Raw genomic sequence first — 122,293 nt, forward strand, 5'->3', positions numbered from 1 at the left:
AGTACCATCATTGAACGCTGCTCCATCAACATTTAGTTTTAACGCATTTTGAGCTGGTCTATCCCACTTTGTAATTGGACGCGGGTGGGGGGTGGTGGAGGAGGAAGTAGCTTTGCCGTTAGTCTTATTTGATCAAGCTGGAGAAGGAAGTAGCTTTGACGATGGCGACTGCATGAAAAATATATTATATTCCCTACATATGTGTAAATTTATAGTTTACTTAATTATAACTATGTTATATATATTCCCTGTATAAATGCATTAATTAATAATTCATATGAAAAATATATAAGGAACTTTTGCGACTGCATGCATGTAAATTGGAATCAGTATATGTGGCGGCATTGAGCTAGATCTTCATTTGATCACACTTACAGTTGGGTATATATGTAATTTATAGTTTAGATAGATGGACGTCATGTCTAGAACTATAATTTTTCTTTTATTTTTTTTAACAATTTGGTTTTAATTTGTTTGTTCGAGTTTGATTTGGATTTTCTAATTCTAGTCCGTTTAGGGTAGGAGATTGATTAAAAGCTCAATTGTAAATATTATATTTTTTTGAAGTTAATTGTAAATTTTTAGATAGTTCAGGGTCAAACTAAAACAATTGCATAACAATAATTTTTCAGCCCATAAACAGGAAATTATCACATAGACACACAGACAGACAGTAGCTCGATTCATCTTTTGTAGCCAAAATGGTTTTTTTCTCGAGAGAGGAAGATTTAGTGACGTCAGCCCTACAACATTAACGAAAATGAAGGAGCTTTTTATGCCTGTTAGGACATTTGAGCGCATCGGCATTTTTATCGGCGTATTCGCCTTCGCAGACTATTCCAGGGCAGCCATCTGCAACGTATTTGATGGCCGCACTACCGGTAAATTAAGTCCATCTAATCTAAAATGGATCTGTTTATTATTACCATATAAATTAGTAATGCAAACATAAAAACGCTGAAACTGGTATTATCAAAGAATGAATAAAGAGGGTATTTCTCCTGTTAGAAACGCTTGTGTGCATCATAAAATTTGGTTTATAAACAGTACAGAGCTCAGGCTTTGCTTTCATTCATTGTTATATGCAAATTATATAAACTTATCTTTTATGCTGTCATAGTCGTTGTTATGGTTCTGACTAGTTTTTATGTTTGAAAAGAATGAAATGGATATATGATTTATGTGAATGAGAATTGTCAGCAGAAATGGCTATTTGCTGTTAGTTGTGTGCAAAATAAATACAGTGTTTTTGACTAAGCTCATTGTCATAGTCTTCATAATTAATTTGAGCAACGTTGGCTCCAAATTTGTGGTTTTTGTTTAACTCTGGTCTCAGAAAATGAAATTAATTGGACTGTACGGAGTCATTTCATTGATCTAACTGGTCTTACTTTAAATTTGTGTATAGTGAGTTGGAACTCGTGTGACTTGCTGAATTTTTTTTCTTTTTGCAGGGATGGAGCTTTGCTGTTGAGTATACGGCAATGCAACTTCCTTTGAGCAAACAACAATAAATGATTTGACTTATATATATGTTAGTTATGTAATTAGTTTTTTATTAGATCAATCATGTAATGCAACTTTATATGCTTTTGCCCTTATAAATTGGTGTTGGTAAAAATTGATTGGTCCTTCCTGATTTGGTAATAATCACTTGTTGTTCTTTCATGATGCAAAGGAAAAGAAAGAAACGTAACCAGTTTCAAGTGGTAATAGAGATTCAAAAGAGACCTAGGATTAGGAAAAAATGGTTGCTAGTGTAGCTTTAAAATTAATGCTACACACGCATGCTTAAAGCTATAACGAAACCTTATACGTTGCTGGAGCTCCTACATTTGTCAATGTACTCGTGTGTATGATCGATAGCTTTCTATATATGCATATGATGCATGCTGCGAAAATGTCATTGTCGTCTTACGTACAGTTTATTATATAATTTCTTTGATGCTTCGAGGCTTGACAAGCTTGTAAATTAACGATCCAATCGAGGGAAATGCATGCCATGCTGACCATATTTTATATATAATAGTGAGATTTTTTTAATTTTAAATCTATTTTAATTGTAAATTCAATTAGAAATTCAATTACAAATTTTATTGTCAAATCAACATCCGACACATGGCGTTTTATTAATGAATAGTAATTTGACATATATATTTTAGATTTTTGGATTTAATTAGATTTCAAGCTATAATTTTAAATCGGTGGTATTATTTTTTTTCCAACGTCCTTCCAGTGTTAATTTGTCGATTAAAACTCAATTGTAAATATTTAGATAGTTCAGGGTGCAAACTAAAACAATTGCATAACATTTATTTATTTTTCAGCCCACAAACATCAGGAAATTATCACATAACTTTCGTCTTTTGGTGTAGCCAAAGGGAATCGAAGCTCGAGAGAGGAAGATTTAGTGACGTTAGCCCTACAACAATGCATATCTTAACGAAGATGCTCCTTATGCAGATATCAGCTTGCTGCTACGTGTACGGGACGGTCACGCTCTTGAGGAAGTACTACTTTACACCCACCGACGATATATAATTTCTCTTGAAGAAGTATGGTGTCCGCCCTGCCGGTAAAGTCCATCTAATCTACGATCTGTTTTTTTTCTTCATATTATTAATGTAATTTAATTTTAGGGATGTGATTAGGGTTTTCTTGAGATCGAGTTTGACACGATTGGTTTTGATTTTGTTCGGTAACAACGCTCAATGATGAATGTCGCATTATACAGGAACTTGTTCAATCTAAGGGGGGAACTAATCCCGCCGAGTAGTAAGTCCTTATTTCCTTTTGCTTTCAAGAATATGTGTCTCTAGCTTAGGAACATACTCAATTGGAGGGAGTAAATTTGGTTTGTTGTTGTAGTTGTGAACTTGAATAATATTATCATTGCGAATCTGGTATCGTGATAGATAAGAACGATTGTGTGCATGATAAAATTTAGTTTTGCTTTCACTCATTGATGTCTGCAAATTACATAAACTTATCTTTTATGCTGTCATAGCTGTTTTGGTTCTTTCTGACTAGTTTTTATGTTCGAGAAAAATGAAATGAATATATGATATGATTGATGTGAATGAGAATTATCAACCAAACTGTTATTTTCAATGCGCCAATGCCTATCTGCGGTCAATTGTGTGCAAAATAAATACAGCTTTACAGCTTTAGGATTGATCGTTAGGATTATTATCATTGCGACTCTCGTATTGTGATGCATCATAAAATTTGATTTATAAACAGTGAAGAGCTCAGGCTTTGCTTTCATTCATTGATGTCTGCAAATTATATAAATAGCTGTTGTGGTTCTTTCTGACTAGTTTTTATGTTTGAGAAAAATGAAATATATATATGATATGATTGATGTGAATGAGAATTGTCAGCCAAACTGTTATTTTCAATGCTGAAATTGGTTTGGCGTCAATGACAATCTTCTCTTAGTTGTGTGCAAAATTAATGTTTTAAATTAGTGTTTAGTGAGTTGAACTAGTGTGACTCGCTAATTAATTGAAAAATGTTTTTGCTGCAGGGATGGAGCTTCGCTGTTGAGACTAAAAAAAAGCTTTGCTGTTGAGTATTACTGCAATACAACTTCCTTTGAACTACTACAATAAATGATTTGACTTATATATGTTAATTATGTATTTTTATTAGACCAATCATATAATGCAATTTTATATGCTTAATTAGCCCCTTTTTAAGAGTAAACAGATTCGATATACTTGCATGACATGTTGAATTTATGATATCAAGTATAGTTCTAGCAACTATGGATTATTTTGGAATGGTAAACATTAATCTCAGCAGGAGATGCGAGCAATGCAATGCATGGCATTGTTGAATTTATGATATCAGTTGTTAGTGCTTAATTGGTTTCCTGTCACTCTCTTCCCTAATGACAAACTTGAATATCATAACAGCAGAATTCAACATAATATTACTAATAAATCATTATTATTATTCAATAGGAAAGGAAGGAAGTAGTATAAGACGAGAACAATAAATAAACTAATCTGATATAGTTAATAATATAGCCTATGTTAATTACATAGGTGTAGAAATTTGTGGCTTAAATGTAAAATACAGTGCTCTTTTATTGTCTAGACCGGTTAGAAGACACCATACCCATAATCAACCATCACCTGAAAATAAACTTTGCCCTGATTGAACCGTAATTTTTCTGGAAGTAACAATTATTATATGTATAATATAATATAATATAATATAATATAATATAATATAATATAATATAATAGTGTGGATACTCGCGCGAAAATGTCCTAAAATAAATATCGGAAGCAATTATAGATGGTGTTCTGATTTTATATCATAGTATATGTTTTTTTGACAAATGAAATCAAGAAAAAGTGTTATATTTAGTATTTCAAAGCCAATATCTATACAAGTACTAAGAATTGAGTCTGCAAAAGATTATTTAATATTGATTTGCTTTTATAGTTCATGATCATCAATCATTATGTATGACGAAACTAAATATGTATTTCAAAATAATTTTGATCTCAAATTTAAATTTATAATTATTGAAAGAGTATTTTGAAGTTGACGATTATTTTTTAGATTTTTTGTAAAAAAAATCAGTCAATAAATTTTTTTTTTCAGAAATAGTAAATTTAAATTTTGATTTCGCTTGATAGACATTTGATTTGAATAAAACTCAACGCTATTTTAAGGATCGTCATATTATGTCAAAATACTTTTATATTTATTTCATTCCATGAACTATAATCTTGATCTTATTTCTAGCTTGGCAATATTACAACATAATGTAGTTACAAAATAGAAGGTAGATTTCAAAATATATATATATATATATATATATATAAGGTAGAGATATACAGCATATAATAGAGTTAGGAACGGAAGATATGATCGAGTTACGGTTTAGATGACGAAGGAGCATACACGTTAAATGAGATGGCAAGAAAGTCTAATTCGAACCCTAGAAAAACACTAATCATAACATAGCTAGATAAGACACAGCAAATTGAGGGCACGAATGTATAAGATACCTCAGCGCGATCAAAAGCCCTAAAAACTTCTTGTCTTATTTTTTCTGAATTTCAGTCCGTCGACTTCTTGAATAAGTGTAATCAATAGTAAACCCTTAATCCTTTCAGATTGGGGAGTTGTACTGTGATTTCGGTTCCCGTCAAGTGGTTGTAGGTTCGATCAATTACAATGTGATTTCCTTCAATTGCTTGAATTGAACCGTTGGTTCGAGTAAACACTAGGTGGTTTCCGTCAATTGCTTGATTTAATCCGATGGGTCGATTGATCACTAAGTCATTTCCGTCAATTACTTGGTTTCAACCATAGGTTCGATTAACCATAAAATGGTTTCCGTCAATTACCTTTGGTTTATCAAGTGAACCAACGTTTCCGTTAGAGAACTCGATTTTTCCGTCAATTACTTTGAGTGAACCATTGGTTCCCTCTAATTTTCCGTCAATTGCTTCGAACGAACCATCGGTTCGTTCAACTCCGTAGAGTTTTCCGTCAATTACATGCTTTTGTTTTATCAATGATGTCCTGAAGTTTTTCTGAAGTTTTTCCCGTCTTTGGACAAGGTCCTTCCAGTCTACACAATGTTTATTTGGCTCCTCCTCAGTCCTCAGTTCAAATCGTCTTTTACCAAGGTCCTGATTCTTTTCTGTTACGTTTTTCTAATCCTTCTGCAGCTTTAATTTCCAGAACGTTTCCTAGCTTCACTAGGACTTGTTTTGCAACAGCATTCACTCTCACGCCACACTTTCTCTTCTTTGCTCTACTTTTTATTTTGACAGAAGCCATCAGGTTTTCTATAATTTCCATGGTGGCAGGGTTCACGAAGCAATTAATGTCAACAGATGAATCATAAATTGGCGTTTCGACTTGTTGGGTACGAATTGATTGGTCCTTCCTGATTTTGGTATTAATTACTTATTAATCTTTGAAGCAAAGAAAAGGAAAAGAAAGAAATGTAACAGTTTCAAGTTGTAGTAGAGATTCCAAAGAGCTCCTGATTTTTGCATAAGTCCTAATATTTTGTCGGAAAAATGAAATGTTTTGTGGAGACGCAAGTGTGTGACCGGAATTTGAAAGTGCTTTTTGGATGATCGAATTGAAAGAACAGATAAGGAGGAACTCAATTATTAAGTACTCAACTACAGTATATTTATCTATACAAGGGAGTGACGTTATTAGTTTTCCCATTTATACATTATTGTCGAAAAGCAAATATACAAAAAGAATCTAAACTTTTTTATTAAAACAAAAATAATTGTAATTTCCACATGTCTTTTTCTAAAAAAGACAAACATGTAAACCTCTATTTTGCCCCTTTCTTCAGAGAATGAATTTTCTGTTCTTAAAAATAGATGAATACTACTTGTAATATTTAATTTTTTAGTTTAAAAATTTCATTAGGTAAGAAATGTCAGCATGCATCTAATTAGTTAGTTATCAGAAACTATATTCAATTCAATACTAAGAAAAGAAAGAGAAAGCAAGAAACGTGCGTCATTATGCCGCCTTCCTGTGTTGACTGTTGACTACAACATTGGCAGGCATACTACCCACTTGCAACTTCATTCAATAAAAAAAAAAACAAAATGACCAGCCAGTAAGTATATCTTCTTAATTTAACCAACAGATCAAAAAAAATTAGACAAGAAAACATGACCAAGCTGCTTGTGTTCATCTTCTTCCTCTCCATCAATGCAGCAACTTCCTCGTCGTCGTAGTGTCCAATCGATTTCAGCTACGTCGAAACGATAAACTGGAATTCCACCATGTACAGGGGAAATAACGGAACACAATGCTGCCAAACACTTCTCAGCTTATTTGGGATAGGAATAGCCCAACACCTTACACAAACCTATTCCAGCTCCCAAACACTAGCTCATCCTCAGATTGTTTGCAAGATTTTTAATCCAAGTTCACAGCTCAATCTCTACACGACTCTTTAGGCTCTACCTGTTTTTCTAATCCGAATCGGTTTGTCAGCAACATTTCTAGCTGTGCAGGAATCATCAAAACTCAAGATTGGATCGACAAGCTCAGTCCAACGACTTCCTCGGATTCTTCTTGTAAAGGGGATTTGATGTTGACTCCTTGCAGCTCATGTCTCGAAGCGGGTTTGCAGGTAACGTCTCAATTAGTAGCTATTGCATATTGTCATTGCCATTATTGACAAGCGATAGCTCGAAAAACGGATCATTTGACTTGATTAAATTTTTATCTAGTTTCTTCGGCGTAATTATCGGTATCCTTCTGGTTTCGGGGTTAATTGTCTTGTATAGGAAAAGGAAGCGAAAAGCTTCGGATAGAGAATTTGTTAGCAGATTTAAGGAGAATATATTGCCTAATTCTGTCGCAAAATGATTCCGGATCTCGAATCTTGATCGAGCCACAAATGGGTTCTCGCGGAAGAATTTTATCGGACAAGGAACATATGTCAGATGGTTCTATTGTTGCTGTCAAGCAAATGAACGACTTAGATTCACAAGGAGACGAAGACTTCTCGAATGAAGTTGAGATCATTAGCAAAATAAGGCATAGGAATTTGCTTTCACTTCGCGGATGCTGCGTTACGAGTGATCGATCGAATGGTAAAGGAAGATATTTGGTTTACGATTCATGTCTAATGGAAGTCTAGGAGACTACTTGCGCAGCAAGAAATTAATTACTTGGCCGCAAAGGAAGAACATAATCCTAGACGTGGCTAAAGGACTAGCATACCTTCATTATGGACTAAAACCTGCAATCTATCACCCCGACATTGAGACGACAAACATACTTTTAGATTCGGAAATGAAAGCGAGATTAGCCGATTTCGGCTTAGCCAAACAGAGTTTAGAAGGTCAGTCACATCTCACAACCAGAGTAGCAGGAACACATGGCTACTTAGCACCAGAATATGCTGTACGGACAATTAATGGAGAAAAGTGACGTTTACAGTTTCGGCATTGTGATATTAGAGATTATGAGTGGGAGAAGAGTGCTCGAAATGTCTTCGAGTGATCATACCATGGTGTTGATCACAGATTGGGCTTGGAAGTTTGCGATATCGGGGAATTTCGAGCAGATATTCGACCCGGAGATAAGGGAGAATGGTCCTAAAGGGGTTATGGAGAGGTATATATACTTGTGGGGATACTTTGTGCTCATGTGATGGTTGCATTTAGGCCTACTATTGAAGATGTTTTAAGAATGTTGGAGGGTGATATTGACATTCCGAGTTTACCTGATCGGCCGTTGCCGTTAAGCCATTAATCGTTTAGAGCTTCGGTGTGGCATGGTTTGTCGACGTCGAGGAATAGCTGTAGCGATATAAGTACAAGTCATTAGTTAAAATAGGAGTATCATTTTTGTTAATACGTTTATCAATTTGTTAACATAAAGTCTCGACACATTCCCCCTATGTAAAGTTTGCATGATGCTGTTAATTGTTAATTCAGTATTGCAATTGACTTTTAAGATTAATGATCAAATGAGACATGTCCTTTATTATCATGAAATTTATTTTCTAGTATTTCTGTCATTAACGGTCACTTTTCCGACGCAATGAATATAGTATAATACAATTCATATGCATCGAAGTTTACATTTTCCTTGATCTTTACATTTCGAATTTTGATTACTGAAACCAATAATTGTCTACACTTTTCTTGGTGATTCTGCATACCCACTCTTTTGTTGATTCATTTTCTCTGTCTGTGACCTGCAATATAATAAAAGACTTTTATCAACATAATATTAACGGAATTGAAGAAAACAACATCAAATATCGCCAAGCCGTTTTCTCCAAACATTAATATTAACGGAATAATATAGAACGGCATCTTTTAAATCGATGAAGACGGATGGACGGCGAAGCAGTCAAAGGAAGAAACCAATCATCACTTTAGCTTATATAGGAGATACCATCCAAATTATTCTCCCACAGCACGACGACATGTGAGCTCAACTTTTTTACGACAGCTCAGCTTATTCCGATATTATCCCTCGCGGAGTCGAGATTTTAAAGGTATCTTTCTCATTTAGGCAAAGCAATTGGATAACACAATAGCGAGTTTGATTGGGCTTTTTGATCAGCGTATAACGCGATTCTCGCGTGGCGTGAAGAGATTCTCCTTTCTTCGTCCATTGAATCTCCTTCCTCAGTCGCATCTCTTTGACTCTGTTCTGAAGGAATCCTTCCTTTCTTTCCTTCTTCATACCGTAATCAACCGATTCTCGATCTCTGTATCCTCTCTTCTTCTACAAAGGATTCAAAGTCGCCCCTCTCTTCTTCGATGATTTCTGTTTCGATTTCAAAATCTCTTTTTCTTTCCTTCTTTGTATAGTACCAGATCTATTTCGATCCATGGCCACTTTTCTTCAAGCGTGAGTGAAACAGGAACCACAGAATGACCACGACCGAGCTACTTCCAAAAATGGCGATAATATGCTATTTAGAGGAAAAATCCAAACCATGCACTCATAATATTGGATTGCCAGAGGAAGAGAAGATGGAGATTGGAGAGGAGAAGAAGGAAGAGAAGTATATTAACGGTAATTTCATCGTTTTAATCATCAATAGTTTTATTTTGTTTTCTGGGATTTGTTATTTTGTTTATATTGTGAATCGCGTCCCATTTAATCAAGAAGAAATTTGAATTATCATTGAATTGATAAGAAGTCAAGTCTTATAGTTAATCATTTTGACATTTTACTTGAATGTGGATGGTTTTGAGCAGAACCAAACAGTGGAAATGGCTTTGATTTAGAAAACTATTCATGGACGCAGTCATTGCAAGTACTCACTGTCACTGTTCCAATCCCTCCTGGAAATCAAGATTTGTTTTGTGTGATAAAAAAGAAAACACGTCTTAATGTTTTGGACTCATCACCAAATCATCATTTATCAAGGTAATAATCTGTTTTCTTTTTAAAATCCTTCTTTACAAAAGTTTATGCAAGTTCCTTAAGAATTTACGCAAAGGCACAAGTAGTAAGTTTATGTAAGATCATTCTATTTCCAGACAGGACTTAAAACCACATTGGAAAGTGTCTCTATATCATACGTTGTTGTTTTTAAGTTACCCTGAATAATATTTCCCTTTGTGGATAGCTCAGCCTTGTCTTTGAGTGCACCAGACAGCTAACTTCACCAAGAAGCATTTAAGCTTGGTAGGTCACTAATCACCACCTGATTCTATTTGTTAAACTCATTGACATGTTATTGCATACTGATAATCTATCCAAACAATCTGTATATTTGAAATTGTATAGGAATTAACTTCCAGTAAGATTACTCCATTACTTGTTATATCATACAAAGCATTCTTTGTTATTTCAACATTTTTTATGAAGATTTTTGTCATATCTGACCTCATATTTTCGTTCATTTTATGTTTATATATGTCCCCGTTTAGGTACTACCATTGGAAGATGTTGAGCTGTAGCAAGTATTTTTCTTAAATAATTAATCTTGGTATGCTGAATGAATTTTTTTTTTACAGGTTGTAGCAACAAAGCAATCTTTTGCATCTTTTGATGACTTGCTGGAGAAATCAGACAAAGCTGTTTTAGTGGACTTCTATGCAACTTGGTAAGCAGTAGTTCGGATATTACCATGTGCTTTTCCAGAAACAGCTGCTTCGTTAGAAATTGTTCCATGGTTGTCGGAGCAGCCAGTACGGTTCTTATGAAGAGAAACAAATCTTCTTAGGTATCTGATCAGGTATCTTACTGGCACATAAATATATAAATAGAAAAGTTACATTTTAATTGAAAAAGAAAAATGCATCCTCAATTGTTGGAGAGTTCCATTATTGCAGTGTAATTGTAAATCCATGTACCTTTACTCATAAAATTGGATTAACTTAGAATGCCGATATTAGCCACATGCATGGAGTATTTAACTATTCCGATGTTCTGTTTTCGGTTGATTGACAGCCAACTGTGCCTTTGTTGGAGGAAAAGTTCTGCATTTCAGTCAGTATTCCTTGGAGTAAGCTTTTAGAAACCAACTGTCCGTGTAACCTATCGCCACCTCATCCCGACATTTACATAGATGAGATAGACTGGGATGCAATCCTCAACTTTACTTGTACTCGTATAAGGATCCTGAAGTTTCCGATGATGATACAAAAGAGCACGAGCCAGTTATTATTTTTGGGGATGTTGCTTTGGGACCGTGGAAATATTCCATTGGATGGGTGGAAATATTCCATTGGATGGGGAGATGCAGAGAAGAATTCTCAGACAGAGCAAGGAAAAAAATTGGAAAACAATAATATTGAGTGGGATTGGGAGCATGACACTTGGGAAAAGCCTGTACCAATACGGAAGCTATCGGATTGTGATAATGATGATGCTCAAAATGATGGGGGTAGAGAAGATGAGGTTTGGAATGAGCCTCAATCAAGGAACCGATGGGAATGTAATGATTATATTAATGATGATGATGATTGGGACAAAGGAAATAATGAGGGTTGGGGAGCAGGATCTCGAGGTAACTGGAACGATGAAGGCGATTACGATACCTGGCAGATGTCGAGGTATAAGACGACCAGATTCAATCCTGTAAATCATAGATTCCGAAGTGGAAGAAGTGGAAGAAGGATGGATTATGCTCCTCGAAGTCACCCAGCGCTCCCTCCAAATCGCTGGACCACATACAACAATTCTTGCCAACCTGTTGGCCATTATTAATACTTAATAAGTACTTAAGCAGCTGAGGAAATCTCTTATTTTCTTTATCACGCAGATCAGTAGATACAGTTGTCTTAGTATTTTAGTTTATTTGTCTCTAAGGAATTCATTTCAGTGATACAATGAGTCTATCTTCTTGTGGTCTGCTTCTGTAGCGAGTTTTTGTCCAAAGGTAGGAGATTTTGGGAATGGTATGTTGTTGTACAAAGAATATGTCATGTGGCATTTCATTTGTATCTTGAACGCTTGATGCAGTATTATTTTCTATATATATATGGGTAGTATCGGGTGGGACCGATAAATAAATGATGTAAAAAAAAATTAAATAAAATAATAATTTTATGTGAGAAAAAAATTATGGATAAATTTTATTTTGAATAGTTGAGCACTTAATAATTGATTCGATCTTGATATATGTCGATAAAAAATTTATACATAAAATTATAATACTCAAATAATAATATATGCTCTATGATAAATATACATATTATCAAATTATTTTTAGATATTTCTTTTTTTTTTGTTTTAAAGAATTTTGTATTCGTATTAAAAGTTACGATTTTTTTTTCCTCCAAGATATCGATATCTTAAATTTTTTGAAAAAGTATTTTCGTAGTCTGGTACATTAATAATACTTTTTTTTAAAATATTATTATACTAGTAATTTGAGATTAAACTTACTGTAATAATAATAATAATAATAATAATAATAATAATAATAATAATATTATGTATTTAATTTATTTACGCAACTGATAAAAAAAACTTGTAGAAAAGTTAAACATAAAAAAATAGTTGACATTGTAGGGATTCGAATCCACAAAATATAATTGAATATATAACAAACTTCTTCCATTAAATCAAAACAAACTTCAATAACTTTGCTGAACACATTATATATATATATGTAATTTCCTTTTGAAAAAATTAGATTGGATCTTGATCCTCAAAATGCATATAGGTCTGCCCTAAATTTTTATATATATACAAATATAACCATTCTATTATATTAACAATAACAATTTGTATTTGATCTATTCATTTCATAGTCTGATTTTATTATTTAATTTTAAATTAGATTTTTATACTGATGAAATTGTATAAATAAAACGAATTATAAAAATAAAGTCGAAATCGTAAACAACTAGTATAGTAGTGGACGCAAACTCAAACTCAAAAGACTTCTCAGTGTTTGAATACGCTAAAAATCCCTAACAAGTGGGATCCACCTAAATAACAGAAAAAATTCTCTTTAGGACAGCTCCTAGCTTGGTTTTTATCCGTCTGACAAGATCAGGTGTGTTCGTAAGATTCCTTTCATTATGGCTTCTCAGATTTCAATTCTTGTTGCGTTAGGTTTGACGGAAGATGAATTTCAGGAAATTGATGTGGTTAATGATCAGGTGGCAGATGTAGAGGCGAAAGGGGTCAATACGGTGGTTGTGAAGATTTTTTCCAGGACAATCTACACAATGAAGAAGCTGAGAGGCTTGATGAATGCAATGTGGAGGCCGCAACAGGGCTTCTATGTTACGAGTATGGGAAACAATCACTTCAAAGTGGCTTTTGAGAATATCCGAGATAAGCAGAGAGCGCTTGAGGGGGATACATGGTCCTTTGAACGGAGATTGATGCTTGTCAGGAGCTATGACGGATCAAATAGAGAGATTGGTGGACTATGTGTTTGATTCGGCGCTTTTTGGATTGAAATCAACGATTTGCCGTTAAGCCTGTTGAACAAAGCAATTGCGGATGCCTTTGCAAAAGCTCTTGGCTCTCCGATTGAATTACATGGAATCAAGAAAAAAGAAGCGTTGTGGGGGCAATCTCTTCGCTTTCGGGCTACGGTTCTGCTAGACAAGCCATTAAGGAGAGGAGCTCTTTTGAATTTTCCGGATTTCGCTTTAGGATTGCGGAAATTGTGGGTGTTTTTTCAATATCATAATCTCCCAAACTTTTGCTATAATTGCGGTTTCCTTACGCATGTCGATAGCGAGTATGGGGTAGTTCGGAGGGAATCCAAGGTGTATGGCGCTTGGTTGAAGGCAGGTTCATCGCAAAGTTTTCAGCCGGCCAAGCCACTGTTGATCGCCGATGGTGGTGAGGGTTGTGTGGCTAGCAAGGAGTCAGGTGGGGGTGTTCCTGGGTTTAAGTAAGCGGTTGCGGCAAATCAAAATTCAAATCAGAATTTGTATTCTAATCAGGCAAGGACTCCAAGAGCTACTGTGAGTGGCTTGGTTGGGCCAGAGTTGCTGGGTCAGGCGGTAGGCCCAAGTGAAAAGGGAAGCCAATTGAGCCAGAATCCAGGCGGTGTTGTGTATGTAGCGGATGGGCCAGCTAGGTTGGGTCAGGCGGAAGGCCCAATTGGAAAAGAAGCTCCGCTAGTCCAAAGCGGTCAGTTTGGTGGTGCGTGTGAGTCAACTGATGGAGAGGTGATGGGCCAGGCTGTAGGTTCGGTAGGCTGTATAACTGGCCTAAGTGAAAAAAAGAGAAAGGCGGCCCAGAGCACGGAGCAGCCCAAGGCCTCGACTCAGACGCTGGTTGGGTCCAATCATCTCGCTCTCGAGCCGTAACTTTCGACCTTCAAGCGGCGTCGACTCGCGAATAGGTGGGTTCGGCAGCCAGAGCAAGCGGCGACCAGTACGTCGGTGTTAAGTGGCGATGTGGTGGGTTCGGCGAGTGGATCAGGTGGGTCGATTGGAGGTTCTGGTATGGCAAGGGAGGAGACTCGTCGTTCTATTACAGAGCCTGCTAGGACGAAAGCGACGATTCAATTTGGGACGCCGGGGCAGTGCAGGGTCGGATGGGGATGGGGATGGGGTTGTTGCTGTGATGGGGACGAGGTTGGGAGAGTCTGGGATTCGACAACCAGTGCAGGCGGGGGTGGTATGGTGGCCGCTGGGGAGATCGGCTCGGTGGCCGGCTCTGGCGGTGAGGAGGGCTGGGCGACGGGGAGTATTAATACAGGGAAAAGGGAGATGCCTGCCGGGGGGTCCAGCGATGGTGAAGGCTGGAACAGTTGACCCAAGGGTGGCGGTAGGTACTCTTACAAGCCTTTTACACATGGTAGAGGCTAATTCGGTTTCCAGTCAAGGATTCAACAATATTTTTGACTCTCAATCGGCCGACGAGCGAGAGGATTCCCTGGTCCGCCGGACACAATGAATTCCGTATTTTGAAACTGCAGGGGTCTCGACCATTCTTCTGCGGTTCATAAGGCGGCGCAATTGTTGCTTCGTTTACGACCAATTTATGTGTTTTCGTGTGAGACAAAATTAACTGTTGCTGAGATGGAGAGAGTTAAAGTGAAGTTGGATTTTCTTAATTGTGTTGGTGTAGATTGTGAGGGACGCAGCGGTGGTTTAGCTTTGCTTTGGAATGAGGATGTGGTTCCAGTTAGGGTTCTTTCTTTGTCGAAGCGACACATTGATGCGGTTATAGATGATAAATGGAGGTGTACGGGTTTCTATGGTCATCCGATTACGGCGAGGCATTTCGAGTCTTGGAATATGCTTCGACGTTTGAAGTCAGAATCATCCTTGCCATGGATTGTCGGAGGAGATTTCAATGAACTCCTTCAACTTGATGAAAAAGAGGGTGAGAGCCTTCGTAGTAGTCGACAAATCGAAGATTTTCGCGACGCGGCTGAATATTGTGAGCTTAGGGATTTGGGTTTCTATGGTCCTCGCTTTACTTGGTGTAATGGACAGTATCAAGGTACACTCATCAGTGAGCGGCTTGATAGAGTTTTGGCGACCGAGGGGTGGATGGCTTTATATCCGAATGCTCGGGTTATAAATTTGGTGTCCCCTTTGTCGGATCACTGTTCGATACTGTTGGAATTAGAAGTGAGGGGACAAGAGGATTTGGTGTAGAGAACTTTTAAATTTGAGAACTTTTGTCTCAAGAATGAAGAATGTGCTGGAATTGTTGCAGCGGCTTGGAGACAACACTATAGCCTTGATGGCAATCTCAGTCGAGTCAAAGCTGCGCACTTCAGGTGGAGTTAGAAGGAGTTTGGTGATATTCCAGCATGTATCGCTAAGCTTCAGTCATGATTGACGATTCTTTTGACGCGGAGTAATCTTGTGGAAGACGGGAGGAAATCCGTTCAACGCGGTTAAAGCTTAATCGTCTTCTGGATCAGGAAGCCATCATGTGGAATCAGCGGGCAAAAGTAAGTTGGTTTACAGAGGGAGATAGGAATACTAAATATTTTCACTCCTTCGCTGCTCAGAGACGGAAGAATAATTTTATCGCTGGTCTCTTTGATGGTAATGAGATTTGGCGTAGTAAAAGGGAGGAGGTTGCGCTAATCATGTACGAACACTTTGCTGAAGCCTATGATTCAGCGAGGCCGGATGAGGGCGATATTAGGAGAGTGATTGATCTGATTCAGCCAACGGTGACCGAAGAGGTTAATAGAGATTTGTGTCGGTCTTTTTCTGCACAGGATGTTACGGAAGTGCTCAAGCAAATGGGTCCGTTTAAGTCGCCTGGGCCGGATGGGTTGAATGCGACATTTTTTCAGAAATTATGGCCTACTGTAGGTGCCTCTGTAACGCAGTCGGTCCTTCAGATTCTTCACGGCGGCCAGGTTCCGGATCTTTATAATCATACCAATGTGGTTTTGCTACCAAAGGTTAAAGAGCCTAAGGTACCCTCTGATTTCCATCCTATAAGTCTTTGCAATGTGATTATGAAGCTGGTGTCCAAATGCATTGTTAATAGATTGAGGTCGTGGTTGCCTTCTATTATTTCCTCTAACCAGTCAGGTTTTATTGCTGGCCGCTCTATCTTTGATAATGCTGCGGTGGCTTTTGAACTGGTATATTCCCTACTTCACATGGGTCCGAGTAGAAAGGTTTTGTGGCATTAAAGCTGGATGTGAAGAAGGCTTATGACAGGTTAGAGTGGTCTTTTGTGGAAGCTTGTCTATTGAAACTTGGATTTCGGCAGTCTTGGGTTTCCCTCATCTTGAATTGTGTACGCTCTGTTACATACACTTTTTTGATTAATGGCAAACCCTCTGAAGTGTTGTTTTCGAAACGTGGGCTAAGGCAGGGGGATCCTCTTTCCCTAATTTTGTTTGTTTTGTGTGCTGAAACTTTCACGGCTATTATCAATGACCGAACTCGGGGGGGGGGGGGGAGGGGGGGGGTTGCTTCAAGGGGCTAATGTACGTAGGGGTGGACCTGAGATTTCTCATCTCCTCTTTGCAGATGACAGCTTAGTTTTCTTTCGATCGACTTTGGCTGACTGTGAGCAGTTTCTTGAAGTCCTCGACTGGTATAAAGCGGCGGCTGGTCAAGAGATTAATTTCGCCAAATCTAGAATTCTCTTCAGCAAGAATGTAGAAGATGAGCGTAGGGGAGATATTAAGCAATATTTGGGGGTCTCTCAGCCTTTGGAGAATAATAAATATCTGAGTCTGCCTGTTATGCTTGGTAGGAACAAGAATGTGTCCTTTGAGTTTCTAAGAGACAGAGTGCGACGAAATTTGGCTAATTGGAAAGGAAGTTTCTGTCTAAGGCGGGGCGGGTAGTTTTGATAAAATCAGTTCTTCAGGCATTGTCGACCTACGTCATGAGTCTTTTCCAGCTGTCGGATGGGCTGTGTCATGCTTTGGAGCAGTTTTGTGCTCGTTTTCTTTGGGGCTCGAAGGACGGAGAGAGGAAGCTTCATTGGATGGCGTGGAAGAGTCTTTGTGAGAAAAGGGATTCAGGTGGCCTGGGGTTTCGGGAGCTTAAAGCATACAATTTAGCTCTGATTGCAAAGTAAGGATGGGGATTGCTATCGGAACCAAATAGTATGATGACAACTGTGTTAAAATAGAAGTACTTCCCGCGAACGTCTTTTATTCATGCTAAATTGGCTAATAATCCCTCTGCTCTCTGGCGAGGTCTGATTGAGGCTAGGAATATATTGATAAGAGGTGGGCTTTGGCGTATTGGTGATGGACTGGAAGCTAATATGTTTTTTGACAAGTGGCTCTCGCTGATCCCAGGTAATCATATCCCTTACTCAGCTCATTTATTGTAGTCTCATGCTAAAGTGTCATGTTTGATTGATCATGTGAATGGTTGTTGGAAAGATGATTTGTTACATGATCATTTTTCTGAATCTCAAGTAGCGGCTATTCAGGCTATTCCTCTCGTCTCTGGGTCACATCGGGATCAATGGATTTGGGACCATAATGTTAGTGGGGTGTATATTGTTAAAAGTGATTATTATGTGGCCAAACAATTTTTGAACCATTCTTCTTCTACTCTCATTAATGCTCCATCTTTTGATCATTGGAATACGATATGGCAACTAGAATTGATGCCTAAACTGAAACTTTTCGCGTGGAAATTAGGTCAAGGTATTGTTTCGACGAGGGACAATTTGATTCACCGTGGGTTGCAACATATTCCGGCGCATTGTGAGGTTTGTCTTGAACCTACTGAATCTATCCTTCATTTGTTTCGTGATTGTCGGTGGACGCGGCAGTTTTGGTTACAGTTGGGCATGAGTCCGACCTTACTGTCGCAGCATTTCGATGCTAGATTGTGGCTTCAGGAGGTCTTTTCATCTTTTGCAAAGCATGAGCTTAAATTATTTGTTGCGGCTGCTTGGTGGATTTGGAACAATACGATTGTATTTTCCTGCGCAAATGTGCTATTCCGAAGGCGGCAGTGGGGGGGTTCCATCGTTGGTTGCTCAATTGTTCGACATTGGAGGCTGCTCTCGAACCGTGGCCTAATCCTGGACTGGTTACATCGCAGGACAGGTGGATTCCCCCTGAACCTGGTATGTTCAAAATTAATTTTGATGCTGCTTTTGTCCTGAGAAGTACTACTAATCGTTTTGGCATGGCAGTACGTGATCATTGTGGGCGTTGTATTGGGACTTGGTCGGGCTGGTTGGGGAGACAAGGCTCTGCGCTGCAAGCAGAGGCAGTGGCTGCACTAAAATGTATTGACTTGGCTAGAGACATGAATTTGGGGAATATCAGTCTTGAAGGAGATTGTGAGGTATTGATCAAGGAATTGTGTACGTCTTCCACGAGTTTCTCTCTTATAGGCCATCTTACCAAAACTATTAGGGATAAGGCATCTTCTTCTTTTGCTTCTTGTCGTTTTAGTTTCGTCAAACGGGGCGGTAATAGACCGGCTCACGCTCTCGCTCATTATGTTTCTTTGGTTAATCTAATTTCGTTTAGATGTAATAATCTGCCTCATACTGTGGCTGAATTTGTCCGTTCGGACCGTGATTTTATTTAATGAGAGTTTGCATTCTTACTTCAAAAAAATCGTAAACATCGTCTACCAATGATACCATAATACGTATATTGACCCTAAAAATTACAACATAACCAATTTGCTCGCGCTTTGCGCACCTGCCGCTAGTAAATAAATAAATAACGAACAACTTGTGCGGCAAAAGGACAGTGGTCGATTTTGATGGAGTTACCAGAGTGTCCGGTGTGTTTACAGACGTACGACGGCGACTTCACAATCCCGCGCGTACTCTCTTGTGGACACACCACATGCCAGAACTGCCTCAACCACCTCCCTCGAAAATTCCCACTCGCCGTTCGCTGCCCGGCGTGTACTCAAGTCGTCAAATTACCTCCCGGCGGCGGTCCCTCTGCTCTCCCCAAAAACATCGACCTCTTACGACTCATAACAACAAACACACAAGACCCTAAACCCCACAAACTATCTGTAAATGACGATTCTATCCTTGATCGCAATCACCTCTTCTTCCCTGATCGTCAAATTTGGTCTGATCAGTTATACTCCGAGTGGAAGACCTGGGTGCTCCCGCCCGATGCCGTTTCAACGACGACGATGACGGCTTTGAAGGATGGTGGTGATAGACGACAAAGAATAGAGCTCTTTGAGGTTGGTTCTTTAACGAATGATGATGATTCTTGTCAGGATTCTGTTTTAAAGTTTGGGTATTGGGCTAAAGTCTTGAAATGTTTGGCTGATATGAGAGAAGAGCAGATACAAGAGCTCCTTGTTGTTTTTAGAGCTTGTTCGAATGCGAAACGTCTCTGTAAAGTGTTTGGTTTGTGGGGTGATTTGGAATCCGCATCTTTGTTTATAGTGTTTGAGAAGCTTAGCGAAATGCCAATACTTGATTTTGATGGGTTGCCCAAAGGTGGGTTGTTTAGTTTTGGATTGATAGCTATGGAGATATGTGAAGCAGTCATTAGTTTGAATAAGGAGGGATTGATTGCAGGTTGTTTAGGCCTTTCTTGCTTTAAATTTGATGAGTTTGGGCATGCGTATGTTGATTTGAGTGAGATTTTATTGATGGGCAGAGGAATCCGTAACCATCTTGCAGAAGGTGGAAGAAGAACTGAGGATGAAGAAATTAGAGTCTTGGTGAGTCATTTAAGAAAATCTGGGATGTTTGCAAGTCCAGAGGCTTTGTTTGAGGTTTTGAAGAAAAATGGTGCTGAGGTGGTACAACTTGGTGGTTACTCTAAATATTCACTTGGCAATGGGTCTGATGATGTTTGGTCACTGGCTTGTATCTTGCTTAGCTTACTTTTCCCTAAGCAATTCGACGAAGAGACCATCAAAGTTGTTTCAACTAGCAGAGAGATTAGTTTGGAGAAACTAGCTTCTTTGCTTCGAGATAAACTTGGTGAGGAATTTTTACCACTACAGAAGATTATTTGTCGGTGTTTGAATTCCGATCCTGAGAGTCGCCCACTTGTGACTGATGTGTGGAAGTGCATCCGAGAGATGGTTATTGTTCCTCAATTTGATATTGCAATCAAAGTGAATGACGTGGAAGTTAGTGAAGAGAGTAAAGGTCGTTGTTTAATTCAACTGGAACTATTAGAGACAAAAGTAATAGATAATGTTGAAGAGGCAAGTTCTGAAAAGGATTTGGTTGATGGACTGTCAGAGGGGAATTTTAAATGGAAAGATTTGGAGGGCCACCTTGATTGCATCACAGGTTTAGCTGTTGGAGGGGGATTTCTGTTTGGAAGCTCGTATGCTAAAACAATCCATGTATGGTCTTTGGTGGATTTTTCTCATGTTCAGACATTTCGAGGTCATGAGCATAAGGTCATGGATGTAATTTTTGTGGAGGAAGAAGAGCCACTGTGTGTAAGTGCTGATGGTGGAGGTGGTATATTTGTGTGGAGTACTCGTAACCCTCTTTCACAAGAACCATTAAAGAAATGGAATGAGCAAAAAGATTGGCGCTTTAGTGGGATTCATTCTTTGACTGCTGGAGGGAATGGATGTATTTATACGGGTAGCGGCGACAAGACGATTAAAGCATGGTCATTGAAGGTAATGTATGACTTGAGCTGAGTTCGTGCTATTATTACAGTTTAATTGATTAATGTAAACTACATTCTATATCCAGGATGGAACCTTATTATGCACAATGATGGGTCATAGATCGACAGTTTCCACTTTAGCTGTCTGTAATGGCGTATTGTACAGTGGAAGTTGGGATGGAACCATCCGATTGTGGACTTTAAGTGATCATAGTCTATTGACTGTGTTAGGGGAAGGCACACCAGGAAATCTTTCAGCTGTCTTGTCTATTGCTGCAGATCAGCAAGTTCTTGTTGCATCTCATGAAAATGGCACCGTGGAGGTCTTTTATCTTTCTCTGATCTCAAACTTGTTTTAATTGTAGAAGTTTCATATTGGCAAGCAATTTCAGATTTCTAACTGATGTCCTTTCATTACAAGCCATCAATTTTTCTAAACTTCATTTTCTTGGAAATGATGTTCAGTAAACTGCTTGTAAATTGTAACCCTTTTTGTCTAGCCAGTAAGTTCGTAAAACCTTGATTAGGTGTGCTTTTAATATTACCTTACAGGTTTGGAAGGATGATTCGTTAATAAAATCCACACGGGACCATAGTGGAGCTGTTTTCACGGTCAGCATTGAGGGCAAATGGCTGTTTACAGGAGGTTGGGATAAGACCATCAATGTACAGGTAAGAAGTGTAATTCTTTTGAAGTTAAACACATTTGCATCTGTAAAGTTTCAGCCCTAATACAAATCTTTAGTTGTTGTTGTAAAACTAATTTTTTCCCCCCACAAAGTCTAAGATTTATATCCTATTGTCTCTTGCATAGGAATTCCTGAACGGAGACAACAACCTTCAATTAGATTCGATTCCTGTTGGATCGATCCCCTGTAATGCTGTTGTAACAACTATGTTATGCTGGCAAGGAAAGCTTTTCGTTGGGTTTGGTGATCGGACCTTTAAGGTAAGCATCAAAAGCAATTTAGTGATTTGGAGCTGTCCCCTGTTAGTTTACCGGACTTTGAATGCCGATTCAGTGTATTCTCGTAGTTTGTTTCTGCTAGAATAATTGTTTAGCATGCTGGCGGCGAAAATTCATGTTGAAGTGGGATCACAACATCTTTAGTAGCTTCACTCTAAACTGTAGAGAACTAACTACAGTATATACTACCATTTTAGTTCTAAATCAAATTTCTTCATTTTGTTATGTCAGGTATGTTATTATGATGGAAAGTGAACAAAAGCTTCGGCAGGTATATGCTTCTGTTGAAGAGATCACAATTTGTAAAGACTAATCTTCAATACAAGAGTCTATTATTGTTACGTCTCGTCTGTGTATAGAATACATAAAATTGTAGGTAAAATGTTGTAAGAAAACTAAAAAGTTATTCAAGAGAAAAGAAATGTGCTTATAGAGTGAAAGTGTATGAAGTAATGTAAACAAGGTATAGATGGAATTTGTTCAAGAGTCTGCTACACATGGAATTTGTTCTGTGCCATTTTTAATCTTCTGAAAAAGAACTACATGATGTAGAGTCTAATATTTTCGGCAACGGTGTCAAAGCAAAGAAACGCATGCCAAGAAGAAATTGGAGATGAAGAAGATGAACATGAGGTTGCATATACAAGAGCTTAAATTTCTATGTTCTCTATGATATTATTTCTATATATACTTGCACCATCGTTAATTTTATTATCAATATTCCTAACAGGTCCCTTGAACCATCTTCTTGCATCCAAAATCCACCATAGGAGAATCAAGGTCAAACTAATTCCAATTGCAACTGGTGCATAATTGAAAGTCTTCCATTTAATTGGGTATTGAGTTGGCAAAAGAAACACCGAACATGTATAACATATCCACAAGAATGCCACCAGGCAGATTGGTCTGCTTGCCTTGCCCAGACAAAAGGGACCTGCTTTCAAATCCTTTCTAGGCATCACAAGCCTAAGAAATATCGGCATGGCATAGCTTCCTACCAATCCAATTGTAGTGATAGATACAATGGCTGTGAAAACCACATCAAGTTTCAGTATTGGTAGAGCAATAACACTCGCAATGAATGTACATAGCCACATGGCATTAATCGGAACCTTTTTCTTGGGGTGTATTCTTCTCCATAGAGGCGAAAAGGGGATTCCATTATCTCTCGATAGAGCATACACCTGCAAAACTAGGAATACATTGTATTATCTCTATCACAAAATACATGTCACTTTCTACACAAGTATTTACTTGTATTTTGGGACGACGGGAATAATTAATGCATTTTAAGTCGATGATATTTAGAATTTGTTCTCCTTACGACTCATTTGCACTTGTGACTACTGACAGGCCACAAAAAAAGAAAGAGCCCCAGATGATGCTGAGGAAAACTATAGCTCCTGCGGAATTCTGATATCGTCCATGGAATGCATCGTAAAAAATTTGTGCAGGTACGAGTACTCCTGCCGTCTCATTATTCTCATCATATAGATATTTTACATCCTGCATTACAAATGCTATAGTCGTAAGAATGCGGAATTTATAACCCACAACGACCATTTACAGTAAAATAACATATGTACCTTGATGCTGAAAGTGAGAGCCAAATAATAACCCAAACCAAAAACTGTGATGATGCCGATGCTGGAGAGAATAGCGGAAGGGCCAGTTTTATCCGCACCTTTAGTTTCTTCAGTGAGATGAGCCGCAGCGTCGTAACCAAAAAGGCTGAAGTGTGCAAGAAGAAATGATAGTATCACTGCATATGGTATGCTACTCACTCCTGTTGATTCTGGAGATGTTTCAAAGTGTGTGAATACATAGGAAGCTGATTGTGTTGGCCGAGCCACCATTGGTAGCATTATAGTAACCACTAATCCACCAATGTTGCATATCCATAGAATTTCTTAAAACATAAGGACATCACACGTTTAAAAATATGTGGTAAGCAAGAGTATGAAGAGTTTAATTAGATGAAAACCTGCCACCACAATGAAATGATGTTGAGGAAAGCAATAACTTCCAAAGCAAATGTGTTGAATACTGCCCATATAAGGATAATGGCTATGTACATACACAAGAATACGCTTGGCGGAGCAAAGTAGCCTCCACCCTTGTTGGTTCCCGTCCCCAAAAGAATTATCATTTGCAATGCTTGTGATCCTGAATATGCCTAAACAAAAAAATTTACAGAGTTATTTTTCATCTTCATCGTTTATAATAAATTTGGTCTTGTATAATTTAGTTTTAATATGCTAATTTAGGTACCTGAACAGCAATCCCAGAGATAACACCAATAGTCTCAAGCCAAGCACAGCACCAGGACGCCAACGGACCCCACCGCGATCCAGCCAAATGAGCAGCCCAAAAGTATAGAGAACCTGTTGTCTGTTTCAGTGCAAGTACTCATATAAATTTTATGGAATGAAATTGAACTACATTGGTACCTTTTGCCGTATAAAAATGTACATGTCTAATTAACAAGGATAGAAATGTGAGCTTCCAACATATTCTACTTGATTCAATTATATATCAATGACTCTATCGTTTAAAAGTTATGTTCTTTTCGACCTAATGACTCCATCGTTTAAAAGTTATGTTCTTTTCGACCTAATTACTTTGTCGATTCAATTATATATCATTGACTCCATCGTTTAAAGTTATGTTCTTTTCAATATATTACCTCTGTCCCTATTTACTTGTCACATTGTTTAGGAAAGAATAATTTCAAAGTATCCTACTTAGGATAATTCCCTAGCTCAGACGATCGCTAATCTTAAAGGCATTTAAAAAGGAGGATCAGTGATTTGCAATACTAAAATACATTCTACTACCTTGTAGAAATGCAAGAATTAAGGCTCCCATAAAAAAAAAAAAAATTAAATGCAAGAAGGTGATTTGAAAGCATACAGGAAAACAAGAGCAGATCTCCGCCATGGCCAAACCGACAAACCAGGTAAAGAAAGTGACAACAATCCATCCCCATAACATGCTTGCTGGACCAGCATATTGCAAACTTGAACCATACAATGGCGTTCCAGTGAAAACTGACACGCTCGAAAATGTTACTGCCATTGTCTTCACAAATGTCTGATATCGAAATGATTAGTTAAAGATTAATGCAGACTTAATTAATAAGTACTCCCTCCATCTCAAAATACATGATGGTTTGAAGTTTTAGGTTCATTCATATGTATATGTATTTAGTTAAGATTCTTCACTAGATACATATTCATATGAATGAACATAAAAATCTAAAACATTATGTATTTTGAGGCAAAAGTAATATACAATTAGCAATATGTCTGATATAGGAATTAATTAGTAAATAAATGAGAACGACCATTTTTCTTCTGAGTTCTTGCTTGTAGCCAAGCTCGTTTAGACGCTTTTCTCCAGAATCCATTTCCAATATTTCCTGACCACCATTGTTCACATGCACTATTCCTGAACCCATCTTTTCTAATTTCTCTGCTCTTACTACTTACTCTTAAGTTTCTGTCATGCATATACTACTGTAATTAAGAAGTAACTTTAATGTAATGAGAAAAATAAAATATCAAACATCATTTTGTTGTTTGGTAGTATTAAATATTGCAGAATCTCTGGAGGAGCCTATTTTGAAATTAAAACAGAGACAGGTCGCCACTCTTGACTATACTTGCAAGTGAAACATGTGTCCAAGCAATTCAATTCAAAATCTTGACAAAACTCTATGTTCATCCGTCATCATCGTCGACAAATTAAGGATATCACAAAGTTCTCGGCTAGCTCAATTACATTAATATTTAGGCCTTTCAAAAAAGCCACGCAGTTCAGTTTCTAGGCTAAGGACCAAACAAGTGGATCTTCCATTAGGAACACTAGGAAGCAGAATACTTCTTGGGTAGCATTTTTGTTGTAATAATAATAATCGAATTTGAAGAGAGAAAATATTTATATATATAATATCATGTTTATTTGTATGTTATTTTCTGTGTCAATATCTTTTCATATATGTAATTTTTGAGATTGATATTTATATACACTGTATTTATAGACTCAGTAAAGGACATCATAGACCTACATAGAAGTGTAAGGATTAAATGATAAAAGTCTAACTACTTGAGGATTGAATGAATAATCCTAACAAACCCTGAAAATATAATCAAAACAAACAATCTCTTAACCCTAATGGCTTATTTTAGTAGGTGGGGTAAATAATTTTTGTTAGACTAGCACGGCAGCTGTAGGAGACAAAATCAGAGTCCTGATCATTCTTTAAGAATTCGTAGTGTTTTTTTTCCCTCCCCTCGGTAGAAAGCCATTAGTTTTAACAAGTTTAGTTTTGGAGATCATATCTTACAATTTTGTTTTCTTAATTTAAAGTTGCCACAGATTTTAGAGCTTGAATTATGCCCTAAAGAAGCTATCATAGCTATCAGCCAATCATCATATAATGTTATTACTTGAAGAATATCTAACAAATAAAATTTATACAACAATGCTTAATGCAAGAATTAGGGAACAAAAAATAACTACAACCGCTGATTAATGCCTGGCTCTATTTCCACTAATGAAATGGCTAATGCATGCCATGAAAAAGTTAAATTTTATCATTATAATGATGTTTCTAGCCCTCACTCCTTAATAGGTTTTTATTTTATTTTTTTATTTTGCCGTTACTTTTTGGTCTCTCCAACTATTTTTAGATTATTTCCGGCACGCTTCAAAAAGAATTCAAACATGACAAGAAGAAGAATCCGGAATCGAAAATCTTTGCAGCTTGTGATTCACAAACCTACCCCTTCTCAATGATTCAAAGTTTTTGGATGATAAGAAACCTATTTTTATCAATCTTGTTATTTTTAACAAAATCAGCTCAATTATTTGTGATGCACAAATCAACTTTGTTATTTTTATCAAAATTCTTTTAGGTTTTGTTTTTTTTACCATGATGATGAGTAATCAAAATCCAAATAGAAACTAAAAATTGAATAAATCGTGGAAGTAGAGACCGTCGGTGCTGGTTCTTGATCATCAACAGACAATTGGCTGATGACGGGAGACCTTACAAGCTTGAACAATGCCAAAGAGCTCTTGAATTGCTTTGAAATGACGCTGATATCATCGACGACGATGACAACATAACGACGCCCTTGCAAAATTGGTAACAGTTCAACTTTTGTGAGACATGGAATACTAGCTAGCTAAAAGTCCTTATGGTTGGTGCCGGATGTTTATTAATATCGATACTTCTCAAATTCGGACTTAATGACCAATGGCTAGGAGTTGTTGGATGAAATGCATCAAATGTTCTTTGATCCGTGAAACTGAGGTTTGATTAGAGTGGTGAGCTAATCAAAGGTCAATTTTAGTCTAAAAAGTTAGCTTTTGATGTAATAATATTTGTTTATAAAAAATTAAAAAAAAAAAAACATTGAGCTATCTATTAGAATGAAAACTGGATCATTAAAATTATGCATCATGTACTTTCCAATAAATTTTCATGTGTGTGGAGCTTTTTAATGTAACCTGCTACAAAGTTTGTTCATATTTATACCAAATATGATGATGAAAAGTTTAAATTTGATCTATTTTTAACTTTTTGGATCTTTTTGCTCTAAGATAGTGAAAAACTAGAAATATGAATATTTAATATATTATTTAATGTACAAATATGATAGTGAAAATCTAGAAATAGTACAATTTTTTCTATTCTTAACCTTTTGATTTTTTTTCTTGAACAAAATTTAAATTTAAACAAATAAATATTTAATATATTTTTTAATGTATCTGATCGTATGATATACGATAAGCTAGTAAATTGTATATGATATATATCGCAGTATGACATGTTGAGCTTTTTTTATGTAACCTGCTACAAAGTTTGTTCATTTTTATACAAATACGATACTGAAAAGTGGCTCTTAATTAAGGCATACAAAAGAGATCATCAGCTGGTAGTGAAAGATCTCATTGAGAAACAACAAAGAGAAGGAGACGAAGATAAATTCAATCTGTTACTCCAACAACAGTATAGTGAGTGGGAGACGGAAAGTAACGGCAACAAAACTACTACTATTAAACAATGGGGTACAAAATGTCATTATCATAACAAAGGTTTAAATTTTTTTTGGCATTAGCCAATAGAGCCACCACTGATTAATTCTGTACATAGTTTCTGTAAATTTTCTTTTGCTAATTATTTATTTATTTATTCGACTTTTTTTTTTTTTGGGAACCGGCAACAAACAAAATGTCAAACAATAAATTAATTAACGTCGCATCAATCCTTGATCTGAATAAGATTTTAATTTTCTTTTTGAAGGAAGCATCACAAGAATTCCCGTCCACGCATATATTTTTAATTAGAAAGAATTAAAAAAAAAAAAAAGGAATAAGCACAGTTGACGCTTAGTTTTAAACTAAAAACAAAAATGTTTATTTGAAGGTTGCCCATCAATATTTATTGTAGTTAAAATTTATTAAATATGATTTGCTGTTGTGGGAAGACAAGGATCATTTGAAAGAATATGAGAAACCACAGAATCACATTGTTCCAAATTTAGTAGTTTGGCTTTTAATAATTGGCTTATTATTCGACTTCTCAATCCATTATTCTACTACTCCAGCTATATTGGCATCGCAATCACACTCGCAATGATATGTACATATATATTACTATAAATTAATATATGTACAAGTCGATCGGAAAGTCTTTAATTAATATTGTGTCTGGTCTAGCTAAAAGGACCACTAAGATATTAGTAATAACATTCATCTACATTAATTTATACTGGTTGAAGAATTATATCAGTATTCATTAGTCTTTTGAATTGATTAAAAAGGCAATACAGAGAAGAAAAAAATTTCCTATACGTCGGGTGTTGAAAATATCAATGTTACACTGCAATTTTTTTAAATATTCTACCACTCTGCCAAATTTACACTAGTATTTTTCACTCTACATTTATCTATATGAATATTTACTTTGATATATATATTTGATAGACTAGTCGAAACTGATTCTTACAGTAAGAAGAATAGCACCAGACACAATTCAAATTGAACTAAATAGATTTAATGATTTGTAGCTAAAGAAACATATTCAACGGTTAAAAATTTGATGATTGTTGTTTTCGTGATTTTGATTTGATGATGAAATATTTAAACAGGATTGTTCTCATAGTGTTTAAGGGTGGATGATCCTAAATAAAACTAAAGTTAGGTCAATTTATGTGTTCCTAAATACCAAATGTAGAAAGATTTTTGAAACTGTAAAAATAATGATGAACTTGAATGTTTTTTCTCTGTTTTTCATTCACAGCTCATAAGGAGTAAAGATGAAGTTTAGACATTTTATATAGTAGTCTCAGTACAACCCTACACGTCATTAATCTAATTACAATAACTGAAAATTGAAATTAGATAAAATTTTTAGAAAATCAAACTGAAAAATGAAAAACAATGAAAAACAGCTAGTAATTTTGGGACCACATCATGAGAAAATGTCACATATCTCATGGCAATATGTATTTCTTGAACACCACTTCTTCTTTTAAAATTTTATTTTTCTGGTAAAATAAATCTGATAATTCTGCAACTGTGAAAATTTTCTTCTTCTTCATCTTCAGATCAAAACACAAAAAGCTTCAAAGGTTGCTTTTGATTCAGCCATGATAAATGAGTATAACCATTGCAGGAAGCTTCTAAATGTCCTAACAAATGATTCTACATCTTTATTTTTTCAATAACTTGATTGAAAAATAAAATGACTATTGGACTTGTTTAAACTTCTTCTGAAATGAAATAAGAAAATGGCAATTATCATCTTCTTATACTAAAATCTTGCAAAAACCTCCATAACAACTTCTAATAGCACAATGTAGCTTAACTGGATCGAAAGGAACAAGAAAAATAGCCAGCATATAAATTTCCAATTTTTGACAGCAAAACTCAGAAAATGGATTGATCGAGCTAGCAACTTATTAATTCCTAGTTAATTGATAAAATTGACCATTTCAATGAATTCAGACCACCAAAGAAATACGAAATTACTTTTTGAAATACTAAAATCCATCAACTATCGAGAAAATAACACTTAACCCTAATTTATTAATCTTCAAGCTGAAATTGGAAAATCCAGAAAACGTACCCTAACAAGAACCCTACCTCGTTTTAGGGTTTTTCGATCGGCTGATTTGCGATGCAATTGAGCACAATGTCGTTGTTCCTCAGGTTATCACGATCATTTCCAGCCACGCCATGACCTTTGCAAATCGGAATTCCGGCCGATGGAATCTCAATTGTATTTTCGGCTTCGAAAGTTTCTGAAATAACCACAACATCCTTCAGGTTTGATCCAGTGATACCAAGGTCCTTCAACTCTTTTCGTTGTACACTTTGGTCCATTCCTACAACGGTGTTCTTCTTCTCTTCAACATTGCTTGAACGGATCCTAGCCTGAGCTTCGACCACTAGTTTCGGTCCAACTTGACTGAATTTCACCTTAAACACTTCAAGGAAGGTTTTTGCTGCAATTCTTCCCAAAACAGCTCATTGCTGTTCATTTCTTCTCTTTCCAAACTTCATCTTTGCTGAAACTTTTTTTTTTTACTGATTCACTTTTCTTTTCAATCCTAACATTGATCAAGCTTTCTAGAACATCTTGATATATTGGCCTCATGAAACAAACAACCTCAATAATATTGTCCAATTTTTTTTGAAATATTATCGTCATGCATCCTCTTCTGACTCTGGCTTCTCACTTGGCTCTCCATTAGTGATGCTCTAATATTTTTGTATTCTAAATTAAAGAGTGACGATTCATTTGAAAAATATTAAAGATAATTGACACATTAAATTCAACTATATTTAATAATGAATTATATATCTAACAATGAATTAGGTTCCTCTATATTCAAGAAACAAAAGTTAAAGATCATTGAACTATTTATTTATTTTCAAACTCAATCACGCAGCAAGAAACGGGAGCTCGAGTTCAACTAGCTGTACATAATCAGGACAGTGTAGTAATCGGATTTTTTTTCAAAATGTATATCTATATATCCCAACTAGGCAAACTGCGAAACCGAAATCAAGTGGATTATGAGGTAGTCAATAGTACTATTATTCTTATTTAATTTGATTTTTTATTTTAATAGTGCTAATTTTTTTATTTGTCATGAATTTGTCAACTCTAAACAGAAATTCACCACAACACTGCATAGCCGACACATGACTAACCGAAAATGATTAACTTGTATCCCTAACTGGCTTCAATATTGCTCTTGCAGTCTATCTTGCAAATTACAATATTATTATTCTAATTACAAAAAGTGCTTCACATTTTCTAATTATAAATTATCTTCCCAATGAAAGCTAACTTTAATTAACTGTTTACCAAAAGCAGCCGACCACGTCAACAACTTTGATGGCTAAAATAATATTTTTAAATGGGGATCATAATATAATAGAATAATATTCATAAATTTTAAAATTAAAATTCGAAGACCAGAAAACCAAATCTATGTACAGACACTCTCGACTGGTTTTTGTTAAACCCTAAGAGCATCCGCACCTTAAAATCCTAATTTTGGAGCTTAATTTGTGCCATGAATGACACGTACATTAAAAAATAAGGGAAAAATTTATATACCGTTTTATAAATACTGTTCATGCTGTTTATTGATAAAAAAATAAAAAAATGGCGTAGATGATTCGTAGTTGAAAGAGATAGAGAGATGCGAGATCGATTTTCCGATAGGATGGTGTTGGGCGGTTATAAAAGACTGAAGAAGAGCGAAAGGAGGAGAGAGATGAGGATAATTTAGACAATTTAAAAATTTAGCTGAGTCTTTTGATTTTCACATCAGATATAATACACGTGTTAATTTTTGAGTGGATTAACAACATGAACAGTATTTATGAAACAACAGATAAATTTTTCCAAAAATTAAAAAAAAATTAATTTGAGTTTATTTACTCCATTCTATAATTCTAACTTTTAAATCTCAACTTTTGAATTAAATAGCTATAAACTAAAGTTAAAAGAAAATTTGATTGGTGTAGAGTTGTGTGTCTATACATATTTAATAATAAAATATTGAAAAATATAAATTGAATTGATGAGAGACAAATCCTCGTAAGAGAGTTGGGTGAGAGAAAATTTTGGGGTTTTAGTACCATATCATGCATTATAATTCAAATGAGATCTCAATTTTATCATTTAGATTTAACGGTGGAGATACTCTAAGAGCATGTCCAATTCAGGTCCTAACCAAAAATAGATCAGCTTTTGTCTTTTAGTTGTTTATGTGTCAACGATCATTATAAAATTCTTTTTTCAAGATGGATTTCTCTTTGCAGTCCCAATCTCACTTTGAACCAATAGAAAAATATGATTACATTTATAAACCAATCATCATTTTTAATATTTATATTATAATAAAAATTGTGACTTCATTATTCGGATTATGCAATGGAGTCAATTTTTGACAAATTTCAATTTTTTCTATTGGCTCAAAGTGTCGCCAATATATACGAAATCGAGATTCACAATCGAGACCAGCAGTGCGGAAACTGTAATAGTCCTTGTTAGAGACACCAGTAGTCAGCACCACGTGTGATTTCATATGTTTTTTTTTTAAAAAAATATTTCATATGCTCTTGAATTCAGAAGAAGAGAATCCACCATGTATTTAATTCATTATTAATTGATTTATCGATTTGTTTCTTTCGGTTGATCGTTCGTCAATTAATTAGTTAGTCTTCAATCCAAAACAGTGTCTGGATGGTATGAATTTTAGTCCCGAAATTAATGCGCATAAACATGTTTTGGCACAGATCCACATTAAACTGTTAAGTATGTACCTACGAGTCATGGAGCTGGACGAAAAGTTATATTTTTAATATATATAAATTGATCATAAAATTAATTTTAATATACATTAAAATTTATTAAAATTTATTTAAAATATTGAATTAAAAACAATTATAGACTTTGATTAGGAATTAATGCGGGGGCCCATATATGGGTGTTATAAATTTAATTTAGAAAAAACTTCAAAGTTTTTTTGAAAGTAAAATAATCCAAAGTTAATATTAAAAATTCTATTAATATAAATTATTAAAATCAATGTGAGAATTACTTTTACATTATTATAAATAAATCTATAAATTATTGAATTAAGATGTATGCTAAAAGAAAATTAGTATGTTTAAATTATATGTAGATACAACACAACTTTAGTTCGCAGCTATTGAAATCAATGAATTTGATTAAATTAAATAACAATGTATACAATTTACATATTTCTTGATAAATTAAAGAAATTTAATTCAAAATTTTAAAAATAGTAGAGGGATTTTTTCAATTTAAAATTTTATTTAGTTACAAATTTAATTATAAATTTTATTGTCAAATCAAAATTTGACGTTTAGTATTTTATTGATGAATAGTAATTTGACACATGTACTTTAAAACTTTGAGTTTAATTAGGTTTCAAGTTACAGTTTAAAATTTATAATATTATTTTTTTCCTATTCTAATTAAAAAATTAAAAACACAATAATTTCTAATAAATTCTACCAATTACTTTTTCCTAATATAATAATTTTACTTTTAATAAATTCTCTATCTATTATTTAAAAAATTATTGCTAATAAAATTATAATACACTATATTTTTTTCTAATTTTCTTATTAAACATTTTTTCCTAATTAAAATTTATTATATTATTTTTTCTATTTCTAATTAAAATTGGCATGTATTTTTTTTCCAATTCAAATGAGCATACTATTAAAAAAATTATTCCTGATCAAATTATAATATATATTACTTTTTTCTTTTTTATTAAATTATTATTTCTAATAAAATTTTGCTATATATTATTTTCTTATTCTTAATTAAAATAGTCATATCTTATTTTTTAATTAATTAATAATTTTTCTTAATTAAAATTTATTATATTATTTTTTCCTATTCCTAATTAAGAAAGGCATATCTTCTTTTTTTCTATTCAAATGGACATATTTTTTTAAAAAATTCATAATATAAGTATAACATATATTATTTTTTTTAATTTTTTTTATTAAACTATTATTTCTTATAAAAATCTGTTATTTTTTTTTCTCATTCTTAATTAAAATGGGCATATCTTATTTTCAAGCAATAGGAACAACTAAATTGATTAGATGCAATTATAAATTTTATTATGAAATCAAATCTTGATATTTAATTTTTTCTTTTTGATATGTTTATTATTTTTGAAAATAAAATAAATTTTTAATTCTAGGATTGTAAATTTTGAAATAAAATCAAAATAATTATAATGATGTAGAGTCTTTTATATAATACTTGACATATATTTAATAATGTTTAATATGAATAATTAGTATATAAATTTTTATATGATATAAATAAATTATTAACTTTTAAATGTACGGATTTTCTGTCCGACGGATTCACGGACTTGTTTAATAAACTATGACATACATCTTTGTTTATAGACCTTATTTAGCAGCTGAAATATGCCGTATAGGTGGAGCCATATCCTGTTTTAAAATAAAATTTAGGAAGTTGAATGTCAATAAGGTTAAACTGTAGATACTAATTTTATTAGTAAACATTAATGTGTCGCCGCTGCCTCCTCCCTCCGGCCTCCACCAAACCACCTCTAACATGCATGAGTTAATTTACTGCCATTATCACAACCAAACAGTATTTAATTAACTTCTTCGAAGTACTCCGAACATTTTTTGTTCAAAAGCAAGAATATACAATACTCTACTTCATCACAATACTCTACTTCATCGCATGTAACATCTCTCAAATATTAACCGCACCGTTAACTTATTTACTCAGACTTAGTTATTGTTGGATTGGATCGTCTCGAGAAATTTGAGATTATTGAAATAAAGATGGCTGCGGCAAAAAAGGAAAAAAAGAAAAGAAAAGGTAAGAATAACTTCCAATAGAAGAAACAAAACTTGAAGAAGAAGAAAGTTACAAAAAAAAAGATGATCTCGACTAATCTGATCGGCAAGATGATCCTGAGAATTATTATGAAGGTGGAAGAATCAAAATAGTGTTTTGGAAAACTGAACAGGGAAGAAGAAAATGACTTCTGCAAAAGGACGAAACTGCACATCGCCAAAAAGTTCAGGGACCTTGGTGTACCTATTGCAAACCTTGGGGGCTCGACTGAAGAAAACAAAGACGGCGTTCCACTGACCGGATGGCGAATTTGCGAAGGTCAGGCGACCGGAGAACAGACTCAGGGAAGTGTCGGGAACAACGACATACCCTTCAATTGTCTCGCAAATTAGCCATTCGAAAAATCCCAATTTGGTTAGAGTTCTATCTTAGTGTTCATGTCTGAATTTCAAATATATATTATGTAACTTAAAATATATATTATGTGTATTTTTTTCAAAAAATATATTTTTTAAGCTTATTTAAATTGAGCAAAACATCATGTATAACTTAATAAATATATTTCTTTTCACAAAAATACACTCATTCCATTTGATTAACTACAACATACCATATTAATCAAAATATTAAATATCATATATTTTCAGATAGAGATAATATAATTTAGTGAGACAGTTATCTAATGATCAAATTTTATCTCTTTATTTTTTTTAACATATATCTGTCGAAGGTTGTGGCTTCAATTTGATTATTGAAGCCTTTAAACTTTTGGACCTAATCTCTTTGATTTATCCATCATCGTATCATTATTATATTAGTTATGTACGTAAGAGAGTTCCATTCTCTATAATATTATACTTGTAAAATTGTATTAGAAAAATTTCTAGCACTTTTTATTTTTCTTATGAGCTTTTATTCTTTATCAGAATCTTTCTTTCTTATCGATTTACTATATGTATTATGATAATTGAACCAAAATGATTTTTAATGTGAGTTTTAATCATCCTCGTTGAGACCTAATAATCTAAGAACTTCTTGTTATATGATTCATAAACATCTTAAGTTTCTAGCTCTCAAATGACATTATAAATATACACAATCTTATAGGTATAGATTCATAAACTAAAAGAAATGAGATTGATCATAATAAATAATAATAATAACTTCAAAAAATAATAATAAATAATTTACTGAATGAAATCATCGTACTTCATCAATTAGTTAAAATTGTAAATGAACTAATTAATATAAAAGAGAAATAAATGACAACATAAGGTAAATTAAGGAGAATGCTTCATATTATATATATATATATATTACATAGATATGACGACTTCTATTTAGTGCTCAAAATACTATCAATGTTAAAGAAAAATAATAAATTTATGAGAATACATCAAAATAATTCATAAACATAAATGTTTAAGATATATCAAATTTGATGGACATCTATGATATGATCGGATTTTTTTCGACAAAATCTTTAACCTTTGGATTGTTTTATATCTTAGTCAACAAAACGATTTCATACATATTCAATTTTAAAATTTTATAGATAATAGCGAGATTTTTTTAATTTTTTAATTTTATATTTTTTTTTCAATTACAAATTTCATTGCAAATTTTATTGTCAAATCAAAATTCGAGACATGACGTTTTATTGATGAATAGTAATAAGTTAGATTTAATTAGATTTTAAGTTATAATTTTAAATCAATGATATTTTTTCTTTTTCTATTCTAATTAGGAAATTAAAAGCGCAATAAAAACATAAAGATTATTTATAAAATTCTACCAATTATTTTTTTTTAATATAATAATTTTAATCTAATAAATTTTCTATCTATTATTTAAAAAATTATTCCTAATAAAATTATAATGTACTATACTTTTTTTCTAATTTTTTTATTAAATAAAATTTTCTAATTAAAATTCATTATATTCTTTTTTTTTTATCCTAATCACAAAGGACATGTCTTCTTTTTTCTATTCAAATGGGCATATTATTAAAAAAATTATTCCTAATCAAATTATATAAGATATTAATTTTTTCTAATTTTTTTATTAAACTATTATTCCTAATAAAAATCCGCTAAATTTTTTCTACTCTTAATTGAAACGGCATATCTTATTTTTTAAACAATTAGTAATTTTTTCCTATTCCTAATTAAAATGGACATATCTTTTTTTTTCCTATTCAAATGGACATATTATTAATTAAATTATTCCTAATCAAAGTATAATATATATTATTTTTTTCTAATTTTTTTTATTAAACTATTATTCATAATAAAATCAGCTATATTGTATTTCCTAATCTTAATTAAAATGGAAATATCTTATTTTTCACACAATATGAACAACTAAATTGATGTTTATTATTTTTGAAAATAAAATAAATTTTTAGGTGGGAGGCGATATCTATATTTGATTTAAATATCAAGAGTATTCAATTTTTATTGTATTTAGGAATGATTATATTATATTATATTATGTGTTCTAGGCAAGTAGCTTATAAATTGATAATTTAAATTTTCTTTCTTGCGTGAAATAAAATCTTCAGAAAATGATCAGTATAAAACCAACTAGTAGTAGTTATATTGTAATGGTTTGATTGTCATTATTAACATCATCATCCAGCCGTCATATATAATCTTCTTCCTGTTAAGCCTTTGTCTTCTTCTAATTTTATATTTTGGCGACTAATTTCGTTACAGATAAACTTAACAAAAAGATAACTAATTGTTTGAGAGCTAGCTAGGCTGAAATTTCTACCCAATTTCGTTTTTAAGGCATACGTCGATGGTGGGGTGGCGGCTCTAGAAATATTTTACGATTGATATGAATCGTGCATGCATCAAATTCTAATACATTTATTAAGTAGTAAAACCAGAAACTGATGAAGCACTAACCTACGTACTGGCAGTTAATATGAATATTCAAATTATATTTTGGTCGCAACTTCTTAAGACTTTGTGTATTCTATTTTATTATATTAAAGTGTGGAATCGATTAATAATAATAATAAATCTTAAGGATTTTTCCAATTGTAAATTAAATCTCTTTCGATTGTAAATTCAATTATAAATTTTATTGTCAAATTAACATCGGATATATGGCGTTTTATTAACGAATAATAATTTGACATATGTATTTTAAAAATTTGAGTTTAATTAGATTTCAAGTTATAATTTTAAATCAATGATATTGATTATCAACTGAGTATCCCTAACGGAGACGAGATACAAGATCACAAGACCTAAAATAAAATAACAGAATAATACTAATGGAAACAGGATTGAAAACTTGTAACCAAGTGAATGATAATCATATTAGTGCAAAAATTGAATCTGATCTGAAGCTTAATATAGATATCTATGATGTTTTGGTCCTAAAAACTAATTTAGATTTCGATTTAGTACTAAGCCTTCTCTCAAAATCACCAATCACAAACTAAAATTATTTAAAACTGGAGAAATAAAAGGATGAACTTTGATGAACTAATAGTAATCTATAACTTTTGATTTCAATAAAACTTAGAGCTCATGATCGAAAAGGGAAAAGTTAAGGATCTTATATACTAATCTTCAACTACCCTAAATGTCATAAACTTGAATTATAAAATATTGAAAATGAAATTACATGTACGAAAAGCAAAAAAGCACTTTTGAAACCACTTCTACACAAATCTGTCAAAAAACTTAAAACGACCAAATTTTGCTTGCTCTTTACTCCATTTTATTTCTTTTAATCTTCGAAATGAGTCTACAATCAGCTGGAACAAATATTACACTTCATCTGCATATGAACTTCGAATTTGTAGAAGAACACACATAAGAGCAAATGAGTGACTTTGTACTTGACTTTTGATTCAGTGCTTCAAATGACATTGTACCAATGCAGAAATCTTTACAACACTACTATTGAACTTTTCCAATTTAAACTTCTTCATTTGTTTGACTAAAATTGAAACTGAGATTGAAAATGCAGAATCTAAACTAAAACAGCTAATTTGAGTACCATGATCATTTCTGAGCTCTTTTATCACAAGGTTTGTACACAAAACATCTTCACAATCACCAATGTGTGCTTTCTGAATAAAAAAACTAGAAAAAAATAACTTGCAGTAGAAATCTCCAATTCTGACAGTAGAAACGCAGAACTCAAGTTGATCGAGCAGACATTTTGTTCATTACTAGATAATTGCTAAAATTGACTTCATAATCATATTTAGAGCATCAAGTCGACCCTAAATGGCCCTTTGAATCATCAAAACCCATCAAGAATATCAAAAGATAAGCTAACCCTAATTATTCAGAAGAAAGAGAAAGCTGAGCAATGAAACAATAACCTGAAACCCTAGGTAAATTGGGGCTTTTCGATCAGCTGATTTGCGAAGCAATTAAACATAATGTCGTTGTTCTTGAGGTTGCCACGATCATTTCCATCTATGTCACGACCTTCGCAAATATCAATTCCGGCTGGTGGAGTCTCAATTGCATTTTCGGCTCGACCGGTTTCAGAAATGTTAGCAGTGTCCTTGACTTTTCTTGCACATACACCAAGGTCCTCAAGTTTTTTCCAATATTTCATTTCGTCCTCAATAGTCACAAATGCAGAATCAACTACAATCTTCTTTGCATTGCCTTTAATCGGCCCATTCTTCCTTCCATTGATTTCAGAATTATCCAAGCTTCCCAAGAGAGATTTGACAAATGCATTGACTTGATTGCTTTATCCATTGACGACTTAGATTTCTTCAACTATAAGAATCTGCATTTCTTCTTTTCTTTCTTTACAAAGACAAGTTCCATGAAATAAGTCACTCCAACAACTCCTCGTTTGTTGAGTAGGACCTTCATTCCTATCATCTTCACCAAGAAATCAAACCTCCATTTCTAAAGTGATTTTGTAAAGATATCTACAATCTGAAACTGAGATCTACAGAACACAATATTGACAGCTTCCTTCTCCACTAAGTCCCTCACAAAATGGAATTTGACATTTATATGCTTGGTTCTTATATGATCATTTGAATTCTCTGTCATTGCAATTGCAGAAGAGGAATCACAATAGATAGTTATATATCTGTTCTTCAATTCACCAATGTCCAACAGGACTTTCTTGAGCCATTCAACTTGTTTTGCAGACATGTTCAAAGCCACATATTTTGCTTCAGCCATGGATTGTGCAATGATATTCTGATTCTTTGAACTCCAAGTGAAGATGCCACTTCCAAAAATACTGCAGTATCCAGTCCTTCTTTTGCATTTTCCTCCACAAGCATAACTAGCATCATTGAACATCAATAGTTCCCCATTTCCACCTCTTTTAAACCAAATTTTTAGGTTGATGTTGTGCTTCACATATCTCAGAATCCTTTTCAAATAAACAACATGTTGCTTTGAATGGTTTGCATTAAAGCAAGCCATCATGTTCATAGGATAAGCCAAAGCTAGCCTAAAAGCACACAAATACATGAGAGAATCTATTATGCTTCTATATTCAGTAGAATCAAATTCATCACCTAGGTTTGTTGGTTCCATCTTCAGCTGGCTCTCCATGGGAGTTGAAATTCCATTACAATCTTACATTTAAAACTTCTTCCACATGTCTTCTACATACTTCTTCTGATGTATGAAGATTCCAGCATCACTTTGATCTATTTCCAATCCCATAAAGTACTTCATTTGGCCTAGATCTATCATCCGAAACTCAGAGTTCATCAATCTCTTGAAGTCTTCCACAAGCTTCAAATCCGTCCCAATAATTAACAGATCATCAACATACAGAGAGTAAATGATCTTTGCTCCTCTTTGACACTTTACATATAGAATGGCTTCACTTTGACTGCATTAGAACCCATTATGTAGCAAATATTTGTTAATCCTAGAATACCAAGCTCTAGGAGCTTGTTGATGGCCATATTGAGTTTTGATGAGCTTGTATATCTTGTGCTCCTCTCCTTTCTTCAAAAATCCATCAGGTTGCTTCAGATACACTTCTTTCTTTAGGACTCCATGGAGGAATGCACTCTTCACATCCATCTGATACACTTCTCAACCATTGCTTGCTGCCAAAGCTAATAACATCCTGACTGTGTCCAATCTTGCAACTAAAGCATATATTTTTTCACAGTCAACTAGAGCATATTCTTGTTTGTATCCCCTCACAACTAGCCTGGCCTAGTATCTACTAACACTTCCATCTGCATTCAGTTTAGTCCAATACACGCATTTTGTATCTATCATCTTTGTGTTCTTAGATGGCCTGTCTACTAAGATCCAAGTTCTGTTGTCCACAATTGCATTCCATTCCTCAATCATAGTTTGTTGCCACTCTGGATGCCTTTCTGCTTGCTTGTAGGTCCTAGGTTCGGTGCTTACAGTCATAACTTCTTCCATTTTTATATCAGAAAAGTCTTCAGCCACACAGATAAACTCAAAAATATCAGGATCTGGAGCTGGCATTAATTGTTCATACATAGTCTTCAAGCTTTTTCTCCTCCTTGGTTGCATACCTTCAGGTGTTGTAGTGTTAATATCTGTAGCTTATATTTTTGGTTCATCTAGACTTTCTTCATTGTTTGGTGATTCTCCTCTTGAATTTAATGATTCAGGAACAATATTTGTGTTACTCCTTTCTCCTTCAGTCACAAGAGAAGTTAACAATGGTGTTGAAATATTGTTTTCTCCTCCTGTAATTATAACTAGGGTATCTTTATCATAATGAACAAACACATTAGGAGAAACTGGTGATTCTTCATTATTAGATGAAGTTTCACTCAGAATCTCATCAATAAGTGGTGGTTGCATTGGTATCTCATATAAAACTCTCCCTGGCTCACTCAAGGTTGGTTCAGTCCGCTCAAATTCAGCATCTTCATCAAATTTTACACTCATTGTGATTATCATTTTCTCTTTCATTGGTTCCCAAATCCTGTACCCTTAGTTTGTCCAGAGCTATATCACATCATAATCCCTTTCACAACCTTTTATGACATTTTCTTCCTTCTCTGTTCAGGAATATGTGCATAAGCAATGCATCCAAAGACCTTCAAATGATGCACCTTATTCTTTACTCCAAACATCATCTCAAAATATGTCTTTCCCTTCAATACTTTGGTTTTCAATCTGTTTTGTAAGTAGACTGCAGTGTTGCAAGCCTCTGGCCAAAACTTTCTTGGAATGTTCTTGCCAAACATCATTATCTTTCCCATTTCTACCACAGTTCTGTTCTTTCTTTTTGAAATTCCATTTTGCTTTGGATAGTATGGAACTATCAATTTTTGGAAAATACATTCTCTGTCATAATACTCTCTGATTTCATTTGAGGTGTATTCTCCACCCCTATCACTTTTAAGGCATCTCAGCTTACAACCAGCTTCAGTTTCAGCCGGTGCTCTCCACTTTTTGAACATTTTAAATACTTAATCCTTTATTTTTATGAAATATATCTAGAAATATCTGTTGAAATCATCAAAAATTCCAGATAATACATATTGCCTACAACAGATAGCATTTTAAATGGGACCACAAACATCAATGTGTATCAGCTGTAATTTCTGTATTGATCTCTAATAACTTTGACAAAATCAACCATCAGTGTGTACCAGCTACATATTGCTTTCTGGCTCTTTCTCTTTGCTTCTAAATGGTTGTGCTTCTTGCAATATCTGGATTCTAGAAAGTTTCTCCAGTTTTGTGGTGGTCTTTGTCCCAGAAAATTGTTAAAACATCTTCCTCTTTGTGGTGGTCTTTGTCCCAGAAAATTTTTAAAACCTCTTCCTCTACGCCTCCATGGTTGATTTTGTTGGTAAAATTAGTTTTGATATGGTTGTTCTTTGGTAGTTTGGCTGGTAGAATTGGTTATGATAAGCTTGGTGTAACGATCCGGCTCCCCCGGTACGATGGCCATTCTTATCGGGCACGAGCACCGGTGGCACGGCGTCGTCATAGAATCGACAAGACTGTCTCCACAGACCAACACACGTTTTTCCAGCATGCTTTTCCTCCCTCGCACGCTCCTAAGAAATTTCGAGAAACTTCCCAAAGGTCACCCATCCTCGGCTGCTCCAGGTTGAGCACGCTTAACCGTGGAGTTTCTATCGATGGGCTACCGAAAAAAAGTTGCAACTTGTTGGTATGGATAGTACAAATCATTTACTATAATAGCACATCAACTCCCACGTAACTTTTACAATGCGGGTTGTCACACTTGGTTAGGCTGGTATGAGGTGTTTTGGTAGGTTGGATAGATTTTTGGCATTGATTGTTGCAGCATTTGACTTGTAGGTGGCTGAGATTGGTTTTGTTGAGCTTAGTTTGCTTGCAGAGAACTTCTAAGACTGACTTGTTGATTCAGTTGAAACTCATTTCTTAAAATGACAATTGGTGGAACCTATGAGTGTCTGAGTCTTTCACTTCTAAAAGCTACAGCTTCTTCTTTCTCTTCCTTGACTCCATACATATTCTCATGAATCTCCAAAAGGCATTGAAAAACTCTTCCAAGTTCACCAACTCAGGACCTCAGTTAAACTCCCTATCTAAATCAGAGATAACAGACTCAAATCTCCTAGGGAATTTCTCCATCAACCTATCTATCAGACTCTCTTAATCATATTTGACATTGTAAAATTTCATTTCCTGCAAAATCTCCATCAATCTAGTCCTAGTACCACTAATAGTCTCCTCATCTCTCATTTTGAAATCATAGAACATCTTCTCTCCTCTCTTAGCTGTCATTCTCCTAGACAATACGGTTCCCTCATATTTCACTTTGAAAGTGTCCCAGAAATCTTTAGCATTCTTACAATCCACTATTTTCCTCAATACACTCAAATCTACCATGCTTCTCAACCAAATATATATTTTCTTATCTTTATCTAAGTCATCATGTCTCCTTTTTCTCTGAGTTTCAGTTGCCCCTATACCAACAGGCAGCTCAAAAATACCATTCTCCACTGCACTCAGACATCCTGATGTATCTAAATAATCCCCAGCAATCACAGACCACATATCGAACTCTTCACCCTTAAACTTATCTATTCTAACACTATCATTACCGTATTAGCAGTTACTAACGCCATCTTCTCCTTTTTCTTTCACATATCCCAGCAAAATAACCGGAGGCTCTCGATACCACTGATGGTAGATCGAGTATCCCTAACGAAGGCGAGATACAAGATCACAAGACCTAAAACAAAAAAACAGAACAATACTAATGAAAATAAGATTGAAAATTTGTAACCAAGTGAATGATCATCATATTTGTGCAAAAATTAAATCTGATCTGAAACTTAATATAGGTATTTATGATATTTTGATCCTAAAAACTAATTTAGGTTTCGATTTAGTACTAAGGCTTCTCTCAAAATCACCAATACAACCACAAATTAAGGCTATTTAAAACTTGAAAATAAACTCTGATGAACTAATAGTAATCTGTAATTTTTGATTTCAATAAAACTTAGAGTTCATGATCAAAAAAGAGAAAGTTAAGGACCTTATATACTAATTCTCAACTATTTTGGAAAAGTAAAAAGCACTTTTGGGACCACTTCTGCACAAATCTGTCAAAAAACTTAAAAATATCGAGTTTTGCTTGCTCTTTATTCCATTATATTTCTTTTAATCTTCAAAATGAGATTGCAATTAGCTGGAACAAGATTTCACTTCATCTGCATCTGAACTTCAAATTTGCAGAAGAACACACATAAGACCAAATGGTTGACTTTATACTTTGACTTTTGATTCAGTGCTTCAAATGACATAGTACCAATGCAGAAATCTTTACTACACTACTACTGAACTTTTTCAATTTAAATTTCTTCATTTATTTGACTAAAACTGAAACTGGGATTGAAAATATCAGAATCTAAGCTAAAATAGCTACTTTGAGTATCATGATCATTTCTGAGCTCTTTCATCATAAGGTTTGTACACAAAATATCTTCACAGTCACCAATGTGTGCTTTCTAAATAAAAAACCCTACCAAAAATAGCTTACACTAGAAATTCCCAATTCTGACAACAAAAACCCATAACTCAAGTTAATCAAGCAGACATTTTATTCATTACTAGATAATTGCTAAAATTGACTTCATAATCAGATTTAGAGCATCAAGTCGACCTTAAAAGGTTTTTTGAATCATCAAAATCCATCAAGAATAGTAAAAGATAAGTTAGCCCTAATTATTCGGAAGAAGGAGAAAGCTGAGCAATGAAACAGTAACCTGAAACCCTAAGTAAATTGGGGCTATTCGATTGGCTGATTTCCGAAGCAATTAAACACAATGTCGTTGTTCCTGAGGTTGCCACGATCATTTCCAGTTATGTCACGACCTTCGTGAATCGGAATTTCGGCCGATGGAATCTCAATTGTATTTTCGTCTTGACAGGTTTCAGAATTTCAGCAACATCCCTAACTTTTCTTGCACAGACACCAAGGTCATCAAGTTTTTTCCAATGTGCCATTTCGTCCTCGATAGTCACAAATGAAAAATTAATTTCAATCTTCTCTACATCGCCTCTAATCGACCCAGTCTTGCTTCCATTGATTTCAAAGTTATCCAAGCTCCCCAGGAGCTGTGTTGACAGATGCATTGATGTCGACGTTGATTGCTTTATCCATTGATGACTAAGATTTCTTCAACTGCAAGTTTCTGCAATTCTTCTTCTTCTTTACTTTTCTTTACATTTGAGCATACTAAACCTTCAATCATGTCCTAGAAGACAAGTTGTATGAAACAAGCCATTCCAACAAATATTTTTTTTTTTTCTATTTTAATTAGGAAATCAAAACACAATAATAACATAATGATTCCTAATAAAATTCAACCAATTATTTTCTCCTAATATAATAATTTTATTCCTAATCAATTTATTGTCTATTGTTTAAAAAATTATTCCTAATACAATTCATATATTCGTTTCTCCTATTCCTAATTAAAATTGGCACATATTTTTTTTTATTCAAACGGGCATATTATCTAAAAAATTATTCCTAATTAAATTATAATATATATTATTTTTTTCTAATTTTTTCATTAAACTATTATTCTTCATGAAAACCGGTTATCTTTTTTTTTTCTAATTCTTAATTAAAAAGAGCATATATTATTTTCAAACAATAGGAATAATTTTAGATGCAATTAAAATTTTTATTATAAAATCTTGATATATAACTTTTATCTTTTTCTATGTTTATTAGTTTTGAAAACAAAATAAATTTTAAATTTAATAGAATCGCATATTTTGAAATCAAATCAAAATAATTATGACTGATATAAAGTTAAAATAATTCTTTTTTTATATACTTCTTTCGTATATAAATAGCTGATATTTTTGGTGGTTTTTTTGTCTTTAAATAGTTGACGTTTTGAGGATATCAATGTCTTTAAATAATTCTTTTTTTTTCATTTTTTTTTTCATTTAAGACATATGCATGCAATTAATAATTTAAGTAGAAAATAGAAAACATAAAATTGTAAAGTGAGGATAATTTATGTATTGAAATTAATGATATTGGTATGCGTAAAAAGTTCAAAAGTGTCAACTATTCAAAATACAGAGGTAGTAATATTTTAGATAGATTTAATAATGTCTAATATAAATTAATAATTATTATATGTAGTAATTTTTTATATAATACATATTTAAATTGTTTATTTTTAAAGGTACGGATTATCCGTTAAACGGACGGATCCACTTACTTGTTAATTATAAGTAACTGCAGAAAATAAAAATGATGTGTTGATTGGTTTTTTAGATAGTGTTATATGACGAAGTCTCTATATTGATCAGGACGTCCGACTTAAAGCATTCTACAAAACATTACAAAGATCGAGCTTCGCATTTTCTTGCATTTTTAATGAAATACTAAACAAAAAATATCCAATCCTAAAAAAGAAAAAAAAAATCCATTTATGGATATACCCGATATATTGTGAAAGTGGATACTTAATATGGAACGAAATATATTGTGAAAAAAAACTCGATTTTTAAGAAGAAATTTGATGATGATTTGATAAGTAATACTTTATATTTTAGGTTTTCCTCATAATAAGGTGTTTTTGATGTATTTTAATCCTAAATTAGGTTGGCTTTCCGGTTTTATCCTAACTAGTCAGTGGGCCCGTCCGTTGGACGGAAAGTTCATATCTTTAAAAATAAATAATTTAAATATATATTACAAAAAATTATATAATAATTATTTACATTAAATATTATTAATAATAGGAAAAAAAATCTACAATTTTATTAGAATTATTTTAATTTTATTTCAAAATCTACAATCCTATTAGAATTAAAATTCTATTTGTTTGAAAAATAAGATTTGTCCGTTTTAATTAATAATAGGAAAAAATATAGCGGATTTTTATTAGGATTAATAGTTTAATAAAAAAAATTGAAAAAAATAATATACATTTTAATTTGATTAGGAATAATTTTTCTTAGCAATATGTCCGTTTGAATAGGAAAAAAAGGAGATGTGCCTGTTTTAATTAAAAATAGGAAAAAAGAATATAATGGATTTTAATTAGGAAAAATTTTTAAATAAGAAAATTAGAAAAAAAATATAGTGTAATTATAATTTTATCAGGAATATATTTTTATTGTGTTTTGATTTTCTAATTAGAATAGAAAAAATCATAGACTTAAAATTTTAATTTGAAACCTAATTAAACTTAAAGTTCTAAATGAGTAATATAGTTTAATAAAAAAATTAGAAAAAAATAATATATTATTTGATTAGGAATAATTTTTTTTTAACAATATGCCCGCTTGAATAGAAAAAAAAGAAGATGCTTTTAGGAATAGAAAATGAATTTTTATAAGGAAAACTTTTTTAAATAAAAAAATAGAAAAAAAATTATAGCTTATTATAATTTTATTAGGAATTTTTAGAATAATGGATAGGAAATTGATTAGAAATAAAACTATTATATTAAGAAAAAGTAATTGGTAGAATTTTATTAGGAATCATTATGTTTTTATTGTATTTTGATTTTGATTTTCTAATTAAAAAAGGAAAAAATAATATCATTGACTTAAAATTATAATTTGAAACCTAATTAAACTCAAAGTTTTTATATACATCTGTTAAATTATTATTCGTTAATGAAACGTCATGTGTCGGATGTTGATTTGACAATAAAATTTGCAATTAAATTGCAATTGAGACAAATTAAAAAAAAATCTCTATATTGTCTATAAGATATCAATGCAAAATGAAAAGAAATTTAAAACTGGAAAAACAAAAGATTCTACAATTTTCATTCATAGTTCATGTCAAATTAAGGCTGAGTACGTAAGAAATACATATATGAGCTGAAATGAATACCCTACTTAGTCATATCCAAATACAAGTAATTCTAATCAGAAAAGTAATAGCATAAAGCAGAAAATGACATCTCTACTAACGCTAAAATAGTAAAATTGCATGAGTTTCCTTGCGCTCTAATCTGATCATTTTGACATTTTAATCTCAGATAAAAATTTAAAATGTAACTTGATGAAAAATGCAGCAACTTGATTTTTATCTTTAATCTTCAAAAAATGATCCTTTGATGGCTGATTAAGGAGTTGGCTTTCGATTTGATCTTAGAAATAATCAAAGTGTCTTGCAGATAGCTTCTACACTCTAAAACATACTTGTATGCTAAACTACTAATTCATTTCTTCAACTAGAAAACAAAATTAATGACTCATCTAATTTTTGACAAAAACACTAATATGCCATTTCAATAGCAAAACGCACTTCTTTAAGCGATAATCGTCCATATAACTTCTCTTCAACTCATAAAAGAATAATGTGATTCTACTGAAATAAAAAGAACAACAAAAAATAGATTGCGGCAATTTCCCCCAAATCTCAGCAAGCATTTTCCAATTTTAAACTATCTTAGTAGACATTTTACTTTCTAATAGATAATAGCTAAAATTGATTTCACCAATCGATTTATAACATCAATTCTAAGCTAAATGGACATTTGAATTAAATAATGCCATCAAGTAACACAAAAGTTAGAAAATACCTAGAAATACGATAAAGTCGACCTGATAAACCCTAACAAGAAGGAACTTTTATTTTGGAAAATTGCATGCTAAATTGAGACTTCAGATGGATTGGCGACACTGTTGTAATCATTTCTAGCGATCGTCGGTGCTCCGCCGATGCTATTAACATCGACTGGCAAGTTCTTTCTATTGAGGTCCTTCAAGTTTTCTACCGATACAACGAGATCCTTCAAATTTTCACCATCTGCTATTTCATCTAATCCTGCAGAAGTTGCACTACATTCACTAACGAACCCCGAATCAATCATAATCATGCTTCCACCCAACTGTTTCAACCCGATCTCATCGAGATTCATCTGAAATGCATTAATGAAAGGTGTTTGGAGCTCATTTTCCAAGAACAGTTGTTTAGAGCTAATTAAGTTTCTTCTTTTCTCCTTTCTTCTTCAAATTATTATTCTTCTTCTTTACACCATTGTTCTTGGCTTGATCCTTGAGCTCGATAAACACTCAATCACTTCCTGGTATGCAGAAATTGCACTATATTCACTAACAAACCCTGAATCAATCATGATCATGCTTCCACCCAACTATTTCAACTCGCTCTCATCGAGATTCTTTTAAAATGCATTAATGAAAGGCTTTGCAGCTCATTTTCCAAGATCAGATGTTTAAAGCTAATTAAGCTTCTTCTTTTCTCCTTTCTTCTTCAACTTATTATTCTTCTTCTTTACACCATTGTTCCTTGGCTTGATCCATGAGCTCGGTAAACACTCAATCACTTCCTGATATGCATGCTTCATAAAACAAGTCAATTCAAAAATAACTTTGCAACTTCTAAGCTAAAGGAAAATCGATAATTGCATCTTCGAAGATGTTCACTATTTGAACAGAGTGGATGCCAATGAAAATGCAATTATGGAAAGGAAAAAACTTAAACGATATGTCCTATGCAGGTCGTCACTCTATAGATGTATTTAGAAGTTGAACCTTCTTGTTGTTCGAGCAAGCCTATTCCTTTAAGAATTCGTGTTTTGAAACTCCTAATCCAAATAATATCCATGTCTCATAATACATGATATTTTGTATTTTTAGATGTACCTCCATCTTTATCAATAATATTTTTCTAAGTTTTTTCAGGCATCTTCGTAGCCAAGAGCCATGAAACTAATTTCTCGTTCAATTTTCAGTACATTAAACGGTGGGAAAACTTTCCTCAATACATGTGTATTAGCTATGTATCGATTACAAAGCTCAACCACTAAATAAAACAATTACGATTGGAACGTTATAAACTATGTTCATCCAATATGTGGCACATGATGCACCAGTAATATAAACACTAGCTAGATGTGTGAGACATGCCAATTAACTTGACAAATGTTGTCAAGTACTAATACAAGTACAGCCAACCATTGATATCTTTGCAATAGTTAATCTTTACATATAATAAACAATTTAAATTAGTGTTTAGATCCAACGACCATAATCATCTACAGTAATTAAATTGCGCCCTAACATTAGCACAATTGGAATCGTAATCAGAAGAAGGCCAGCTTTGCAAGAAAACCTTGGTTGTGATACAGATCATACTGAAATTTATTTATCATATCATGTTAAGGTTCCAATAATTGCGTGGAACACGTATATTTGCGTACCTATTTAACGTATGCATGTTCCAATATTTTTTTTTTTTAAATAATATGGTTCGAAAAAATTTTAATAACTGAGTTGACATTGGAATTAAAATAATAATTAATGTTGAAGATAACATTATTTATTGAAGGGGTAATTTTTGTGCTTCATGCATTTTAACCCGTCAAACACTAGCATAGAAATTAGCGAGTTTTAATAGTATAATGAATTAATATTAATGACGTGGCATTGGCTTTGCTTTATCGGACGGCAAACGAGCACGACTATCTACTATTGAAGTAGCAATGATATTAATGATGTGTCATACAATTGCATGACTATTTGGAGTAGTCAACATGATGAACGGTTAAGATACAGTCGGCAGAAGTTAGGACTTAAAAGTAAAATCAAAGTGTTAATCAATGCATGGATAATTAATTAAACAATCTAAATATTTAGATTAACCTCAAAATTAAAAATCTAAATATTTAGATAATAATATTATATATACTCGATTCGGTCCATTTCAAGTTCTCGTAATAAAAGTTGTGAATCTTAAAAAAACAATTAATGATAGAAAAAATTACTTGTATATCCATCATTTATAATTCATAAATCATAAAATATTTATTCAAAATATAATATTAATTTAAATAAATACAAGAGTAATATTAAAAAAAATAGTTCAAATATACATGAATTTCATAAAACGATACTTGAAGTTGACCAAAATAAATTTCATTACAGACACTTGAAGTGGATCGGAAGGAGTAGATTGAATAATATATAAAGTACAATTAACTAATTTTTTTTAATTTTATTTTGAAGTGAATTAACTGATATTATTTAATTTGTTTATTAGTTCAATGATGAATCTTCTGCATTGTTTAAACTATGTTTTTATGCTATAATGTTCCTATGCAGTACTGCACAGTCCTTGGAATGTCCCAAAAGGTTTTAAGATTTTTATTTATTTAATTATGTTAAACCCTAATATACATTAACGAAATGAGGAATATATATATATATATGTATATTTCAGGATATATTCTAGAAAAATCTGAAGAAATTATAGATACAACCTAAATTCAAAATGTTTAATATCTTATTGCGTATAATTAAAACAGTTGTAGTGTTCGGTTACTCCTATCTCTAATGAATTATACCGGTCTTAAAATATATAATATTTTATTTTTTAAATTATATATAAACTATATATAACATCATATATATTGAAACGGATGTAGTAGTTAATTCAGCGAAATAAACCAAGATCATGTTATTGTTGTTGATGACATGTTATTAATGACTTGCGGTTACAAAACACTAATTATGAATTAAACTATATTATAGTAGTACTAATTAATTTATGAAGAGAGTGACAAATATTATAAAACATACATTATATTACACCATATAGAAGATCGTCGACATTGACACCGTCCTAAAAACTTTACCCTAACCTAACGACTACACCATAAAATAAATGTAAAAGCAATTAGAAGTTGACTCTCTATATCTATATGTACATTAATTTGCCTATAAATAAGCCTTTGCCAACTCTTCCTAATCACCAAACAAAACTAGCTTATTAAGCAAAAAAAATTCTCTCTGATTCTCTCTCTCTTTCTCCCTCCATCCCTCTCTTATTACATTAAGGTAATTAAACATTAATGGGTATGGCGATTCCTGTGATTGATTTCTCCAAGCTCAATGGAGAAGAAAGGGCCCAGACTCTTGCTCAGATTGCTAATGGTTGTGAGGAATGGGGATTCTTTCAGGTACGTATAATTCATTTTGACATAATTATAAAATATATTTTACTAATTTTTGTATTATTTTCTTCTTCTATTAATAATATATGTAAATAAATTAATCCACAGTATCTACTATATTTTTCCTTAGCATTTTATGTTTTCGAAAATTGTATATCTACGCTTTAAAAGTGTTTTCATATGATATATAGGCACACATGCGATTTGTGTGTTATATATCTACCATTTTAAGTGTGTGATATGGCTAATTATTTAATTAACCTAATTAAACTGTGATGAAAATGACAGCTTGTGAACCATGGATTCCAGTGGAGCTTCTGGAGAGAGTGAAGAAGGTTAGCTCAGAGTGTTACAAGCTCGAAAGAGAAGAAAACTTCAAAAACTCGACGCTAATGAAAACCTTGTACGATCTGGCGGAGAAGAACAATGGCGAGATGTTGGATGGTGTGGACTGGGAGGATGTTTTCTTACTCATGGATAACAATGAGACCGAGTGGCCAACTAAAACTCTTGCCTTCAAGTAAGCATAATATATATATATATATATACATACTGTATTTTTTCATTTCAATAATTAATTCCTAATTAAGCTATATATATTTTTTAAAATGTTTGATGAATTTTATGTCACATAGAATTGATCATATAGAACGTCTAATTGACCATCTAAGTTAATGTTAATGTTAAGATCATATATACAAACTTATTAATTAAACATGATTATTAATTTATTAAGATTTGGCCGTGATGTAAAATTTGAATGGAGGAAGGAGACTATTATTTGATTTAGTTAATTATTAATTTATCTAGATTGTATATTAACCAAGTTCAAAGTACCACAGAAAGATCTTAAACTCCTTAATTAAAATAAGATGAGCTAGACATATATATACAAGTTATTAATTATATTACTTGTAGACACGCCCTTAACACTGCTATATGTCATTCGTACGTTTTTCATATTATATTACTAATCAAAAAAGTAGTTTCCATGAAACAATTAAATACTGTGGTAATAATTAATTGTACGTGCCTAATCCACCACCTGATGAAACCATGACAGGGAAACAATGAAAGAATACCGATCTGAGCTGAAGAAGCTTGCTGAAAAGGTTATGGAAACAATGGACGAAAACTTGGGACTCCCCTTAGGATACATCAAAACCGCCTTCAACGAAGGTGAAAAGGAGGAAAATGCATTCTTCGGAACCAAGGTGAGCCACTACCCACCATGTCCTCATCCTGAACTAGTGACGGGCCTACGAGCCCACACTGACGCAGGAGGAGTAATCCTCCTCTTTCAGGATGACGAGGTTGGTGGCCTCCAAATCCTGAAAGACGGGGAGTGGATCCACGTGCAGCCGATTAAGAATGCAATTGTGATCAACACGGGGGATCAGATTGAGGTCCTAAGCAATGGAAGGTACAAGAGTGTTTGGCACAGGGTTTTGCCTACCCCAGATGGTAATAGGAGATCAATCGCGTCGTTCTATAATCCGTCGCTGAAGGCTACCATTGCTCCTGCACCGGAACTGGTGGAGGAGAAAGCTATGAAGGAAGAGTCATGTGCTAAATATCCGAAATTCGTGTTTGGAGATTATATGTCTGTTTATGCTGAGCAAAAGTTTTTGCCCAAAGAGCCAAGGTTCTTTGCCCAAAGAGCCAAGGTTCCAAGCTGTCGTTAAGGCCATGTAAACGCGACAAAACATATATATGGAGCTTAAAAAAATATGTAGAAGTTCATACTTTTTCTTTCTAATCAAATCTTTTGGGAGATTTAAGTTTTTGTTCCTATGTATATATATGCATGGGTTCAATTATATTATAATCTCAATGGCTTGGTTTCTCTTGCACTAGTCATATTATAGAATAAGGGTCGAGAGAAGAAGTGGATTGAAAAAGTGTATTAATTTAGTAATGCGTGGTTTGGTTTAGCTTACTGTTATCTCTTTCTTAATCCTGATGTAATATTGTAATGATTGCAATGTACTCTAATGCATATTTGCTTCATAATTTCCTAGCTTTCATATAATTGTAACATATATATAAGCTCTAATTATTTTATTGTGTGTTAGTAGGAATATAGGATATGTATACCATACAAATTATAAAAAAAAAAAATTAAAGCATTGTATATATGTATCTCTTGTCATGTGATCAGTTCGTACAACATAAATGTTCATCAATAAAACTTTAGGGTTTAGTTCATGTAACCAGTAAGAAAATAAAAATAAATAAATAAATAAATTTATAATCAAGAAGTTGGCAAGAAAATACAAAATTTTCCATAGCCATAAATTCTAATAGTAGGTAGGAATGCGGACGGCAAAACGTAGGTAAAAGAATTTTGATAAGGTGAAATGAAAAAACAAAAAAAATTAATCCTAATTAACCTGATAATATACAGACGTCTACCTAGGATAAACAAGCATTTTAGTGACACAAATCGTTGAGTGACAAGTGCGTCGCAGATTGAATTATGCGACACAAATAGATCGGAAGGTAAGATTGCGTTGACCTATTTTTGTAGTGGTAGTACTTATAGTATTAGCTAGTAAAAGGTGAGACGTGCAAACGTACACGACCATGATAAATGTCATTTTCATCACATCTCCATGCACTTCTCGGCCATTAGCATTAAATTATTAAAACCAATATGACACAGGTAACTCTTTCAGTCACCCCCCAATAATAATAATCAGAATCCTTACCATAATTTGATTTGTCTAATGTTACTAGTTGATCACGAAACCAAAGTAATATCGGTGCATCGTCTCCGGCCTTGCAAGAATAATGTTGAAAGGAATCATGAAATTAGTGTGGATGATTATTAGGAAGAAGAAAGAAACTGGAAGCTGCAAGTGCAGTAGCAGATATCAAAATTCTGACAGGACTGCATGTGCTTTAATGAAGGGACCTTAATGATAAATCTGCTAAAGATGAAGGATGAGAATATGATGGGGTTTCTGACCATGATGAGAACTGATTTCTGAGTCCTAGTTGTTTTCTACTACTAGTAATTCCAACCCAACCAAGGCCGCATTAATCAATGTCTTATTTTGGCAACAAGTACAGACAGTAGCTGGCAAACACAGATCGACTATCATTATCCAAATAAATATTACCTCCATCTCTAAATACAGGCCTCCAGAGATAGTACGTCATTAATCATATTTTTCGCTTTGGGACAAGGCACCCGAAAATTTATACGTACTTGAATAATTTGAAAGAGGAAACACAGATACATCACTATATTACAGCTAAACTCTGTCTGAGAATATCTTTTGTTTCTTATCATGAAGAATCAGTCCAGTTTCTTATAGTTGATCAAACCAACCACCCATGGCCATCAAACATGGTCAGCATTTCAATTCATGGTAGTGACCGAAATATAATCGATACGATAAAAAAGAATCAAGTGAACATATGAAATTTATTTATTTATTTTACTTTCTGTCCTACGACTCTTTAATACTATAATGTTCTCTGTACAGTAAATTACATCAACCTCAGCTTCAAATTGGTTTCATCAAAGAGCCTTCTGATCTAACCTTTCGTTCCAGTTGAGGCAACGAATCAAGCTACGAAACCAGTCGCCAGTTTGGTCGGACTTGTTAACCGTCGGAAGTGGATGCTCGCTCATGCTTATACGAACTGAATCTCCTCTTGACAGTTGCTGTCTTCTCTTCCCGTCGAACGAAACCCATGCATTGCTCCGAGCATCATGCGGAATCTGCAATTAAATTTAAATCTAAGATATTGGTGTTTCCTGCTCTAGAACCATACTTGATCATTCCTAAGATAGAGAAACAATAATCGTTTGTACCTTTAATTCAAGCCTCGCAGAATCTGGAAGAATGACTGGTCTAAATGAGAGGGAATGTGGGCAGATTGTGTAAACAGCATGCAGGGACATTTGGATGCACCTATAATGTATTCAAATGATCATTTCACATAATTATATTTGCAAAAAATATCATGTCAAACCATAAACATTACTGTAGTTGATTGTCATGTGTATACAAACTGAAAGAGCAGAGTTCATTCAAAAAACCAGGGGAGAAAAGGAAAGGAAAACTGAAAGTATTCACTCATTCACACAAAAATATCCGACATCCTTCTATCGCGATTAAATCGATTTTATTCGATTCTTCAATCAAAACCAAGAGATTTATTAAGTACTGGAGGTAATAAAAAGATAAAACTTAATAAAGAGGAATTTACCATGGAACCTCCAGCGGCTGTAGAATAAGCTGTACTTCCGGTAGGGTGTTGCTACTATGATCCCATCAGCTTGCACCTAAAACATTATTTTATACATTAAAAAAGGTTAAAATCAGACATGAGAAATCAACATACATTCTTTTACCCTGAAGAACCTACTAGGAATTGATTCTCTGAGTTTACCTTGGTAATAGGCCGGTCATGCTCGTAACACTCAATCTTGGAGAGGTAAGGATTAGAACCCCGGTCAACAACGACCTCATTAAGGATGTCAAATACTTTCCCTGGCTTTGGTTTTCCGTTTCTAAAAATTTCACATCGCAGGCGCATTCTGAGAGTTATGAAAACACCATCCAGGGTGTCATTCCCATGGATGACCTGTCTCAAATCCTGCCTGAAGTCTTCAAACTATATCGCAAGAAGCAATCAAACGATCACGGTTTGTGAATAATCAAAGATCAGCTTCGAAAAATATGAAAATTTAGAGTTGAAAGTCTCTTACACTGTGAAGAAGTGAGAAAGCCAAGAGATCCAAGATTAAATGATACCACAGGAGGAACGGCACCTTTGAATAAAATTGATGCATGGAGTATAACTCCATCTCCGCCCAAGCAAGTGACAAAATCGACCCTCTCATGAAGGTCACTGCCATAAAGGGAATGCGATATGTGAGTTCCTCAAGACTATATATCGAATGATGGATATCAGTATCTTGCTTATCTAATTAGGTAACAAGTTTATGTACCTGGTATCTTGAGCGTAAAAGGTTTGTACAAATCCGAAACCTGGGATCCTGGCAATATATCATGTACATCAGGTTCGACAAGTACATTCATTTTCTCTTGATGATACAAGAAAGAAGCAACCTGCAGCCGGGAAAAGAAAATGCAAACTTACTGATGGAATCTAAATTGAATAGGAGAAAATCTGCAACTCAAGGCATGCACACACACACACATATATATGCATCCGTGCAAATAAAAATAATGAAATTTTTGAAAGAAAAAATGAATATCAGAATGTTTTTCTTTCTTTTTCCTAAAAAATCAATAAAAGAATAAAGATCTTCATGCAGTGTATGTTAGGATTCCTCAGGCTTGTTGTCATTTTGTAGTAATTCTATCTAGTAATATCATATTAATCGGGCAATAGTTGTTTAATATCTGACAGCAATAGCAGTGCATACAAACAAGATGTTAAGAAAACGGATATAAGTTTTGCTACCACAAAAACATTTAAAGCTGATCATTGTCATGACTCATGAAAATTGCTCAAAAGGGAAGAATACAAACAACTGTGAACCCTACCTAAAAGACGAATCTCCACCAATTTTGATAAACTTTCTTCCACTTTAAAGGTTCATTCTTTTCATTAGTTTTCATTTACCCTATCTGCTACTTGTTCATTCATTTGGTTGTTGTGGAGGTTACACCTAATATAAACCTGACTCTGACCCTTTAAGGCTTCAAGAAATTTACAAACACGAACCAAGGAAAAATTCAACTCAAATAAAAGCCATTAGTCAAGTAAAAAACTAATTTGCATTAAAATATAACAAAAAGAATTTGTACTAAAATATAACAGCTTCAACTATATGTAACAACAAAGCAGAAACTAATAATAGCCACTAATATAAACTCTAAGCTCAAACAATAGCCAATAATATTATTATTAACTTGCATTAAGAAGATAACAGTCTCAAATTATCAGTACCTCTTTAGCTTCTTCCATCAGTTCTTTCCCAAGCTTCTTCAACAATAACACAGTTTTAGGAGTAGATTTCCACACAAGCATTTGTTGCTGGGTACTAGAGTGAGTGAAGGCCGAGGAAGATTCTGTTACCTTTTCTCGAGCACAAGAGAACCCATCCGTTCGCGCTAAGAACATCTCCACTTTCTTTCTTGATTGCAGCCTAACAATACCAGTGGAAGAAGCAAGCATATTTCCTTCAACAGACCTTGCGTCGCCATCAACAGGAACTGTTGGCACAAACCCATTTTTCTTCACATTCCTACTTATGGATTTAGAGTTGGTAGAATTGTTCTTATCAATGGTTGAGATATTAGTTTGAGTCATGGACTGCATTTTCCCTTTGTTAATTCCACCAGGACTTGGATTCTTGGAAACATAATTATAGGTACACAAATACTCTTCATTGGCTACAGATCCATTCTCACATTTTGCAGGAGCAACTCCATGACTAAATGAACCATCCGAAGTTTTAGCCGCTTGATTTTTCTGCACTGCCTTGTGGTACATCTGGCTTGAAACGGGTAAAGTTACCAATCTTTTCCGATGATTGATATATCTAGGAGGTAAGATCTTTCGACTCCTGAAAAATCTAGACATTTCTGTTCTAGAAAAAACATTACAAGGAGGAACCTGAGCCTTTAGGGGGTTAGATTCCCTATGGAATTTAACAGGAGATTCTACCCTATTATCAACGATTTCTGCTAATCTAAGATAATCAAAAGAAACAGGGCACTAATAGCTCCATCAGAATTCTTTTCTCTTTCGTCAATGTCAGGGGAAACATCTTTGTGAACTGCTCCATTTGAACTATGAGGTAACTGGCTTTTCTTGTCCACAAGGGAACTTTCTTCTATAGGGGTAGACTGTTGTACTGTTCGACCATTTCCATTTGTATTCTGAAATGACATATCAGTTTGGACGATTGGTTGACTGGTGACAACCTGTGATGCATTGTAGGGAGACATGTATTGCCTCCATCTGGCGACCATTTCAGTGGTCCTCCACTCTCCTTCCTCACTGTGAAGATAGATGGGAGCTTTTCCACAATCTGACACCAAAGAAGCAAACTTCACAACTTGAGCCATTGAAGGGGCACAATTAGCCTCAACAGGAATTTTTACTATTTCGATTTTTCGAGAGGAAAGAGCATTCTTTACAACAGCATGGTAAAAGTTATTATTCACAGCCTCCTGCCTTAGATCAACAATAGTTTTAAATCCTTTCTTCATCAACCACGTAAGGCCTTCTTCTGTTACATGACCTCCTTTCCAGAATGCAACCTCTGAATCCTTAAGCCCTTCCTTTGAAGTGGAAAAATGAACAGGATCATAATTTGCAAAAAGAGTATGGCAGGGATAATCCTCAGGGCGAGGAAGACCAGTGTCATAGCACACATTCTTCAGCCTCTGCAGTTTCCTCCAAACGGTCAAACTGCGATTGTCATCAGGAGTCAAATAGTTTTCAAGAGCAATGTGCAAGCTCTCACAACATCTTTTCATTTCACCTCTGAAAACAGTAAGAGGAACCTTTCTTCCATCATATTCACATCTTTAACATGAAATGAGCTCACGACAGAGGATCTTCCAGAAAGAACAGCCCTCCCTTCCTTTATTCAAAAGAGATATTATACACGCAATAATAGAAACAAGTTTATCTTCACAAAGGGTTTCTCGTCAGGTGAGAAATCAAAAGGAATACAGCAATCCCCTGTCAAAGGGTTGCACAAGGTATCCATCAATGCAGCATGAAGCCGTTCAGCCGCTCTGAAAATTCGGCAATATGCCTCGACTTCTGCGATATCCCCAGGAAGAGACCAACCCAAGGAGACTGTGATGCTTCATTGGACTGGGTAATCTGCAACCAGATAAAAGTGTAGTCAAATTCGGCAGCAAAAAAGAAACAAAACTCTCTAGTGTAAATTTCACATTCACAAAATCAGATATGGTCCCGTGTCTCTGCGTCTGTCACTAAACCGTTAGTTGTAAAATGTACACTTTGAATTATTTAGGTACTTCTGAAATCCACAATATGAACTCTCTTAGTCATTTCATCGAACACCCAAAAGACTGAACAAAAGAAGAGCAAATCGAATCGAAAAAATAGCTACCTGAGAGTCCAACCCAAAACTAAGAGCGGAAATATCTGCATTCCCGACAAGCTTAAGCCTTCTCGAAAACCTTTTGGGCAATTCCGAATCCGATGAGATTAGGGACATTGATAAGCTGTGAGGGAGGTAGTGGAGGTGGTGGAGGGATTCCGGCAACGGTTGAGAACTGATTCGTCTTGACGAAGGACACGTGGCATTGGCAGACTAAAAGGAAAAGGAATGTTCTTTTTTGCTGTGTAATAAAAACAACAGAAAAAAGCATCAAATCTAAAAATGCTGTTGGGCTCTACGTCGACATGGACCGGCTGGAATTGACGGTTCGATTAATACGCCGTCGTCTAGTCCTAGTCACGACACGACACGACACATCACACGGGACTGACGATTGAGATTTGGGTTTCCAAAATGTCGGGCCTAATTTTGCAGTTTTTTAAATTCAGAGAGCTAAGAACCATCCCAAACATACATTGGATAGAAATAAGCCACATACATTGAGTTTGGATGTTATAAATAAGTATACAAGTAACCATTTGGGCTCTATTTTAAACGTTGTTGAACTATTTCGTTTTTTTAAACATAAATCGAACTAAATGGTCTCTCAAATATTAATTTTGAACTCGTTAGTCCCTCGATCCTAACGGACGTTAACTTTTATCTATCTGTCACTTTTACCTAATCATAAAGTGTCACGTATCACTTACGTGGAATAAAAATTCCACCTAAACTTTGTTGAACCGAATCGAACCGAACCGGTTCGACGAATACCTCCTTAACTGTTTGCGCCAATTTTGATTCCCAAAACATAAAAACGCCGACCTCGAAAACGAGGTCGGCGAAATTCGCCTGAGTTCTTTCTTCCTTAATTTTCCGATCGAATGAATCAAAGATGACTGGAAGTAGAACTTGAAGAGGATCAAGACAACAACATAGCAACGATGGAGAATGGAGACTCAGGGAAGCTCAACAAAAAGAAGAGCACACAGATTCCGATGGTGTACTAGCAACATCTACTTCACAATCACAGCCATTGATCAATTCGACACCTCCGCGAAAGTCCAAGAGGGTATCGCGCAATCAACGGAACAAAACCAAGAAATCTGAGCTGGGCAGCTCAATTTTGCTGATATACATTGACATTGAGACTCCCAATGAAACCGTGACAGCATAGCTAAATCTACCAAGTGATCCTAATACTGAAAATGAAAGCTTAGACGACTTTTCATACTCTTTTAAAGTCCTGCATCTTCCACCAATTGTTCTGTCTTGTATATTTCCTAGATCATACCCAAGCCATCTTCCTCCTTGCTATACAATCTCGGTTCAGTGGCTGAATTCTGGTAGTATTTCATACTGCGGCTCTTATTCGACGAAAAATTGGGATTTACACCACAAAATCCAAGAAGAAGTCTTCTTCATTGACCGGAATCCAGATTGCTTCGCCGTCTCCTCGACCTCCTCCGTATCGGCGACCTCCACATCCCGGAAAGCTCATTTACCGTGAAGCCCTCCAATTATGGTGCACGTATATGATTGGATGATGGAAGAGCATCCCTAGGCGAACCGGTTCGGTTCGATTCGATTCAACAAGCTTAGGTGGAATTTTGTTTACACGTAAGTGGCACGTGGCACTCTATCATTGGCTAAAAGTGACAGATCGATAAAAGTTAACGACCGTTAGATCGAGGGACTAACGAGTTCAAAAATTAACGTTTGAGGGACCATTTGATTCGATTTTATGTTTTGGAGGGACGAAACAGTTCAACAACGTTTAAAATAGGACCAAATGATTATTTTTGCCGGCATTCACTTTTATATTATTTTTTGATTTTTCTAATATTTGAGATACTTCCTTTCAATTAATTTTAATTTTCTTTTATTAATATTACCAACATTCCCTTTAATTTATTATTTTAATGGATGTCATATTTTTTTCTCGCATTGGAGAGATTGATAATATTTTATTTGATGCCAATAATTTTAATTTATTTGATGGTGTCATATTTTTTCTCTTTCCGTTTATTTGTCGCCGATGTGGTGGAGAAAGAAAGTCAAATTTGACACTTGCACTCAGGGACGACTCGAGAAGTTATGGGGTCACTTACATAAATCTTTAAAATTTTAGAATTGAAGGATCAATTTTTACAAATTATGGGATCATTTTGACAAAATTTATGATGAAATTAAAGGATTTTTCTGTTAATGTCTATTAGGCTCCGCCCATGCTTGCATTAGGCATGCTCTAAGATTTATATAATACAAATTTTATAAATAATAGCGAGATTTTTCAATTATAAATTTTATTATCAAATTAAAATTCGACACAGCGTTTTATTGATGAATAGTAATTCGACACCTGTATTTTAGAATTTTGAGTTTAATTAGATTTCACGTTATAATTTTAAGTGAATGATATTATATTTTTTTCCTATTCTAATTAAGAAATCAAACACAATAAAAACATAATGATTCTTATAAAATTCTACCAAAATTATTCCTAAATAAAATCATAATACACTATATTTTTTTTCTAATTTTCTTAATAAATAATTTTTCCTAATTAAAATTCATTATATTCTTTTTTTATTCCTAATTAAAACGGACACATATTCTTTTTTCTATTCCTAATTAAAACGGACACATATTTCTTTTTTCTATTCCTAATTAAAACGGACATATATTCTTTTTCCTATTTAAATGGGCATATTATTAAAAAAATTTATTCCTAATCAAATTAAAATTTATATTATTTTTCTCATTTTTTTATTAAGCTATTTTCTTAATAAAAATTGTCACATTTTTTCATATCTTAATTAAAACAGGCATATTTTATTTTTCAAACGATAGGAACAATTAAATTGATTAGATGCAGTGTTTAATTTTATATGAAATCAAATCTTAATATGTAACTTTTACTTTTTCTTATGTTTATTATTTTTGAAAACAAAGTAAATTTTTAATTTTAATAATAGCATTAGATTTTGAAATAAAATCAAATAATTATAATTGACATAAGGTTAAAATAATTCCCTTTTATTTGACATTTAATCATGTTTAATATAAGAATTATTAATCCCTCCATCCCAAATTAGATCTAATATAAATATAATTTTTATCCCAATTAGATGTAAATTTTGACAAGTTTAAGGAACATTAATTATGTTTTTCCATTATACCCCCACCACCTTCACCATCTTCACCTTATGTCCCCATCTTCCTCACCAACTTCACCCACATATTTTCATAAGGATTTTTTAGTCTATACAATCAAAATTATGTTGGAAAATGAACTAAAAAATATGTTTTATTGGTTTGTGTGAAATCTCTTAAATTAGCATCTAATTTGAGACGGAGGGAGTATATAATTTTTTATTATAAATTTAAATTATTAATTTTTAAAGTACGGACTTTCCATCCAACGAACGGACCCACTGACTTGTACATACAGTAGAGTAACAAATAGGACCATATTAGAAAGTAATATAAAAAATGGACTTTAATATAATATTCCCTCCATCCATCTGCTATTACATATTTTTTTTAGCTTTTCTTCATACATTCAAAAAAAAATGTATTTAGTCAATATTAGTAAATATATACATCTCTTTTTGAATGTATATAGAAAAGTTAAAAAGGCATTTATTAGCCGACGGAGGGAGTATATAGTAAACAAAAGCCCTCATTCTATGTCTAAATATATGGAGCAATGATATTCTAACAAAATTATGTATACAAAATCAATAATGGAAAGTGGATGACACAAATAGTACACATGTCAAAATTTGATTGGAGTGAGTAGTGATACATCAAGCACATGTAAGAATTTCTCCTAATTTTAAAGACATGATGTTGGGAGTTTTAAGAAAAGAAAAGTATGATGAGAGAGGTCTTCCAAACTCACACAAGACGATTTCTTCTCTCATTATTCAACAAAGCTGATACATATTTGCGACAAAGAAAATATGATGATGATGAAGAAGAATTGATGAATGAAATCTAGTAGTTGATGGAAGAAGAATTCGGGATTAATTTAATCACGTTTACTAGTGAAATATAAAGCTGCTAGTAATTGCTTAGTGTTGGAAAAAATTATTAAATAAGGGAGATAGCTAATTCATCTGATATTATTGTATGAGCTGGCACCACGCGACATTCTGAGACACAGATTTGTGTCGCTGATCGAGATAACAGGCGAAGGATATGAATTCTCATCTTTTAAAAAGTTCATGGTGCCCTTTTTTCTTTTTCGTTGGTGCAATCGTCCTTCTGTGTGCAGAGCATTGGACTTTGTCGCTGACTGACCAATATGTGTCGCAAAAATGGCTATCGCAGAATGGTCAGTGACACAAATCTATATCTGCGACACAATATCTGCGACACAAACCGCGACACAAAGTTTGAAAATTGAAAATGTAGTATGCAAAAAAGTCAGCGACACAGTTATGTGTCGCTGAGGTGTAGCTAAAACTAGGCGAAGGATTTTAAAATCCGGCGACAACATGTTTCGCAAACGTGTCCGAGGTTTTGCGACACGAGTGTGTCGCAGATGTTGCGACAGCATATGGGGTTGTGTCGCAATCGTGTGTCTCTGAATGTCAGCTAATTTTTTTCTCAAAATTAAATTTTATTTGAATAAAACACAAATAATATTATCGAAATATAGCATCATATTAAACGGAATAATTTAAGTATTTCTAAAATATTCAAAATAGCATAAAACAATTAAAAGTATCACGAATAGTTAAATTATTCTAAACAACCAAACAAAAATATCCAACCAAATATCCAAACAAACAAAATATCAAAAACATCCTAATGCACTAATCAATATAAGAAACCCATTTGTATGTGCCACTTGATCACATGCAAATTCAAGAAATTAATGGACACCAATTTCAAATTTCCTCGAAAGTGACCCATTTACGAACCTCCTGTACATCTATTTCCGATTATTACGATCACCCATAAGTAATCCTTCGAAAACAAAATACATACCATTTCAAAATCACGCATAACATGTTATACAACAATTCAATTTAACATTTATGCCAAACATGTGATCTAACATTTATACCAATATGTAACGACAAAACATGCGAGTTAAAAAAACCATTTATACCAATATCTAACAACATAACATGTGATCAAATTTACACGAACCATGTCATCAAGCATATTAATCAAACTATTTTTCCAAATAATATATATGAATCATAACAATTTACCAGCATAAACCATATGAATTAATAAAAATCATACCATTTTACCTTCCATCAAACCATAACAACAATTAATATTTTTTATACATTAAAATTGGAATACTTTATGAGATTACACGAAACCTTGATTGAATTTGAAAAACTACACAAAACAAAATTGAATTTAATTAATAACACATAATTTATACGTATATAAACCACCACAACCACCACCATCCGAAAAACCACCTAATAAGGTGGCCGGGAACCACCAAATAAGGTGGCGGTGGGGTTTGAGAGAGAGGACGGGACAAAAAAGGTCGACGCAGCGGAGGGAAGAGAGACAGAGGCGGCGGATAGAAGAGAAATCGACGAGGGAGAGAAGAGGGAACAAACGGAGAAGGAGAAATTAGCGAGGGAGAGAAGGAGGAGGGATGGCGGCGGATGGCTGGCGAAGAAAAGTTGTGTCACGCGTTTCTGTCGAATACGAAGGAGACAAGGTAAAAATAAATTCTCAACTCTACGACAGACTTGTGTCGCATAATTGATGCTTCTTGACACATGTCATCCTCTCATTGGATGGTCAACTCGGTTAAAAACGTGTCGCAAACTGTCACAAACGTGTCGCAACAATAGTTTTGTGACACAACTCCCGTGTTATGTCGTAGACTTTTGGTCAAAATGCATTTAATGCCGCGTTTTGACTTGTGTCTCAAAGTTTTTGCGACACAGGCCAGTGTCGTAGGTTGTGTCTTAGTTTTTCATTTTGGGCGGGATTATTTCCGCCAAATCTTTTGGTGTCGCAAAAGTGTCATTGTTGTGTCATAGAAAAAAGTCTGCGACACAGCATGGTTTGTCGCAGAAGTGTCGCAGATTTTTTCTTGTGTCGCGTATGTGTCGCAAAATCTACGAGAGATTCTGTGTGCTCGTGTAGTGTGGAAAGATTAGTTGGGAAGAAGGTTGAGTACTTAGATGCTAGAAAACTTGATCACACTATAAGTAACAATGAAGATTCTTATGTAATTTGAGATAATTTCTACAAGGTTTAAAACAGTAAGTGTTAAAAATAGTACCTGGTAATACCTCGGAACCATATTAAACCTCTCAATGTCGCAGAACAGATTTATTGCTTCTTCTAGTTGGCTTATGACTGCTACAAATAAAAACAAGTTCAATGATTTTCAATCAGTAAAAGACAAAAACTCTATCCAACCATATATGATCACGTAAAAAAACATATGCAAGAATTAAACTTTTTCTGTAATGAGAACATTAAACAAGATATAAGCCCTTACATACCAGTTGTATTGATCTTCTTATAGCAATGAGCATCAACAAATGCTAAAGTAGCAGCTTCATATTTACTTTCGGACTACAAGTACAAGACATCATCTAAATAACAATGATCTATTAACTAACTGAACAAAAGAAAAAAATATCAAGCAGTTAATAATGCTTATTTTTAAAAGAAAAGTTGCTAATTTCACATAACATTCTCCTGCTATATTCCCCTGAAAGACGTAACACGTCCGTCAAAATTGGAATCATTCTTGAACTGGCAAACAATACTTAGAAATTAAACAAGTAACCTTACATCATATGCAAACCTTCTTGCAAAGTCTCCAAACTTTTGACATGGTCTTTCAATTCTTAAGCAGAAAGAAACAAATAGTTAAAGCTAACTTTTAAGAGAAGTTTAGCTTCAACTATTTGTTTCTTTATGCTTTCCTACAACTTATACTCCCAGAAACATCAAAACAACGCCAAGAACTTACGTTCCTTTATCAAGGAGGCCTAATAGAGTATTCAATAAGCTAGCTTAGATTGGCGACTCGTCTTCAGCTCAATAAGTTCTTCATGAACCTTCTTCACAACACTAAGCACAGAGTCGTCAGTGACGGATCTTTCAACAAAAATCTAGCGTATGCTAAAATATTTCACTAGATGGTGGAAAAACTAAGAAATAAATAAATAGATAGTCTGTTGGTTGCAGATATAAGTGAGAAAGTAAAAAAGTTGATCGTTTTTGACACTATAAACATCAAGATGGTATCACGGTTAGGTAATCGAAGGGTGGGAGTGTTAGTATAATTCATGATAATTCATGAAAGTATATTACTTGATATGCATGTAGTAACTTGTGTGTTTGGTATCTTAATTTTGTGTACTTAAATTTATTTAACTCATAGATGCTCAAATAATTTATTGAGTATACTATAAATTTTTTTAAAAAAGTATAGCGTTTGCTGCAGCATATGCCTGTCTATATGAGGATCCATCCATGATCGTCGCAGTAGCATTGAGATTAACGTGAGGGTTTAACGATGGAAGATTATGTGCTCATGCTCAGGCGGCGGCTGATTAGCGTAAACATAGTGATTTATGTTAAACGATTGTGTTGAACGAAGAAACGGAGAGGAAAGTGAGAATGTTTTGGTATCTATACAGAAAAAAATTGAGAAGAATCCACTGTCCAATTTCGCCAAACAGATCTGGAGCCATCGAAAATTCTGCGGGTTACTATCTTCTGCAACACAACACAAGGCCAACATTATCTATCTAAATAAAAAAAAACGATTTGGATCGTCTATTACTTTATGGGCCGTTATGTATTTTGATACGCCATGAAATGTATCAACTTCAGACTTGAAAATCTATTCAATTAAAGAGTGAATTACAATCTCTCTTTAGTTATAGTTTCGGGGAAAGAAAAGTATGATGAGAAGAGGTCTTCCAAGCTCACACAAGATGATTTCTTCTCTCGTTATTCAACAAAGCTGGTATACATTTCGTGACAAATAAACATGATGATGATGAAGAAGAAAAGAAGAATTGATGAATGAAATCTAGTAGTTGATGGAGGAAGAATTCGGGATTAATTAATCACGTTTACTAGTGAAACAAAAAGTTGCTTGTTTCATGAGGCCTGCCTACGAGGAAGTTTTGGAGAATTTGGTAAGTTCCAGGATTGAATGAAAAACTATAAAATGAAGAGAAGAAGAATGCAGCAAAAGTGAATCATGGGAAAGAAGAAATATGAGCATTAAGGCACAATTCTAGGTAAAGTTGCAGCAAAAGTCTTCTTTGAGGTCTTTAAAATGAAGATGAAGCTGACCGGAGCAAAAAAGGCTGCCAGAGATGGGTCCAGGATCAGTTCAGGGAAGGTTGTTTTTTTTTGCAAAAAAGACAAAATTGAACATGGAGAAGAAGTTGGGGATTGGGCTGTCTCTGCACAAAAGGATAAGGACATCACAGTAGTTTCTAAAAGTCACAACGTCGGATTTGCAATTAACTTTGCTACGGCAGGAGAACTAATCGGCGGACCGCCGAAGGAAGTCGAGTGGACTCAGGAAGATGCCAACTACACCGCCAAAATGGATAATTCGACTACATTTTCCTTTAGTGAAAAGCCCAAATGTGATTAGGGTTTTATGCTATACTACTATAGTTCTTAGTTGTTCGCTAAATAAAAATAAGGTTTAGTCTATCTTTTGATGTAGTTGATGAAACTTGATGATTCAAAAGGCCATTTAGGGTCGATTCAATACTGCGAATCTGATGGTAGAGTCAATTTTATCAATTACTTAATGGAGAATAAAATATATGCACGATTTGCTGAGTGTTCATAGTTTATTGATAAAAATTGGGGAAAATATATGTTAGGCACTTTTCTTGTTCGTTCAATTCAGACATGTGCATTATGCTTTGTAAAAGTTGTTGTGGAGGTTTATGCAAGATTAGAGCATGAGTTGATGAGAATGGCCTATCGTCATAATTCATTTAAGAAGAAGTTTAAATAAGTCCAGTAGTCATTTTAATTTCTAGTTAAGAGAATGAAGAAGTAGTTTTACAAAATCATTTAGAGTATTTCTACAATGGTCATAATCATCTTGTCATGGCTGGATCAAGGAAGTCAACTTCAAGTCAACTTTGTGAAGCATTTGTTGGTTTGATCAGATTTTGAAGAAGTTTTTACTACAACAAATTACTCCAGTTACTTTATCAGAAGATGAAAATGCTATGAGAAGTAAAGAGAAAGGAAAGTTTGAGCCGTATTTGTTCATTTGACATTTTGTGCAGATATAGTTATAAAACCATTAGTAGTTTTGCTTTTGTTGCTTTCTAGTTTTGTAAAACAGCTTTTAATTTTAATTTTCTGTTCTTGTAATTCTGACGTCTAGGGTAGAAAGAGACCAATATAAAAGATCTATATCTTTTCCCTTTTCGGTTTAAGAGCTTATAAATGAAATTGAAATAGTTATAAGTTCATCACCATTTTTACAGTTTTAAAAGCCTATTTATTGTATTTTGGTGCTTAAGAACAACTAAATCGACAAAACCTTAGATTTATTTAGGATTTTCAGCCCCCAAACCCTGTGAGTTAAAACCCCGTTAAGTGTTTCTCATCAAATCAACAATCATGGCGACGATAATCATCAATTTCTTAACTGTGTATCGGTTTCTTTAGTCACAAACTATTAATTCTAGTGTAGATTTGTTTGGATTGAGGTTCAGTGTTGTCTTCCTTGTTGTGAGGTCTCGATTCCGGCCAGTCTATCAGGACCAACGTTTTTTTGATAACACATACCTTTAAGATAATTACAAAATGGAGTACACCATTTCTATTACAAAAGAAATTCATCTTTCAGCATCTTAAAATAAAATAAAGAAAAGATCGGTTTAATGTTTGCAGTTTAACTTCCAATCAACAAAAGACCAAGGTCACCAAAAAGGCCAGCCAGCTGCTAGAAATGCAGTTTTCAGACATTTACAAAAAGACCGGAAAATTAATCCACAAAACTTAAATCTACGCAACGACCTTCTTATGTGCCTCTTGCTTTCCCTCTTCTCTGGTACATCATCGTTTGAAATTTCAGAATTTTCCACATCTTCAGCATTTACATCATCGTCATTCTGCTCCTCCTCCTCAGCATTGCCATCATCCTCATCGTCGTCAGATTCTTCTTCCTCATTAGACATCTCCATCTCCTCCTGCCGCTTCTTTAGAATCCTCGATAACTTCCATCACCTGCTTGTTAACCTGAGCATCTTTGAGATATTTCTAACTTCATTAATCCTATATTGGGACCATTAACATAACGTCAATTATGTTGATGAAAGGGGATAGATAATGAGAGAGAGAGCAACTTGGTTGTAGAGAACTTGGTTGTTAATTAGAGGTTCCGAGTACATATTAATTATTACATTTTTTGTTTTTCTTTAAAGGTAATTATTACATGTTTAGTTACTTTTTTTTTTTATGACGTGTTTAGTTACTTAAGAGTAAAAGCTAAAATAAAATTAAACAGGTCCAGATATTAATTTGAACAGGGGGCCTATTAACAAATTATCTTAAAATATAGGGGTTGTAAAAAATATTTAGGGATGTTCTAGGCCAAATCCTAAGTTGAACCGGGGGCCTACTAACAAATTTTCTTCAAAATAGGAGTGTGTATTTTTCAACAACAACAATAATGATAATGATAATGATAATGATAATGATAATAGGGGTTTGTCAATTTTTAGTATTTGTTCAACATGATTGAATTTATAGAGGATTTGAGGTATAATTGAAAATTATAATTCACCCGTCATGGATGAAGGATTCTAAATCCTAAAGAATAAAATATGTGATTATAGCGAATACAATCGAATTGTGGAGAAAAACGGATCATACTCATATGTACATTATATATATATATAGATTTTTGCATGTAGATCGTAAAGTATAATATGATAATCAAGCATACTTTTTGTCTCCATAAATTAGATGTCCACCATACTTAAATGTCAAACCGAATTCGTAATCCGACAGAGAGACGAGATGTTTTTACTCTAATATTGCTTTTGAAGGAGGAGAAGTTTTTCTTTTGTATTTTGTATTTTTGTACGTGAGGTAGTATCTTGTATATTTTTGGTCGCGAGTATATTTTGTGTGTTGGCACACATATGTCTTTCAATATGGCAGTTAATTGCCTTTATATACTCTCCAAAAGATGCAACCCTTCATATTTAATTATTTGAATTTTAATTAATTAAATCAATTTAATTAATCAATTCACTTGGGCTAATGGGCTCATTCCAACAATGGATACAGATAATTTATCTAAAAGAATTTCAAAAAAATATATATCTAAAAAGAAAAGATAAATCTTAAGAATCAAATGGTAATAAAGAAGAGAAAAATACTTACAAATTCAATCTTATGAGGCAGATGACGAGGCAGGCCTAAGACAGTGGCTAGAGGAACAATGGAACCACGATTTGGCAGATTATCATTGTGATGTTGAGCAGATGAGCTTGAATATGCTGGACGCAGCTAGAAGTAAATATCATATTTAATATTTTCAACAATAATCAATATATAAACGTGCTTAATGATTTTGGGCAGTGCTATTAATTATTACATGTTAAGTTACTAAGGAGTAAAAGGCAAAAATAAAATTAATCAGAGGCAAATCCTAATTTGAACTACGGGCCTATTAGTAAATTTCTTAAAATTAGGGGTTGTTAACTTTTCTTAGGAGTGTCGATGTCCCTCTATAGATTACTAATGGTTCTGTCCTTGGACGGGAGCCGTTGGGGCTCTGTCCTTCGATAGAAGATGAAGTTGTCGATCGATTTTTGGGTTTTTTCAAATGAGATTGAGAATTTTATTTGAAGATTTGAGGTATAAATTAAATTACACTAATTAAGGACTCATGGATAAAAAAATTTATCTAAACAGGAAAAATAAAATAAAAATCAAGTGAAAATGAAAAATACTTACAAATTCATTCTGGTAAATCGTAAATTCAATATGAATCGCATAGAAAATAACCATTTATCAGTTGAGATAATTTTGCAATTGTTTCTTCGCAATTAGTACGAGAAAAAACGTTGCTCATAAGGCCCAAGAGTTCTGGCTATAAAAATGCTTCAATATGAACCCTCATTTATAGAAAATATCGCCACCGAACGCTACTCGGAAGATAAGTTCTTATACGATGTAAACTATTGTAGGGCTCCCAAATGAAGTAAATGACATTTATACCATTCATATTTAGTTCTCCAATAATTAGTTGGCACGACAAATGTTTTTGGGCCAGACAAATATCATACTGTTCGGCCTAAAGTTAATTGTCGCTACAAGTAGTTCTAACTAAAACTACTAGCCACACTATTGATTATGCTGGGTGGAATCATCATAATCGATTTGTTATTGCTTATTCGCCAGATAACTTATAATAAAATAAAAGTCGTCACCTATCCCATTCTTCACTTCATTTTGTAGCTGATAATGATTTATAATGAGTATCACATTTTTCGTGAAATCTCCTTCTTTGGCGACGAGCTAGTACCGTACATTGAAATCTCCTCCACTGCTACGACATGTGATAATTAAGATATCACATTATGGTCCGAAAACAAGTGTGTAATATTTGGTATGAAAAGAAGTATCACATTTTCCATGAAAAGCTCCTTCTTTCGGCGGCTGTTCTTCTAAATCAAAGTACAATTGCTATCCCTTCAGAAGCTTGGACAGAAGATGGTAATGATAAAGGTACTAATTTAGTAATTTAGTTGTTAAGTGTAAAAACTATTTTCATGGTAGCAAATAAAAAATAGCATTCAGTCAAATCTCCAAAGAACTTTTTTAGATACCTTTCCAAAATTGAGGCAAATGGCTCAAAGGCAATGAAACAATGGTAAAACTAAATACACAAAAAATAATTCACATCAAAGGCGAAAGACTAATACACCCTTAATTTATAAATAATTTGAGCATTTGAGGGGTATTTTGATGATTAGAATGCACATTTTTTTATGTATTTAGCATGATACATGAAACAACCCTAAAATGTCCTTTCATGTGACAATTAATTACAAAAGAGTTCGAGAGAGGCTCACCATAGAAAACTCAAACCACCGTTCAACCGTTAGTCAACATCGTTCAATGTCGATCGACGGTGGTGAGGTGGTTATGGTGAGTATTGTTGGTGGTAATGGGTTTAACAAAAACAATATTCTCACATTTCAAATGTCAATGATAGTCAACGTCCGGTCAACAATCGGTCAATGTTCATCAACTATCGATTAATGACTGTCAAATTAACCCAAACTTTTACATAATATATTGATAGAATATACTTTTTAGAGGACTAAATTGTAAGAAGTTAGAAAACCTTAGGGTATGAGTTGATATGAAACTCATCCAATCGTATTTGACACATGTGTAAATACGTAATTTATAAATATTTTTAAAAATTTATACATTTATAATATTTCAAGTAATGTTCTCACATTTAATAAGTAACCATGAATTTTATCCCAACATTACATTATGTTGTACATTTCGTCTTACTATAGTTTACTTGAATCAATGAATAGATAATTTAAATTATTGATAAGGGTTGCTAATACGCTAACCATTTTATCATATTGGGATCATTTTTAAAATAAAATAAACAATAACAATTTTTTTTTTTTCATATGAATTTGGATTTATGGTTTGGGGTTTGTGACATAGGTTATTGCCACTTTCATATTTTTCATCTTTTTAAAAAAATTAAGAGTTGTTTCGTGGAAGAATGGCCTCTTAGTTGTCATTAGGCTCTTATAATAGTATGGCCCTTATTATAGTATACTGAGCATGCATTATCAATTAATCGGAGTCGTGTTTGATTTTAAGGTAATTTCATCGACATTAAATCCCATCCGGGACGGTGTGTACATACGTATAATTGAAGGACTAATATGGATATTGGACTTAAATTTTAGTAGAAGTGATAATTTTTATACTTTCGCTATTGGTCACCGCCGGTCAACACCGGACAATGATTATCTACGTCGGACAACATCGTACAACCGGTCAACTGCAGTCAATGTCAGTCAACTATCGATCAGTGCACATATTAAAGATGGTTTGTACACATATCTACAATTGAAAGATTAATCGGGATATTGGAACAAACTTTAATCAAATTGAGATGTTTTCTATAAATTCTTAGACGGTCGATCAACTGTCGGTCAATGATGGTGGTGATGGTTGGGTTTATAGTGGTGTTGGTGATGGGTTTTAAAAAAATAAATCTTTATAATATATATTAAAATAAAATAGTGAATAAAGCTTACTGTCATGATGACATTTGGCATGCAACGTGGCAGACTCTTTGCTCGACACGTAGAATAGCATTAATTGTAACTTTCTATTGATGATAGATGCTATGGGCATTTCTGACGTTTCTCAAAACGTTTCAGAATTAATAAAAAGAGTTTTTTTCTATATTTAAAAAAAGGAAATTGAATATAGTTCCTACATTTAAAAGAGCAAAAATTACGCTATAATACATGATGGAAGAGAAAAACATTGATTAGTTTCCAATTAATTTAGGAGAGATTATCTTATTGAAAAATATAATTACTGTAGTACAAAAGATCTTTATATATATTAAAATTCTATCTCTTTCGTATTGAAAAATATAAGTGTATATTTATTTTACCTTTTGCTGATAAAGTGTATATTTAACCTTTGATTTTATCGACTTATTAATAGTACCGTATGTTATTAGTTTTCCCATTAAAATCCACCTACATGCATGCATGCGTTAGCTTTTTTTCGAGTTATAATTGTAAGATTATATATGTTTTTATTTTTATCATTCAATTTATAATAATATATAAGTAGCAATTTCTTAAAAAAACTTTAATCCTTTAATAGATTTCAGAGTAAAAGGTATAATTCTTTATTTATGGAAGGAATAGATTTTTTAATTTGAATTTATATAATTAATTTAAATTTTTCTCTTATAAATTTGTCAGATTATGGAGATGCACTATGATCGAAAATATAAATGAAATAATAAAGGAATTTCATCTCGAGATGAAACCCAAATCCTTGAGAGATCTCTTTGCATCTTTATTGATCCATAATATACCTGAGAAATCGAAATACGTATGAAACTAAACATGGTACTATTTGAGTCATGATATTGCTCATGAAACGAGAGGAGGTTCATTTGGTAGAAAAGGTATTACCGAAAATAATTATATCTAATTTCTTTAATCTTCATTTTATCAACAATAGATATATTTATGCTTCACATTTTTTTATACCTTTTTTTAATATTTCTTATACCTATTTACTATTTCAGATATGCGGATGATAACGGATGCTAAAATAAAGACCTATACCCTTGTAATAATAGAAAAAATATTACAGAAAGAGAAAAAAGTTTATCTGAATTTCCATCAATGCCCTTCCATCGATAGCGAAGTAGTAGTTTTTTTATTTTTTTGAAATTATTAGCAAGTATAATAAGTTAATTCATATTAGCAAGTATTAAGATACTTTCGCAATTACAATTATTATTTTCTTAAAATTATGCTTTGGATCTTATTATTTTCGAAAAATAATAATATCTTAATTTTTAAGTTGTTGACATATTACATAATTTTTAAGACTATTATTTTTGAATTTTAAAAATGTCACATCTTAATTAATTAGTACATGACACAATTTAGGAAAATACAGACATTCCAATCCACAAATAATATTCTAAACAAAAGAATATTTTAAACAATAATATATGAAAATTGTGCATAAATATAAAATGATGAGAACAACGAAAGTTATAGCTAATGACTCTCCAAATTGACTTCCTAAATCACGGCTCATTGCAACTCAAGAATGTCCATCCCGTTCGAAAATTAAAATTAGTTGGATAAATTACCTATATATGAATATGATTCGGTTAAATTTGAAAATTGTGCATAAAAAAGTATAAATATATATAGTTGACGTATAATGATATAAATGCTAATTAGTTTAATTTATAAATTGAGAGTACTAATAGCATTCCTTTTTTAGCTGAAGTGAATATTGAAACATGTCTTTATTCTCTGGAATAAAAATTTCGGACCCGATCAAAGTTAATAAAAAATTACTCAATGATTTAATAGAGATTCATTGCAATTGTCCATTGTTTCCGTTTTCTTTTCCAAGTTCGGAATTTCTTACGGCATGTTATACACGCCTCTTAGTCCTGATTTCAGTTCTTCTAGCAAATCCTAATTTTATTTTTTTTTAGGTTTAACGTCCAAGATTCAAATTATTTTTAGCTCAATTTTAAATTTCGATTTCTTTTTATATCATCTTTCAATTTCTTAATGCTCTAACTTTTTAGCATAAATATTGTGTTTTATATCTTTAGTAAATGAAAATTTATTTCAATAAATAAATATTAATTCCATCATAATCCTTCCAAATTTGTATCTCAACATTCTACTTCGATTAGCATTATTATACAAATTTGCATGTATATATAATGGTAGAGACGTTTTTATGTGAAATTTTTTGAGTCAGTTGTAATCGAATTTAAATTATTTTAAGAAGAATATTAGGAATATTATTGAAGAAACCTACTATGATGGTGGAAGAAATGTATATGTATATATTAATTAATTTTGGACTTTTTAATGGGAATAGTTCTCTCCGCATCTATGAATAAGGATCGACTCTATGACCTAAATAATTATTTGGCCTAGAGGCCTTGGTAAGAAATAGTTAACCACAATATTAGAGATAAGAATAAATTTGTATCTATCATGGTAGAAATACATTTTTATATAAAAAAAAGTTTGAGTTAGCTGAAATAAACAATCTTTAAACTTATATTCCAATCTTCAAATAATTTATTCTTAAAGCATTGAAAAATTTATATATAGGGTTAAAATTTTCATCAAGATTACATTCGCCAAATCTTTTACATCATCTAAAAATATTTTTCAATTCAATGCAACTTTTTCTTTGGGAACATTTTTAGAATTGATAGATGAATATTTAGTGTATGTCAAGTTTCATGATTGTTGGAGCTCTAGGTCTTAGCTTCTAAATGTTGTAAGAATCAAGTGTTTGATATTGGAAGATTAAGTTATGACGATTGAAATGTAGTTGACTCATAAATTACATGTAAAAATGGTAGAAACATCAATCTTACTGTTTTTACATGCAAAGAAATTTTTGAATCAGCCATACTCAAATTTTAATAACTTGACATTTCAATCTCTAAATGATTTAATTCTTAAATCATCGACATAGGGTCACTGCTTTCATCAAATTTTCATTGCTTTTAATGCAATATTTAGATAGTTTCGAATATCCCAATGAAATACATCTGAAATTCATGTTCTATTGGAGGTATGTGCTTTAAATATGTAGAGACGATTTTAACACGATGGTTATTGAATGTTGGGTTGAGATGGTGTGGGATTTCACTAATTTGCAGTGGTATTAATGATCGACAGGAGGCTCAAAGATGATGGGTGTGAAGACGAATGGTTTGAGGTCGTTGTTGGACTCAAAAGAGTCACGTACTGTCTTATTATAATTAAGAATCCCAAATTAATTAGTTTTGATTTATATTCCCTCTTTATTTTACCCTTTCGAGTTTGAAGGGAGGCGAATTGAAATGCTTCTTAATTTTGCCAACACATGTTCCCAAATTATGAAGGAGTGTAAGGTTATGGGATCATGGTGATATAGGGTATCTTAGTGGGGAGAAGTTGAAATGGAGATTGAGGTTGAGGGTGGGGGAAGGAGAACCGACAAAATTGACGATAATTAAATTATGGATTCAAATGAAACATTGATCCAGTGATAGTTTAAGGGGCTATATTATAATTAATAACTATATCAAAATTAATTTTATATATAAAGCAAACATAAAGAAGATTTTGATACAATACATCTACTTTTAAAAGATTAAACAAATCATAAAGAAATTTATATTTTGAGTCAAACAACCTTAATGAACATTATAATTATAAAAATAAATAAATTATTCTATAAAATAATTTATAAAGATTTTAATGGTGATAATGATAATGGTGGTAATGGTATTGGCGGTGGCAGTTGGTAGCAGGTTATGGCGAGTGGTGGTGACCGGTGGTTAAAAATTTAAGAAAGTAGATATTTAATTAAATTGATTTTTTAAGGACATTGAATATGTAGGAGGGTGAAAAGGAAAAGCTTTTGAATTTTTCTATTAAAATTATATAAAAAAAAATCATATATTATAATACTAGATTTTAGATCTAAAATTATATATACTCACGTGAATTATATAAAATAAAATAAATTAATTGATGAAAATAAAATCAAAATTTTTAAGGTGAAAAATCGGTTATATTTTATTTTTTAATTTCTCATAACGTTTAATAATTTATATTTTAATATAAAATTTTTCATATGAAATTTGTAATATCTGTACGTTCCGTACTGGCCCAACACTAATTATGCTAAATAAGCCTCCATGTGTGGCATATTAATTGGTGGATGGGATGAGTGTATGACACATTGACAATCAGTTCGGTTGGACCGATTAGAATTGATATTTTACAGAATCTATATAATTTAGGTTGAAGTAAGAGTAGTCGGGTGCAATTTTGTCATTAAAAAGAGATAGTACATTCAGTACCTATTCGGTATTCTTTTTTCAGTACTTTTAGAAAGGATCACTAAGTAATTGTTTAGTATTGAGAAAAATTATTATGTAAGCGAGATGGTTAATTCATCAGATACATTATGTTTTATCCAGATTCAAATAGATCAAATTAAATAAGCTCAGTCATCTGATTTCATAATTTCAAGAATTCCCTTCAAGGTCTCAAACGGAACCTAGCATATCAGTATGTAAATAGATTGCCAAATATTAATACAGTCCATCAGAAGATGAATAGCAAAAACTAAACAGGGAAAAAAATTCAAATCAACAACCTCATAATCATAAATCAAGGGTTCCCAAAGTAGGTTTTTTTTATTTCATGCTACAGTTCATCTTGTCGCGACAAATGAGCAAACAAAGTTGTATCATTTTATAAAATTTCAAACTTAAAAAAGGCACATTCAAGTATTCAACTCAACAAAACTGCATCCTCCTCCATTGTATGTATAAGAGTATTACTACTAGTTGATTCTTGAGGATTCTCCCACCGCACTTTCCATTTGACCATACCAGTCCTTAATGTGTGTATGCTCCACCATATCTTTACCTGACTTGAGATTCCGAATTGGCCTCAGGACACCGAAAACGGCAAGATCCGCCAAATTTGGTTTTGATCCACCTGTTCAAATATAGAGAGCATCAGAAAACTGTATAAATGGGAATTAATGTAACTACAAATTCTTGATTTTCGGAACAAACCAAGATATTTCCGGCCGTTCAAAGCTTCAACCCAAGTTTCGGCAGCGTCATACAAGGCCTTCCGTTCATCCGTGATGTTGTGTCTCTTCTTCAGTTTCTTTGAAACAAAGTACATGGCTGCTGCTCCAGTGTACTTGGCCACCAGCCTCTCCGTAAAGCTAAAATTGCCTGTATTTATAGTTTAAGACCACTTGTTGAATTAGAAAAGAAGTCCATTTATGTTCACCCATTATAAGGTCAGATAAGGGAAAACAGAAAAAAAAAAAAAAGTAAAATGAAGACTAAAAAACAACTTCAATTGAATCTGCATTAATTTTATTTTCTTCAAGTTGAAATTTTGGGGTCTTAGAGAGTTGATTGAAGCAGAGGTTCTATTGTATCTGGTGTGAAGTGAGTGAATCAATGAGATATGTGGATTAATATCAATCAAGTATCTTACCATGAGTTGTGATGTAATTGAATGATTCAAGTGCCTCGGCAGGAGATCTATAGATGTTTGGTGATAAAACATGCACCAAGTGATTATCCACCCAGCTACATAACATGCCAATGACATGAACAGTCAAGATACCAACACAAAAATGAATTGTTGACAATTAGGAGATAACAAAATCAATCATGTATCATGACTAAGAGAATTACAAGCATACCCTAGCCACTTCTTCTCCTCATCGCTTTCAGGGACAGTATCCTCACTATGAAGTTTTCGGTACAATTGATTAATTATATCTGCCAGAATACGCGCAATGATTACATGGAAATGAAGTAAAAACGTTCACATCATAACACATTGATAGAAATGTGAATGAGACTTAACTTAATGAATCAACCATATGATCACCGTCAACAGTAAGTATAGGAACTTTCTTGTAATCAGACCACTTAATCTCCTTCTTGCTTATAGGGTTCACTTCCACGACTTTGTATTGAATCTTATTATAGTCCAAAAATGCTGAGAGCAAATTAAATAATATTAATTTACAGCTAAAAATCAAACCTTTAATTGATACATAAAGTTAAAAAAAAAAACTCAGTTTGTTTTGTTTGTACCTTTAACCTTGTTGCAGAAAGGACATGCTTCATACTGATAGAGAACCACTTCTTTGGGAGCGAATTTAGGCAGCGATGGCGAATCTTGAGCTAGAGACGAGGCGGATGCAGTGGCGGAGAAGAAAAACACGCCGCTTCCGACGATAGAGGGATGAGCTGTGATTCCGGTTTTGCGCGCGAGTGAGCTAAAATTGGAATTATTATTACTATTATTATAAGCAGCGGACGTTGTGCTTAAGAGCGCCGGTAGAACAAGAAGACGGTGCTGAGTTGTTGCGGCGGAGGAGGAGATTCCACCGGCGTAGATGGCCCGGGATAGAGACGCGAATTGGTTGAGTCTCCTCATTGTCATGAAGATGTATAGATTGGGAAATGGAAAAGTTGGAGTAGCAGCAGCAGAGTTGTCCTGCCCCTGATCGATTGGATTTTTTTTGGGGTTTTAAGTTTGTTTGACTGACTACGTTCAATTCAGCAGGGTTTTAGCAGAATCAGACACGTTTGGTTGTCTCCATCCACAAGATTGGAAAAAGAATAAAAAATAAATATATCTCTCAATCTTTAAAATATACGATGTTTCTCCATAAAAGTACATATAAAAAACACCAAATATTTTGAGACGAAAATAATAGCTATCAATGAGAGGATGGATGTGGATCGACCAAATAGCTATGATTCGAAGCAATGCCCATTTAAAACTGACTGGAAAAATGTCTGAACAAAACTAATCCATTAGGTATTCACATTGACATTAAAGATAAGCGGTCATTGCAAAACAACATAATTTACAGCTTTGAGCTACTATTCTGTTAAAACAAAAAAATGGGACTGATCGGCTAGGATTTTAATTAACCACCAAAATGCAAATAGTGTTAGACATAGACAACAACATAAAAATAAACATCCTAAATTGAACCTCTGTGTGTTAACTTGGGTGATCTAAACTCGAACTTGTTTTTTGGGGCTGACTAATAACAGAAGAAGAGTGCTTGAGAGTGAGAGACGGCTTTTCTCTTTCTTCTCCTGGTCGAGTGGCCAGAGAACGGAAATGAGTTTGATCCAAGTCTTGTTCAGGTTTCCTCTTCTTCAGTTTCTTCTTCATCAAGGCATCATCCACCACCATCTTTGAGTCCACAGCCATCTGATTGGTCGAAATTCCCTTCAATTTCTCTTGTTGTTTCATGTTTGAAGGACTAGAGATTCGTGTTGTTTGGTTCGAAATGAGCTTCGGCTTACTAGCTGAAACGGTGCCCTTCTTTCCTCTACTATATTGTGCTTGTGCTGACATCAAACCAGTATCAACTCTTGCACTCTCAGCTGTTATCTTTCTCTTCTTTATTTTATTCTCATCCTTCAATTAAGATAAAATGAAATATTATTTATTGCCAGGCGCGCTTGAATTGGCAATCATCCCTAAAGAATAATAAAATCTAGCTACATAATTCAGAATACAATTTCTGGTCACATAGTAGTACAGAAGACAACTTTTGCAACTGTGTCTCTAGCTCAAGCAACAACTTACTCCCTTGAACAAATTCTAACGAAGGACATCCAAACAAGATATTACTATACTTGACATAGTAGAGAAATAGTAGAATTATTAGCGACAGGAAAGTGATAAAAAGAAATGGAGCTTACATCCTTGGGTCTGCTGTAGTGGAGTGCCCTTTTCCTCTCCTTTGCTCTAAGAATTGCACGCTTAATTCCTCTGTCATCCATGAGACCTTTTGGCCACAGTCCTGCAAGCTGAACCACGTATGAAACCTTAAAATCATTGTGCATGGGTAAAAATTAAGAACAATACTACACAAACAATTTTGAGAAAAAAAACGGAGGGAGCTGCCAACCTCTGCATAGAGCTTTTTGAGTTGCGGACCTGCATCTTCATCCAGACCCTAGAACCATTGAAATGACTCATTAAGACTAAGATCAAGTACAAACAAGAAAAATCTCAACAAAGAGCAGGGATATACATCGGTATAAAAGTCGTGGAGGTCGCAAATTTTATCCTCTATCACAGCGTCCATGCTACATCTTGTTTTCTGAATTTGGTCTTGATCCGTTTCTTGAAAATTATGTGATGTCCCAGCCTGCTGCTGAAATGCCAGGGAGAAGACAGTAAATCACTGAAGGTAAACTTCAAACATATACTCATAACAAACTACTACACAGCCAAAATAGGAGAGAACACAGTAGAAATCTTACATCAGCATGATTAAGTCCACACGCACAGTGATATCAAATGAAATTGAAAAAAACAAAAGAGGCATGCAGCCGAGGTCAACATGCAAATGCAAGCCTACGTAACACAAACATAGAGAGAATAAAAGAAAAGCACACCTTTAACTGCACAGTAGAAGAACTACTTCTGATCATCTCCATAACTTCCTTTTTTATCTGTTGGAACTTATTATCTTTCTCCTGTTTCGCAGACAGCCCAGAGCTAACCATGTCTTTCAAATTCCTCTGCAACAAAATCACACTTGCATTACTTGTAGTAAGACAGCTCCCATGGAAAAAGAAAAAAAAGAAACATAACCAAACGGACAACACAGCAGCATGGTTCAAATAATACCATGGTGAAATTGATTGATTTTTTTGCAGTAAAGAAATGTTTCAACATATAGTATTAAAAAAAAGCCTAAGCTAAGCTATTGACAATTTCTCAACTGTCACAAAAGATTACATGTGTACATGAGAACGAAAATAACAGAAAGGAAAACATGAAAATAGCGAGCATGCCATTATCTACTAATGATAAAGATATAGGAAAGACGCTCAAGATAAAAGAATCCCATCCAACTCTAAGTCTTCTCATGTCTTTGCACAAGAGGTGAATCAAATCGTAGGAGCAAAGAAAGATGACAGAATAAAAGCTACTTGGTTTGAGGTCTTCAAAATGACCTATACTTGAAATTTATGGATCCTGAAAATGTCAAAACTAAAAATAGCTGTCCATACATCATAACCCTATTAGTTTCAGTCATTCAGATTAAGACTCGGCAGTGATCGTTAGATGCTCCTGATATCAACAAATATATTACACTAAAGAGAAAGAACAAAGCAAATTTCATTCTCAGCATGTTAACGAAAACTGCCACCTCATGCTTATGAAGAAAAAAAATTGGCCATCCATTGTAATAGGAGACTAATGACAATATTTATCAAGAAATAACCTCTTAAGAGACCAGGAAAATAAACACAAAATAAAAGCTGCAAGGCATCGTACACAGTGAAACAGAGGTATATAGATGCAACCATCATCTGCACCCTAGAGCAAATAGATGCTGATTTCTAGCACGTTATGTTTAAGTAGAAAATTACACACAGTGATCGATAAAGAGTTGCAATGTCATTCGCAAACAAGTAGAAATACCTTTAACGATCTAAGTTGTATCAAATGACCAAGGATACCATCAAGACGACTGATCATCTCCTTCGTTATTTTCCCATAGATCGCATGCTGAAAATATGAAACGCAACAAATCTTAGTATTTGTAGTTTCTGAATGCTCATAAACACAAAAACTTGTAAGAGTGACAAATTTATGAACCTATCTCTGGACCAAAACACCCAGAACAGAGGGTTAAGAGAAATGTCAACTACTCCAGTACCTCTACTCTAGCGACCTTAGCAAGCTTCAGTTTTACTTCTCTCGGCAACCTCCTTTTTACAGCCAGGGATGAAGGATCAGCTACTTGATTGTCCGTGGCAGGTGGGCGACCTGTAATATTTTGTTCAAATCAATTTCAATTAAGTCATTCCTCGACTCATTATCCATGAGAATAGAGAGGTCTTCCACACTTACATTCTGCAACCACCTTCTCTAATTCCTTAATGGCTTTTTCAAGAATTGAAACTTTGGACCGAATGTTGGAACCATCTCTTTTGAGCAGGGGTGAAGGTTTCTGCATAAAATTGGACATAGAAAAGCTCAAGACCTAAACATGTACACAGTGTATAAGGCATACTTTTAAGAATACCCAAATAATACAATCAACATGTTTGTTTAGTAGCATCTGACCATCGTATTGATACACATGCATACCATGTGACCCGAAGTGCAAGCATCACGATTGAAAACATAAACACCCATTCCTAGACGCATTAAGAGTGAAAAATAAAAGGTTTACTTTTAAGAAAATCCAAATTACATGATGAACGTTTTAATTTTATCTAGTCATGAGTCATTGTCACATAATTACATTAACCCCCACCCGGCCATGCCTACTCTTCGCCCCTAATGATATGCATGGGTCTTAAATATTGCAACATTGTCATGCATGGAAAATATAGGCCTTTATGCAGGCATCATTGAAAATAGCTAGAGAAAGTATTTGTAGGCAGCATGTAGGAAACAGGTACTCACAATTGGCAGCATGGATGACTTTCTATCAGAAACATTAAGGTCGGGCAATTCGCGTATACCATTCTTTCCTCTCATACGAATCACATCAGTATTACTAGTAACTTTTGCAGGTTGAATTTGCGACTGTGCTGCATTTTTGTTGTGGAGTTTCTGGTGTGAAATGTCAGACGGCCCATCTTTTGATTTATTACTCTTTAAAGCAAGAACTCCTACCTTCGGCTTTTCAATTTCCTTGGGCTCCGTCAGAGATGCAGAAGCATCACCATTTGAAATTCTTAATGATGAACAAGGGCTTAGTAGTTTAACAGCAGTAGATTTCCTTTTAGCAGAACTTCCTGAATTCAATTGATTCTGGGGTCTAAGGACCTCAAAGTTTTCACTTCTTACACCCACATTCGAGAAGGAATCAAACAGACTCTTCTCAGTTGCCACTTTGCCTGTTTCTGCACGCTTATTTTTCTTACGAGCATCATCAATCTCACCATCAGTCTTGGGAAGAACTTGCCTTTTCCTCTTCTTTTCTTGCTGTTCAGAATTTATGGCAGGTTCACTTCAAGCAAAACATGAACAATGCAAGTCAGAAAATTTACCAAGGATAACCATTACAATAAGTAAACATTAATATGATAGACTGCAACAACCATTATCAATTAACGTACACAGTATTCAAATTATGTATCACTCTTCCTACTGAAAGGTGACATTAAACTACACATTCTTACTCATAGAAAAAAAAATGCTTAATCCCAGAGAACAGGCTCCACAACAACTGAAACTATCAACAGACAATATCAGTTTTTCCTATAACTTGCATTTTTAACAACTTTGGAAATAACTGCGCATATGTCAATCTTATTTTCACTGGATAAATTATAACATTCTCCCACATGAGAGAAATTCAACTAAACTGATAACTTGTTTATAACCCCATATTATGTTCCAGCCAACACATTTTGATGGAGGACAGCAAATTTATTGCCCATTATAGCTAACCTTATAGTTTCTACCCCTCATAGTTCATGATCAAATACTATAGAGTCATAGATACAGATTCTATTTGGTATTACCTAAGCACTGAAAGAAAAAGAAAAAAGATGGGACAGAACACCAGTCAGGCAGTATAAATGGAAGATCAGGCCCCAATACAACATAGCCAAGCTAAAGAAATGCCAGCAGCCAAAGGTAGAAAGAACACTCACATCCTTTCCAACTTCCCCCTATTAACAAAGTAGCCATCATGCTTAATTGCTGAATTATCAACTTCGAAATATTCATCCTGCATAGGAAATAACCTTGACATGAAAAAATATCTTTTACAGATACTAGAAAAGATAATACAACAAAAAGAAGGAGAAGAAGAAGATGATGATGAAAGGACTGACCAACTCAGCATCATCAATAAATGAGTCATCAGTATCATATTGATCGTCATCAGGAATGTTATTCAGCTCATCATCACTACTATCATTGCCCTAGGAAAAATATCAATCAAGTCAGCATAAAGATTCAACTCACCAAATACATATTAATAAATGTTGCAAACACAATCATAATACACATACTAGCTATTACAACCAACATAAAATGAAGCAACCATAATGTTTAACTAGTATAGAATTATAACCTACCATGTAAAGGCGTTCAATCTTCTCAATAACAGCACTGAAACGATGTGGACCCTCATCTTTCATTTGTTTATCGGTCGGCTGTCCCTGTTAAAGATCAAAGAGAGCTTAAAGTTCAACATCCAACTAGAAGCCACCGGTTCACAGACAACATATAATCATTCATTTAAAATGTGCAAAAGGCATTCAATCTAACACACAAGAAAATATTGGTACACAGACTACTTAATTCATAAGCTATCTGCTAAACTTTCTCATCCTGCTCAGAAATGTTTACAAAACTCCAACGTATCCAAAGTAACAACTAACAACAGCGAAATCAACAGTGCCAATAATTTTTGCTGCGGTCATTGTATTCTAACTTCACACAAGTTATTAAACAACAAACATTTGCAACAAAGTTAGAGATGGGTACATTTCTTCATCTCTGAAACTTTTCACCATTCTCGCCCATAAAACTTGGTATCGCATTGCTTGTCAGATGAATAGCAACTCACTACGATTCTCAACATTCAGTGAATTACAGTTGATTCACCAAAGATGAAAAGTAATTAGGGTTCAGCAATCCAATCAGAAAGGAAAATACTAACACTCACAGACATGTTCGATTAATACAGTAAATTAGCAGACTGTAAGAGAATTATCCAATTCCAATTAAAAAGAGTGTTACCGGAACAGTGCGAGACTCGAGGTTAGGGTGAGCGATAGGTTTAGGAGGCGAGTGTACGGAATTGGATCCGTTACTGAGCTTATTAGCGTCTTTCACAAGCCTCCTCCAGGAGACTGTTGTAGTATCTCCAGGTCGGAGGTTAACCGAGAATAATTTCCGGTCACCTTTTTTTATGAACGACGACTTCGTCGTAGACACGGCTTTGTCCTCCGCCGACGACGACGGCGGGGACTCGCTGACACCGATGCCTGTTTTCTCTTCCGCCATCGAGGATTTTACATTACGCAAATCTGAATTTAAGAATCGAAGGAATCAAGCAACCTAGTGGAAATGGAGTGTGGGAGGGAAGGAAAGAAGACCGCTAGATTCAGTTGCGCGGGAGAGACAAATAATTTATTAGGGTTTCTTTTATTTTTATTCTTTTTCTTTTGCCGAGAATTTTTAGAAATTGAAATTGGAGAGTGGAAACGGATCGGGATCGTATGGGGCAGGACCTAACCAGTTCAGACCAGGACCACACCGATCAACGGATAGTATAGTGGTTAAGGAGTGTTCGTTTCTTGTTTATGAAGGTTCGAACATGCTTGAACATGTTTCAAACAATCTCCAAAAATATCGAATAGTCTAAAATACGTTTTTTTCTTTTTTATAAAAAACACGTATTTTCAAACTATTTTAAGTATATTCCGCAAACCAAACGAACGGATCTAACAGTTCTGAGGTCAAAATCGGCATTCATGAATCGTAATAAAACCGTTACATTAACGGGTTCAGTATAAAATCGGCTCGAATCGACGGCCCTATTCCGACTCGTATCATGCTATCGCCACAGGGAAGCCTAGCCAAAAATCTAATCCAAAACCCAAAAACATTGTTAAACCTCTGCTCTGCAAAATCGCAAATTTCCCTCATTTTCTCATATCAAATGTCCACAACCACAGCCACCACTCTTTTCCTCACTCCACCACCGTTCTTTACTCCCAAATCCCAAATCCTCCTTCGTACCACCGCGACAACACTCTTCCCCAGCTTCAAGCTGAGACCGAGCATAATTTCCAAAAGGAAACAGATTCGTTTCATTGTAAAATCCGATGACGGCGACGCCGATGGTGGAGGTCCTGACGACTACGACATGGACGAGGACGAGGCGGAGGAGGTGGATAACAAGAAGGACTATGATGTGGAGTACGAGCCTGGAGTTGGTGGCCGTGGTGATGATGACATTGCCGTTGTGGATAGCAAAAGTTTCGTGTCGACGCAAGGTTGGGATTCTGAGACTGTGGTGAAGTACAGGATCAATGAGGACGAGTTTCACAAGATTTGCTTGCTTCATTGTGATTTCTTCATCAGGAAACCGCCCGACCCGGATAATGATGTGTTTGATTTCAGAGAGGTAAAAAAGTCTTTAATTTTGTCCAAATGTGGAGAATGTTTGCAGAAATTTTTGTTGATTTTGTGATATGGGTAGGATTTGGTTTATAGAACTTTTGGGGAATGTATTTGACCTTTACTATTTTTGCTATGTAGATGTATGTTACTCCTCCAGATACGGATGTTTATGCCATTCCAAGAGTTCTTGCTCCAATGCCCGAAAAGGTGTTGTTTCTGGTCATCTTGTTCATTTAAATTATACGTACTTGGGTTTCGTTATAGTAATATTGAATCTACTTGAGATGACAAATGCCTTGCATATTTAAGTTCCAATAGACACTGATGACCTACTTATTACTATCTGTTAGTGTTATTATGTATGTAGATTAACGGGTTTGTTTACTTGATGGTCCTGAAAGTAATCAATTAGTTCGTGTTCTCATACTACTCTCCTGACATTCGCTATATTAAAAAATGCAGTACATACGCTGCGCAAAGAGTGAGTATGGAATGTACAATGTCACAGAGCCTCCCATCGATGCTCCTAGAGATCCAATGTATAAGTCTGACTGGGAAGTCACAAAGGTATTAAAGGAAACGCTTATTTTTTCCCTGACTTGATTTACATCAGAGCATAGCATATCAGCACCTTTATTCACATGTTTCGTGCAACAGGTTTTCTTAACAAAGCATTACCGGAACAGGAGGTCAGGTGATCCAGAGTTTTTCCTGGATTTTGAAGAAATTTATGTCATTGATTCTTATACAAAGTCAATCACCAGAGCAAAAGTCCTGGTGAGACAATCTAGTTTTCGTGCTAGTTTTTAATATTCTCCTGAGCTACTTTGTTAAAAGGCAATGCAAGCCCAGCCTTTCATTTCTCTTTTAACTCGTCTTGCTCTTAATATATCCAATACACTCTGCGGATTTTTCATGGACACCTGTTTAAATTTGGCAGTTCATAACGTCTAATACATTTGGTAGACATGCATCTCATTTTGCATGCATTTATGGATGTAATGGCATAATCAAAGCAATTTAACCTATCAACTTGAGATCTGTTTTCTATGCCAAGTGTTCTGTCTGCTCTTGAAATGGATAGAATTTTTTGTATATATATAATATATTAATCATTGATGCAGCCTTATGCTGTACAATTTTTAACAAATCTACTTCCATTTGTTTTTATTGGTTCATATAAATTGTCTTCCTGCTTGTTTCTCGTGTTACTTTCTGACTCTGCATAAATTTGATGGTTTCTTTCCATAGGTCACAATTCCAGAAGGAAGAAAAAGAGATAGAAAGCATGATTTGCTTGTCGTTCGTGATAAGGGGAACTCGTTCAAAATAATTCATGCGGTAAGTGCCTGTCTGTCTGCCTCAAAATCCAGTTTTTGGTAGCTTAATTAGTGGGTCATTTATTGACTGATGATTCATAATATATATGCCTTAATTATTTGTTTAATTCAGAGTGAAAGAGATGATCCCACGACTGTAATTGAAAGGCAAGAGTGGTCCAAGACTAGAGAAGACATGGAGAGACATCTAAGTAAGCTACGTGATTTCAGTGTATCAAACTGGTTTTGATCTGTGTGAACAAAACCTGGGAATTTTGCTCTAACAAATGTATAAAGTTAGAAAAAGGGCTATAATAAGGTCCTTCATTTTATCATCAATGTGGCAATTCTTTTTTTTTTTTTTTTTTGAAGATAAATGTGGCAATTCTAAGTACTGTAATTTATTGAGTTGGAGTAAAGTAATACTAATTTTTATTTTTGAGTTTGTAATCCTAATATTTTAACTTGTGTGAGATTGAACAAGGCTAGCTGACTGTAACTTAATTTTACTTTTATGCCACACCTACTGTCCGTTAATTACTGTTAGAAATTGTGTGTACATATAATAATGTAATGCATATACATGTTCGAAATAATAAAAATGGTAAATGAAACAAAATGTAGTAGTTATATAACGTACAAACAGATGTACCATGCATGGTTCCAATGGGTTAATTGAAGCTCCAACAGTGTTATGTCCAAACCCTAGGGCAACCTACCATTCTATTTGCTCGACTCAGTCATTATTTCCCCATATATTAAGGCACCAAGTCTCATATTCAAAAACCTTCTTTCGCTTTTCTTCTTTCTGCATTCCCTGATTCCCACTTCTTTTATTAGATGAGTTATTACAATTGACAAAATCTCTATCTCTCGATTTTGATTTGATGGTTAAGATGTGATATAATTATACCATATTTAGGATCCATCACTTAAAAACCCTAAAAGATAAGGCCATGTAAAGTAGTAATTTTTTCCTTTGCGTATGAAGAAATTAATATGCCCTGGACATTTTCCTTATTTGTCCATAATCTAACCTAGAATATTACTAAAACTCTCAATTAAACATCAATTAAGTATCAATCAGTCACAGACAAAAACAAAAGACAGGCATTGATATACAAATTAATATACGTACAGTAGATTGATGAGAGTCACGTAGACGACCAACGGTTTACAATGTGAAACAAATAGTTAAGATGAGACTAGCTCGGGGAAATATGAAATGAGGTAATTAAAAGCAGTTGGCTTGGGCTTGTCAATGGCCTATAAAAGAAACCCTTCCTTTCTGTGTCACTATGAAAGTCTCTTAACTTGAAACCAATAATAGAAAACCCTTCCTCCTCCTCCCGTTTACAAATTTCTTACTCCATGTGATATCTCTCTATATATATGTATCCTTAAAAGCAAAGCAATAAGAAAAAAAAAAATCAATTATTAAGGGAAGAATTGAGTTTAATTTTGAGAGAAATCAGCTAATTAAGATCAGATGGGGAGAGGGAAGATTGAGATAAAGAGAATTGAGAATTCAAGCAACAGGCAAGTGACTTATTCAAAGAGAAGGAATGGGATAATGAAGAAAGCTAAAGAGATCACTGTCTTGTGTGATGCTAAGGTCTCTCTCATTGTCTTTGCTAACTCTGGAAAGATGCATGACTATTGCAGTCCTTCTACCAAGTATGTTTTTATAGAATTCAATTTACCCTATATATTAATTAATTACAAGTATATTATATATGAGTTTTGGTTTTGACTTCAGTTTTCTTTTTCATATGATGACTTCTCAAGTATGGTTGAGGTCTTAGATCAATACCATAAACAATCTGGTAAGAGATTGTGGGATCCCAAACATGAGGTAGGTTTTGTCTAATTCCTCCTCCTTCTTCTTCTTCTTCTTCTTTTTCTTTTTAATATATACATGATGAACAAGGTCTTTCCCTTTTTCTCTATTGCTAGAAATGTGTTAAGAAACATGAACTATGACTTCCATGAACAGATCTAGAAATAGGACTTTTTCTTTAAAATAAAATAAATATATCACATTATTTTAATATATCATAAATGTTTTCAAAATTAAACAAGGATAGAATGAAGTATAAATAATATTTTTTTACATGAACATATGTGGTATAAAAACATCATAATCTACCATCCTTTTTCTTGCAATTTTTTTTTTCAAAGTTCATGAATGTTAGCTTCTAGATGCCCAGGAAAGCCGGTCTCTTCTTTTTGGAATCTAATCTAGCTAGGGTTTCTACCTTCATGCCTTTTGTCCACCATACAACACAAGAGTTACATTCAGGCCAATTTTTAAACTTTTAAATAAATTAAGTTTGTGAAGAAAGATAAGCTAATTACTATTTTATTTTCTGTTGATATTTAACAGAACCTCAACAATGAAATAGATAGAGTGAAGAAAGAGAACGATTCGATGCAGATCGAGCTCAGGTATAAACTATTATCAGAAAATCTGTCAATTTATCTTTTATCATTTTTGAAATTATTTAAATTATTTTGTTTTTTAATAGGCACATGAATGGTGAAGATGTAACCTCTTTGCAACTTAAGGAGCTTATTCATATAGAAAAAGCACTTGAAGATGGGCTCATCAGTGTTCGAGAACACCAGGCAATTTTACTCTCGATCTGGGTTTTTTTTTTCCCCTCAGTTTCTCATTTGATACTATAATTAACACAAGTACTATATAATATTGATTTTTGTTTCTTTTATTTTGGGTTTGTTATAGATGGAGATTTACAGGACCATGAAGAGAAATGTAAGAAAAATACACACTACTATATTGTTATATATTGTTACATGGTTCCCTAGATATTCATAAATCTACTTAATTTAGAAATACGAAGCTTTTCTTTTTCTGTCTCTTTTTTTTTTTTTTGGGTACCTAGTATATGAAGTTTGAGCTTCCCCTTTTGTTTCAAAAGGAAATAAATCATAAATATTTTTATGGAGGAACATGTATTATCATTTATTAAAAAAAATGGTTACAGCCTTAATATTTTTTTCAATAAACTTAATTCGTTTACTGTGAACAGAAGGGGAGATCCAACTCAATATGTCCATGTTATATGTATGAATAGAGTGGATATATGTATGTATATATCTAAAGTTTGATCTCCCCATACCCCATGTGAATGATAAACATCGAATTTAGTTACCTTTGTTTACTGTTAAGTGTTAACCTAGTTTCTAAATTAATTAGCTATTTGCATCCCCTAGTTTATAAGTGTACATACTGTTAACTAAATTCTATGGCTTTGACTCGGACAGGACAAGATTTTGGAGGAAGAAAATAACCAGCTCCATTTTGCTCTGGTATGTCCTACAATTAATTTATGGTAACTTGTAAAATATGAGAATATTCAAGATTCTTGATCATTTGAACCTAAAAGATTCTTGATCATTAAACTATGGTAATGATAGAGATAATTTCTGTCGAACCAAATGTTTCAGATATACAACAGATCCATGGTTTAACAATCAAATATCAATTCCCTAATTAGCAAGCTAGAGAATAGGTAATTTGTTGGTCCTCCATGTATTCTTAACTAAGTATTTCCGTGGAGTTATTTTTTTTTAAAAAAAAACACCAAGGTATTTCCTCTAATTTTATTTTATTTCAAAAACAATTAAAAAGGACTATATGTTGTTTTAATTTCTCATTAATCATTTGTATAAATAAGTTTTTAAGGTTAACTAAAGTTGAGAGAATATATGTCAGAATTTGGATGGATTTATATGGTAAATTTCATTTTATGCAAATGGCTGTGGGAAATGATTTTGTTAATTAGAATACAGTACTATACTAATTAAGTAGTCATGAGCTGCAGTTTGATTAATTTCAAGGAGAGAAATATTGATATTTTTTTTTGTGTTATGTGTATATATATATATATATATATATATAGCAACAGCAAGAGATGGAGAAGCTTGCTCTTGACAACAATGTGAGGGAGATGGACTCTGCGTATCAGCAGCGGATCATAAGGGAATACAATTCTCAGATGCCTTTTGCCTTTCGCGTTCAACCTATCCAGCCTAATTTGCAAGACAGGATCTGATATCCAACTTTATATAAATTCGATCGGTCATATCTTAATTATATATATTAAGCCCTACTTTATACATGAACTTAATTTATGTTGCTAAAACTTAATTTGGACATTGAGTTGTACTCTGTCCATGAAGATGTAGTACGCCTGCTTGCACTTAATTATTCGTGTGATGAACTTTCTTAATATGTATGCTTAATTATAAATTATAATATGACTTGGCAGTGTACTTATGTTTGGTTTATAATTTCATATCTATGTATATCTATCTACATATACTATGTACTTTCTATTGCTAGTTTTAAGGTCTGTGTAAGAACATACATAAATCAACAATATAGTACAAGATATTGGAGACCAGCTAGGATAATTAACCATCCTGATCATAGGCTTCTATAGTAACAAATTTCAGATTTCTTCTGTAATCATGTTCCAAGGGAGCAATCTTTAATTCATACCTTCTTGAAATTATCCAAGTACGTAGAAGTTTTCTAACATGTCTCTCAGCTGCTAGAATCATTTCACCAAGATTAATTATGCAATTTGCTCGTGATCGAATGCAATGAACTGTTTCTTCATATATTCTTAAATTAGCCGTCTCATTAATTGTCTTTCATCTTGGAAATAATATACTTCTGATACGAACTGGTTTTCACCACTGTGGAACCATTACGGAACCTTCATATTGCAGCACAAGTGTGCCCCACGCGTCTTTAGGAAGAATTTATACTCCTAATTTAACCTTACGTTTATCCGATACCAGGAAGTTCGATCATATAGTGCCTAGTCACCCTCATCACCCACTCATAGTGCCACGTATCATTCGATGTGTAAAATTTTTCCACATCAACAACCATATAATTTTCCAGAAAAATAAATCAATAAAGAATAGGAGATTATACAATCTATTTATTAAATGATAAATTAATTACCCTCCATTTTCATTTTAACCTTTTAAGTAATTTCACTATACAATTTATTTCATCTTCATCATGTTTCATGACAACGGTCTCTATATATGACCACCCTTAACGTTAGTGCTTTTGTTTGTTACTGACTAGCTAGGTCCCGGACGGTAATCAGGGGCGCTAGAAAAAATGTTTTGGGTGTTCAATTTTTTTTTAATGTGTTTGAAGATTTGATTTCATCATGATCCTGTGAATAATAACACTTACATTTTAAATTTTGACACTTATTCACATATGTCCGGTTGCTGAGTGTTCAAAATTTTTAAATACTAATGAATAAGGAGTAAATTTTTTTTATCAAAAAGTTGATAAATTAACCTTAATAACTTCAATGGATTAAGAGACTTTCAAGATATTAATAAAATCTTACAATATATATATATATATTTGAGTATTTAGAGAAAAATCATGATTTATTAACTTTTATTAACCTAAAAATATTTATATTAATTAGTATATTTTTTTTCCTAAATGCTTGGGTGTTCGCGTGGCTTCACCACTGACGGTAATATAATTTAATTTAAAAATTAACTATATGATTTAACTATAAAATAGTATATGATGAATTTATATATATGGTTGTTTTAATTAGGAAGAATGAGTATAGAAAAAAAAATATGATGGGATTTTGATTAAAAATAAAAAGTTTAATTAATATGTTGGAAAAAAATAGTGCATTATAACTTGATTAGAAATAATTTTTTAAATGATAAATAAGAAAAAATATGTGCAAATTTTAATTTGTCAATAAAAATTCATGTATTGAATTTCGATAATAAATTTTACAATTAGAACAACTCAATTAATATTTATATGGACTTGAAATATAGATGTACTTATTTAATCAGAGGTCCGTATGTCGTATGTGAATGTATAATTTTTTAAAATTTATTTAAATAGATATTTAAAAAAATTAAATATATAATTAATTAGTTTATTATATTTTATAATTTAGACTGTTATATTATATATGAGTTAGAAATTTTTTTCCTTCTTTTTTTGAATAATTTAAATATAACTCACATTTATTATTTGAATTTTAAGAAAAAACTCTCTGATGTCGCTTTTTCTCTTTGTCGTTCTCTCTCTCTCTGTGCCTAGCGATCTTGTCGCAGCCGATCTCCTTTGACGGAGGAGGGTCGATGTCAGGTTCTTTGCGTTCACATAAGGGTGGATTTTCTCAATTGGTAAGTGTTGATGTGTCTTTTGTTTAGTTGGGGATGGATTCTGTTACTGGTATTTCTTCAGACGTAATGAAGATTGATAGGGTTGTTGATTCAATTGACTTGGAAAGTCTGATTCCGGTAGTTAATAATCAGAGGGGTGATAGAATTCTCAAGTCTCATGCTTCCTTGTTTGGTTCCAATAGATCGAAGTCTGATGATCGTGTGTTACATTTCATTTCGCCGACTTTGGAAAATGGAGTGAAGATTGTGAAATTCAAAACTGCAGATGTGGCAAAAAGTGCAAATAAGTGGAAGAATGCTCTGATTGGTTCAATTTTTGGGGATAGGCCTGGGTTTATGAAGTTTAAGAATTTTTTGATGAATAGATGGGTGAAGTTTGGCTTGGTGTCGGTTCACTTGATCAAGGAGAACTTATTTTTTATTAACTTTGATTCGGATGAGGGTAAGGTTGGTGCTCTAAATGATGGCCCTCTTTCTTTTAATCGAAGGCCACTATTGCTTAAAGAATGGTATGCTTCTATGCATTATAAGCTAGAGAAGGTGACTCGAGTTCTCATTTGGGTTCAGTTTCCTCAATTACCTCTGGTATTTTAGGATGAGAAGATGTTTAGTAAAATTAGGAGTTGTTTGGGAATGCCAGTAATGATTGATGAATGTACAAAAGCTCAGTCTAGGTTAGGATATGCTCGTATGTCAGTAGAGATAGAGGTGGCAGGGCCATTTCCAGATTCTGTTATTCTGGAGGATGAGTGTGGTAGGCGTTTTCATCTGGAGGTGTTCTATGAATGGATTCCTCAAATGTGTTCTCGTTGCCATAAGTCAGGACATCTTGCTCAACAGTGCAAGGTAGCTCTTCCAGTTTGGCATCCGAAGCAGGCTCAAGTTCCGGTTGATATTGCTTAGAAGCATGATAGTCCGTCTTTAGGTACTACTGATATTAGGTCTGGTGTTGAGAGTGTGCATGTGATTGTTGTGTCATCTTCTAGCTCTTCAAGAGGCATGTTGATGTTAACGGAAAGGCAAAGGAGACGGTAGTCTGGCAGCAGGCTCCTCCTGTTCGAGGTAAAGGTAAAGCTAGTAAGAATCAAAAGAAGACAAGTACTAAGCCTCCTAAGTCAACTTCCCATGTTGTTGGTACTCCTTGGGCTATTTTGGGTTCTGTTGAGGCGGATGCTCATTTTCTGGCCTTATCAATGTCAGAAGGGAGTGTTAGGGAGGGACCGAGTAAGTCGGGTAAACCCCCTGATAAATGATTATAGGCTCTTGGAATGTGAGGGTACTTAATTGCCCCTCTAAACAATCAAAGGTCAAGCAGCTAATTGTTAAGCAAAAGTTGATAGCTTGTGGAATTTTAGAGATTCGCGTACAAAGTCATAATACTGAAAGAATTTGGGATGGTGTTCATTTATATGGTTGGAGGTTAGTACATAGTAACTCACATTTTCGTCTAGGAAGAGTATGGATTGCTTTTAATTTAATGCATGCTTCTTTACAAGTTTTGGAGGTGGGAGATCAATGGATTGTCGTTTGGGTGTGGGGACGGTTAGTTTCTATTGGACAGTAGTATATACTTATAATGATGTTGAGGGAAGGAGCGCGTTGTGTGGCTGCTCTTTGTTCATTTGGTTCTACTGTGGATGGTCCTTAGATAATACAAGGGGACTTCAATGTTATGTTGAATAAGGAGGAGAAGTTGCAGGATTGCCTTTGGTCGACTAGTCTACTTCATATGGTGGCTCAAGAGAATTGGTATACTTGGTCGAATAATCAGGATGCAGAAGTTCTTGGGACAAACTGGACTGATGTTTATTGAACCTGGCAGCTACTGATTTGTTTAACGGAATTTACTATGATGTTCTTGGTCGTGGGATATCTGATCATAGTCTGCTTGTTATACACATTAAGGTGTTTCAGAGGGGAAAGAAGAAGTCCTTTCGGTTCTTTAATTTGTGGAGTAAACGCCCTTCTTTTGATAAGTTGGTGCGGCATGCTTGGAGTTTACCGGTTCAAGGGAATTCTATGCATCAATTATCGTTGAAACATAAAAATGTACGATTGGCGATTCAAAAAGCTTAACAGTATGGAGTTTTCAAATATTTCCCAACGGGTTGAAATGTTGAGGTCTCATGTCCATGAGGTTCAAAAGAAGGTTCAGGTAGACCCTTGCAATGCTGAATTATTATATGAGGAGTGTGCTTTTGTTATTGCATATAAGGAGTTACTTTTACAAGAGCGAGATTTCTTTTGCCAAAAGTCAAGAGTAATGTGGATGAGGGAAGGAGATGATAATACGTCTTTTTTCCATAACTCGATACGTATTCGAAATGCATGTAATTCCATTACGAGTTTGCGCCTTCTCGATGGTTCTATTTCAACTTGCCAGGATACAATAAGTGAACACATATAACTGTTTTACCAAGATTTATTCGGTACTAATAACCATGGGCGGTCTCATTTATTGCCTGATATCGTGTCTCGAGGTCCTATTTTGTTGGAGGAGGATGCAGGTCAGTTGTGTGGAGAGGTGACAGATGCAAACATTTATCATGCTCTATATGACATTAATAATAACAAGGCACCGGGTGTCGATGGGTTTAATGCTTTCTTCTTTAAGAGCAATTGGCAGTTGGTCGGACCTGCTGTGTTGGAGGCTGTCCATTCATTCTTTGCACTGGCAAAATAGTGAAGCAATTCAGTTCGTCTGTTTTGACGATCATTCCCAAGTGCTCGGATCCCCAAGGGTTGCGAGATTATCAATCGATTGCAAGTTGTACCATTGTCTATAAAGTCATTCAAAGGTGATTATAGGCCGCTTATCTAAGTTACTTCCTTCCCTTAAGTCCCCTCCAATCTGCTTTTGTGGCTAGTCGTTCTATAATTGATAATGTGTTGGTGGCTCATGAACTAGTTAGAGGGTATCATAAGCAATTGGGTGATTTCATGTGTGCTTGTAAGATTGATTTGAGGAAGACATATGATTCTGTCTAGTGGGATTGTAGAGGAAGTGTTATTAGCTTTGCATTTTTCGAGTCGGTTTATTGGCGGGATAATGTCTTGTGTCCGTAGTGTTACTTATTCATTGATGATAAATGGTAGTTTGGAAGGATTTTTTTGAAGGAAAACAGGGATTACGATAGGGTGACCCAATGTCACCGTTGCTATTTATTATAATTATGGAATATTTCTCTCGGTTGTTGAAGTGTCTGCCTCCTTTCTTTCAATATCATAGAGATTGTAATGAGTTTTGTTTGAACCATTTGTGCTTTGCGGATGACCTGTTTCTATTTTGTAAAGGGGAGGTGCGATCTATTTTTATGGTTGAAAGAACAATTAGATTTGCTGCTATATTTAGTTTACAAGTTAATGAGGACAAAAATTCAATTTTTTTGAGTGTTGGTGATCCTGTTTTGCGTCAACAACTGATTCGTTATAATGGTTTTAAAGAAAGTCTTTTACCTGTAAAATATCTAGGTGTCCCTTTAGTTTCAACATTTTTTTCAAAAGGAATATTGTGGTGAGGTAGTAGAAATTGTATCTGGTTGGGCTGTGCACTCTCTATCTTATGTTGGTCGCCTTCAGTTACTCTTGTCTGTTTTAAGGAATATGCAGATTTATTAGTGCCTCTCGTTGTTGATTCCGAAGGCAGTAATAAAGCAGATTGATGGGTTATGTAGATCCTTTTTATGGGTGGGAGCTGAGGGGTCGAGGAAGAGTCATGTTGCTTGAAAAGAAGTGTGCTTTCTGAAAAGAGAAGGAGGATTAGGTATATTTGATTTGCAGAAATGGAATACAGCTGCAGTGGGTAAATAAATATGGCAGGTTCTCATAGTTAAGCAGTCTTTTGGGGCTATATGGGTGACACAAACAAAGTTAAAGAAGCTGAGTTATCAGGGTGTCCGCAAACCACCTGATACGAGCGCTACGTTGGGTCGTTGCTAAAGCTTCGAGCTGTGTTTAAACCTTTTTATCGCTATATCACTGGGGTGGAAAAAGGAATGTCATTTTGGTACGATCCTTGGATTGATGGTTGGGCTTTGAGTGACATTTTTCCTGGCTTACTGGTTTCCGATGCTGATGTGAAAAGAGAGGCCACAGTGGCTAAGCTTTGGGATTCTGATCAGTGGAAGCTGCTAATTTCAGCTAATGCGACCATAGCTGAAGCTTGGGAGGTTGTCCAGAAATGCTCAGTCTTGAGTAGTTCGGACATGATTGTTTGGATGGGTCATCCATCTGGTCGGTATTCTATTTCATCAGGTTATGAGACTATTAGGAATAAGCATGATAAGGTGAGTTGGTATCATCTTGTTTGGGGGGCTGGTCCACCGGCGATACATCAATTTATTTTGTGGCTGGCTGTTCGAGGTCGTTTAGCTATTAAAACACGACTTGTAAATGGGGTCTTTGTTCGGATGCAATATGTTGCTTTTGTGGCCAGGAAAAGGAAGCTATGGAGCATCTTTTATTTTCATGTAGTTTCTCTACTTTGCTATGGTGTGCTTTAATGTCAATTGTGAATATTTATCGTCGGCCATTAAACTGGAAGCGTGAAGTTGACTGGTTCTCAAGGAGGACTATAGGGAAATCAAAGCTCGCTATTTTTCGTCGTCTTTTGTTTACTGTTTTGGTTTATTTTGTATTGAATATTAGGAATTTGTTGATTTTTCAGTAAAGGAGTTGTAGTGTGCATGCTGTGATTAACAATATTAGGGAGTCGATTGTTTTATCATACTGTTGTAAGGGAAATCTGTTGGAGGAAATACTTGGTCGTTGGGTTTTGTAAGTAGTTTAGCCGTTATATTTTGTGGAAATTGAGGGTTTTAAGTTTGTATATACGGTTGTATACCATTGGACGAATAAAATTGTTTGGTTCACTAAAAAATAAAATAAAAAGCTTTAACAATAAAATCTATCTAAAATAATATATGATGTATTTATATATATGTTTGAATTAGGAATAATAAAAGTGGAAAAATAAATAAAAATTAATTAAAATTAAAAATTTAATTAGGAAGTTTGAAAATTGTGAGATGTGCGGATGTGGACATTTCAAGTACACGGTGAATATTAAAAAAATGGAAGAGAAAAACTCGAGTGTTAATTTATTGTATTTTTTTCATGCTATATATATAAACACGGTTAATAAATTAACGATTTCGTTAATGCTAGATATCATAATAATGATAAACACTTTATTAGTAAGTTCTTATAATAAAACTTTTTATTATTAATTATAAGTAATTTTTTATTATTAATAATAAGTTATTATTTTCTTTTATTTATTATTTTGAAAAAACTAAATATTAAAATTATATTCGTCCGGCCTGGTTTTTAAATTTTGCCGTTTCTTCATCTGGTCTCCTCCCGAATCAGGACCTGTCTCAGGCTTCATAGATGTACAGTGTGTCTTGATTCGGTTCGGTTAAATATTAAAACAATGAACCGGCGATTCGATCTTAAACCGGTAAGGACAAACTGGAAGCATTTGACATTGAGAGTGACACTTGTGACTTGTAGAGAATCCCATTGACTATTGTCAACGACTACTACTAGACAAAGAAAGTAAACGCGTCGATCTCACTCGACATCCTTAGCGAGTAAGAATATTAACTTGGTACTGTAATGTGCTGTCTGAGTGGCACTTTCCATTTGGAAGCATTTTTATTATAATTATTACATTGTTAATTATTGTTTTTTCTTTCTTCTTCATCGAAAAATTAGTTAAAAGATTGAACTTTTTCGTACCTTAACCTCCACAACACTGGAATTCCATCATCATCAAACACTAGAACTTACTTTCACTAATCTGGGTCGATTCCTGCTTTCACTGTAAGTAATCTCTTTGTTAATTAATTAACTTTCTTGAATTAGCTAATATATGTTTCCTTTCTGTTTTCTTTTTGGGATTTCTGGATTTGGAAAGTTAACATCTTTTTATAAGCAAAGTTGACATCTTTGATTACTGCAAAACTACTGATGAACACATGCATGGTGAATTGGTGATATACCCTTCATATAATACAGTACTTCCCAGATAAAGATGAAAAAGGATACTAATTCTGTTCATTGATTAATTCTCAATTGTTGTTGAAATCAAGATTCTACTAATCGAAACTTCCTATATATCATATTCATCTAGACTGGATTCTATTTTTGTGCTAGTTGTCTATTTTCATTGGAAAAATCTTGGTTTGGGTTTCTGTCTTACTATGCTATCTAGTTAATCTTCTTTCCTAACTTCTGTGAAACTTTGTTTATAATTTTTATAAGCTCTGGTAAAAATCTCTTGTCAAATAGAGATATTGACTGCCCCCTCTGCCAAATCCAGCTACAGAACTTTGTTGGCACCGAAAGCTATCGGCAATTAGCAGAGATTCATTGGATGCTAAAATCATGCAGCTGTATCATCATCCATATTCTTTGGACAGCCAAAAGGTCAGACTTGCTTTAGAGGAAAAAGGAGTTGACTACACATCACACCGTCTCAACCCTCTTCTAGGCCAGAACTTCAACGCCTCGTTTTTTCGAAAGAATCCGAGTGCCAGGCTCCCTCTATTCCAGAATGGTTCTCATATCATTTTCGACACCGTAGAGATTATCCAGTAACCCTACACCCTTTTTCCCTAGTGTGCCATATATATGACATTTAAACTGTTTTGAACTTCTGGTATAGAGAAGATTTTGAAATGATATTCAATATTTACAGGTACATAGAAAAAATCGCTGTCGTGTCATGTTGTGCTGATGATATGACTTTTAGTGGTGGACAAGTACTCCAATGGATGCACAAGATACAAGAGTGGAACCCCAAGTATTTCACTCTTTCCCACACTTCGGATAAGTACCGACTCGTCGTTTTTAAGTTCTTGAGACGCTTGCTGATTGCTCGGATGTCGGAATCTCCTGATTTAGCAAGTGCTTATCATCGTAAGCTGAAAGAAGCCTATGAAACCGACGACACGTTGAAAGACCCTAATGTCTTGAGACGTAGCAAAGAGCATCTAGTCAGACTTCTCGACGAAGTTAATAAAAGACTGGGGGAAACAAAATATCTAGCCGGAGAAGAATTCACCATGGCCGATGTCATGCTGATTCCGGTTCTAGCTCGTTTGGTTCTTTTGAAGCTCGAAGATGAATACATTGGTAGTAGACAGAACATAGCCGCGTACTGGATTATGGTGCAGCAAAGGCTTAGTTACAAGAAAGTGATAGGAAAGTACTTTGATGGCTGGAGAAGGTATAAAACGCTGATGAGAACTTGGTGTGCAGTTCGCATGCGAAGTATGTTGAAGAGATATTGATCCAATAGACAATACATACAGAGCTTGAATATTTTTCGATACTGTGAATCATCAAATTACAATTTTTGTGAAAAGTTTTGGTCTGCAAACAATTTTGATTGGTTTGTGCTTGAAATAGGAACACGTTTTCAGATTCGGTTCAGTCGATGTCCATTTGAATGGCATTTTGAGATATATATATATAACTTGTACTTGCCCACTTTCACAAACACATAATGAGGTAAATGGTACAGTAAATTTTTTTTGAAGGTCAATGCGCAATATTTAAGTCGGAAACTCAGGTGGAAAATTAAAGCAGGTAATTGGCTCCCGACTATGTGGTAGTCCTAGCTTGTCTTGGTTGAGATTGTTGTCTTGCACAAAGTTTGTTTCTGATAGAACAAAGCTCAGCAACAACGTCAACCATATTCATCCTCGCACTTGCCAATTCAACCGAACAACCAATTCCAACTCTAAAAATTGAAATAATGGATTCCAGAGCTTCACTCATGTTAGAGTCGTTGCTTATCTCTTGAACAATAATAGGATCTGATATCTGAGCCACCTTTTTAGGCAAAGCAGTCAAAACATATGAGTGGAGGCTTAGACCTTCCTTAAACATTTCAATAGTCGGTCTCTTTCTGGTAAACAACTCCAGCAATAGGATTCCGTAGCTGTAAACTTCACCATATATTGACACTTCATTCCCTATGCCATATTCTACACAAAATATGAATACCTTTTGAAGCTACAAACAAACATAAGAGAATAAAATAGGAAGGGAAAATAAGGAAAAGTGTGCATACCTGGCGGAACATAACCAACTGTTCCTCTGAATCCAAAAGAGCTTGAAAAATTCCAGGTAGAATTTTGAATGTCAGCTGATAATAGCTTCGCCAACCCCTACATGCCCTGTCATATCTTCATCGAGAAGGACATTGCTTGGCTTCAGATCAGAATGAACCACAACTGGTTCACAAGATGATGAAGATATTCAATGGCACAAGCAACATCAATGGCAATGCTTACTCTTTGAAGTAGGTTTAGACTCTTTGGTTTGACATCAACACCATTCATCCCAACAATATTGGTGGATATAACCAATTTTCCAAGCTTCCATTCACCATGAACTCGTAAAGAAGAGCCTTAAAATCATTTCCACGAACCTGAACAAGCAGTTACTACTTTAACAAGATTTCGATGTCTGATGTTTCTCAGAGCTTCACATTCCACAATAAACTTCATGATGCTCCCCTGCATGAGACATCAAATACCTTCACAGCAACTGTCTCTTGATCTAAAATTACTTTATACACTGATCCAAAGCTTCCGACTCCAACTAAATTTGTGGAGGAAAGCCCTCTAGTTGCTTCAATGATGTTTTTGTATGACACCTTTTGAAATGAGTGCCCCTGAATTTTTGGAAGCGTGTTGGCTTCTTTTCTTTCTAAATAGAACAGTTAACAAGCATAAGCTCATTAAAAGTACTCCCAAAATTCCTAAAGTTACAGAGACTAGCAGTTTCTTTCTATGAGACAGGCCTTTTTTCTTGTTTACATTAGCTTTGCATCTTGGCAATAGGAATTCATGTATACCTCCACATAGCTTACTATTTCCCATTACTGAAGTGGCGCTTGCATTTGTAAAGATCCCTTTAATTGGCACATTGCCCTCAAAATTATTATTAGACAAATTTAAATAATGCAATTCAAAGCTCGAAAGAAAGTCAGGAATCTCACCTGATAAATTGTTACTTGAAAAATCTATATCTTGAAGGCCTCTCAGGGAACGTAAAGAGGAAGGAATTTTACCATGAAAAGAGTTACTGTTGATGTGTAAGGTTTCTAGGCTCATGAAACCTCCTAAAGTGCTAGGAATCTCACCGGATAGCATATTCGCTGAGACATCAAGCACACCGAGGTTTAGATTCCCAACTTCAACAGGAATTGTGCCTGTCAATCTGTTGATAGAGATGTTGAAATAACTTGTTAAAGAAGTTGAATTGAGGAGGCCAGAAGGTATTGAGCCATTGAGATTATTATGTGAAAGTTCAAATTGGCGCAACATTCTGAAATTAGTGAGACTTTGAGGGATGCTTCCTTGAAGATTGTTACTGCTCAAGATAAGATAATTCAGCTCACTTAAATTACCAATTGAAGGCGGAATGTTCCCCTGGATATTAGTATTTGAAATAGACAAAACATATAGCTTTTTAAGTATTCCAATACTAAAAGGAATTTCACCGGAGAATGGATTGTTTGACATAGCCAGTACTTCCAAACTGGTTAAATTTCCAATCCAAGTTGGTATATTTCCTGATATTTGATTTTTCTGCATGGTCCACACTCTCAGACTAGTTGTGAGTTTGCTAAAGCACCATGGCAATGGGCCTCCAAAGTTGTTTGAGGTCAGTTGCAAATACTCCAAGTTGGTGGCATTGGCTAAAGAGTAAAGGAAATTCAAGTCATCCACTGCTCCTCCACTGCCAAGATGATTTTTTTCGATTAAAACCTTCCATAACTTGTGTGAGTTTTCGAAAGAAGGAACTTGTCCTGTAAATTCGTTTTGGTAAACTTGAAATTTTTTGAGATTCGAGGCATTAGATATCGAAAGAGGAATAATCCCTGTAAAGTTATTTTCGTAAACCGAAAGGAATTCGATATTGGCCAGTGTTATTCCTATATTTTAGGGAAGGTTTCCTTGGATTTGGTTTTCTCTGACGTCAAAAACAATGAGACTAGTGAGATTGAAGATTGATGAGTGGATGATACCAGTCAAAGTATTATCTTCACAAGCAAGAAAGGTAAGATTTTTAAGATTTCCAAGGCTATTAGGGATCTCACCGAATAGATAATTGTCTCCAATTGAAAGTAAAGAAAGAGTAGAAATGTTCCCAAAGAATGAGGAATCATTCCGGTCAGATTGTTATTATAAAGGAGTAGTTTTTCGAGGTTTGGCAAGTAGCCAAGTGTTGAAGTAATTTCCCCCTCCAGATAGTTTTATGCAATATGAAGATTTACCAGGGCTACACAAGCTGATATATTAGGGGGAATTGAGCCTCCTATTGAGTTGTTGTACAACTCTAGAACTTGCAACTGTGCAAATAACCAATTTCTGGAGGTATATGTGAAAAGAAGCTATTATTTTGTAGGCTGATTCTCTTTAGAAAACTCATATTCCTATGTGCGGTGAGATTGAGCCCTGTGAGCTTCATTGACCGAAGGTCTAACGCTGTCACTCTCTCGTGACGTCGACCACATGTAAGTCCATACCACCGGCAGAAATGTGTTAGTTTCATTCCAGGAGCACATGGCGTCAAGTGGATCGTCGATGACCATCTTCTTGAATTCAAGTAAGGATATTTTGTCTGTCTCATTACCATTAGTGGAAGAAGTAACGGAATTGAAACCGATTAGTTTTAGGAAATAGGCAATAAGAGGAAGCAACCGAAAATGTCTCATCGAAAATTCCTTTTTTGATGGTAAATAGTTAGTAAGTAGTAAGGGCTAATCTTGCTTCGAAAAGTACAAGATGAGTCATGAGAATCAAGGTTCTGTGTGGTAGGAAATGGAGTACTGGCAGATTTATGGGAAATGGACTAGAGTTTGTGTTAGAATTATATATAATTTGATGATATAAATTAGTTGTGGAGTGTGAGCTTGCAAAGTTGCAACAATTGACTTTTAGACACCTCTATTATGAAGTCAATAATATATACCCTGATGAGGATGTTGAAACTTTTGCAATATATATGATGTGGTACGTGATAGAAAGATGTGTTGAGCCGTATTGTTAGAAAATGTGTCTCCTTGAGATAGGGATAAGGATATCTATCGACTGAAAAGTCTTTGTGAAGTAAACGTACCAAGGAGCAAAAGGTATAGTATTTGAATTTGTCTCCGATCTTCTCCCTTAGCACATTAATTCTTCTTGTCTAGCTTTTTATGTCAATTAATTAACAAGTCCATGAGATTCAAAGTCGTATTACTTATAGCTTCCTTGATCGTAGACAAAGCTGATTTGGAATTGTCTTACATTATGTGAACACGAAGTTTACTAGAAATTAATAGACAGATATTACTTAAAAAAAAAAAAAATAGACAGATATGAAAATAAGTTTTATTAGAAAAAGACCAGGTGAAGTGAAATAGGCGAATTTTTTTCAAACAAAGACTTCCAGTCCAGTCGATAATTGGATTCAATCATGTCTGCTAGCTTCCCCCTTCCTGACCATACCATGTACAGTTAGCTTCCCCCTTCCTGACCATACCATGTACAGTTAATTACTACTCTTTCGTCTGTGAATACATCTTTTTTAGAATTTTTATTTTGTCGATATATACATGTTTTTTTAGTTAAAAGTGAGTTGTTTTTCTCATTTTACCCTTATATAAACATACAGTTAAGTCTTTATATTTTAGTTTAGATAAAAGAGAGGGGAGCAATTTAACAAAAGAGAACTACAAAGGTTTGAACATAATTTCACAAAAGTTTCTCCTCCTCCTTACTCGATCTCGTCGAACCGGATTGCCGTCAGAACACCACCACCGCTTCTCCGTCGACATCGTAGCACCACCTACTTCCTCGATCTCTCCGAAGTCGAACGCTCGTTGGCAGTAGCCGATAAGCTCCTCGATCCGCCATGTGGAGATGAATAACAGTTGTACAAGACCATTATATGTTTGTGTAGCTTGATGAAGCCTCACTGGAAGCTACATCACCCAACGAGCTTTGGATTAACGCGAGTGGTACTCTGTCCTCCAGCACGAACTCAGATCTGAAGGATTAAAACAGATCTGTCGCTAACGAAAGTTTCGTAAGCTATTTCTCCCTCTTTACACCAGCAAATCGATCGATTAACACATCATTACGCTTAAAAACGGACCTATTTTAACATATGTGAAAATCGAAACTAGATCGCTATGTTTAAAAAATTCGGAACCGGAACCGAGCTTTGACCGCAAATCTAGGTCGAACGAGTCAAGATATGATAAAATTAATCTCACCATCGTGTTTAGGATGTTGAAACGAGTCGACCATAATAAAATCACCGTGATCCGACGAGGACTGACGGCGGCTCCGCCGTGAGTGGCGGCCGGCCACCGGGCTCCGGCGAACTCAAGAGAAGATGAAGTATATTTTTGTCTTTTGAAGTTAAGAGGATGAAGTAGAGAGATCGGAAAAAAATTGCTTGTTGAGGGTATTTATGTCCATATAGGATTGATTATCTTTTACCTAGTTTTGTGTGCCAAAAACTAAAAAAACATTATTTGCAGACGAAAGGAGTAGTCAATAGTAATATTATGTGGAAATTAGAGAAAGTAGCCTTAGACTTGAGAGTAATTCACTTTACTTGTCATTGTTGAAAATCTTAGGCCGTCATGATTATATGATTCTCAATCGTACAGTTAATTCAATTATTCAAATTTCAGCATGTTAAAGTAGAGTGTACTTCAACACAGTATACTTAATCATCGGCTACTTTAACAACGACTACTTTAACAATAGGCGGAAATAATTAACTGCAGAGCAAGTAAAGAAAGCAAACGACACGTAATTTTTTTACGTGGTTTGGAGTCAGAATAACTCCTACATCTGCTTCACTATTACTGAAGTTACAAATATAGCCTGGAATTTTTCTTAGCCAGTCCTCAACTGCACTACACCACCTATACTGCTTTCCAACCCCTAGTAAAACAAACTCTACTTCTTCGACCGATAGTAATAGGAATTTCCCTAGGTAGCCCGCGACTAACTACACCTACACCCAAAACTTAAGTTGAGTCTACTACAATCAAATCCCAACTGTAGGATCTCTTTTTAAAGAAGATTAACTCTATGCTTACCAATGCTCTAGTAGCAGGTACTATAACCAATTCTTAGGTTATAGTAGTGGTTTACACTTTTTATATGAATCTTTATAGAATAGACAGGTAAATGTAGATTTTACAACCCTATGAAACTCTAAGCAAGAAGATCTACGAATACCTCAAATCAGCTCTTCATTTAGACGATGTCGGAGAACCTTGCAGTCTGACATGTGAATAATAACTGCATGAAAAGTGAACAATGTTCGGGTGAATAGTGTTAAGAAGTTTTTCCAGCCAAGTTACTTCTTTATATAGACACAGAAATAGAGTTTTAAGTTGATTGAGTTGTGTTGTATCCGAACTCATCAACTCTTGATTTCTAATCTTCCAAGTAAAAACAAGTCCTAAGAAGATAATGTAGAAATCCTATTTGTATTTGACTTGAATTAATCTAGGAAGATCAGGCATAATCCGGATAGGATTAAGCTTCAAATGATCCGAATTATATCTTCTAATGGCTGCAATAAACCGAGTCAATAATGAAAAACCGAACGACCCGAATTGAACCACGATTCAACCGATTTGCGTCGTTATAATTGTCACGAAGTATATAATATTTCTATTCATATGCATGTATACTACAGTTGAAGAATCGCTTTCCACGCAATTATTTCATTTATGTGCGTCGTTTCCATATTGATCTTATTCCCTCCTCCCCAATTTAGATACAAATATTTGGATTTTTATATAGATTAGGGAAACAAGGATGAAAGTAGTAATTTGACAAATATAATCTTAGTAATTATTAACATATAAGTGATGTATGTACAATGCTAAATTGTGTTGAAAAAGTTGGCGGTCAACCTAACTTTGACCAAAATTCGTGTGAGATCTGCTTATTATTTGTCCAAAAATATTACTCAAATGCGTTCTAAGTATTGTTTTAGATGAATATGGTATAATCAGTCATAGAATTTGATTTTAAAATGAATTAAAAATTATATGTTGAAAATAAGTTGTTTAATCTATATATTAAGTGCAAAATTTGCATAATTTATGGTGGTGGATAAAATGGGAAGAATGTGTTTTTTTATCTTAAAATTGTTAAATTTACATGTATTTTGGGACAAAAAAACTATATGTATATTTACATTCAATTTGGGACAGAGGGAGTATATAATTTATATAATTTATTATTATTATTATTATTATTATTATTAAAACTTTTACATGAGAAAGCAAAAACTAAAATCTTGCAAAACTATTTGGATTTCAGCATGCTATGCATCTGAAGTTTCAAGCTATATTTTTTGGCCTTAAAATATAAGGGTTACTTTCAAAAAAAAAAAGTTTTTGAGAGAATGCTCACCAATTGGATCAAATTCTTGTATGTCAAAATAAAGAACTTAAGCGTCCTTCACTGGATCAAAATATGTTGTTATAATAGTACAATATTGCGGAAATTAAATCAGCACAGGAAAGATAAATATCGAATATACTCTATTGAATATTATTAATCATATGCGAGATTATAAACTAAATTGACATAAGCATATAAATTCAAAATTAAACAATATGAGCATATGAATTACACGAATTAAAAGTTTTAAAGGATAGATAGATGCATACAATAAGACGTGACTGGGTCGCTTTTCTTAAAAGCGTGATATACCACATATTACGCTCGAGTTTGATGGTGCATAGCTACAACCGGCGAACAACAATAAATGGCACAAGTTTAAATCGAAGTCAAGCGAAACTTACGATATCTATACTAAATGGTCATGGCAACGGGCGATGAGCTTTTCCCTAGGGAGAGTTTTTGAAATAGTGCAAGTACATGACATTGCGAGCGCTTCCACCGTCAACGAAGGCGGTTCGCATCCAACGGCTTTCAATTTCTAGCCGGATGACTAACGGCTTTTCTTCAACTCGATCTTCAAATTGCGGAAACTTTTTAGTGGTAAGCATTCGGATAAGTACTAGATATTAGGGGGTGCATTGTCCTTTTAAATCTTGGATGGCATTGAGAACATGAGGAATGTATTTTTCAGCATCTTTTGAACTCTTTCGCTTGAGTAGTGCCACACCCACTTCCAAGAGCATGATGATGTTTCGAGGGTCGGGGTCTCAGGGAGTAGACTTTCATCCCTTTATCTACCTTGGGCAGACATGGGCCAACCTTGTATTTTTCCTTCCTTTCACGTCGTGAGATGGGAAAAAACAGGGTTGCATCTTTGCACAGTTTCTCTTAGGCTTGTTTTAGGTTTTTAGACTTGATTGTGTGATTTGTGAAATCCTGATGGTAAGAATACTATTTTCCTTGATCTCTATTTTTCCAGTCTGGTCACTAGAGGCTTGTGGGGCAGCATTTGGCATCCTTTTTGTGCGTGGCTCCTCCCATTCCCTTTCGAGATGGTTGTCCAACTCTTATGATGTCGATGTTGGAATAATTCTGCGTCAAACAATAAGAATCAACAGTATAACGAAAGCGCGGAAGCGTACCGGAATTCGACATGATTATGATCTTCGTCAATCCTTGATTAATCTCTCTTTCAAGTTATCTAGAGTGATTTTCCAGAACTGGATAATTGGTATATCTGGATTGCTTTTCTTGTATGGGAAGAAACAAAGCAAATACCGTTATTTATCTGTTCCAGGAACCACACCAAGTTTCCGTAAATCTAATTCAGCCCATCAATAAATTAGAATTACTCTTTAGGTCCTACATTTTCGATTAACATCTTAATTGGTACATAAAAGTCTACATTATTCATTTTAGTCCTTATCACATTCGTAGACATAACTCTACGACAACTTATAATTTATGATCCTTTTACATATTAAGCCTAATGTTGGATTATGAGCCAACAGTCGAGCCTTGTGATGAGAGGTTTGCTTCTATCTTTTCGATAGATCAGCATCTTTTATCTTATTTGGTTCGGTGTGGCACTCCTCTTCTTCAGATGGTCATGATGCTTTCTAGGGTATCGGGCGTGGAGAGACCAAGGGTTAATAATGGAAGCCGGGTAATAGAGTTGTTTGTGCCCATACCACTTCTAAGTTGGGTATCTTATGCATTGTCCGATGGAAATTTAGAAGTGACAAAATGTGCTCATGTTTAATTAAACGCTCGTGTTCGATCACTTTTAAATACGAACGAACATATTGTGTTCATTTTTTCATGAACAAAAATAAACATGCAACGAACATAATAGTTCATTTTGGCTCATATTCTTACACTCATTTAATCTCAAAATTATGATGAGCTTAGCTTCATTTTCAATTTTTTTAGTTAATATGAAAATGAACAAAAAATTAATAACGGTAAAATATATATAAACAATGAACAATTTTTTTTTTCAATTTATTTTTTTATTCGTATTTACTCATATTCATTCATTTTCCACCTCTAATTGAATCGTTGATAATAGATGTACAACAACTCCTATAGCAATTGCACAACGTCAAGGAGGTCGCAAGATCACACGTATCGTTGTTGGATGCTCACAAATTTATCAATGAAGCTTTGTCTAGACTTGTAGTTGAAGACAAATTTTGTAGCAAAAAACTGCTTCAATTACGATACTAAAATATGTTCCTGCTTAATTAATGACTTGTAGAATGGGAAAGTGTTTTGTCGATGATAATCTTGGTGATGTTGGCTGCTCGGTGACATTTGTTAACATAAAACTCAAACTTCTTGATGATTCTAAAAATTACCCAACCATCATTCTCTTAGTGAATTGCCATCATGATACAGAAATTTTGGGTCAAATCAGCCAGACAAGAACTCATTTGGAGGTCGCATGTGATAAAGAGGAAATTGCAAACCTTTTATCCCTCTCTGCGTTGAGTTGCAAAATTTATGTAAAAATTGAAAGCTATTCCCATGCTTAGCATTCTCAAACTCAAACAGGATTCACAAATAACATCACAGACCATAACTGTATTAAAAACAAAACTGTTCAGAATTAAAGGATACAAACAATTAATGAATAACCATATGTTTGTGTTAAATTCCTCCTGATTTCAGTTGAACAACACATTTAAATTCTGCCAAAACTCATTTACTACTTTATCTCAGCCAATAATCACCTCCTCAAATCAATCAATCTTTCTAGAATCTATCAATACAATATACAAAGATTCATAAAAAAAAAAATTCATCAGAAAAAAATACAATAATATTCATAATAGGAAAAAAATCGACAATATGCTCTACACAATAAAGGAAACTATATTGTTCTACAAAACAAAAGAGAGAAAAGAAAAACAGCTTAATGAATTTTTTAGTGCTCGATAATAAAATTAGGTAAAAAAAATTGACCCTAGGGTCTAAAAAATTGAAAACCGAAGCCATATTGCTCTAGAAATCAAAATAGCATAATCGAGACCCTTTTATGAGTGAAATTTCTGGTGGAAGAGAATATTTTAAGAGATGTTGATAAATCAAAAGAGGAAAAAGAAAGTTCGCTTATTACTAATTAATTTCCTCTTCTTAAATTTTTTTCTCATTTTCTAATTTTCAAATTGCACTATAAATGTGTAAATTCATAAGAAAGAAAATTACATTTGCTGGATTTTGCAGAAATTTAAGTGCCAATACGTGCTAAATCTTAAATTAGTGTGGTTGCCTTGAAAAAAGGAAAACTACATTTTATACTATCATTATGTCAATAAAAATATCCTTTTTAGTTTAAATCGAATAATTATATTTCTCTTAGATGATTCCGCTAAATAACTATATCCTCTATCGTTAAAAATTGTGTGGCATTTTAGACCAATCTTAACATGCCACATGACATGTGATGTGGAAAAATTGACACTTGTCACATAAAATGCCACATGATCAATAGGCATGAAAAACCGATTCGATCCAATCAGACCGATTCGATTCGGTCTAAAACAAACTGGTTTGTCTAGATTCAAACCGGTCCCATTTAATTAATTTAATTTTATTATTTTATTATTTTCAAAATTAAAAGTTATAATTATTTTTTTATAATTAAATATTTATTATCAATTAGTTATTGTTTTAAAAATTAGTTAGTAATTTTAAAATAAATATGCATTCTTATTTATTTATTTTTTTAAACTAGGTCTACATGATGATTTTTTTTTAAATTTTGTAGAGGATCAATTGAGCGACAATATTGATGTCATCATGATATCAAAATCGAAAAGGAGTCTTTAAAAATTCATATTCATATTAATCGTTTTCAGGATGTACCAAATTTATATATATAAATTATATTTTCAATATGAAAAATTTCAGTGAAATGCTTTTGCTTGACGATTCAGCAAGTGAAATACTGTGACTTTGACTATATTTTTATTGTATTTAAATTTTTTATCATCAACAACTTTATATTATTAATTTTTTGTTAAGGTGGAAAAATTCGTGAAAAATTTCAGTGAAATGCTTTTGCTTGACGATTCAGCAAGTGAAATACTGTGACTTTTGACTATATTTTTATTATATTTAAATTTTTTATCATCAACAACTTTATATTATTAATTTTTTTTAAGGTGGAAAAATTCGTGCAACTTGCAAGAAAAGGTTTTTCTTCAAGTTCAGAAATATCTTAGAAAAATAAAATTCTTTGAGATGAAATTTTTTACAAAATTGATGAGAATGATGGATCTATCAGACAAGAGTACATTAGCTTAAATTGAGTTTCGGTAATCGTACTCTCGTAACCAAAATAAAAGAATTTAATTTAATGTCCCTTATAATGAATTTTCTTTTTGCTCATTGTGAAGAGATACTTGAGAAAGATCCTTGAAACATCTCCTTAATTTATTGGTAAGTTTTACGATCAATATTTTATGAAATTGGTTATATATATATACACGCACTCTAATACTAATATTACTTATTAGTCTGAACGTCAGGAACGCATTTTCATACATTTATGACGTAAACATTAGATGAGTTTCTTCTCTTTTACTCTTTACTCACAGAATCTTGAAAATCTAATTAAAGTTATGTTACAATTAATTCTCAAAAATCAAAATAATGTTAACGGCAGCGATGTAATGCACGAATAGTCCATACTGATCCTGTATATATTCACAAACCACTAAATGTTTTCTGAGTAGACGTGTTATGTTTTAATCTGATGTGCATTAATTTCATGGGCGGATTTATTAAGGCCTAATAGGGTATATGCTCACAATGACTATCAAAAAAAAAATTAATATGTACTTTTGGTGTGATTAACTTGACCTTAACAATGATGCTCTAAGTATCATTTTTATATGTAGGGGGTCATAAGTTATTTAGAGTCATGCCATATTCCCAAACTATAGTTCTAATAGTATTTTTTTTTCAAGCCATCTTATTTTTATTTTGAAATTAAAATCTTTTTACTCTTATCCTTTTTTTCACTTTTAGAGTCTTACCATAATCAGTCCATGTCATCTCAATTTTTTCCTAGCTATCTTGTTTTAAATTAAAATATTTTTACTACAAAATAAAATTTTCATTCATTTTAATACTAACTTCAAATCTCAATTCATTAGCAATATAAATAATTTTGTTTTTTTTTTTCATTTTTTTTTCAAATTTGAGGTATCATAGATTATATCATTAACACAATAAACATTTTAAAAACTCAAAATAATGTATTGGATCGAAAATTTCACGTTACAGCTAAATTTTAAGGCTACGGCCACTCAATACTGGATTATGAATTTGTTCCCGACTATATTCCTATTGCTAAAAATCCTAAATCCGCCACTGATTAGTCTTGAATTGATACAGCAAATTGTTAATAGCGTAGCGGAACTGGTGTCTAACAAATTCTAAACTTAAAACTCCCTTCATCCTATTTTATTGGTCAAAATCAACTTTCCAATTATGTAAAAAATAAAACCACTGAATTAGACAGATAGAATGTGATGATGAAGGAGTAGTTTTACCTCCTAAGTCCATTTATGTTTGATCATAATGAAACTTCCACACACATACATAACAACAACAAAAAAAAAAAGGTCACATTTATGGCAAACAATTATGTCGGGACAATGGTTGGTCACTTGGTCTGTAAATTGTCGTAGAAGGAGGGAGAGTAAATCCAAATCTCATCAATTCCCTCAAAATGGGAAGACAAAGTGGGAAGTGGACACAGCGCCACATTTGCAACAGTAACCAAATTTAGCTTGTACAATACATTTACCTGATCCTACAATTGCAATACCCCCAACCCTATAGATTATTATTTTTATTTAAACCTTTTTAATCATAATGCTATTAATAAAGAAGTAAGTAATAATTTCAAAATAAAATAAAATAAAGAAGTACCTAATAATACTTCAAAAATACTATGAAGTTTAAATATTTGGATATATTTAATGAGATAAAATTTAATTCTCCAAAAAAAAGTGAAACCAAATTTATTGTAATATTAACACGCACGAATCAAAATCGCTAAAAGTATCGAATAAGTTCTATATTACTTCTAGATCTGTATTTCCACGTTATTTTTTACGTACATTTTACCTAATAAAAATTGACATGTCTTTTTTTTTTTTTTTTAATTTAAATTGACATATCTTTTTGAAAGAAGAATAATATTCATGTTAATAACTAAAATAGTTATATGTACAACTTTTCATCTCCATCTAGTTGACACCAGTCATCAATCTGAGCAATAATATATGTATAAGCTGTGTCAGCCATGTATCGAAACTTTAAGAAGAACAAAGAGACAGGAGTGATGCATGGTTAACGATTAAAGCTAAGTACTGTAGAACTATAATCAGATGTATGGAATGACAAGGCAATGATAGTACGGGAGTATCAGATTAAGCTTGACAGAGTAAGGATATATGTAATAATCAATTATTTATTTTTTTTAAAAAAAAAAACATGTAGATGTAACTTTTGTGTGGAAGAAGATGATAAAAACAGATTCTTATATACTTATACATGCAAGTATAATATCTTAATTTTGTAGAAGCATATATAGCTTTAAATGTGAAAGTTGAGATTTTCTTTCAATGTATATGGCAGTAATTGACTAATTGTAGTTTTTGTTCTTTTATTTATTTATGGAACAGATCAACGTGCCCTATATAATATATTTCCTTATTTGCCTCCACAATATGTATTGTAACCTAGAATATTAAAGACTGAAAAACTCTGCAGTGGAGACATCAATTAAATGTCAATTACTGATTACAAACATGTTATTAATTACAAGAATATTAATTATGGTCTCGATCTCTCCTTAAAGCAACAACAAAAACATTAAGGACTGAACTTTGGTTCTTAAGAGAGAAACTAATCGATCAAAATAGAATTAATTGGAAAAAAAATATCGATGGGGAGGCCAAAGATTGACATAAAGTTTGTAGAGAATTCGAGCAACAGGCATGTGACTTATTCAAACAGAAGGAATGGGATAATGAAGAAAGCTAAAGAGATCACTGTCTTGTGTGATGCTAAAGTCTCTCTCATTGTCTGTGCTAACTCTGGAAAGATGCATGAGTATACCAGCTCATCTACCGAGTATGATAATCTTTAATTTCCCCAATTATATTATAATAATATATATGATCTTATTCTTCTTTCTTGGCTTCTGGGTTATGGTTCTAATTGCATTTTTCGTTTTCAAGTTTGGTCGAGGTCTTGGATCAATACCACAAAAAATCTGGTGAGAGGTTGTGGGATTTCAAGCATGAGGTAGCTAATTAATTCCTCAACTTATCTTTTTGTCCACTTTATTTTTTGCTAGAAATTAACATGAACTATATATACATGATTCTAACTATTTTCCTTTCCATACAAATTAATTCTATAAATAAATTATCAGAATCTCGAGAATGAAATAGAAAGAGTGAAGACAGAAAACGACTCGATGGAGATCTTGCTCAGGTATCATCTATATATCACAAATCTGAATATTTATATGGATGTATTTATTTTTTAGAAGGTTTTTAAATGTTCTCAATTTATTTTGTGTTTTATGTATATATAAACGTATAATTAGACACATGAAGGGGGAAGATATATCCTCACTGAAACTTACAGAGCTGATGCATTTAGAGAAAGCACTTGAAGTTGGTCTCATCGGCGTTCGAGAACACAGGCAATTACTATCGATCTCATTTTTTAATGCTCCCAATTCCTTATTTGATATTTAATTAATAAATCTTCCCTTTGTAAAAGATTCAGAGAAATATTGTAAGGAGCAGATTTTGAAATCTAATTAATTTATTTGTTTTTCTTAATTATAGCTAATATATATTTATGGTGTTAATACACATCAATGTATCTGTGAATCAAGTTTTGAACTCCGGAATTCAGCTTCTTCCTTTTTAAGATAAAGTTTATCTTTATTGTGAGCAAAAAAATATTTCTCCTAATAACCCATGTTTATACCATTTATCTAGCTACCTTCGAAATTTGTTATCATCCCCTGGTATGTAAGTGTACCATGTGTTAGCTATATTAATTTGAGTTACATGCCTTTGATTCGACAGGACAAGATCGTGGAGGAAAAAATAAGCAACTCCATTTTGCTCTGGTACGTCCTTAATAGTAGCTAGGTTAATTAATCTATATATTTGAGAATTCTATTGCACGAAAAAATTTCCTTGCCAAAAGTTATGCTAGGAATAGGTCTTTTGCCAAAACTCACATGTGTTGTTGCTTTGATTACCTTTAAAATTAACATACAATGAACAATTTCTTTACCATACAGAGATTTGTAAGTTGATTTTCATAGTGGAATTTGATATTTTTGTGTTATTGAAAATATATATGTAGCTACAAAAAGAGATGGAGAAGATTGCTCTTGAAGAGATGGAAAGGACTACATGATCAACTCTTAAAAACGTACACGAGATCTGATCAAGACGAATCAAGTTACTCCCTCCATCTTAAAATAGATGCAAATTTTTATATATAAATTATATTAAAAAATTTGCATCTATTTTGAGATAGAGATATAATTAATTATGAGCTTTTTAATTATACTTTATAGTAGTTTTATATGGTTGCTCTGTTAAGTTCCAAAAACTTTGGAAATCAAGTGTTGTTCTTTTGTATGAAAAATCCGTTTGCTTGCAAGTTTTATGAACTATTCTTCGGGGCATTTAGTTGAGATGTTGGGTATTAATTATTAAATATACTTCTTACAATGTACTTGATTAGGTTGGTTGAATTCTCTGTTTTTTTTATAATACACAATTTCCACATCACTATTAACAGTGGATATAATTAACAAACGGATGTTAGCCCAATTCGGTCGTCGTTTCTTTCTCAATACCGGCAAACTAGCTCAAAGCTGAGGAATAGTTTCGTCTCTTTTAAAAATGAGCTGAATTTCAAAATTTAAATTTTGTTGATCGTCTGAGCCAAATTTGAACTCGATTCGTTTATAGCCAGTGGCGGAGCCACATGTCTGCTAAGATGTTCAAATGAACATCCTAAATTTTAAGAAATGCTCAATTTATCTCTTATATTATATATAGTTGAACAAAATTAACCTGTTGTAGAATATAAAATAAATATCCTGAATTATATTTTTATATCAATGAACCTCCTGAAATTAATGTCTAGCTCCGCCACTGTTTATAGCGAACATTAAACGAGCTGAACTTGAGCCAAAATCAAACAGTTCATGATCTTGATGGTATTTTGGTAATTTATTATTAATACTAATAAATTGATGTTTTTGTGTTAATTTATGTAATTATAATACTAATAAAGTAATTTGTAATGTTTTGAGATTTACCAAAAATTTTGGATCTTTTTCTTCAAGTTAAAGTAGAATTTTAGGGAAAGTCTCGAGAAGTAGATATGATCGAGTCGTTTAAACAACTTTGTACGCGTCTTTGAATGTATTGATTTTATGACTTTCACGCCATGAATTTCTTATTCTCGGGTAAGAAAGATTTGTTGTTGACGATCTATAAACAATGAGTAGTCATTGATTAATCAATCGATCGATTTTCCCAAAATTTCTACTTTATATAATGGTATTGTTTTAGCGGTTAAATTTTTCATGTTCAAAACACTTTTCTCAATCTGTAATAGCGATTGTACTTATATTGTCTCGCCGTTAATTAATGGAAACAAGTTACCCTATTCAAAAAAGAAAATGTTAACTCATTTAATTATAATACTAATAACTATATATAAAAAAATATTTATATGTTATTTTAGTCATTTAATAAATTTGTTATTTTATTCTTTTTATTTCTTTTAAAATGTTTAGAAAAATAAACTAGTTATTCGTAAAAGATAGCAAATAGTAGAGAGCAGATTCAAACTTAATTTTCTGGAACTTGTTTTTTAACGTTTATAAACAATATTCATTAAATTTACGACCCGAAACAAGGTGAACGATCCATTTTTCCATTACTAACCACCATATCAAAACCAACTTACAGTTAAAAATGGGCTTAGTAGTGGGCTAGAACATTTATATTTATATTCCTCACATGCATGGTGAATGAGACAAACGAGCCTAATTTGTCACTTTGTTGTCACCGAACCTTAATCTTAGATTTAAATATGACCACAAAATCTTAGTATATGTTTGTGAGATGTGATATTGAAAGCTCGATTCGGAAAGTAAATTCAACACACCCATGTGTTTGATATAAAAGCTCATGTACTCTACTCTACCGTCCAAAGCTTCACCACCATGCATGGTATTTTATTACTAAATTTCATTACAGTATATTAGTAGTATAACTGTGATTTTCTCATTAATTGAAGTAGAGTATTACATCCTATTTATAAAGATAAGGACTAGATAGACTGCCACGAAAATATAGGGACTAAATACTAAATATCCCTAATTAATTTCAACCAAACACTTTTCCATACAGTGATCGAAATATCATAAATATTGTGAGTTTTGAAATCGATAGCTTATTTAAAATAAAATAAATAACGATTAAGATAGTGAAAAATATTAAAGTTTAATTTTATTATCTATAAATGCCAAAAGAAAAGTTGTTAAGTCACCCAAAAAGAGAAGTCTTGCTATATCCATATTGTTAACTTAACTGAAGTCAACCAGAAGAGTGGTTTATTTTTATTTTTTATAAGAAAGGATAAATATTATTTATAATAAGATTTCATGCGATCGAGCTTGACTGTGTCCACTCACAATAATTTTCGAATGAAAGTTCTTGTCCTCTAAATTAGATAAAAATTGTTGGTATTATCGATAAACTTCATCAACAATCAAACTATCGGGACGAATTACACGAAAGTGAAACATGGAATGAAAATCTATGGGCAGACAGATACATACATCCAACCTAAATATAACAGCAAAATCAAATAGTAAAAACACACTAAATTATATAGTTGAAAGCTGCAACTAACACTATCTTTCTCTTGAAAGCTCGTAATCGGGTTCCAACTAATGTGCTGAATAAAAGATCACATTGTCATCATAATGCTTATATCTGCAAGCTCCACACACGCCCATGTGCCGAAGTCAAAATAGTTTTAATCATGGAACTAAAGTGAAAAGATGAACAATAGTTGTGTGCCTCTGAAAAAGTTCTCAAACATTAACGGTCGAAATAGCTATATAGAAAAGTTACCCATAGACTTGTCTTCTCTGCATACTCGATTCATTCAACGAAACACCATAAACCAGAATTTGAGAAGTAACTTGACAACCAAAAATTCAAGAAATTCAAATCGCTGCCACAAAGATTTCAACATCCGAACTAATTCTAACAATACTTGGGAGGAAACAAATCAAGCGAATTGGCGAACGAATTAGTAGCTTCCTGAATCCAGCCTTT

General features: G+C 33.7%; 13 protein-coding genes and 2 pseudogenes across 13 annotated transcripts; 10 read left to right on the forward strand and 5 right to left on the reverse strand.

The window, feature by feature from the left end:
- The first annotated feature begins 7,122 nt into the window (after positions 1–7,122).
- On the forward strand, positions 7,123–8,274 carry LOC139881283 (probable receptor-like protein kinase At1g11050; annotated as a pseudogene).
- Positions 8,275–14,990: 6,716 nt separating this feature from the next.
- On the forward strand, positions 14,991–15,575 carry LOC139881284 (uncharacterized). The gene has a single exon (XM_071865787.1). The coding sequence runs from the start codon at positions 14,991–14,993 to the stop codon at positions 15,573–15,575; it is 585 nt and encodes a 194-aa protein (XP_071721888.1).
- A 34-nt stretch (positions 15,576–15,609) lies between these two features.
- LOC139881285 (uncharacterized) lies at positions 15,610–18,965 on the forward strand. Its single transcript, XM_071865788.1, has 6 exons — positions 15,610–15,735; positions 15,848–16,528; positions 16,970–17,188; positions 17,536–17,707; positions 17,795–18,264; positions 18,372–18,965. Exons 1-6 carry the CDS (start codon positions 15,610–15,612, stop codon positions 18,963–18,965), a joined length of 2,262 nt encoding a protein of 753 aa, XP_071721889.1.
- A 180-nt stretch (positions 18,966–19,145) lies between these two features.
- On the forward strand, positions 19,146–22,616 carry LOC139881287 (uncharacterized). The gene is made up of 6 exons (XM_071865789.1): positions 19,146–20,282; positions 20,349–21,005; positions 21,082–21,318; positions 21,548–21,667; positions 21,810–21,944; positions 22,515–22,616. Exons 1-6 carry the CDS (start codon positions 19,146–19,148, stop codon positions 22,614–22,616), a joined length of 2,388 nt encoding a protein of 795 aa, XP_071721890.1.
- LOC139881288 (amino-acid permease BAT1 homolog) lies at positions 22,613–25,422 on the reverse strand (annotated as a pseudogene).
- Positions 25,423–52,219: 26,797 nt separating this feature from the next.
- On the forward strand, positions 52,220–54,000 carry LOC139881289 (1-aminocyclopropane-1-carboxylate oxidase 5-like). Its single transcript, XM_071865791.1, is given in 4 exon segments — positions 52,220–52,321; positions 52,604–52,616; positions 52,619–52,835; positions 53,379–54,000. Coding segments are annotated over 4 exon segments (954 nt in total).
- A 1,844-nt stretch (positions 54,001–55,844) lies between these two features.
- Positions 55,845–67,230, reverse strand: LOC139881290 (NAD kinase 2, chloroplastic-like). Its single transcript, XM_071865792.1, is given in 21 exon segments — positions 55,845–56,048; positions 56,142–56,211; positions 56,213–56,241; positions 56,540–56,584; positions 56,586–56,615; positions 56,723–56,949; positions 57,045–57,184; positions 57,285–57,339; positions 57,342–57,405; positions 58,253–59,019; positions 59,022–59,816; positions 59,819–59,885; positions 59,887–59,951; positions 59,954–60,103; positions 60,106–60,145; positions 60,399–60,465; positions 60,467–60,630; positions 61,488–61,703; positions 66,667–66,746; positions 66,893–66,965; positions 67,201–67,230. Coding segments are annotated over 21 exon segments (3,378 nt in total).
- Positions 67,231–79,538: 12,308 nt separating this feature from the next.
- LOC139881291 (uncharacterized) lies at positions 79,539–81,172 on the reverse strand. Its single transcript, XM_071865793.1, has 6 exons — positions 80,827–81,172; positions 80,594–80,728; positions 80,427–80,505; positions 80,216–80,310; positions 79,777–79,944; positions 79,539–79,696 (listed from the first exon to the last, which is right to left on the reverse strand). The coding sequence occupies exons 1-6, from the start codon at positions 81,170–81,172 to the stop codon at positions 79,539–79,541; spliced, it is 981 nt and encodes a 326-aa protein (XP_071721894.1).
- A 576-nt stretch (positions 81,173–81,748) lies between these two features.
- Positions 81,749–87,754, reverse strand: LOC139881292 (ubinuclein-1-like). The gene is made up of 13 exons (XM_071865794.1): positions 87,488–87,754; positions 86,821–86,904; positions 86,575–86,664; positions 86,392–86,468; positions 85,193–85,742; positions 84,632–84,731; positions 84,438–84,547; positions 84,200–84,286; positions 83,164–83,289; positions 82,797–82,919; positions 82,671–82,718; positions 82,462–82,569; positions 81,749–82,174 (listed from the first exon to the last, which is right to left on the reverse strand). Exons 1-13 carry the CDS (start codon positions 87,752–87,754, stop codon positions 81,749–81,751), a joined length of 2,196 nt encoding a protein of 731 aa, XP_071721895.1.
- Positions 87,755–88,412: 658 nt separating this feature from the next.
- On the forward strand, positions 88,413–90,445 carry LOC139881293 (PLASTID TRANSCRIPTIONALLY ACTIVE protein 6, chloroplastic). The gene is made up of 6 exons (XM_071865795.1): positions 88,413–88,880; positions 89,015–89,083; positions 89,339–89,443; positions 89,534–89,653; positions 90,128–90,217; positions 90,329–90,445. The coding sequence occupies exons 1-6, from the start codon at positions 88,413–88,415 to the stop codon at positions 90,443–90,445; spliced, it is 969 nt and encodes a 322-aa protein (XP_071721896.1).
- Positions 90,446–91,684: 1,239 nt separating this feature from the next.
- On the forward strand, positions 91,685–94,274 carry LOC139881299 (agamous-like MADS-box protein MADS9). The gene is made up of 7 exons (XM_071865801.1): positions 91,685–91,872; positions 91,984–92,050; positions 92,582–92,643; positions 92,724–92,823; positions 92,942–92,971; positions 93,484–93,528; positions 94,122–94,274. The coding sequence occupies exons 1-7, from the start codon at positions 91,685–91,687 to the stop codon at positions 94,272–94,274; spliced, it is 645 nt and encodes a 214-aa protein (XP_071721902.1).
- A 4,226-nt stretch (positions 94,275–98,500) lies between these two features.
- On the forward strand, positions 98,501–99,103 carry LOC139881294 (uncharacterized). The gene is made up of 2 exons (XM_071865796.1): positions 98,501–98,750; positions 98,841–99,103. The coding sequence occupies exons 1-2, from the start codon at positions 98,501–98,503 to the stop codon at positions 99,101–99,103; spliced, it is 513 nt and encodes a 170-aa protein (XP_071721897.1).
- A 3,707-nt stretch (positions 99,104–102,810) lies between these two features.
- Positions 102,811–103,718, forward strand: LOC139881282 (glutathione S-transferase TCHQD-like). Its single transcript, XM_071865786.1, has 2 exons — positions 102,811–103,019; positions 103,124–103,718. The coding sequence occupies exons 1-2, from the start codon at positions 102,811–102,813 to the stop codon at positions 103,716–103,718; spliced, it is 804 nt and encodes a 267-aa protein (XP_071721887.1).
- Positions 103,719–104,031: 313 nt separating this feature from the next.
- On the reverse strand, positions 104,032–107,079 carry LOC139881296 (uncharacterized). Its single transcript, XM_071865797.1, has 6 exons — positions 106,806–107,079; positions 105,293–106,321; positions 105,005–105,144; positions 104,864–104,951; positions 104,599–104,666; positions 104,032–104,445 (listed from the first exon to the last, which is right to left on the reverse strand). The coding sequence occupies exons 1-6, from the start codon at positions 107,077–107,079 to the stop codon at positions 104,032–104,034; spliced, it is 2,013 nt and encodes a 670-aa protein (XP_071721898.1).
- Positions 107,080–117,837: 10,758 nt separating this feature from the next.
- On the forward strand, positions 117,838–119,339 carry LOC139881297 (agamous-like MADS-box protein MADS9). The gene is made up of 7 exons (XM_071865798.1): positions 117,838–118,025; positions 118,133–118,199; positions 118,330–118,391; positions 118,507–118,605; positions 118,910–118,938; positions 119,000–119,043; positions 119,286–119,339. Exons 1-7 carry the CDS (start codon positions 117,838–117,840, stop codon positions 119,337–119,339), a joined length of 543 nt encoding a protein of 180 aa, XP_071721899.1.
- Positions 119,340–122,293: the final 2,954 nt, after the last annotated feature.

Source organism: Rutidosis leptorrhynchoides, unplaced genomic scaffold, assembly GCF_046630445.1.
Source record: "Rutidosis leptorrhynchoides isolate AG116_Rl617_1_P2 unplaced genomic scaffold, CSIRO_AGI_Rlap_v1 contig14, whole genome shotgun sequence".
NCBI lineage: Eukaryota > Viridiplantae > Streptophyta > Magnoliopsida > Asterales > Asteraceae > Rutidosis > Rutidosis leptorrhynchoides.

Excerpts from the sequence above, each read along its gene's own strand:
- LOC139881284 (XM_071865787.1), top strand. The coding sequence starts at position 14,991 with ATGGAGAGAGTTAAAGTGAAGTTGGATTTTCTTAATTGTGTTGGTGTA.
- LOC139881285 (XM_071865788.1), top strand. The coding sequence starts at position 15,610 with ATGAAGAATGTGCTGGAATTGTTGCAGCGGCTTGGAGACAACACTATA. Across the intron at positions 16,529-16,969 it reads CTGCGGTGGCTTTTGAACTG|TTTCTTGAAGTCCTCGACTG; the intron begins GTATATTCCCTA and ends GACTGTGAGCAG. Across the intron at positions 17,708-17,794 it reads GTGGCTCTCGCTGATCCCAG|ATGATTTGTTACATGATCAT; the intron begins GTAATCATATCC and ends GTTGTTGGAAAG.
- LOC139881287 (XM_071865789.1), top strand. The coding sequence starts at position 19,146 with ATGGAGTTACCAGAGTGTCCGGTGTGTTTACAGACGTACGACGGCGAC. Across the intron at positions 20,283-20,348 it reads ACGAAGAGACCATCAAAGTT|GAATTTTTACCACTACAGAA; the intron begins GTTTCAACTAGC and ends AAACTTGGTGAG. Across the intron at positions 21,668-21,809 it reads ATAAGACCATCAATGTACAG|GAATTCCTGAACGGAGACAA; the intron begins GTAAGAAGTGTA and ends TCTCTTGCATAG.
- LOC139881291 (XM_071865793.1), bottom strand. The coding sequence starts at position 81,172 with ATGAGGAGACTCAACCAATTCGCGTCTCTATCCCGGGCCATCTACGCC. Across the intron at positions 80,311-80,426 it reads GAGGAGAAGAAGTGGCTAGG|CTGGGTGGATAATCACTTGG; the intron begins GTATGCTTGTAA and ends CATGTTATGTAG. Across the intron at positions 79,697-79,776 it reads GAACGGCCGGAAATATCTTG|GTGGATCAAAACCAAATTTG; the intron begins GTTTGTTCCGAA and ends ATATTTGAACAG.
- LOC139881292 (XM_071865794.1), bottom strand. The coding sequence starts at position 87,754 with ATGGCGGAAGAGAAAACAGGCATCGGTGTCAGCGAGTCCCCGCCGTCG. Across the intron at positions 84,548-84,631 it reads AGAGAAGGTGGTTGCAGAAT|GTCGCCCACCTGCCACGGAC; the intron begins GTAAGTGTGGAA and ends AAAATATTACAG. Across the intron at positions 82,920-83,163 it reads CTTCTACTGTGCAGTTAAAG|CAGCAGGCTGGGACATCACA; the intron begins GTGTGCTTTTCT and ends CTGGCATTTCAG.
- LOC139881293 (XM_071865795.1), top strand. The coding sequence starts at position 88,413 with ATGTCCACAACCACAGCCACCACTCTTTTCCTCACTCCACCACCGTTC. Across the intron at positions 88,881-89,014 it reads ATGTGTTTGATTTCAGAGAG|ATGTATGTTACTCCTCCAGA; the intron begins GTAAAAAAGTCT and ends TTTGCTATGTAG. Across the intron at positions 90,218-90,328 it reads CGTTCAAAATAATTCATGCG|AGTGAAAGAGATGATCCCAC; the intron begins GTAAGTGCCTGT and ends TGTTTAATTCAG.
- LOC139881299 (XM_071865801.1), top strand. The coding sequence starts at position 91,685 with ATGGGGAGAGGGAAGATTGAGATAAAGAGAATTGAGAATTCAAGCAAC. Across the intron at positions 92,051-92,581 it reads TGTGGGATCCCAAACATGAG|AACCTCAACAATGAAATAGA; the intron begins GTAGGTTTTGTC and ends GATATTTAACAG. Across the intron at positions 92,824-92,941 it reads TCAGTGTTCGAGAACACCAG|ATGGAGATTTACAGGACCAT; the intron begins GCAATTTTACTC and ends GGTTTGTTATAG.
- LOC139881294 (XM_071865796.1), top strand. The coding sequence starts at position 98,501 with ATGGAGTTTTCAAATATTTCCCAACGGGTTGAAATGTTGAGGTCTCAT. Across the intron at positions 98,751-98,840 it reads GATACGTATTCGAAATGCAT|ATTTATTCGGTACTAATAAC; the intron begins GTAATTCCATTA and ends TGTTTTACCAAG.
- LOC139881282 (XM_071865786.1), top strand. The coding sequence starts at position 102,811 with ATGCAGCTGTATCATCATCCATATTCTTTGGACAGCCAAAAGGTCAGA. Across the intron at positions 103,020-103,123 it reads GACACCGTAGAGATTATCCA|GTACATAGAAAAAATCGCTG; the intron begins GTAACCCTACAC and ends CAATATTTACAG.
- LOC139881296 (XM_071865797.1), bottom strand. The coding sequence starts at position 107,079 with ATGGTAATGAGACAGACAAAATATCCTTACTTGAATTCAAGAAGATGG. Across the intron at positions 105,145-105,292 it reads AAATAGTAAGCTATGTGGAG|AAAGAAAAGAAGCCAACACG; the intron begins GTATACATGAAT and ends TGTTCTATTTAG. Across the intron at positions 104,667-104,863 it reads AGTAGTAACTGCTTGTTCAG|TTGTGGTTCATTCTGATCTG; the intron begins GTTCGTGGAAAT and ends CTTGTGAACCAG.
- LOC139881297 (XM_071865798.1), top strand. The coding sequence starts at position 117,838 with ATGGGGAGGCCAAAGATTGACATAAAGTTTGTAGAGAATTCGAGCAAC. Across the intron at positions 118,026-118,132 it reads TATACCAGCTCATCTACCGA|TTTGGTCGAGGTCTTGGATC; the intron begins GTATGATAATCT and ends TTCGTTTTCAAG. Across the intron at positions 119,044-119,285 it reads AGCAACTCCATTTTGCTCTG|CTACAAAAAGAGATGGAGAA; the intron begins GTACGTCCTTAA and ends ATATATATGTAG.